The 143,683-nt window shown below is 49.9% G+C and overlaps 2 protein-coding genes across 2 annotated transcripts; one reads left to right on the top strand and one right to left on the bottom strand.

Moving 5' to 3' along the window:
• Positions 1-60,706: 60,706 nt before the first annotated feature.
• On the bottom strand, positions 60,707-62,444 carry TMEM132E-DT (TMEM132E divergent transcript). Its single transcript, XM_017890876.1, is given in 4 exon segments — positions 60,707-60,797; positions 62,055-62,109; positions 62,112-62,381; positions 62,384-62,444. Coding segments are annotated over 4 exon segments (477 nt in total).
• A 1,799-nt stretch (positions 62,445-64,243) lies between these two features.
• TMEM132E (transmembrane protein 132E) lies at positions 64,244-122,185 on the top strand. The gene is given in 10 exon segments (XM_017890962.1): positions 64,244-64,316; positions 109,014-109,676; positions 109,679-109,940; positions 111,450-111,596; positions 111,899-112,091; positions 112,903-113,046; positions 115,583-115,788; positions 117,673-117,961; positions 118,883-119,074; positions 120,052-122,185. Coding segments are annotated over 10 exon segments (3,219 nt in total). The 5' UTR covers positions 64,244-64,249; the 3' UTR covers positions 121,108-122,185.
• The last annotated feature ends 21,498 nt before the right edge of the window (positions 122,186-143,683 follow it).

The raw sequence follows: 143,683 nt of genomic DNA, 5'->3' as shown, positions 1-143,683 counted from the left end.
TGCAAGCACCGCGAGGCTGGTCTCAGGTGCCACTGGTGGAACAGAAAAAAACTAAAGAGCCCCAGGGTTGCGATCCTGCCCTACCTCTCACCAATTTAGAAATGCAGCAAGTCACTGAAACTTTCTGGACCTTGGTTTTTTAAATTTCATCTGTAAAATAGGTATAGTTCCACTCAATTCATAGAGTTGTTGGGAGGAATAAATAAGAGCATCTATGTCAGGTATCTGACCCTCCTGGGAGTTTAGCACCCCCAAGAAGTCCAGGCCCCTGAAACGGAGCCAGACTCTCTGGGAGGAGGCTACCTACCCCATGCACACTCTGTCCCACCTCCCCCTGCACTCATGCAGTGCTTCCTCATCTGCTGTGCCTGGAGCATGAAGCCCCAACAGCAATGACAGTGATGATAACAGTAAACATTCTTCCTAGGTACACCTCTCATTTAGGTCTCACACGGGTGCATCCCGTGAGGAAAGAGAGAGGTTGAGACCTGCCAGGTCACACCACAGCAAGCCAGGGGCTGGGCCTGCATGTGAGCCTAGATCTGTCTGGTCCCAAAGCTTGGGTACTTAACTACTACCCCAGACTTCCTCTCCTGTCATGGAAAGAATCCTGCCCAGAAAACCAGGGCTCCAAATCCTAATCTCAGCTCTGCCACTGGGAAACCATGCGACTTGGGCAAATAACTCACCCCTGGCCTTGGTTTCCCCATCCATTACCAGAGGGGTGAACGAGATGATCTCTAGGGGCTCTTCTGGCTCTGATGTTCTGGTTCCAGTGAGCCGATGAGGTGACGAGGAGTAAAGGGGAGGTTTGGTTCTCCCCCCAAAAAGTGATGACTATGGCAGAGCAGTGACAGCCAAACCATAGAAGACCTCCCCAGTGGCCTAATGACCTCTCCTAATGACAGGCTTACACATTGCCCCTGTTGTCTGTATCTGTGCTGGTCACTGCTGCCTGACAGGGATGTGTCCCCGCACAACCGTGGGGAACAGGAATCTCTGATCCAGCTTTAGATAGAAAACTCTCACCCGCATATTCTCACTCTCTTACTTTCCCACTTGCTCCAGCTCCCCTGGGCTCCTGTGATCAAAGTGCCTTTCTGTAAGTCTCCCAGGTCTGGTACAGTCTGGTAGGAGGGGAGGAGACATTGTGACAGACTCCGACTGAGCAGAGAGAAATCACAGGTAGGCCACTGAGACATTCCTGCCATCTTAGGCCAGAAGACAACACCTTCTCATCCCCCTGGCCTGAGGAAGGCTGGAGGTACAGAGTCTTGACAGGAGGAAATGCCAGCAGGAGACAACCATGATAGGTGGGGAAAGGGATGCAGCGTTCCTGGTCTTTCAAAATGAAGGCCACCACTCCCCTCCTGCCAGCAGATGTTGAACAGTGTGGTCCTGAAGAAGCATCCCAGCTGGGCTGGTTGTGAGATGCAGAAAGAGGATAACTCTCCCCTGCCCCTGCTGTTACCAAACCCCTCTGAGCCCTAGTTTTTCATTAATCAAATGAGAATATAAGAACCTACCTACCTTCTAGACTCACTGTGATGACGATAAGACACACAGAAAGAACTTGAAGGTGTCTGGTACAAAAGGCTCTACAAATAGCTGCTCCCATCCTTTCTTCCCCATCCTTTCTGTCCCCACATGGAGGCTCAAGCTCCTAGTCTCTAAGAGGCAGTAACAATGTGTAGACCCTACCTTTTAGGGTTGATAGAAAAATTAACTAGCGACACATGCTCATGGCACTCAAGCAGAGCCCCCTCCTTCCCCTCCCAAGCCTCAGTTTCTGTGTCTGTAAACAAGAGCCAACAGTGCTCACTTCTCAAAGCTGCCGAGGGGACTGAGAGAGGTGAGCAGGCAGCATGTGGTGCATGTCTGGCACTTGGAAGAGGGCATCAGTACACGTGAGTCCCCCCACCCCAGCCCCACCTGCTTGCTCAGGGCAGGACCTTGTCTGTTCATTGCCAGATACCACACTCAGAACAAGACCTGACACGTGTCTATTTGTTGAATGAATAAATGCATGCAGACCCATTGCACAGATGGGAAAATCTAGGCACAAGTTCTGGGGTTCCACATTTGGCCCATCATAGGATTTGCTGTTGGGAGTGGACAGCACCGCAAGGGCAGACGATGCTTGGTAATAGGCAGCCACTTACACCTCTGAATGGCAGCCAGCTGTCCTCCCAGGAGCTCGGCAGGAGAGAGCTGGGTAGTGCCGTCCTTCAGCTGCCAAGCGTTATTACTGCACAGGGACCAAGAGGGTCAGGGCCTTTCTTTCCAGGCTAAGTGGTTGTGGGCCAGATGGGCAGGAGAGTAGAGGGGCAGGAGAGAGGGCCATAGATCTCCGGCCTCCTGCGTGGTGGCTGCTGCAGTCACCACTCACATTCATCGGGAAGGCCCACTCCCGGCAGATAAGCAGGCCGGTATATCTCCATCAGAGACTCCCGCTCAAGGGCAGCACCATAAATCCTGGGGTGGGAGCGAGCAAGCGAGCAGGCCAACCACTCCTTGGTGAGCATCTTTCCTCCTGGGGCCCGGATGCTCTGCACGAGGTGGGCACAGAAGCCCGTGCAGGAAGCATAATCTGCAGTTCTGCATCTGATCCATCAGTAACACCAGGAGAAGAGCCTTCCTCCTGCTCCAAGCAGGCGGAGACAATTGCCTGTTTCTCACCTCCCCCTGAAGCCAGGAGTTTAATGCTCCCCCAGGACCAGGATCTCTCTCATTTCCTGCGATGTTTCTGCAGTTGTGTTCACCAGCTCAGCCGACCCTTCCCAACCCAGACTGCTGAGGAGAGGAAGGAGTACTCTGGCATCACACAGGAGGGAGGGATGAGTGGAAGAAGAAGGATGGGAGCCCCAGCAAGGAAGAGGTGGGGCTGGAGGCCACTTGTGCCTAGATGTTTCCATCTGTACAATGGGTCTCCATGCATGCATTTATTCATTCCACAAATATTTATGGGTCAGGATCTTGTTCTGAATGCTATATCTAGTAATGAATAGCAAGATCCTTCCCTGAGCAAGCTTGCATTCCAGTGAAGGAGACCAGCAGTGTCAAGGCAAACATGTAGAGAAACCAGATTATTTCTGATAATAGCTATGCAGAAAATTGGAGGAGTGTTGGAAGAGAGGGTGGCTGGGTGAGGATACTACATAAGCTAGGAGTTCAGGGAAAATCTGAATAAGTGGCATTCGAGCTGTGGTCTCAGTGATAAAGAATAGCCAAGCAAGGAGATGAAGGAAGTGTGTTCCTGGCAGAGGGAACAGCAATACTAAGTCCTGAAGTAGAAAGGAGCTTAGCTTGTTCAGACAGAATGGAAGCCAATGTCACTGGAATGTGGGAGGTGGGTGTCTAGGACATGGGGTTAGTGAGGAAGGCAGAGGCACATAATGCAGGGCCTTGTAGACCGTAGGCTGCGAAAGGGCTGTGGATTTCACTTACAATGGAAATACATTGGAGGGTTTTGAGCCAGGGACATGCTCTGATTGAAATCTGATGCACCTTCCTGGAGCTGCTTTGTAGAGAGTAATTTGAAGAGGGCAGGAGTGGAAGCCCTAGGTAGGGAAGGAGGCCCCGTAATAGTTATAAATATTTGACCTAAATGAGCTTAGAAAGGAGGCAGGTAAAATGCAGCTTTAAAAGGGCAGATTCAACAAAGATAAGCCAAAGAGCCAATGCCATGCCAACCCTGCTAGGCCAACCTTCTCATGTTTAGTTGACAATGCAGCAAACATTTATCTAGCATCTTTTATATGCCAGGCGATGGGGAATCAGGCATAAGGAAGATATCCTCAAGGAGGTCTCAGACTAGTGGGGGAGACAGGTGAGGAGACAAATGACTTCAGGCAGAGGTTGCAAGTGGCCCCCCTCACCAGAGAGATAGCTGGGGGACTTCCCAGAGGAGGTTACTTCTAGTGTTTTCAGGAAGAGAGGAGGTTAAGACAAATATGACACACAGTAGGGAAATGCCAGACACAGATCCCGGGCCAGGTTGAATGGCCAAGACCTGGACTCCAGCCCATGTGGAGAGGAACTGAGGCCCCCAGCAGGAAACCAGCATCAACATCCAGACACATTCCAGCCCCTGGGTCCTTGGGTCCATCTGAGACCCCAGATATCATAGGGTAGAGAAAAGTCCTCCCCACTGTGCCCTGACCCAACTCCTGACCCACAGACTCTGGGAGCATAATGAATGGTTGTTTTACACCACTCTGTGTTGGGGTAATTTGTGACACAGGCAGAGTAACTAGCACAGCTCCCCATTGCCTGACCTTATTGTTAAGTCCAAGCTATTCAAACTTGCCGGGCCCTCCATGTCCCCACCCTGCCTGCCGTCTGGGCTCCTCTCTCCTCTCCTCTCTTCTCCTCTCATGGCCTTTGCTTCTGCAGATGAAATGCGTTGAATTCTGGATCACAGCAGGCTCCACACTTGAGGTGGGCTCTCCCTGTTTCCCAGAACACTCCTTTCTCCTCAATGGCCCTGGCTAACTAAGCCACCAAGTCTCACTGGAGATCCCACCTTCCTCAGGCAATGAGGGCCCTTCTCATATGCGCTCAGGATACCCTCTGACCCCAAACACAGTAGTTATCACTCACTCCGAGGCCATTGCCTCTCCTCGCGTCCATCTGCCTCCCTTGACCAGAACCTCTGTAAGGGCAACCACGTTGTTGTCCCTTTCATTGTTTAGTCCCCAACACAATGTCTGGCACAAATGTGTTGAACAAACGCACAGTTGAATATATGAGTGAATTCTTCCTCAACAGGGGCAACCGAGGGCACACCAGGCATTTCTTGAGCCCCTTCTATGTGTGGAGTGCTGCTGGGTACACAGTAAGGCTGGCAAGTGCTGTCAGTGAGGAAAGAAGCCAGCTCTAGGCCCATCAGAAGGACAGCTTTCATCCATTAGGACTCCCCAAAGGAGGTGGCATTGGAGCTGAGCCTGGGACAGCTGGGCCTGTCCAAGGATGGACAGGATTTTGACAGGCAGGCAAGGAGGGAAACAGCATAGTCAAGAGAAACAAAATGAACTGCCTGGATAAAGTCTAAAGCAGCACAACCCAACATGCCAATCCACAGATCACACTTTGAGTAGCACTGGTCTCAGTAGAGAGACCAGGACCCAAAGATGACTCAATGCCAGGGCATCTTGATAGAGGAAAAGTTGACCCCACAAGGGAGAAGCCAACCTGTGTGCCAGTATCCAGTCCCTGAGGGAATGCAGAAGGAAGGTGTTTGGAGCTGGGGAGGGAAGCATATTAGAGCAGAGCCAGAGTCTCCAAGGCAGAATAGCCAGGCAGAGACGCCCTACACAGAGGCCACAGGCCCCAGACAAGATAAAGCATAAAGCTGCCCTCTGTGTGCACTGTGCACAAGCAACCAGCTCCTCGGTGATTCCCATCATTCGCAGGCTGGTGCAATGGCTCCTAACCTTTTTGCAACAATAGACCACTTCAAGACTCTGTTAGCGCTGTGGACCCTCCCTTTGAAATATTTCCATGTATCCGTGCACTGACATGCTGACCTACAATTTCCAAAGTTCATAGACTTTCACCATCCCCCACCCTGCAGTTAAGAACCCTGGTCTAATGTACTGAGAAGCTCCTTGGACAATGGGTGGGAGCCCTTGATTCCAGGATCACTAGAGTCAAGTCGGGTAGATGGGAAGGCACCTAAAGAAAGATCTGAAGGCATGTGGGGGCTGGAAAAACAGGAAGGGGAGCTGATTAAAACTCTGCCTCAAGGCAGGGCAGAGGCTGGGAGAGGCAGTCAGCCAGGAAGTGAGGTCGGAGGGAGGAATTAGGCATCTGTGGGCTGGGGGGTTAAAGCCATGGAGAGGGGATGTGGCTGGTGAGGCTGAGGCAACCCCAGGGGAGGGTGGCTGATATTTGGTTCCTGGGCAAGGGGAGGTCTAGGGAGAGATCCGGGCACCAGGTGTCTCAGCCTCAGCTTCCCCTTTTGTGAAATGGGAAAATACTCCTCCCCAGTGGATTCCAGTGAGGAGGGCTTCAGTAAAGCCCACTGGGCACCCTGGGTCCCTCGGAAAGGAGCCCTGGATTAATGTGAAGATTATGCTCATTATAAGGAATCTGCTTTACTGCACGGGAAGCAGGATTCAACGCAAAGCATCCAGCCTTCCAGGGAGAGAGATAACAGCCAGAGCGATAATGCCGGCAGAAGAGGATGGAGAGCATCCGGAGGGTTTTTATGGAGATAGGAGGGGAGAAAGCAGCCAACTATGCAGAAGGAGCAGGAAGCTGAGGGGAGGAAGTAAGACAAGGAGATAGTTGGAGTATTCCACATCTAACACTGATTCCTGCCCCTCTGAGCACCTTGGAAGTTAAGGAGGCAGCCCCCCCAGCCCCACAGCCTGACTCTGTCTCTTGCTTACCCCATGACCCCCACCCAGTCCCTTAGCCTCCATGAGTCTCAAAGAAAGGGGGTACTTGGTGGTGTTCAGGACACGTGGGTACCCCCTATTCCAAGAGCATGTGGCTCCCTGCCTCCTGCCAGCAAGGATCACAGATCCAAGGCCTTTGTGCCACTCTACCAGGTCTATAGATGAAGAAACTGAGGCACAGAGATATCAAAGAGAGTGCCCAACTTGAGAGCTCAGGTCTCACTGTGTTATTCTGGAGTCTGGGGTAGGTGGCTGAGGCTGGAAGAGAGAAATTGGAACATTCTGGCCATAAGGGGAGGGCCCTTCTCACAGTAAGAGCTCATGGAGTGGGCAGCCCTCTGGCTAGGCCTGGAAGGAGGAGTGGGGCTGGGGGTGGGAGCAGCCAGTATGGGGGTCAGGGACATTGAAGGCAGCAGGCAACAGAGCCTGAGCGAGGCTGAGAGCAGACACGAAGTTATTAATCATTTATAACAGCTGTAATTTATCGAGAACCTACTATGTGCCAGACACTAAACTTACAGAAGGTGTCCCACTGAATCCACACAACAGCTGCATAAAAAGGACTTATTAGCTCTTTTTGACAGGCAGTCAGAGAGGTTAAGTGACTTGCCTCTGGTCACCCAACCAGGAAGTGGAAGCCAGGATTTGAACAAAGGTGTGTCTACTGCTTTTCTAACTGTCTACACTGCCTCTCAGAGCATCTATTTACATTCCCGCCCACATCTAGGGTGGATGGGATTTAGGTACTCAGCAAGTGGCGACAACAGAAGGGTCCAATTCTCACTGTGGGGAGGAGAGCAGGTATTGGTGCCTCTGAGGCCTTAATAAACAAACCCATGCATCTCAGAAGGCCCCTCCAAGCAGGGGCTGGAGAGCAGGGCATTCCCCTGCCTTGGCCCCAGAAGACTGCCTGTTTTGTCCCTCAGTCAGTCATTAGACATCATTGGGTCTCTGGCCTCTCCTTGCCCCGGAATGCCCGGTAGCATTGACTTTGCTTCACGTGTTAATTTTTTGATCTGGTAAAAGATATTTGTCTCCCAGTGGCTTCTCTTTTCTACTAGAGAGAGGCACATCCTGAATTCTGACCCTCAGGGAGACAAATCAACTGTTAAAAATCAACAGCCTTCAAACAAGGCTCAGGGACACAGGGCTGGAGGTTGTCGCCTGGCTCTGAGCTGTGTGTCAGATTCCTGAGCACAGCCCCAAGCTCCACGTGGGGTGGCTGACATTCCGTGGGTTCCTCTCCACTCTCCCTGCTGCCCACGGCTGAGTGGTCCCTGAGCTCTGCCTATTCTCATTCTGGTCTGCTGCCCCTTCTGGGGAACCTGGCATCTCTTGGCTGTACACTGGCCACCCTGCTCGCATGACTGGCCCCCACACCAGCTTCCCATACTCATACATTGGTTACTTGGTTCATTCAACTCCTACTACGTGCCAGGACCTACTGTGTGCTAACACCACTGCTAATCCCTGCCTACTGGAGTGGAAAACATAGTCCCTGCTTTCCAGGAGCTCACAGGGTAGTGGAGGTGGAATGGTGGGTTTCGGGGGGTTGGGAGGGGGACCATGAGACTCCACAAACTTGGGAATGAACCCTTTCAGGAAGGGGCGGTGAAGCTTAGGGTGAGGTAGATCTGGTACGGTAGGAGGAAAAGGGCGGGGCAGCTGCTGCAACAGAAAGGTCCCCGCACAGGGGAGGTGTGAGTTCAGCCTTAAAGGACAAATAGGAGTCAGCCACCTGGGCTTTGCCCCTCCCTGCTTTCCATCTGTCGAAATCCTAACTCGAAGGCCCAACTTAAAAACCCTTTCCCCGCCACACATACTTCCACTCTTTTGAGTACTCAGTAAATGGTGCAGGCAAGGTCCTTCCCTAGGCCCATGCTGACTGTGCAGGGTCCACTGAGGGCCTCCCTTCCCAGGATGGTAAGAACAGCACCCCCTAAAGTTCTGCAGTGCGCAACCTGCACGGCTACACAGGATGGCTCTGAAGCCATTGGTAATTTTCTTCCTCAGCATCAGCCCTGCCTGCTTTCACACAGCAGAATATCAAATCAGTCCCCACCTTTCTCGACTCTGCTGCCCATCCACCACTCTGTCCATTTCCACTTACCTCATAGGCCTCTCTCCTTCCTTGAAACCTTACCTCTGCTTTCAATGGTTTCTGCTGACGTGGCAAACCACATTTAAAGTGATCACTGCCATAGTCCCGCCCCATCTGTGTTCTCAGAATCCTCCTCCGAGCATGATTTTAAGAAATATATCGATTCATGGAATTAGGGAGTGTCAGCATGTGTGCATGGACTACAAATGGAAAACGGAAGTCACGTCATTGATCATCTATTGCGTGCGAGCCACCGTGCTAGCTGCTTCACATATCTAGATGGAGACTATTTTAAGTGAAAAGAAGAAAATTATCTCAGCCTCTCAGGATGGAATGGAAGGGAGCCAAGGCTGGAGGCATTTACTGAATGCACACATTGAATACATATATGGCAAAGCGCTTCAAGTTTCATTTTCTCCCTTCCTGAAACTCCCTCTGAACATATAATGCCCTTTGGTCTATCATGATAGTGTAGATGAGTGTGAACTAAGACAGACAAATGAGGGCTTGAGACTGTCTTCCTAAAAGTGGGACTTGAGCCCATCATTTCAGCTCTCTAGGCCTCAATGTCTTCATCGATGCTGTTAAGATAACACTAGAAGCACCTCACAGGCTCGCCAGGATTTACTGGGCAGCCCCACATCAGGTGTTTAATATGCTGCCTGTCACATATTAAGCAATACACATGAGCTACTCTTACTGTTGCCGTCATTGTTTAGACGCCAGTTTCTTTCCTTGTTGGAGTTTCCATGCCTGTTCAGTGTACATTTGAGTGAAGAGGATGAGGATGGCAGGAGCTGCACCGGCCCCATTCCCATGCCTATCTCCATGGGTCCAAGCAACCCAGCAAGTGGGAGTCAGGGGGCAGCCCTGTGAGAGGTCTCCTGGAAAGCACTAGTTGGGGCACTGGTTCTGCCAAGTCCACTTTTCTGGGAGCCACTGTCACCACACCAGGGTAGGAGAAATAAACCAGGAGTGTGTATGCAGCTCCCCCAAGGGTACCGAGAGGCTGAGAAGGTTCATGTTTTCCAAGTGGTTTGAGATCGTCAAGTAAAATCCCCTATGTAAATACAATTCCCTAATGGATTCATGGCAGCAAGGGAGATGTCGTTCAACTGACTATTTAACAAAGCTGTTTAAAGAGAGAGATGGTGGAGATCATGTTTTATGTATTAGATGTGAAAAAATTCTCTTTAAAATTTGTCTCAGTCATCTGAATGCTGGAGTTCCGATAAAGACCCAAGCTTTATGATATATGTTTTATAAGGATGCACACCTTCTCTGGCCTTCTCTGGCATTACCCCACCCTTCATTTCCTTCCCTGATCAAATCCTCAAGAGATACATTTAATCCTCCTCCATTCCCAAAATGTTCTAAGGCAAATATACAGTATCATTTTTCCCGTGTGCATTAATAATGCAAACTTCACACCAAATTTTCAAACTGGATTGGCATCCTGGGCTGATGTAGAAATGTCTGGGTCAGATATACTTTAAAGAAAAATTTCTTTAATTAGTTTCTTTTGAATGTTACACAAAGGCCTTGCCTGATAGCTAGGCAATTTATTGCCAGCTTGACATTGCTTCCGTGTTTATCAGTTAAATGAGTCTATTGCTTTGGAAAAAGGACATCTCAGCTCTTAAGGACCTTGCAGACTTGTATACTTGCTATTCCTCTCCTTGTCTGCTTTTGAGAAGGCTCTGGGCATTGTTGTCTCTGGTTTGAAGGTGAAAGGGTGGTCAGCCTGGCCTGGAGATCAAAGTCGTTTAGCCAACATCATAGAACAAGGAGAAGCCAGAGTTAGATGCATAACTCAGATCTCCCTGTATGATCCTGGCAAATTGCTCTATCACCCCAGGCTGAGTTTTCTCATCTCTGAAATGGGTATAATGATGATATTTCCTTGATAAAGTTGTTGTGCGGATTAAATGAGATAATGAATGTCAAGTGCCTATCACATAGTAAATGCTCAATAAACTTTAGCAATTATGATGGTAATAATCATTAGTCTCCTCTCAAGATGTTTCCTCTATCCATTCCTGAGATCCTGGTATTAAAATCCTCCCCAATGCCTTCCTTATAATGTTCAGGAAACCTGACTACTCTCTTAGAGGAATAGACAAGGTTCTAATTGCATGTCATCTAGCCCAGCACTTGTCAACCATTAATGTGCACACAAATCTGAAAATCTTGATACATGAGAATTCTGATTCAGTAGGTATGGGTACAGCCTGGGGCTCTGTATTTCTAATAGTCTCCCAGGAGATGCTAATACTGCTGGGCCATGGCCTATACACTCGGAGTGCTAGGGGCTAGCCCACAGGGTAAACATTTGTTCTTGGGAAATGTACACAGCTGGTGAGAGGGGAAAAGGGAGAGATACTGGTCTTTTCTCTTCCTCTCTTCTTCTTCTTCCCTCCCTCCCTCCCTTCTTCTCCCCTTCCTTCCTTCCTTCCTTCCTTCCTTCCTTCCTTCCTTCCTTCCTTCCTTCCTTCCTTCCTGGTTGCTTTGCTTTCACAGGCTGGGCCTCCACTGTCCAAGGAATGGAGGGTTAAGGAATGACACAAGCCAGGACAATTTCAGTCATTCAATCCAGCCCTACTTCCTTCCTCTTTCAACAAGCTATTATGTGCCAGACACCGCACACAGAAAGAAGGCCAAAGAAACAAAATTCCTTCCTATAACCAAAACCCAGTGAGACAGCCCTTGATGGCTACAGTACTCTGGGTCAGATCTTTACACTGACATTTTTTAGAAACTTGGGACCAATAAGGAGAGCAAAGCCACTACAGAGGTCAGAGTAGATATTGTTTCCATAGCCACTGATCAAGAGGTCAGGGGGTTGCAGGCTGTTTCCAGGAATCGTGAGGGGCCAAGGGGAGGGGAGAAGTCATAGCAACATTGACCCAGACAGCACTGTCTGGGAGGAAAAGGGCACACCCAGGACAGGCAGGCCACGGGCCCAGTCCCAGCTCTCCAGGTCCTCACTGGGAGACTGGAGCTCCCTAACCTGTTAGTAAGAGCACCTTGATCCCAGAGATGCAGGAGGGATGGGTGTGATCCTGTGTGCACAGTGCAGTGCCAGGCACATCCCTCTCTCCATATCTGGGAGACCCCTTCTGCAGCCATCCAAGGGAGCTGGGGATTTAGTTTGCAAGTGACAGATTGAGCAGCATTGAATTATAAGGCGTTGGTTCTTTTGTTTGTTTATTTCCCATTGCAAGCCTGTCTACTCAATAATTCAATTCAACCAGCTCTACTTAAGCCCTACCTCATTCTAAGCGCTGTGCAGGGCACTGGAGGGGATAGAAAAATAAAGATAAATAAGACTGCATTCCTGCTCTCAAGGAACTTTCTGTCCTGCCAGTGAGGAAGCTAGACACCCATACAGAGCCCTACTCCCCAGAGAGGGGGCCAGGGTAGTGGTCAGCAACACAAAACAGCTGTTGAAAATGCATGGAATCAGCTGTGGGTATTGCAAAGACTGAAATCTGATTCTATTTGCTCTGCAACAGGGTTAAAATTTCCCAACATTTTATTAAAGAAGAAAATAAAAATACAGATTCTCAGTGGTATCTGATGAAAAGGTCAAGGCATCAAAGATACCTGAGCATGCCCTCTGAAATACATCCACTATTGTTCTCTTATTCCTCACTCCATCTATACACACGCATAAATCCGATGTCAGATAAATTGAGATCAATGCTATAATTAAGGCCCCCAAATAGCCCAGATTTTTGCTGGCCATCACACTTTCCCATATTCCAGTCTGTTGTCTCCCTAGGTACATGAGTGCTTGCCGGGTCAGGTGTCCTGATGTAGGGCTGGGAAAATGTGATCGCCATAAGGATAATGGACAGTTAACCATGCCGGCTGCCTTATTTTGGAACACATAGCAGAGTGCAGCATAATCAACTGCTTTGTTGTCTCTCTCCAGCTCTAGGCCAGGTTCTCCAGAAAGGCAGGGACTGTGTGTTTTATCAGTGGAATTTCTATGTGTCCAGGGACTGGTATGTAGATTGCTTTTCAAATCATAAAAACAACTAAATAACGGAAGGCCCATTGCATCTTGCATTGGCAAACAGCTGAATAAAAGGAGAAGGGTAGAAAGGAAGGAAAGGAAGGAGGAAGGAAGAAAGAGAATGGAAGAGGAATAGATCCCTTCCACCTTGAAAGAATTGCTCCTTTGAGGAGGTGGATGTTGCATCTGTTTATTATGATGCTAATGAAGTCTGACTTATTCTGGCAGGTTCCCAAACCTCTGCCTTTCTCCTCTGCCCCTGTGCTCCCTCCAGTTAAAGATTAACATGATCCTGATAGTGATGCTGTTTTGTGTGCGTCCAGGGCAGTCAGCACTACTGAAAAGAAAAGAGCATTTAGAAATGCCTGGGGCTCTCAACCCACACTCAAGGCCTAGGGTGCTTAGAGATTCATGTGGCAAGGGGGACTAGCCCCAGAGCTAGGGTCCCTGTTGCAAACCCAGCATTGCATCCTCCAAGACTCTAAGCAAGTCACAACTCACTCTCCTTTCTGAGTCTTAGTTTTCCCATCTGCAAAATGAACATTTGAGATGTGATCAGTGAGGTTCAACCTCTGCTCCCTGCAGTTGTAAGGAATCTACCAAAGTGAATGGAAAGGGGGAGGTCAAAGCTGGAAGAGGCCTGGTCCCACCAACCACTGTCAGAATAACTCAGCTTGTATCTGTATAGAGACTGGGCCTCTGTATAAAGTTTTCCTTTGACGAGAGGGTTTTGAGGTTAAAAGTAAATTGAGAATTACTGGATTGGATGTCCTCTGAGGTTTCTTTCAGCTTTGACATTCTACTTCCTTTCCTTAAATCTGTATATTCAGCGCCCACTGCAAGGCAGGCACCATGTAGGGAAGGACTGGCGATCAAACCCCCATCCCACCCACAGGACCTCAAGGTCTCAAGGTGGGGACGATGCAGCCATTCAGAGTGCCACCCTTAAAGGCAGCAGCTGGCAAGTACTTAGTGGCAGGAGCCAATTCCCGAGGGATCGCATTCAACCCCAGGCAAGATGGTACCATGCTATTTCTAGGAAATAATTCACAGGAGCTACTCCTCCAAAATGAGTTTAGACACATGAAGAGGACAAGCTTAGGGATTCAAATGTGGAAATGCCTTGACCGCTATCTCTTATCCCCAGTATCTTGCATAGGCATAAGGACGTAAAGACATTGGGTGCTCATCCCCACACCAGCACTTTGCCTGAGTATTAAATCTTCACGCTCTTGCAATCTGGGCATTCTTATCCTCCTTGTACAGATGATAAAACCACAAAGTGACTTGTTCTCCACCCTTGCTTTCCCCCCTTTAGAGTCAAGACTCGCCACAGCCTTTGCTAAAGATCATCTGGCCTCTACTTGGCCCTGTTATGGGGTATAAAGAGAAGAGTCATGTGTCTATGGTGGGCCCAGAGTGACACCGAAGGGCCTGCATCCCCCTAAGGCCAGCAGCAGAAATTAGAATGGGAATTTCTGAGAAAAGGTGGAGCTGAGGTCCTTGTCCGCTGCTTTCCTGCCAGCCCCTCCTTCCTACACAAACTTGGAAGCGTGGAGTCTTGCATCCAGACTCGTGGCATTTCTTACAGTGCATGGATGGGTGAGAGGGTGCCCGCCACTCCACAGATCACTAGGGCTAACTGGATTGGCTTGGCTGGCTGGATGAGATGAGCCTCATTTGTCCATGGCCCAGGCACAATCCCCCAAAGAGGATGATTTTCCAGAGGAACATCTGATCCTTCTTATGCCAACCCCTAGAAATGGTTAAACATTAAGACTCAAATTAACCCAAGTTCCAATTCTGGCTCCTCTGTTTATTAGTAACTTGACCTTGAGTAAGTTATTTACCCCTCTCTGAATCTTGGCTTCTTCTCTGTGAAATGGAAACAGTAATATATTATAGAACTATTCCTCTTGTTTTTTGTGTTTTTTTTTTTTTTTCAGAATTAGTGTGTGATTTCCAATCTTTTTGTTTTCTTCTGTGTTATACATGCTTATAGTTTAAAGGTCAAATCATTATTGAAGACTTTTGAAAAACACTTTCAATTTTAGCAGCTTTATTGAGATATAATCCACAAACCATACAATTCACCCACTTAATGTGTATGAATCAGCGGCTTTTAACATATTCACAGAGTTGTGCCTTCATCACCATCAATGATTTTAAATATTTTCATTATCACCCTAAAAAGTCTCACTTCCCTTTAGCCATCAATTCCCAGTGTCCCCATCCCCTCCCTAACCCCAACCCCTGTCAACTACTAATCTACTTCCTATCTCTACAGATTCGCCTTATCTGGACTTTCCTATGAAGGATACCATATAATATGTGGTCTTTTTTGTGACTGGCTTCTTTCACTTAGAATAAGGTTTTCAAGGTTCACTCATGTTGTGGCATGTAGAGGGACTTTTTTTTTTTTTTTTTTTTTTTTTTTTTTGCAGTTTCATAGATAGACAGTACCACATTTTATTCATCCACTCATCAGTCAATGGACATTTGTGTTTTTTCCACCTTTTGGTTATCACGAATAATATTGTATGAACATTAGTACACAAGTCTTTGTGTGGACATGTGTCTTCATTTCTCTTGGGCACGAACCTGGGAGTTGAATTGCTGGGTCATATGGTAACTCTATGTTTAACCAGCTAAGGAACTGCCAGGCTGTTTTCAGAAGCATCTTAGCCATTTTACATTCCCACCAGCAGTGCATGAGGCACAGGGTTGTTCTTAGGAGGTTTCACTGAGATGATGTTTATAAAGTACCTAGTACGGTGTCTGACATGTAGTCAAAGAAATAATAGTTTCCTCTTTCCTTTGCTTTATGATTATAATATGTCAGTGTTCTTAACACTTTTAACTCTTCTCAACACATAACCTAAAGCTACCGGCTCACCTAATTCTAAATCCAGGGCAGAGTTCCTTTTCCCGATTTATATCACAGTTGCATAGAGAAAGTTTATTTAATCAAATTAACCACTCGCATCAAGGGGGGCATGCCAGGATACCCCAACAGGACCTCACTTGCTCATCCCCGAAACATAGTTGGGAGGACCAACTCTTGGCTTAACTTCACTTCATCACTATTGCTCATTCTCCCGGCATCTTGCACAACTGCACTGTCCCAGAGGCACTTGGGAACTTACATCCAAATCAGGAATATGCTGTCTTCTTGGCATTAGGGTTACAACTCAGATCATGTACATCCTGCCCAGCACCCAGTGTCTGTAGATAAGGCCCACCGAGCAAAGCTAGAACAAAATTCTAGGTATAGAATTCCAGCCCTGACTATCTAAGGCTCCCTCAAGCACAATGGGAGTCTGTAAAATACTCTAAGATAAAAGGACATGAAAGATGCAGGAAATCAATACAAGCAAGAGAACCATGGCAGAGGAAATTCACTCTAAGACAGCCTTTCCTGACTTTCGACCCCAACACCTTTAGCAGGATGCCCTCTATAGTTTGCCCCAAGTCTCTTAGAATACCTCCTTTGTAGTAGGTGGGTTTCTTGTGGTTGAAAGTTATAAAAACCCAACTTGAGAAAGCTGAAGCTAAAATAGGACTCACTTGGCTCATTTAATAGAGAAGTTTGGGTGGGGGGAGGGGGATGCATCTGAAATAAGATCACCACTTAAGTGCCCTCTTTCTTGTATAAATGTCTGTGGCCTTTTCCTGCTGGAGACAGGCTTCTCCATGGGGTTGTGTAGTTCAGACAGAAGGGTTGGGGTAGGTGTTGTGCCCTAGATATTTCTAGGCTTAAATAAATCCAGCTTAGTAATCTCAAGCAACAAGGAAAGAGTTTTGTGTCCAAGTGTCTGATATAAAATTCCAGGTCGAGCTTGGGCCATATGCCCACCTGAGTTTGAAATGGGGCCATAATGCAGTTCCACCAATACTGCATGGAATGGGAGACAGGAAATTCCCCAAAGATGGGAAGTCGTTTCCCTCAAGACAGGGAATCTTGAATAGACAAACACAACAGTGCTCCTATGTGTGGCTTTTCCATCTTTCCAACAAGCACTGCAGAGTCTCCTGGTACCTGGCTCATTGGCATTTAGGCCTCCTTATAACCACACCTTTTACCTACTGAATGCCCAGGATATCCCAGGAAATCCCATGGGTAGTGCCTGGCAGATCCTCCCAACAGAGTTCCAAGATAGGTGTTAGCACCCCATTCTACAGATAAAGAACCTGAGGCTCAAGGACGTCAAGTAAGTTGCCAAAAGTCACAAAGCTAGAAAGTGGCTGAGCTGAGATTCAAACTCTGAATCCAAATCCCGTATTCTTTTTTCTCATTCCCTCTCCTTAGTGACAACCCAGCAGCCACCTGGCATCTGCACGCTAGCTGCTGGCACAGGTGTGTTCTCTTAAACTTTCTGACAATGACTGAAGCCTTTTGAAGGAGGTTCCTCTGCCTCTCTCCATTCCCCATCATCCTTAGGCAGGCTGGCTCCCACCAGAGGAGGCTGGGATATTCATTACAAGGCTAACAAGCTTGTGCACCTGTCATTCAGTCACAGCACCTGAATAAGCTTTGAAGACTTGCACAGAAGGACTGTCTCCCACCATGCAGGGATGGCAGGAGATGTTCCGGCAGGGTTAGGCATTGCCTGGGTGCAGCAGCAGCCACACTCCAGCGGAGGAGTCTATCCTGGGTGTTCTGGCAGCTGGTGACCATGTCTTCTGGCTCCATGCTAACAAAATGACAGCCTAGCAGGTAGCCAACTTTATTTCCAAGCTTCAATGGGCAATAGAGCATGTGAGGTCTGGAGCCAGATTGTCTGGGTTTGAATCCTAACTCTCTCACTAGCTCTGTGACCTCAGTCAAGTTATTTAACTTTCTCTGTGCCTCAGTTTCCTCCTCTGTAATATTACCATCAAGGTATTGTCATGGGGGAATAATAGAATAATACTCATAAAATGTTTTAAGCTGTGCCCCATAAATGCCAGCCATTACTGGTCCAGTGGCTCTGTGTACCCTTGACCAAAGGGAAGAGGAGGGAAGGGAGGGATAGCAGTTCCTTATGCTCCAGGGTAGAATGACTAGATCTACCTCCTCCCAGGGGCAGCTGTGACATCTAAACTATTACTCAGATCTGGCTCCCAAGTTGTCTTACGGCCCTGGATGCTTCACTTGACTCTTAGAGCTTTAGTTATCTTATCTGCAAAGCAATGGTGGTAACACCTGTAGTGTATAGCAGTGACAGCAACATGTGAACTCTAAGTGATGATTCACATTCAATAAGATGTCCTGGTAGGATTACTGTGAAAGTGGATGCAAAATGAAGGTAAGCAGGACCTTTCACTAAGGAGATGCAAAAGTTAAAACCAGGCTCTGGGCGTAGAAATCTGTGGGGGTTAAAATTATCGTCACTCGCATCACCATCTCCGTAATCATCTTCATCATCATCATCATCACTACCATCATGAGAATATCAAATGTTGTTACTAAATGCTTGATTGCATATGGTAATTGATGGCACTACTTGAAAATAATTATGTGGTCTCTGCCCTTGCCTGTGGATAAGTTATTCTCTACATTAATTGTTCTCAACTGGAGATAATTTTGGCCCTCAATGGACATTTGGCAATGTGTAGAGATGCTTTTTGGTTGTCACAACCTGGGACGTTGTCACAACCAGTGGGTAGAGGCCAAGGATGCTGTTAAACACTCTAAAATCACAGGAAAGTTCCATAGCAAAGAATTATCCAGCTCAAAACATCAATAGTGCTGAGACTGAGAAGCCCTGCTTTAGACTCTTGATATTTAAAGTGTGACTGAGGTTCAGTCTCACCTGGGAGATTGTTTCTCAGGCCCACTGAATAAGAATCTGTATACATATTACAGTTGAAAGAGCACGCTTTAACATAGCAAGACTCCATCTCTGCAAAAACTAAAATAAAAAAATGAAACAGGTACGATGGCATGCACGTGTAGTCCCAACTACTTGGGAGCTGAGGCAGAAGGATCACTTGAGCCCAGGAGTTTGAGATTAGCCTGGGCAACATAGCAAGGTCCCGTCTTTACAAAAAATTTTTTTAATTAGCCATGTGCAGTGGCACATGCCTGTAGTCCTAGCAACTCAGGAGACTGAGGCAGGAGAATCATTTGAGCTCAAGAGTTCAAGGCTGCAATGAGCTATCATCATGCCACTACACGATCTGTCACTCTAGCCTAGGTGACAGAACAAGATCTTGTCTGAAAAAAATTTTTAAATAGAAAATAAGACCGAGCCAGGTGGCTCACGCCTGTAATCCCAGCACTTCGGGAGGCCGAGAAGGGTGGATCACCTGAGGTCGGGAGTTCAAGACCAGCCTGGTCAACATGGTGAAACTCTGTCTCTACTAAAAATACAAAAATCAGCTGGGTGTGGTGGCACATGCCTGTAGTCCCAGCTACTGGGGAAGCTGAGGCAGGGAATCACTTGAACCTGGGAGGTGGGGATTGCAGTGAACCGAGAATACACCACTGCACTCCAGCCTGGGCGACACAAGGGAGACTCCATCTCTAAATAAATAAACAAATGCAATTTTTAAAAATAATTTTTAAATTGCCTAAAAAATCCCAGATGCATACAGAATGCATAGACAGCAAAACTATTGAACTATTAAGCATGTAGGCCAAACGCAGGGCATTTGGGCATATGGAAAACAGCAGACAGACTAACAGTGGGTGATGGGAGGATAGATGGATTGGTAGAATTAAGATTTGTTGAACACCTAGCATATGCCAAGCACCATATGAGGTACTTTACATAGGTTATCTCATTTATCTCCAGAATAACCCTAGGCAGCAGGCATTACTTCTCAATGTTACCGATGCTTACATATCTAAAGTCTGGAACGACTATGTCAACCATGACCTCCCTATCTAGATATACATAATATTTTCCAGAGTCTGCCTACTACCATCAAAACCAGATTATATGGAGAACATAGTTTCATAATATGCTTGCATGTAAAACCTTATTTACAGTTGGCATTTGATATTAACCTCTAGTTTCTCACTCAGGTAGAGGCTTATCCTTTTTACATGCACAAATGATACAATTTTCTTCTTTGTTTTACCTTAAAAGATCAAAAAACATCTTGTTTGCCCTTAACAAAAGTTGTGTGAATTCTCTATAATCAGCACTTATTTCCTTTTATTAAGAGGATATTTCTACAGTTAACAGTAAAGTTTAGTAACAGTGGGTCTTTATGATCCAAAAACTCAATGACTGCATAACAGGGCTATAATAGCAATAATATCTACTATTTATTAAACCCCTTCTGCTTATGACCTGCTTTTATATCAGCCCCTCTAGCCCACCACACGAGAGCTGTTTATCATTTCTTATTCCCATTTTTCAGAAGGAGAAACTAAGGCATAGACTAGGTCAGGATTGGGTGTAAGACCTTCCTGGCTCTAAAGCCCAAGTTCTCTGCCTGCCCTCACACTGCCTCTTACTCGGAGTGGTCCTTGGCACTCTCTGGAATGTCAGCAGGGTCCAGGGCAAGTGCTCAAGGTTCCCATTCTACATAACTATGCTCATTCCACGTCAGAGTCCTGTTTCTCCAGTTATCCTGCCCCCCTCCATCAGCAGGGCCCACCTTCCCTCCAGCCCCAACTTATCCCTGGGCTTGGAAGATGTGGCACAAGAACTTCAATGCTAAAGAGAGATGGTTGTTGACCTGGCTCGGAGTCAGGGGACTTCTTCTGTAAAGTGTAAGATAGCAAATATTTTAGGCTTTGTAAGATATACAGTCTGCATCACACTTACTCAAATCTGCTATTGTAGCACAAAGACAGTCAGAGACAAATATGTTAAAACATGGATGTGGCTGTGTTCCAATAAAACTTTATTGACAAAAACAGGTGGCAGGCCAGCTTTGGCCCCCAGGCTGTAGTTTGCCAACCCCTCACCCATATGATCTCTAGGGTTTTGTTTTCGTTTTTGTTTTGTTCTGAGATGGAATCTCGCTCTGTTGCCCAGGCTGGAGTGCAGTGGAAGGATCTTGGCTCACTGCAAGCTCCACCTCCCGAGTTCACGCCATTCTCCTGCCTGAGCCTCCAAGTAGCTGGGACTACAGGCGCCCGCCACCACGCCCAGCTAATTTTTTGTTGTTTTAGTAGAGATGGTGTTTCAGCGTGTTAGCTAGGATGGTCTCGATCTCCTGACCTCGTGATCCGCCCGCCTTGGCCTCCTAAAGTGCTGGGATTACAGGCGTGAGCCACCGCGCCCAGCCTGATCTCTAGGGTTTTTTTAACCCGCTGGTGTTCTGTGGCTTATGTGTGAGAGAAAGGCCTAGACTACAGATTGAAAAAACTGTGATCTAAGGCCACATCCAGCCCACTGACAGGTTTTGTTCTACCCTGAGAGTTTATTCTTGTGATGATTTTTAAAAACATATTCAAAAGCAGAGACGAGCATAATTAACCTGCATATACGTACCATCCAGCTTCCCTGTCACCATTTTGTCAATCTCATCTCATCTATCCCCAACACACATCTTTTCGTTTCTGAAATATTTTAAAGCAAATCCATACATTATATTTTCTCACCCATAAATACATCAGTGTGTCTCTCTAGCAGATAAAGACTTTTTAAAACTGTAACCACAAAACCATTATCACCCTAACAAAATGAAGAATAATTCCTTATTAGTGTCTATTTAAATTGTCCTAATTGTCTCAAATATGTCTTTTTACAGGAGGTTTGTTTGAATGAAGATCCAAATAAGGTCTATGCGTTGTATTCACACAGAGCTTTTAAATTTTTGAATTAGTTGTTAACGTGTGAAAATCTGGATTTCACATAAACATCAGATTTTACAGCTTGTCTTGGAAAAACCTGGAAGATTTGGCAACTTTGCCGTCTCCTTCCCCAGCGTCAGGAGAGCAGCTGGCACACAATTTAGACAATGACCTGCCTTCTCCTGCCCCACTATGGCCCCACTATGTCCCCACATTGTCACCCCTTCAACAGGATCCTTGAGGACATTAGAATTTGCCTTCTACTTTTGCCGATCCATTAGCTCCCTCTCACCTCCCATACAAAGTCACTCGAGCCATTCCCTCCCTGGCCCACTTTGCCCTCCACCCACCCCAAAACTGCCCCTGTGTCATTATTTTTCCTCCTTCAAAGCAAACTTTCAGAGTGTATCTCATTCCACGCTGGCTCAGTTTGTGCCTGTTGCTCACAGAGCACAGAGCCCTTGCTTTCAGGTGCAAAGAGAACAAGCCTGCCTCAAATTTGTTGTGTGACTTTGAAGAAATCACTCTCCCTTTCTGGGCCTCAGTTGCCCCTTTTATACAAAGAAGGAGTTCATAAGGGGGAAGGTCAGTGAAGAGGATGGTCCAAATTGAGTTACCAGGTGAGACATGAACATTCTGGAGCTGACAACCTTATGATCCTGGGATTCTGTTGGCCGTACATGGCCTCTTCACCTCATCACTAGGATGGCCAAGGGAGGAGGGAGAGGGGAGGGGATGTGAAATGGATCAAGAGAAAGGCCAGGAGAGGTGCCACCTTCGGGTCTGAGCAGGAGGGGGAAATAACACACACCCCTACTTTCCTTTCCACCTTCTCAGGCCATCATCTTCTGACTGTGGGTGCACATTGGTTAATGATTCTCTTTCCCTTTGGGTATTGACTGGTCCTGTCTGGCCATGCCTCAAGACATGGCACATATAGGATATCTGCCAGGGTAGGAAAGACACTAAGGCTGGTTGTGAGCCTGTGTGGGGGTGTGTCCACATAGGGAAGAAATGGGATGGTGATGATAGGTTCAGGGTCTGAAAAATGTGATTCAGACAGTGACCCATCCTGAGTGTTCAGTCATGCCAAGGAGTCCAGCTTCAGGGAAACAAGGTGGCAGTCCCAGCCCAGTGGGGGAGTCAAACACATGAACAATTACAAAATGTGATACTTGCTAGGGTGAAAACACGCATCAGGTACCTTGGGAACATAGAGGAAATTATCTATTTGTTTATCCAGTTATATGTACCCCAACCGTGCTCCAAAAATGATTTCAAGAGGCCAGCAAAGCTCAATACAGATAACAAAGCAAAAATTCAGTAAACGAGGAAAGGGAAATGATGCGGAAGAACAAGATGAAATCAAGGGTAAAGTTAATACTCAAAATATCTGCCAAGAGTTTCTACTCTTTTGCTAGAATTAAGCCACAAACTTGACGCTGAGCTTCCTAGCAGTTGATGCAAAAGGAGAAAGCCTTGGAGTTGTCAAATGTACAGTGCTCCTAAAAATAAAGCATGAAAATAGCCCTGGAGATGCACAAGCAATCTTGAGGCTGAGACCAGAGAGATAATTTCCTCTCTAGGCTGTTCTAAGGAAGAGCCCTTAAAACCAGGGGACCAGTATGCGGAAACTCTCTGCACCATATTTGCAACTTTCCTGTAAATCTCAAAGTATTCCAAAATTAAATTTAAAAAAGAAAATCCACAGGTAGAGATCAATTGTAACTCCAAGTGCCCCTTCACACTGCATGGACCTGACATAAATTGGTGCTATTCCGATTTGTAACTCCAGGGGGCGCCATGCAGACAAGCACAGGGTCTGGCACATAGTAGGTTCTCTATACAACCCTTGAGTGGTCAAAATGGACATTTGGGGGGCCTGGAGAAACGACTGTCTATTATATATGAAGGATATGGACCCTGAACTGAGGGAGTACTTACTAGATAATCCCAGGTGTTTAGGGGCATTTTAAGCTACCTCGATAGGCATCAATAATTTGACATTTTTGTCTATGTTTATTGGTTTCTATAAATGTCATGTCCTTGGGCAGTAACAAAGTCACAGGATAGAATTTAAAGTAGGATTTGCAGAACCATGACAAGATTTGGGAGAACCATTTTGAATAAGCAATTGGACTTTAACTGGCTCTTTTTTTCCCCTTTTCAAAACTATTAACTGTAAAGTGGCACAATAATTTTCTTTCAGTAAAACTATAGTTGTTCATCACCAGAACATTATCTGGGATATCTGTCCTTAAGGCTACAAGGAAAACAAGATGGCGGGAAGGAAATAGAAGGCATGAGAAAGATGTTATGCTGAATTCTGAATGTCGTCACATATGGCCTGCTTTATTTTAGTCACATTCAAATCCCTGGTTGATCTCTAGACCAATACAACAAACCACAGCCTAAATCTGTGACTGGGCCTCACACAAAATGATGGAATTCTTGACCAGACATGATTCTTAGTGTGAAAATATAATCCTTCAGTAAAAAGACTGTGGTGTACTTTTTAGCTGTACCTTTGTACTATGGATAAATCTACCTGAGATTCCCATTTCCAGCCTCCCCACCCTCCACAAAAAAAAAAAAAAAAAAAAAAAAAAAACCCAGGGGAATGGGAATAAATGAACAATGGTCTCTAATTATGCAGTTGATACAGCAGTAAGCTTCCTAGGGCAGGAACATCAGGGAAGCTTTCTCAGAGGAGGTGACTTTGGGTAAGTCCTCAAGGATAAGTAGGAGGTTGCCAGTTTGACAAGGGAGAAACAGAGGAAGGCAAGGACTTTTAAGCAGCTGGGAAAGCAGTGATACTTTCCATTTGCCCCCTTGGAATCACTCACTCCACCCTCCTCTGGGACCCACAGTTTTCCACTGAGTTTGGCCAAGGAGATGCTGAAGATGTTGGTGCTTCCCCTGCTGCAGCCAGCATCGACTTCCTGCCTGAACTTTGAGTGGAGGAATTAGGGGAGGGTGTCTAAAGATGAAGCTAATGGTGCACTTTAATTGGGAAAGATGGGCATGAGGGTTCCAGGGAACACACTCTCTGCTCTCTGTGTGAAAGATGATACCAGAAGCCTTTCCAAAGTGAGTTACAAACAAAGAGCCCCAACCAACCTGCTCACCAAACCTCCTAATTATGCCAGCCTTGAGTCAAAAATTCTGTCCTAACCCACCAGGAGGGTGGAGGTCAGAGGGATACAGCTGTCTGCCAGAGTTCCAATCACAGGTCTGAATAGGTCATTTCTTGTATCAGGCATTTCCCCCAGAAAGGGCTGGAACACTTTTCCAACACAGGAGAGGTCAGAATAGGAACAGTCACAAAGCCAGAGCTGTGGTCTCAGAGAAGCTGCGCAGGAGCCTCCAGGCTTCCACTCCTCTGCCCACACATCCTCCCAACCTTGGTCTTGTGGCATCTTTCCAGACACTGTCAGGGACGGTAGGCCATGGAAAGATTCAAAGACCAGGACAGCAGTGCTCAGAACTTTGGTGCACAACAGACTTCAGGGAGAATGTTGACAATAAAAACATCAGGATGGTTTAGGGCATCTGTGTGGTTAGCAAACTCCCTGTGTGGCTCTGAGGAGGCGTGCCAGAGTTTGAGCCTACTGGACAAAGGAAATCCTCAGATGGAAAACGGACGGACATCTCTATTTGGTAAGCACCTATTATTGTCACTACTACTATTAATATTGTTAGAAGAATTGAATTTTATAGCAAATGTTGTAATAGTCAAGTAGCTGAATGATAATAAGTACCGATAATGATAGTATCATGATTCACAGCTACTGTGTACCAGGCTCATTTTGTGCATTAAAACATATCCTTATGTAAATAAAATGTGGTATATCCATACAACAGAAAATTATTCAGCCCTTAAAAATACAGGAATTTCTGACACACACTGCAACACGGATGAACTTTGATGACATTAGTTAAGTGAAATAAGCCAGTCACAAAAGGACAAAGATTGCATGACTCCACCAATTGAGGTACCCAGAATAGTCAACTTCATAGCAACAGAAAGTAAAATGGTGGTTACCAGGGCTGGGGGAGGGAGGAATGGGGAGCTACTGTTTAATGGGGACAGAGTTTCAATTTGGGAAGATAAAAAAAAGTTCTAGAGATGGATGGTGGTGATGGTTGCACAACGATGTGAATATACTTCATGCCACAGGACTATGTCCTTAAAAATGGTTAAAATAGTAAATTTTATGCTGTGTATACTTCACTACAATTTTAAAAATTATTTCAATAAAGCTAGGTTAGAAAGTGAAGCGTGAACTTTTGAGTCAGGCAGGTCTGGATGTGAATCCCAGCTGCCTGAACAATCTGAGCTTCCACTTTCTCTTCTGTGATATGAGGAGGGGGCAAGAAGCAACATCTTGGGGTGGATGGAATGGCAGCCATTTTACAAAAATTATCTCAGGTATCTGTCTCCCAGCCCTGTAAGGTCAGTGGGTAATTATTAGCCTCATTTTGCTAATGAGAAAGTTGAGTCTCAGAGAAGTGGTGAAGTGTGTCTAAGGTCACACAGTCGGGAAGTAGAAATGCCAGGGTTCAAAATATAAAGATAAAGATGAACATAAAACTGGGCTCTGTATTTCCTGCACTATGGTCCTCTAGACACATCTTGAAGCACATGCAGAATCTCACCTTGGGTTTGAACACTTGGAGGGCACAAACCCAGACGTCCAATTTAGGGACCACTCTTCAGATTCTCATATAAAACATACTGTTTTTAAGGCCGTTACCTAGGATCTCTCAGTTTATGGGCCTCTTTTATATTTATAAGTCTTATGAATGTGCAATTGAAATAGACCAAAAAATGTGTCTCTACAATCTTACGTGCTTGGAAATCAAAGCAGGACACACTGGTGAAGAGAGAAGTTGTTCCAAAAGCTGAAGTCTAAATTATGGGAATTAGGTTGAAATCTCAGTTCTCAGAGTAAAGTTCAAAATACATAAAGAACCAGACAAGATAACAGGTATCATTGACAAGAGAAGGGAATGGAACTTCCGCCAAGAAAAACAAACCTAAGAAAGTTATCAGATGCTAAAGACCCAGGGTTTCCATGCCACTTCCCTGCCAGGGGCATCACATGGAGCCCCCTGACTCCAGGATGTGCCATTCACATGTGCTATTCCATAAGACAAATGGTGCCCCTTTAAGTTGTGCGGTATGCCAGCCCCCTCCGTCTTCATGTTACAAGGATTTCTAAGGAGATCAACCATGGTGGGGAGTCAAAAGAGGATGGTGAAGTAAGATGTGGGAAATGCCCTTTCTTAGAACTTGGAGACTGAATTTTAAAAGGTGAAAGCAACATATCCAACATGTGTGCAGCACCCACTCTGTGTCTCCTTCCTAGGTCTTCACTTGTTTTGTCTCGTTTTATTCTCTGCATCTCCCATTTAAGAAGCTCAGAGAGGTTCATTAACTTGGCCACCGTCACACAGCCAGTGTTGGGAGAACCCCAGTTGGAATCCAGATCACTGACTGCACACCAGTCCCTCTCCATCCAGCCACCAGCTGAGAGGACTCCAAGCCAGTCTGGACATGGATTTAACCAGGTCAAACCAGGCTGGAAGATCCACTGAGGGCTGATGGAAGGAGGAAATTAGGCCGCAGAAAGGTAACCTGAAGGGTCTGGGGTATAAACAGAGGGAAGAGGAGACTCAGTTCCTCTAAGCTCTAAGGACTGAAGGGATGAGAATTGAGGGGTTACTGTTGATCAGCATCAGTGAAAACTAGCATCCGGGATAGGGAGCTGCCACTTGCCTCCCCACTTCCCCAAGTCTGTGTCCTTCCAGGCTTTATGGAGGGATGACCAGTCTGTCCCTGGGTTCTGAACATCCCAGAAATGGCTCTACTGGGGCATTGGAGAGTAGGGGCACTGGAATGCAAAGCTCTGACTTTGGGTCAGGAAGCCTATCTCAGACACTTGGGTCTAGAAGTGGCCTGTTGTTAACTCAGCACTGGATGGGAGAAAGAGAGACTGAGGTCTTGTCCTTTCTTGGCCCCTTTAAGCTTGACTTTGGGTGTGTCACCTCCCCTCTATGACACTCAGTTTCTCACTTCAATATAGTACAAGGAGGTTAGACATTGATGATATTTCTAACTGTTTTTCCATACCTAACATCCTTTGTTTCTGGAATTTGCCTCTGCTCCAATCAGAAAGGCTACAGTGAAGCCTTCTCCCGGGTGGTGGCCTTGTTTTGCAGGATCACTTGATCTGGGTGGCTCAGATGTGTCCCGCCCTTCTCCTTACCCACATGCTCCAGGGCTCAGGCTTCGTGAGGAGAAGGGCGGGAGGGGAGCAGTGGCAACACCTCCCTGGTTCCCAGCACCTCCCCTAGCTTTCTGAATTTTTAAAAGTGCCTTTACTCAGAGTTCATCAAAAATTCATCAGGCTTGGGATTGACCCAAGTGTTTGCCTGAGGAGCCAAATCAAGGTGGAACAAGAGGCCGGCAGGCGGTGCAGACCTCTGGAGCTGCACTGAGGGCATGACACAGGCCTATCTGCCGAATTCCGCACTACCCCGTGGAGAGAGGCCAGAGACCAGGGCAGCAGTCTGCCTGGGGAAGCTTGATCCCACCTCTGGAGACAACCCTTCATCAGCCTGGGCCTTACCTTCTGCAAAGTGGGAGTCAGAGCCTGCCCATCCTTTTCAAGGAGGTCGGGAGGATCGATGAGGCAATGGGCAGGCCTCACTCTCTCTAAAGTGAGGGCTTTAACATATGGAAAGGGAATTGGATGGCATCACAACTGACTTTAAAGGAAGGTATTAGAGATCTCCTGGGAGAGCCCAGTGTTTCCGGCCGGGGCAGATGCAAGGGGAAGAAGGGAAATTGCTGGGCCAAGCACTCTGCTCTGGGCTTCTAGCAGCTCCTTTCCTCATCCACCTTGTCTCTTTAGCTGAAGATACTGTTTTGGGGGAAAAACAGTATACAGAAGATTCTGTTTTGGGGAAAAAAGAAAAGATGCTGTTAACTTTTAAAGTTTGCAAATCATTGAACAGTCCACTCCTTCTTTCAGAGAAAAGGAAACGAAGGTCCTGCTTGGAGAAGTGACTTGCCCAAGGCCATTTAGCCAGCCAGAAGCAAAGCGGGGGCTGGAGCCTAAGGGTTCTAGCTCCTAGGCCAGGAGCCTGCTTGCTTCTGCATCAGTTTCACTTTGCCAATGCCTTTGTCTGGATGTGTCCTTGGTCACCCCAACCAGATGTCAGCTTACCTGACCACAGAAAGACATTCTCCAAGTCAGCATGACCAGGTTAAGAAAGTGAGTAGGGCGGGGCATGGTGACTCAAGCCTGTAATCCCAGCACTTTGGGAGACTGAAGCAGATGGATCACGAGGTCAGGAGATTGAGACCATCCTGGCTAATACGTTGAAACCCTGTCTCTGCTAAAAATACAAAAAAATTAGCCGGACGTGGTGGCGGGCACCTGTAGTCCCAGCTACTCAGGAGGCTGAGGCAGGAGAACAGCGTAAACCCGGGAGGCGGAGCTTGCAGTGAGCCGAGATCGCACCACCGCACTCCAGCCTGGGCGACAGAGGGAGACTCTGTCTCAAAAAAAAAAAAAAAAAAGAAAGTGAGTGGGTCTTCCTTGGATGCCCAGATGGGATGTTCTGGTTTGTGTGTGGCTAATAGGTGCCCCTGGCTGGAGTGTTTCTGCGGAGCAAAGTGAAGACCCTCCAGCTCCCGACAGATGCTTGGGTCTCAGTCCTCAGGGTACTGGGTTATCTGGTCCGACTGTCCAGCTTGCAGATGTGGAAATTGAAGCCCAAAGAAATTTTAAGTCAAGGGCAGGCATGGTGTGGGTCACACCTATAACCTCGGCACTTTGGAAGATGGAGGCAGAAGGATCACTTGAGGACAGAGGTTTGAGACCAGTCTGAGCAACAGAGCCAGACCCCATCTTTATAAAAAGTAAAAATAATTAAAAAATTAGCTAGGCATAGTGGCACACACCTGTAGTCCCAACTGCTCTGGAGGTTGAGGTGGGATGATTGCTTGAGCCTAGGAATCTAAGGCCCCAGTGAGTCATGATCATATCACTGCACTCCAGCCTGGGCAAAAGAGCAAGACCCTGTCTCTAAAAAGAAGGAGGAGGAGGAGAGTTGTGAGTCAAATTGACAGTAGGTCTCCTGGATGCCTAGTTAGTGCTCCTGCCACATCACTACACCTCCACTGGTTCTCTGTTCTCTTAGAATTCCCCTCGGCCCCTCCTTCCCCAGAGGTATCACGAGGCTGGGGAGGTATGGGGATCCACCCTGGAGGTCTTCACCCCTCGCACTGTATCAGAGAGGCTTAGCCAGCTCTCAGAACCAGAAAACCCACTGAGGACCAAGCAGGACAATAAACCGCAATAATCATGTTTTTAATAATCACCTAGAGTTTGTTTAACATACAATCATAGCCAGCAATAAATTCAAATTAAAGGCCCAACCGGGAGGCCTAAGTTAAGCTGCCTGCTTGGAAATAGAATAGCTGAGGGAGAGGAGGGTAGAGGAGGAAGAGGAAGAGTAGGACCAGGAGAAGGGGAGCAGTCCTCTGAGGAGGGGACACCCTCAGGAGGGCCAGGGAGGTGGCCCCAAGCAGGTTAGTAGGTCCCTGCCTGGCCCCAGCTCCAGCCCCAACCCTAGCACAAGTCTTGCTATCTTCACTCAAAAGGATTTCTCAATGGTTCAAGCAGAGAAAATATGTAAGTTCCAAAACCTCAGAGTTGCAAAGGATAGAGACAATATTCACTCCTTTGCCTGTGGGCACACAAGCTCCATAAGGGCAAGGATCTTCTTGTTATGTTCAGTTCTGTGCTGCCTCCAGCTCCTGGCATCTAGTAGGTAATCAGCAAACATATGTTGAATAAACACGTGAAAAAAATGAGTGAATGTGAACAAATGCTTTCCCATCCATTTATTCATTCATTTGGGATATTTTTCCCTCTCAAATATTCCTTGAGCAGCTATAGTGCCTGCAGATACAGAGAAGAACAAGATTCCTGCCATCTAGAAACTCAGTGCCAAGGGACGAATGACAGAGATGACTCCAACCCAGTGGGGCCTGGCCAGGCCAGCAGTGAAGGGTGGGAAGGGTAAAGGGTTTCAGGAGGAGTTTGCTTAAAGCTGAGTTCTGAAGGGCAATTGTTAACCAGACTGGCAGGAGCCTAGACCTGGGTGTGGCAAGTGATACTGACCAGAGAACAGTGTTCTAGACCAAAGGAGCAGCATGTGCAGAGCAGGGGAGCAAGAGAGGATGTGGCATTGCCCAAGAACCGCAGAGAGTTCAGTGGCACTGGGAACAGAATGAGAGCTGGAAGCCGAGGAGGAAGGAGGGAGGGAGGTGGACAGTTGGCAGGGGCCAGCCGTGGACAGCTGAGTGAGCCATGCTAAAGAATTTGGACTTTATCCTGAAGGCAAAAGGGAACTTACGGAAGTGTTTTAAGCAAGAGGATGACATGACCAGAATTGCAGTTTGGAAAAATCGCTCTGGCTGCAGTGTGGAGAATGGATTAGAGGTGAGGGTGCCTGGGGCCAGGCAGAGCCATCAGGAGGTGGCTGCGGTGATCCACTGAGAAAAGCGAGGGCTGGAACCAGTGAGGGACATTGACACAGCCACCAAGGAGGGTCGAGCTCAAGGGATGGGGAGGGAGCAAAAGGCCGCAGTGACTGAGTGTGGGAGTGAGGCAGTGGGGGCGTCTGGTGTCTCCCAGTATCTCAGGTGAGTGGGTGATGGCAGTGCCGCTGAGAACCGAGATGGAGCACACTGGCAAAGACACTAGGTCCCCTGCAAAGGCCTCTCTGGGAAGATGCAGCCACTTGCCACCTGCAAGGGAGGACAGACACACTCCCCTAGGTCTGCCTTCGGTCCAGCCTACTGCAGGCTTGCCCGAGTGCCTCCCCTGTAGGGCACGCTTTTGAATCCTGTAGTGTCCCAGCTGTAATGGGCCTTAGAAAAACATCTAGATCAACCCCCTCATTTGACAGTTTTGGAAACTGAGGCCTAGGGAGGGTAGAGACTCACCCAATGTCACTCAGTAAGCTAGGGGCAGAGCTGGGAACAGAGCCCAGGTCACCTGACTGGGACCCAAGGCATTACAGTGATGGCATAGTCCAGATTCCCCAGGGCAGCACCCAGTCCAGACACACCATCTGCCTGTTCTCTTTACCACATTTGAGCTTGTCAAGCCTGTGTCCCCACTGAGGGGTCAGAAAACACCATCTCTGTTACTGCACTAAAGTGCAGAGCTCAAAGGCTGCACCATCCTTTGGAGTCTAACCATGGAGGAGAAAGGAAAGAAAACATGGCATCGGGACATCTGGTTTGAGCCCTGCCTTTTCTGCTTGCTTATGCTGGGCAACTTCCTGACCCTCTCTGAGCCTCAGTCTCATCTGTAAAAAGGGAATCAAATGGGCTCAAGGTATGGACTGAATAAGAACACACACATAAAAGATGAAATGTGAAGCACCACAGATAGAATGATGGCTTATTTTCACATCAACTCCTTTAACAAATATTTGGCCTATGCCTGTTCCATTCTAGACGTGCCTGGAAGCACCACGGTGAATGCGGAAATGACTAAGACAGGGCCTGCCAGTGGGAACCATCCCCTGGTCCTGGTCCTCAGCCTCTGGAATCTAAGTGAATCCATATAGAAGCTGGGGGCTGGCTCGCATCAGCAGGTGGTCCTACCTGCCAGGGCCTCCCATCCCTTGCACTGCCCCAGGTCTCACTCACACTATATCCTCAACCTTGAATTCCCACCTGGGACTATCATCCCAAGCTATCCAACATTCACTCAACACAGCTTTACTGTATGCCAGGCATGGTGATAAGTGCTGGGGTCCCTGCCCTCAGGGAACTTACAGTCTGACAGGCCTGGGGGCATATGAGTCCAATCTATAAGCAGCTCATGGCACACTTCTGCTCAAAACCCTCCCATTGCACTTAGGATAAAAATCGTACAGTTGCCCTTGTCTCAGGGCTGTGTCCACCACACTGACCTCATGTCATAGCACTACCCCCACCTGTGCCACTCCAGAGACGAGTTCTTCAAACATGCCAAGAACAGTCCCACAGCAAAGCCTATGCACATGCCATACCCTCTGCCTGGAATGTTCCTCCCCAAATACCTACATGGTTCACTCCTTCACTTCATTCAAGCCTGCACAAATGTCCCCTCCTCAGAGATGATCACCCTCGCTAAAAGAACTACCCCAGTCTCATTTCATCCTCCTAACCTGATGTATTTCTTCAAAGCACTTACTATGACCTTTCTTTTAGATTATTTAGATTCAATTATATTTTTATTTGTTTACTATCTGTTTCTCCCAATGCAATATAAGCTGCATGAGGTTAGAGATTTGATTTCGTTAACTGTTCCCCTTCAGTGCCTGCAACAGAGGTCAATAAAGATTGATTGATTGATTGATTGATTGATTGGATGAGTGAATGCCTGAGTCAATATTTGTGGCCTTTGTGCCATGAGAGAAGCACTGACTGCTTCTTGCTGACTCCAAAATGCGCTTTTCAAAAACACTTGCTCATTTCTGAGATGGAGATACATACATTTAGAGCAGGGTTTCTTTTCCCCCAAAAGCTATTATTAAATCAATGGTGCATCACAATCGATGGTATCTCACAATTGAGGGTATGCACAAGAACCCAGAGAGGGCAGGGAGTCCTCTTCCCCAAGGAGACTTGGTGGAAACTTCTCCTGACAGATAATATTTCACGGAGCTTTAAGGAATGAGTGAGCATTTTCTGCAATGAGGTAGTAGAACAAGCATTCCAGGTGGGGGAAACAGCACAACCAAAGGCACAGGGGTCTGAAACAGCAGCTGTTTGTTGCCAGAAAAGACCCACAGTCTGGAGCAGCTGGAGTGGAAGCTGGGGGCTGGCTCGCATCAGCAGGTGGTCCTACCTGCCAGGGCCTCCCATCCCTTGCACTGTCCCAGGTCTCACTCCCACTATATCCTCAGTGGAAGATGTTAGGGGTAGTGACTAAAGATGAGATGACAGGCTATTTAGAAAGGGTCTTAACTGCCCCTCAAAAGGACATGGGCTTTGTTCTGGAGGCAGATGGTAGCCATGGAGTGGTGTGAATTCCTCATTCTCCTCTCTCCGTCCACCCCATATGAGACCACACAGAAAAACATGCTTCTGGATTTAGTGGGGTAGGTTAAGTCCTACATCCAAACACCAAAACTGAAAATGGATTTTTTTCTCCTTTCTCTCCATTATGCAGGTAATTTGCTACTAGACCTGTTTCCACTTGGCCTTTAGAAGCTGAGCCTGTGGGGCATGGCACTCCCTTTGGCATCCCGTAGGAGGCCTAGGGAAGCACAGCAGTCTGGTCCTCTGCCTGCCCAGGATGGCCTTCCTGCCCCAGGGAGATTGATTTCCCTCCTGCTCTGGAAAGGACAGAAAAGAGAAAGCAGAGCCCCAAGCTCCCTCCTGATACTACCAGGTTCCAGGCACTGTGCTGAGCACATCATATCCATTACCTTCTCTCCCTGGGAAGTGGGTAACATTGTCATTCCCATTTCACAGATGAGGAAACTGAGGCTGCTGTTCCAGCACCTGCCATTGCCTGACCCATAGTGGACACTTTTTAAACATTTCTTTTTCCCATAACATTAACTGGGCACCCACTCTATGCAAGGCCTTTCACCAGGACCTATTTCTAAATGCTCATGCTGGTCTCTGAACAGAGGCCCCTGTGCCCCTTTGCAGCTGGAAAACTCCATGGATGCTTCAAGTTGCTGCTCAGATGCCACCTCTTCTGCAAGGCTTTGACAACCTTCCCCAGCAGGACCCAGTACTCTGTTCTCTGCTTCCCTCCCACTCTGCACAGCATGAGACTCCCCTTCTTCTAGGACAGGGACTGAGCCTGGCACACAATCTGGCATACAGTGAGTCTTCAAAACATATTGGTTAAACGTATGAGTGAATTAATGAATGAACGAACAACCGAGCGATCAACAAAAAGATGCTCCCCTAATGGACAGCAGAGTCAAAAATGGGGAAATATACCAAGCTGAAGTAGGAGTCATGGAAGGCCGGCTTCCCTTCCACCAAGCTTAGGATGTCAGAGCCAGGAGGAAGGCGTTCTGGGACTACTCCAACCAGGGATGAAGGAAGGATGAGGGAGGCTTTCACAGAGGAGGTAGCTTTGAATAGGGCTTTGACAGGAGGTACAAAAGACTTCCATGGGAGGAGAAAGAGGAGTAGGAAAGACCAGGCCAGCTTGTCCTGTCAGCAGCCATGCCTGGGGAAGCAAAGGCTGGGGGTGGGGGCCCATTTAGCAAATGGAGCTCAGCATTCAACAGCCCTTCACCAAGCACCAGCAGAACAGAAGTAATCTTTGGGTTTGCAGTTAATTTGTTCTTTTAATGGACCCGTATTGTTGTCAGTGATTAAAATGGGCTTCCCCCATTAGCTGCTGGATTCCAGGGAGGCAGCTGGTTTCCCAGCCCCTCTGCCTTGACAAGAAACAAATGGACGGGCACATATATGTTCAGGATTGGGGGGAGCCAGGCAAATACACACTAGCTCAGGGGCATGTGTACCCCTGTGGATATGCACAGTGAAACTTAAACACAGGATATTTTGAACATGGAGACTCGAGTCCAGTACATTTAAATGTGAATCACACCAATGTCTGTGCATACAGATGGAGCAGATTCAGTGATTCCTGTATTCATGAAAAGTCTGAGCTGAAAAAAGCCTTAGAGACCATTGAATCTAAGCCTTTTTTTTTTTTTTTTTTTTTTTTGACAAATAAAAGGGAAATCTCAGAAAGGATAATCGACTTTCCTGAGGCTACACAGCACCTTGACGCCAGAGCCAGGTCCAGAATCTAAACCTCCTCACCTGGTCTGTCTCAGGGACCACCTAAAATGTGAGCATCAGCAGCAGGTTCAGGCACCTCAGAACCTGAGTTCCCAACTGTCCTCCAGGGTCTGCCTTCTTGTTCATTTTCTGCTCCACCAACCTGTCTCCTAAACATAAATGTAATTACGGCATCACAGTTCAGCTCACAATAGTTCTACCCACTGACGTGTGTGTAGCACTTTACAGTTTGCAAACTGCTGTACTTCATTAACTCTCAGTCTCAAAGGTAGGCAGAGCTGGTATTATTTTAATCTCCATTTTTCAGATAAGGAAGCCAAGGTTCAGAGACAGTAAGGGATTTTCCCAAGCTCACAGCCTGAAAAGATAAGGCCAAAATTCAAAGCCAGGCCTCCCAAATTCAAATCCCAGCTGCCCCCAAAAGCTGCTCCATGATTGCTGGGTGCAGAAACCAAGGTTCATTCTTCTAAAATTGCATTCAGAAACATGACGTCAAGAAGCACACACACACACACACCCATCACCCCAACACATGTGCCTGAACAAATGAGCAAGGCTGGGATGTGTCCATCAGCCTCCCCCTATTCATGCACTCCCTCCCCATCCTAGCCAATGCTGGTCCAAATCTGCCGATACTCTGGGCACTTAATAAACAAAAACATCAAGTCACTCAATCAATAAGCTCAGCTGTCAACAACAAGCGAGGACTGAGCACTCCTAAGAGCTAATAATGCTTTGAGCTATAAACATGGCCATTAGCTGGGCTCCCGCCCTGCCAGGCGGGCTCTGCCACTGTGGGCAGGGGCACCTGCAGCCAGAGGCCGTGGCATTTCATGGTTGGCTGAACCCACCAGCCTGCCTGGGCTGGGCTCTTGCTGCCACCTCCCTCCCCTGACATCCTTGAGTACCCCTGCCCTGGACATAAGGAGGGGCTGCCAAGCAAAGAAGGCCCCAACTGGATCCTCCCAGAAAATGTGGAAATCCCAAGGGCCACCACTTCCAGGGTTTCTGACTTTGAAGCCTGTGCTGCCTCCACAACCACCCAGTGCCACCCTTGAGAGCTGCCAGTGGACGATGCTGCACATCAGCCCTGGAGGAGTCCCTTTCAGAGAGGATGCCAGACTATCTGCATTTGCATCCGGCTCAGCAACTTAGTAGGTGTGGGACCCTGGGCAAGTTACTTAACTTCTCTGTTCCTCAGGTGGCTTATCTGTAAAATGTAAATTACAGCCATCTCCCAAGGTGACTATGTAACTCCTGAGGTGGCTGTTGTGACTTCTGTGCCTAGCAGAATCCCCAGCAGATAAATGATGCCTGAGAAACGACACAAGAGGAAAGTAATCCATGGAACCACCTATGTGGGTGGGAGAAACCAGCAGGGTTGAAAGGGGAGGAAAGCTGAGCCAAGAGGACAATGTCCCCACCCTCCTGTCTCCCATACCTTGATATCAAGCATGATCGGGCAGCAAGCAGAGTCCACCTTTTTCCAGCTGTTTCCTCCAGATGATCTCTGACCTTAAAAATTTTGTTCAGCCTGGGCAGGTGGGGGAGGTAAGGGATTAGCAGGCCTGGATGGTACCAGAAGACAAAAGGCAGTGGCCTGCCAGGATGCCAGCCCTGGACTATGGTGGGCACTGGAGCCCCACCCTGGATCTTAAATCCAGGCACAAGATTAAACTACTAGACTGTTCTTTTAAATGAGTCTAAACCCTGGCAGGGAGTTGCACCACCTGAGCTGTTGTTCCAGCATATAAAATCAGGGGTCATGTACTCCTCAAACTTCCCAGAGGAAAATAAGATGCCTTCTTTGTGAATAGGATTGTTTGTCAGCACTTTTGACATTCCAGTGGCTTCTCCTATCTGTCTCCCTGCCTGCCTGTCTCACTGTCTCTGTCTCTCTCCTCTATCTCTCTCTATGGCTCTGTGTCTGTCTCTCTCTGTTCCTTTTTGTCTCTCTTTATCTTTTTGTCTGTCTTTTATCCCTCAGAGACAGTCTGAGCACACAGACACACAGGTACATGATCTTATTTCACCTACCACTGGCTCTTCACTCAGTTCAGAATTCCTGGAAACTTTTGGATAAGAGTTACCACCAACGTCCCAAGATTAAAGGGGAAAGTGTCTGCCAGGTATGATGGTTCAGAACCATGGACAGAGTTTCATGGCTGGGACCTCCTGGCCCTCAAGGAAGGAGGGCAGCTCACAGCATCTTGTATGGGTCAGGGGAGTAGGGGAAGAAGCTCCTGAGACTGGCAAGTCTTCACACCTGGAGAGGTGTGAAGGGCTGGACCTGTGAAAGGAGGTGGGAGTGAGTGTCAAGTGGTGAGGCTGGGCTTGGGTGTATCTGAGTGTAAAAGTGAAGTAAATGAAATGTGAATGCCGTGACTGTGTAAGGGAGTTGAGTGGGTGTGAAGGCAGCTATGAAGGCCATGCTAAGGAATGCAACCCAGAGTTAGAGCTGTGTTGGCTTCAGCCTTCCTAGGGTTTCCCTCCTCACTGACTCCTAGGAAAGCAGAGTGAGTCCCAGGGGCAGTGGAGGCCTGCCAAGCTAAGCCCCAGGGAGCAGCAGGAGAGCTGAGTGTCTGTGGAGGGAGGGCAGGGAAGAGAAGCAGGCCATTCCACCAGGCTGGTGGGTAAATATTTAAAGGGCTGTTTCCACGTGTATAAAAACTCAGTGCATCTGCTAGGCAGTGTTTGCAGAGGCTGGAAGGGGAGAGCTGGACCCAGGCCAGCCAAGAAGCCTGTTTAAACCCTCTAACTCACAGCTCCCTCAACCCACACTGCACCAGCCTTCTGGCTCTTAGAGACACAGGGCACTCTGCCTACTGACACGCACGCTCTCACACAGCAATACCCTGTGTACAGGGACATGACTAGACACACAAACATACATACATGCACGCACACACACATGCACATCTTATTCTTACAGAGATGCACAAGTGAACACATACTCACAGCACCCAGATACACACCACAGACTCATAGCCAGACAGTGCGGATAGCCCGCTATGCCAACTCTCTCTCTCTCTTTCTCTCTCTTGCGTCTCTCTCTCTCTCACGACACACACACACACCAGGCCACACGTGTATCACATACCCAACAGGACCACGATAGCTCACAGTATCATTCAGAATACCATCCACAGTGACCTCATACGTCGTCACATCGGTGGAACTCACACAAATTTGCGTTCACATGGCATCACACCCAACAAAAAATGCTGTGTATGACTTACACGGAACAGCACAGAGACAAAATCACAGACTTAAACAATATTACAGGTGAGCCGAGTACATAACACAGAAGCCTCTGCCAGATCTCGAACAAGAATCAAATACAGTCATCGTCCATGTAATGATGTTTCAATCAACAACAGCCTGCATATTTGAGGGTGTATAAGATTATAATGGAGCTGAAAATTTCCTATCACCTAGTGATGTAATGTTGTAGCACAGTGCACTACTCACATGTTTGTAGTGATGCTGCTGTAAACAAACCTACTGCACTACCAATTGTATAAAAGTCTAGCATATACAATTATGTATAGTACATAATATTTGATAATGATAATAAAGGACTATGTTGATGGTTTACCTATTTACTGTATCATACTTCTTATCATTTGAGTGTACTCCTCTACTTATTAAAAAAAAACTTACTGTAAAACAGTATGTCATGTTACTCCAGCAGCAGCCTTATATATCTTGTGTTTACTGCACTTCTTGATTGCACTGTTTTCTCTTGTGCTTGATTTAATCTCACAATGTTTTGTTCATTACAACCCCAAAGTGAACAAAATCCACTGCTAATGTTGCCAGTAAGAGGCCACATCAAGTGATTGTCCCGAAACAAATTGAAAGTGATTAAGGACTATGAAGGTGGAGAATCAGTGACGGGTATTGTTCACCAGTCAGGCAGGTGCCATTCCACCATAGCTACGATCTTGAAGAACAAGATCAAAGTGACCGAAGCTGTTAAAGGATTTGCTTCATTGAAGGCAATGATACTAGCAAAAGTTCTAAAGGGGCCCATATCAGATAGACAGAAATTTCTAATGAATTGATTGGAAGACTAGATACAGAAGCTTATCCCTCCCAGCACCATAATGATCACGACCAAAGCAAAATTTTGTGATGTTGAAAGAAGATGCTGAACCCAACTATGATGTTGAATTTACTGTTAGCCCTGGGTGGATTAAATGATTCAAGAATCATTATTTATTACATTCTGTGAAAGTGAGTGATGAGTTTGCAAGTGCTGATGTGATGGCAGCTGAAGAATTTTGAAAACTCTAGCAAGCTGATCATGGAGGAAAATTACTTGCCAGAGCAAATCTTCAATATGGATGAAAGCTGCCTATTCTGGAAACGGATGCTTGAAAGGCATAAGAAGGTCAAGTCAATGCCAGATTTCAACACTTTTAAGGTCAAGATGACAGTCTTGCTTGGGGCAATGTTGCAGGCCACAAATTGAAACTCTTTGTGAACTGGGACAGTGAGAATCCCAGAGCTTCAAACATATCAATAAGCACACACGGCCAGTGTACTTCAGGAACAATAGTAAGTCATGGATGACCCAACTCCTCTTCCAAGATGCCCCTTGAGTTGCTATGCCAGCAAAATGGAGAAATGCTGTTTGGAGAATAACATACCTTTCAAGATTTTGCTCGTTGTTGATAATGCTCCTACATATCCCTCTTCTATTGGTGATCTTCATTTCAATATCAATGTGGTCTTTCTGTCTCCAAACACCACCTCTTTGATCCAACCAATGGAGAAAGGAATTATAGCAGCTTGTAAGACCTACTGCTCAGGGAAGATCCTTTTCAGGCTATTGCTACAACTAAGGAAGGCACTTAGAAGACACTGATGCAATTCTGGAAAATTACATCTTTGCATCGTGAACCTTGCTTGGGCTTAAGTGATGCCATCAATGAGTGTATGAATGGCATCTGGAAGAAGACACTCGAGAGGTTTATCCAAGCTTCAAAGGATTTTCCAAGGATAAGAAGATTAAAAAACAACAAGGCTGTGGTTGAGATGGCAAACAACTTCAACCTGGGTGTGGATGAGGATGACATTGAGGAGCTCTTAGAGGTGGTTCATGAAGAATTGACTAAGGAGGAGTGGTTGGAACTGGAACAGGATTGTATAGCTGAAGAAGAGGCAAGAAAAGGGAAACTGCAGGAGAAGAAAAGAACACTTAAGAAAATTCACAGTGAGGAGCTTAGCAGAAGCTTTTGCAGACCGCGACAAGCTCCTTAAAAGGTTTGAAAATTAGACCCCAACACTAAAAGGTTTGCATTAATAGAGAGGAATGTTCATGGTGCATTATCTGCTTACAAGCAAATCTATGATGATAAAAGAAAACAACCAAGCAAACCACCATGTACATGATTCTGAAAAGAGTGACACTACCTCAGGAACAGCCTTAGGCAGGTCCTTCAGGAGGGATTCCAGAAGAAAGCATCATTATCACAGGAGATGACAGCGCTCTATGCACATTACTGCTCTTGAAGACCTTTCAGTGCAACAAGATGTGGAGGTGGAAGACAGTGGTATTGATGATCCTGACCCTGTGTAGGCCCAGGCTAATGTTTGTGTTTGTGTCTTCATTTTAACAAAAAAGTTTACAAAGCAAAAAAGAATTTAAAATTTTAAATAGAAAATGTCTTAAAGATTAAGGATATAAAGAAAGAAGATATTTTGTACAGCTGTACAAAATTTGTGTTTTAAGCTGCTATTACAAGAGTCTGAAAGTTAAAAAAATTAAAAGAGTTTACAAACTAAAGAAGTTACAGTAAGCTAAGGTTAGTTTATTACTGAAGAAAATATAGTTTTAATAAATTTAATGTAGCCTAAATGTACAGTGTTTATAAAGTCTACAGTAGTGTACAGCACCGTCCTAGGCCTTTACGTCCATTCACCATTCACTGATTGACTTACCCAGATCAGCTTCCAGTCCTCCACACGCCATTCATGGTAAGTAATCCATACAGGTGTGCCATTCTCTATCTTTCATACTGTATTTTACTGTACCCTTTATCTACATTTGAATATGTTTAGATACACAAATACCATTGTGTTTAAATTGCCTACTGTATGCAGCATGGTAATATGCTGTACAGGTTTGTAGCCTAAGAACAAGACGTCATACTGTATAGCCTAGGTGTCTAGTAGGCTATACCANTTGTAGCACAGTGCACTACTCACATGTTTGTAGTGATGCTGCTGTAAACAAACCTACTGCACTACCAATTGTATAAAAGTCTAGCATATACAATTATGTATAGTACATAATATTTGATAATGATAATAAAGGACTATGTTGATGGTTTACCTATTTACTGTATCATACTTCTTATCATTTGAGTGTACTCCTCTACTTATTAAAAAAAAACTTACTGTAAAACAGTATGTCATGTTACTCCAGCAGCAGCCTTATATATCTTGTGTTTACTGCACTTCTTGATTGCACTGTTTTCTCTTGTGCTTGATTTAATCTCACAATGTTTTGTTCATTACAACCCCAAAGTGAACAAAATCCACTGCTAATGTTGCCAGTAAGAGGCCACATCAAGTGATTGTCCCGAAACAAATTGAAAGTGATTAAGGACTATGAAGGTGGAGAATCAGTGACGGGTATTGTTCACCAGTCAGGCAGGTGCCATTCCACCATAGCTACGATCTTGAAGAACAAGATCAAAGTGACCGAAGCTGTTAAAGGATTTGCTTCATTGAAGGCAATGATACTAGCAAAAGTTCTAAAGGGGCCCATATCAGATAGACAGAAATTTCTAATGAATTGATTGGAAGACTAGATACAGAAGCTTATCCCTCCCAGCACCATAATGATCACGACCAAAGCAAAAATTTTGTGATGTTGAAAGAAGATGCTGAACCCAACTATGATGTTGAATTTACTGTTAGCCCTGGGTGGATTAAATGATTCAAGAATCATTATTTATTACATTCTGTGAAAGTGAGTGATGAGTTTGCAAGTGCTGATGTGATGGCAGCTGAAGAATTTTTGAAAACTCTAGCAAGCTGATCATGGAGGAAAATTACTTGCCAGAGCAAATCTTCAATATGGATGAAAGCTGCCTATTCTGGAAACGGATGCTTGAAAGGCATAAGAAGGTCAAGTCAATGCCAGATTTCAACACTTTTAAGGTCAAGATGACAGTCTTGCTTGGGGGCAATGTTGCAGGCCACAAATTGAAACTCTTTGTGAACTGGGACAGTGAGAATCCCAGAGCTTCAAACATATCAATAAGCACACACGGCCAGTGTACTTCAGGAACAATAGTAAGTCATGGATGACCCAACTCCTCTTCCAAGATGCCCCCTTGAGTTGCTATGCCAGCAAAATGGAGAAATGCTGTTTGGAGAATAACATACCTTTCAAGATTTTGCTCGTTGTTGATAATGCTCCTACATATCCCTCTTCTATTGGTGATCTTCATTTCAATATCAATGTGGTCTTTCTGTCTCCAAACACCACCTCTTTGATCCAACCAATGGAGAAAGGAATTATAGCAGCTTGTAAGACCTACTGCTCAGGGAAGATCCTTTTTCAGGCTATTGCTACAACTAAGGAAGGCACTTAGAAGACACTGATGCAATTCTGGAAAAATTACATCTTTGCATCGTGAACCTTGCTTGGGCTTAAGTGATGCCATCAATGAGTGTATGAATGGCATCTGGAAGAAGACACTCGAGAGGTTTATCCAAGCTTCAAAGGATTTTCCAAGGATAAGAAGATTAAAAAACAACAAGGCTGTGGTTGAGATGGCAAACAACTTCAACCTGGGTGTGGATGAGGATGACATTGAGGAGCTCTTAGAGGTGGTTCATGAAGAATTGACTAAGGAGGAGTGGTTGGAACTGGAACAGGATTGTATAGCTGAAGAAGAGGCAAGAAAAAGGGAAACTGCAGGAGAAGAAAAAGAACACTTAAGAAAATTCACAGTGAGGAGCTTAGCAGAAGCTTTTGCAGACCGCGACAAGCTCCTTAAAAGGTTTGAAAATTAGACCCCAACACTAAAAGGTTTGCATTAATAGAGAGGAATGTTCATGGTGCATTATCTGCTTACAAGCAAATCTATGATGATAAAAGAAAACAACCAAGCAAACCACCATGTACATGATTCTGAAAAGAGTGACACTACCTCAGGAACAGCCTTAGGCAGGTCCTTCAGGAGGGATTCCAGAAGAAAGCATCATTATCACAGGAGATGACAGCGCTCTATGCACATTACTGCTCTTGAAGACCTTTCAGTGCAACAAGATGTGGAGGTGGAAGACAGTGGTATTGATGATCCTGACCCTGTGTAGGCCCAGGCTAATGTTTGTGTTTGTGTCTTCATTTTTAACAAAAAAGTTTACAAAGCAAAAAAGAATTTAAAAATTTTAAATAGAAAATGTCTTAAAGATTAAGGATATAAAGAAAGAAGATATTTTGTACAGCTGTACAAAATTTGTGTTTTAAGCTGCTATTACAAGAGTCTGAAAGTTAAAAAAATTAAAAAGAGTTTACAAACTAAAGAAGTTACAGTAAGCTAAGGTTAGTTTATTACTGAAGAAAATATAGTTTTAATAAATTTAATGTAGCCTAAATGTACAGTGTTTATAAAGTCTACAGTAGTGTACAGCACCGTCCTAGGCCTTTACGTCCATTCACCATTCACTGATTGACTTACCCAGATCAGCTTCCAGTCCTCCACACGCCATTCATGGTAAGTAATCCATACAGGTGTGCCATTCTCTATCTTTCATACTGTATTTTTACTGTACCCTTTATCTACATTTGAATATGTTTAGATACACAAATACCATTGTGTTTAAATTGCCTACTGTATGCAGCATGGTAATATGCTGTACAGGTTTGTAGCCTAAGAACAAGACGTCATACTGTATAGCCTAGGTGTCTAGTAGGCTATACCATTGAGCTTTCTGTAAGTACACTCCACTATGTGTGCGCAACAATGAAGTCACCTAACGTCGTGTGTTTCAGAATGTATCTTCGTCACTAAGCAACGCATGACTGCATATACTTTAAATAGCATGTCACACTCATACATAAGTGCGCACACACATTTAACACTCATAAACTCACATAGCTCACACGTCAGTTTACTTATCAAAGGCCCCAGAAACATCTTGCAGCATTACATGCTACCTTGCATATGCCAATTATCACCACTTAGGAGGCTTGAGATTGTAAGTATAAAGTTTATATGGTAGTAATTAAAAGACTTACTCTGGAGTCAGATGGCCTGGATTAGAATCCCAGTTCTGCTATTTATAATTTGATCTTGGAAGCTCTCATGAGAATTAAATGAGATAATGAATAATGAACTCAGAATGGTGTCAAGCACGTGATATGCACTCATTAACTCTATCATTATTATATGGCTTGCAAATATTTACCGTTCCCATTTCACAGACAAGGAAATTGAGGCCCAGAGAGTTGAAGCAATATGTCCAGAACCATAAGAATGATAATAAAGATGGCGGTGGTGGGGATAACGGTGGTGATGATGACAATAATCATGATGATGGTGATGACAATGATGGTAGTGATGATGATGGTGATGATGATGATGGTGATGATTATGTTGATAATGATGATACTGATGATGGTCATGATGATGGTGGTGGTGATGGTGGTAGTCATGGTGATGATGATCATGATGATAATGATAGCTATGATGGTGGCGATTATGTTGATGATGATGATGGTGATGATGGTGACAGCAATGATATATAACAGCAGATACTTATTTAGCACTTACAAGAGCCAAACATTGTTTTTAATGTATATTATCACATTTCATACACATAACACTCATATGAGATTGGCACTGTGATTATCTCCATTTTACAGTTGAGGAAACTGAGGAACATAAATGTTAAGTCCCTTGCCCCAAGTTGCATAGTGAGTGATTCAAAGAACCATGTCACTCTGGTCAAGGAGCCTTAACTCCTCTGACTTCCCTTCTACTTGTCTGTGAAATGGTAACAACTACGTCTCCCTCAGAGGGGTTGTTTCTAGGACTGGGCATCTTTGCAAGCATAAATGGTCTTTGCAAACTATGAAACTATCTACAGACATTGACAGCAGTACCATGGATCTAGGAACCCCACAGAAAGCTTGGCCTTCAGTTTCTGTGCTCAGAGAAGCATCTGGATCTCTGTCTGGTTTTCTTGGGAACATTCACAAATGCCAGAGTTGTTTGAAGAAAGTGCTCAGAGAGAGATGGTCCTTGGGCCAGCAAGGGTAGAGCCTTAGGAGCAAACTGGTTTACATGACTTCTTCTAGCAATGAGGAAAGTTACATCTCAGTTCAGGATAAGCTATGTTACACTGCAGTAACAACCCCAAAGTCATCTCGTTGTCATTAAATTTCCATCACCATTCAGCAGGAGGTTCTGCTCAGGGTCGTAACTGGTCCCCAGACTGATGGAGTGGCTAACATCTTGCATTTGCCAGTCACTCTACCAGAAGGAGAAGATTGCTCTGGAGGGTCTTACTTTGGCAACTAAGTGCTTGGCCTGCAAGTGACACACGCCAATTCTGCTCACAAAGCGAGGAGTCAGAAGTAACACAAAACTCCACTCAAGGGGACCAGGCAGAGCAATCCTACCATGTAGATGGGGAGAGGTGGGGACAGCTGGAAATAGCTGTATAGCAGTACTAATGATGGCCACAAGGAGGAAAGAAGCAGCAGCTATGGCCCTACACAAGGGGAGTGCTATGCTCTGCAGCCAGAACTGCTGGGGTGGATCTGCCTGCTGTGGCAAGCACACCTCGTCCCGAGAAAACTTCCCTCCCAGGGTGATGTTCCAGGGAAGACATGGACTATGGAGTCCTAGAGATCTGAATTTGGAAGCTGGTTTTGCAACAATTCTGTGTAACCATGGATGGTTATATCCTCTTTTGAGCCTCAGTTTCCTCATCTGCAAAACAGGGTAAGCTCCCTACCAAAAAAGATGTCAAGGAGATAGCACCTATATTGTGCTAGACACCATGCCTGGCACATACTGGATGCTTTATAAATGATGGTTATTCTTCTCCAAAGATTAAGACACCTATCCTCCACCCTGGCCCCAGCCTCTGAGCCTGGCCTTGCCCACCTCTCAGTCTATCCCACCCTGTTGACCTCCTACTGTCATCAGGTGTCTACAGTCCTGTCATGCCTTGCAGTGACGCTGGCACATCTCTTACCCATGGTAGGAGAGAGGGAAATGATGGCTACCTGGCAAAGGAGTGAGCCAAGGAAAACTTCAGTGGTTTATATGCATGCTCATTAATGAGGAAAACAATTATCCCCCCAAACCTAGGGACTTGATGAAGAAGAGATGTTCCAAGGTAGCACAGGTACCCTCATCCTGAGAATCTGCCTGTCCCCCAAGCTATGGCTGCCTCTGGGCCCAGAATGATAGGTGGGCATCCCCAGCTCAGGTGGGTGGAGAAGAAGGGGTGGGCGTCTGCTTTCCTCAAGCCCATACTTCCTCAGCCTCCTTATCTTCTCTCTTTATTCTTTCTCCCAAGCACATGTTTACACCCCCATATCTCCAACTGCCACCCATAAGTGTGCAACTCCCAAATTGCTCTCTGGCCCAAACTTCTCTCTCAAGCTCCCAGCTCATATTCTCCTTGCTTCTTGGGTATTTCCATGTCCAAGTCCACAGACACACTAAGTTCAGCCTGTGCAAACCTAACCCATCTTCTCTCCCAGCCCACCCCAACCTGGTCTTCCTCCCACATTCCCCATGTAATTGCATGAACATTTAAAGACATCCATTTGTTCAACACAACTTTAATATCCTTTCTCTAGCAGACCCTGTGCCAGCAGCTGGGGATACAAAAATGAAGGACATGGTCTCAGTCCTTGGCAAGTTCTCAGTCTAAAGGGAAAGACAGACATGGACCAAGCACTGTGAAGCAATTGCAGGGACATACGGGGGTAAAAGAGGGAGTAATCGACTTGGCAGTTGAGGCTGGAAGTACTTAGAAAAATCTCCCAGAGAAGCCAACTTGAAAGGTGAGCATCCTGGGAACAGGTGGCAGGTGGCATTCCATGCAAAGGGAACAGCAAGTGCAGAGCCGCTCAACATCACAGCACATTCGGAGAGCACAGCCATCTGTGGCTTAAGCATCAGGTGCAGAATTGGAGGAAAGGAGTGAGTGGGGGTAACTAAGTGCAAAAGTAAGCAGGGGACAAGTATTTCAGTGTCACTTCACTATGTCCTGAGACTAGATTCCCTCTACTAATGGGGGACATTGACAGGACAAGTGTGTGTGTCTCACTAAGAAGTAAGGGATCTCTAGGATCCCTGGGGACTCCCTTAGCCAAGTCCAGGTTCAACAAAACCTGACAAAAATGGGAGGTCCTTTCCTTTTACCTTGCAGCTTCTGCTTTCTTTTGGCTTATGCCTCCTCTTAACTTGTTCTGGCCATGACCTCTTAAGGTCCTGACTCTTCCTCATTTTTCTGTACTCTTCCATAAACTCCAGTCATTCTGGACCCTTGGGTTGCCTGGTCTTGAGTTAAGTCTACCCCAGGTCCAGCCAGCTGAAACCCAGGGAGGCCCATGGCTGCCCTTTCACTATGGAATTTGCACAGATGAGATTGATAAGGGAAACACAGGGGTTTGACTAGCTCAGCCACTTCCAGGTCTAGTGCTGCAGCAGGTCTACAGGGCCTTAGAGGAAGCACTTGGACTTTATTCTGAGGGCAATAGGAATCCATAGATGGATTCTAAAGAGGAAAGTGATAAAGCTAGATTTTTGAATTAAACTGATGATGGGAAGATGCTCTAAGTGCTTGGCAGTGTGGGCCAGAACATTCATGGAGGAGGTAGTCCTGGCACTTCTGCCCATAAATCAGAGGCTCTGGGGCACAAAGTGCACTAATGGGAGATAGTCACTAAAGAAATTTTATTTCCCAGACTCATGGGAGGCAGAGCTCACTCATTCCCACTTCTTCATGGAGACAAGGAGGAAGAGTCTTGCTCAAAGTCATTGTACGAGAGTCCAAGCTGAACTTGAGCCCAATCTCTAATCCAGGGCTGCACAGCCTCTCTGGCTGAAAGCCTTCCCACCTCACAGAAGGGAAGAAGCCATTTCTAACTTCCTACAAACAATTGGGAGCCCCCACCACAGCTCCTTTATGAATGCAGCCTAAACCTGTCACCCCACTTCCTCCACATCCTGTTTTTCCGGGCTAACGTGCAAGGACAGAGACAGCCAAATCAGCAAGCCTCCCACTGTGAAAACTAGGTGGTAGGGAGGTAGAAATCCATGATAGGGGGCCCTAACACCCTTTCTGGTCCCTGAAAAAAAAAAAAAGGGTTCTGAAGCCCACAATTCAAACATGAAGACAAGCATGCACATACAATACACACATAGAAGTTGCAAATTCAGCCAAAACCTTTCAGAAATACTTCCAGGCTGCACTGTCTGTCCATGTTTTAGCCAGTTCTCCCTGGAGAACTCTGGGTGGGGATCCCGAGCAGAGACTACCACACAGATCAGTTGTCCCTTGGTCCTGCTCAAATACTTTCTTTTCCTCTCTGGGCTTTTTGCCTCTTAAATCTCCTCTCTGACATGTACCCTGTCTCTTGGCTGCTTTCTGTCTCTATTTCTCTCTGTATCTTCCTGGATCTTAATGAGTCTTTCATCCACGTCTTCCTAGGTCTCTCTGGGTCTCTGCCTTGGTCTGCGTGTGTCTATGTCTCTGTCGCACTGTCTTTTTCTATTTTTTTCTCTGTTTATATGACTCTTTTTCTGTGGCACCATTATAGACTAGCAGAGTAGAAAGAGCCTTTGGACTTTACCAGGCCCAAATCGGTACCTATGAAAATGAGGAAATTGGAGCCCAACAGTAGGAAGGGACTTACCCATGAGCATACATCCAGTTTTGTACTACTGTGACTAAAGGCTCTCTTGTTTTATCAAAACTAGAGTTTTCCATGCCAGTTTGTACTTGTGCCAAGTAGAAAGAGGAGGAACAGGATAAGGAAGGCAATGGAGATTCTATAGCAGCTAGGTGCGGTAGGAAGAGCCTTGAACCAGTAGATAAGAACTCAGTTCTAGTAACAGTAAGTGAACATGCTGCTTAACCTAAAGCATGTCACTTACCATCTCTGAGCCTCAGTTTCCTCTTCTGTGAAATGGAAATAACTAGAGCAATCCTGCCTGTTTCAAAGGTCTCTAATTAATTTCTTATTAGAGAAAGGATATGAAAGTATTTTGGAATAAATTGTAAAGCATCAACCAGGAATGGAGGGCAGGACAAGGACAATGACTGATGACTGATAATGATAATGATAGTGGTGGTAGTGATAGCAATGATAGTGGTGATGATGATGATGGTAATGGTAATGAGAATGATGATGCTGATGATGAGAGTTGTGATGATGGTGGTGACAGTTATGATGATGCTGATGTTAAGGCTGATGATGGTGGTGATGATGGTGATGGTAGTGACAAGAGTTGTGATGATGGTGGTGATGTTGGTGATGACAGTAACAAGAGTGATGAGACTTATTATGAGAGGGTAATCATAACGTTAGTGATGATGGCAGTGATAATGGTGATGTTGGTAATGAGAGTTACGATGATAGTGACAATGATGATATTTGTGATGATGGGGGTGAGAGCTGTGATGATGGTGGTGATGATGGTGATGAGAGTTATGATGATGGTAATGTTGGTGATGACGGTGGTGATAATGGTGATGTTTGTGATGGTGGTGGTGATGCTGGTAATAATGGTGACAATGGTGATGGTGGTGATGAGAGTCGAGATGAGGAAGACAATAGTGATTATAGTGATCGTGTTCACAAAAAGAAAATGTAATGCCCTGGGTCCAGCCTTCTGAGAATGACATATAAAACAGTGAGCATGCTTTAGGATACATCAGCACTCCTTCCACCTCATACCGAAGAACTTCTCCCCATCCTATACCAACCTAGGCCTCCAATAACACCTTCTCCTCCAAGTTACCCCAATTCCCTGATCCAAGCTCCAGGCCCCTCAGTCTTCCCATCTCCTCAGCCCCTTCCTTGCAGGTGTCACTCTATGCTGAGCCAATGTGTGTCACCTCCCTCTCTGCAGCCTCAGCTGCTCTCCCCTGGCCACCTCCCCAGCCTGTTCTTTCCCTGGACTCACTCCTACACCCAAGAAAGGAGAGCACACACAGTCACCATAGCTATTTATACCTGGAACACTTCATGTTTCCCTGCCTCGGCCTCCTTCCATTCGGCACCGCCCTGCAGCCAGCTTTCTAATACAGGACAGCCAGAGCTCTTGCTGCTGCCCACACCCAGTTCTTCGCTGACTTCTGCAGCAAGGCCACTATGGGCTGTAAGAGGGTTGCTCACAAGGTGGCAGCAAACCCAATTCTCAGCCTCAGTTTCCCCAACATGGGAGTGATCCCTTAGGCTCTGGAGACTATGAGAACAGTTTCCTACCATGCATAGATGCAGGGTCAGTGGCTTCCAATCTCTGATGACACCCTTCCAGTCCACAGCAGGCTGGAGACAGAGGAGTGCAGCTGCAGGATGGGCAGTGTTCTCTGTGTCATGGGGCAACTAGTGCTTCTTCCCATAGCCCTCTCTTTAGCACAGAGAAAGGATCAGGACCAGTCAGGGGATTAGAAGGGATTAAGAGCAGGAGAGAAACAGAGCTGTCAGACAGAACTGAAGGCTGAAGTTCGGAGCTCCAATATCCTCATCCTAGTAATGCCTCCCATCTGTTGTGCCTTGGTCTCCCTTTTGCAGAAGGCATAGCCTCTGACAGATGCAGAAGCCTACTGAGTGGCCTCGGTGCACAAGGGGACAGGGGCTGGCAGCCTCCTACTGTCCTGGCCTCCCCTGCACTGCCTCTCCCCGCCATGGCTGCATCTTTGACAAGGACCGCTTGGGAATCAATCACTCTCAGCGGAGCCAGGCCCCAGCCCCTGACATCCCAATTAAACGCTTCACTCTGACCTTTGTTGCATCATCTCAGCTTGGAATAACGTCATCTATCTTCTGTAGATGGACAGAGCCTATGGGCCAGGCAGCAGAAACTAGCAGCCACCAGTCCTCAGAGCCGCCTCATCATCACAGGGACACGTTTCAATCAAAGGGAACTGCAGCAGTAGCACTCTCAGGTAGAAAAGCCATCATCCTTCCCAGGGACAAGCATTCATCTCTGCTGGAGGAAAGAAACAGCCTGAGTCCCCGCCAAGGGGAGCCCCATGTTTATCCTGCTGCCCTTCCCATTAGCCAGCTGTCAGCATTCAGCTGGGAACTCTGGAGTCCCTGGTGGTGATCAGTGGGAAAAGGAAGACCAAGGACAGGGCTGATGGAACCTGGTTAGAGCTGGGAGACAGCCCCCCGCAGGGAGTGCCCTTGCCTGATGGGGGATATCCAACCCTTCCCTGAGGCAGCCCACACACTGAGAGGGGAAAAGATGCCTCAACAGTGGAGCTTCTTCCAGACTGATGGAAAGAAGGACCCTCCCTTCTGATGAGGAAACAGTCCTTCCTGGGGAGAGCCTAGTCTGAGAGACACAGAGAAGACATGGCCCCTCCCTGGCTGCAGAGACACAGCACTTGCCTTGTGATACTCCATCTGAAGGAGAACCTTGGCCTCTGCTGCATCGTGGGTATCCCCCCTGCACTCCCCCTGATGGAGGGCCTGGGGAAGGTGAGCCCCTCAATGCAGGACTTCCTAGAGGAACATTTGTAATCTTTGACATCAAACAGGCCTGACCTGGGTTCAAATTCTAACTCTATGTTTTCCTCCCTGTGTATCCTTGAATCAGTGACTCCACCTCTCTGAGCTGCCTCTCTTTACCAAGAGAGTGGGAACCACCTTGAGAAGGAAGTGAGGTCATGTATGTGAAACACAGAACGTCCAACACACTGAGACCCTCAGTGGAAGACAGTGTACTCTGGGTGAGTCCAACTCAAAGGACAGGGAAAGGGAGCAACCCAGGTCCCACATGGTAAGAACCAAATCAGCATCAGGGACCAGGAGTGGGGCCCCCAATCTGCCACACGCCTCTTTGGACTACCAGAAGGTGGCACAGAGGCCAGATGCCCAGGAAGCATACTGAAGACAACATGGGGACCTAGATTGTAGGGGCAGGAACCAGGACTCACCCCCAAGACAACTCCAGGTTTAAAAATTAGAATCTATTATCCCAGAAGCAACAGAAGAGGTTCCTTGAACGCCCCCACCTCCAAAGAACTGCTTCTGAGCTGGCACTGTTTCCTATGCGGTTATTTTTAGTTTGTTTTCCCAGTAATGATTCTTTTGGGTGGATTTCAGGGTTGTAGCTGGGTGCTCTCTGGGAGACGGGCGCGGTATCCATCCAGAAAAAAAAAGGGTTGTTATTCATAGTAATTCAACTGGATTTGTAAAGTTATTATTAAGCATTTGTCACCACAAAAGTCACTTTGATTTGGCTTTCCTTGGAGCTGTTCTTTCTGCCCAATTTTGCTTCCTTGTCTTACAAGGGAGGCCTAGAGTATTTAAGAGGCCTACCCAGAACACACAGAAAGAAACAGAGATGACTCTTCTCAGGAAGAGAAAACAAACCCTTTGAGACTTGCATCTCAGAGGAAGAACATGATGTGGATATCAATGATCGCGAACATGCACAGAGCACTTACCATGAGCCAGTCACTGCTCCAAAGTGCTTTATAACATTACAAGGTATGTGCTATTAATACCTCCATTTTACAGATGAGGAATAGGCACAGACAGGTTAAGTAAGTTGTCCAATGTCACACAGTAGACAGCCGAGTTGGTATTTGAACTCAGACATCCTGGCTCTGGGACTTGGGTTCAGAATCACCCAATGACAGCTCCTGGTGACCATCTGAGAGTATCTGAGAGACAGGTGGTGAGAAAGAAACGAGGACAGGGACCCCGTGAGACCAGAGTTAAATTTTGTGTTCTGTTCTGTAAGCCTAGAACGTTACTTCACTTGGCCTGGGGAGGGAAGGGGGATTTCCAAGTGAGGAAAGCACTCTGCAGGTACCCCCAGAATCCCCTTGAGGATCCCCTGCTGATGAACGTTGATGCGGACACAAGAAGTCCCAGGAAGGTCAGCCTCAGACGGCATTTATAATCAGATGTGCTGTGAGCTGGTGAATTGAACACAGGCTTTAAAAACAAACAGACTTGAGATCAAATCCCAGCTCTGCCAGTTTCTAGCTACATAACCTTGAACAAGTGACTTTCCCTCTGGGAGCCTCAGCTTCCTCCTCTCTAAATGTAGATAATATTTACATACCACCCAAGATGCTAGAGAAGCTTCAAAGAGGCTTTGGATAGAAAGTACCTGAGACAGTGCAGGGCCATGGTGTCTGAACTACTGCCTGTTTTGCCATATGTTCGTTCGTTCAGTAAATGTCTAGGAACATTCACTCCATGTGTGCAGCTGTGTTCAATGTTATGGAGGATTTAAAGATGAACAAAATGTAATCTGTGTCCCTCTATTAATCAATTATTGCATTGCTATAAAGAAGTACCTGAGGCTGGGTAATTTCTAAAGAAAAGATGTTTAATTGGCTTCTGGCTCTGCAGGCTACACAGGAAGCATGGCACTGGCATCTGTTTCTGTTGAGGGCCTCAGAAAGCTTCCAATCATGGAGGAAGGCAAAAGGGAGGGGCAGACATCACATGGTGAGAGCAGGAGCAAGAGAGAGAGAGAGAAGTGGGAGGTGCCACACTCTTAAACAATCAGATCTCATGTAACTCAGATCTGGCAAGAACTCACTTATGATCTCAAAGACAGCAACAAGCTATTCATGAGGAATCCGCCCCCTGTGACCCCTCCCACCAGGCCCCACCTCCAACACTGGGGATTACATTTCAACATGAGATATGAGGGGACAAACATCCAAACCACATTAGTCCCTACAGATTTTGTAAGTGAATGAGAGGAAGCCTAAACGAAGATCAGATGGACTTTAACTATGAGGCAGACAGTGATTGATCCCACCTGGGGTGGATGAAACAGACTTTACAGAAGGGCCCCAAGAAGAGATGGGGAAGGAGGAACAGGCATTCCAGCAGAGCAAAAGGGCACCGCAGCAGAGAAAGGCATGACTGATTGGGGAAGAATGGCCAGAACTGGGGAGGGTGGGCTGGAAGGTATGTGTCAAACCCTAAATGCAAATCTGGGGAATTTGGGATTAATCCTGTGGGCTGTGTGGAGCCATAGATGGGTTTTTAGCAAGAGGAAGATGTAAGGGAGCTGAGAATTAGATCTGGGAGGTGGGGTGGAAACTTGTAGCAGGATTCCCATCTTCAAGGATCTGGAAAGAGAACCTGGGTTTTGATCTCAACTCTGAAATGAGCTCCTGTGTGAAATCAGGCAAGATACCCACTGCTGTGGGCCTCACGTTCCCCCGTAACGCTAACAGGTTACCAGGATGGCCTCTAATGGCCCATCTGGCCATATAAGTCTATGATGTGAGGGCTTCCCCTCTTCAGAGCAGACCTGGCTTCCTCTGCAGTCCTCACCATGCCTGGCTTCTTCTCTCACCCTCCCAGCAGGCCCAATTGGCCCTCCTGCCCAGTTCAGGAATCCTGGGCACTGCCAACCCCAGGAGCCAGGCAGAGCTGGCTCAACAACTCTGGGAGGTCACGGGCAGTTGATCAGGAGGCCATGGAGAGAAGTTGGGCCCCCGGCTCTTCCTCTCCCACTTGTACCTGGCAGCCAAGTTGGCCAACAAACAAGTTTGTAACCATATCAGTTTGCTGCCATTTAGCTGCTGGGCTGTGGCAAAGAAAGTGTGCTTGCTCTCTTCGTCTCTGTATTTCTGTCTCTGGCTCCTGCTGTCTTTCTCTGGCTCGCATCAAGCAAGTGCTTTGCCCTGGAATTAAATGAAGCTGTATGGGGTGGGGAGGAAAAGAGGGGGAGGGGACAACAGAGCCCAGCCTGCATGGCTAAAGTCCAAATCCTCCCTTGGCTGGGTGCCCGGGGTGGTCCTAGCTTACTGTCCACGTGGGCCAGAGGGAGGAAGAGAAAGGGGACAGCTAGAGTCAGGGCTGGCAACGGGGTGGGGGTTGGAGGAACTGTGCTGCCTGAAGAGGAACTAAAGGTAGAGATTCTAGGGAAATGGGGGTAAAAAGATCTGTAAGCAGCCCATACAGAAGGTTACCCATTTTGCAGAGAGTTGAGTTGCCCAACTAATGTTGGGCATGAATGTGGGGTCGGGGTCAGGGACTGTGCACAAATGTGTGGTGTCGGAGTTAGGGACTATGCACAAACACACTGATAAAATGCTTCGTAAGCATCCCAGTGTCTTTGGCCCCAAACGTGTGAAGTTGTATGACTGAATATAGTAACCATGAGCGTGCACGTCACACAGACAGGTATCTTTGGGCACAGAGGCAATGGGCCTGCTTCCTCTCCAGCCCCTTTCCTAGCTTCGCCCCAGCTCTCAAATGCCCCAGCCATGCAGAAACACTCACTCTCTCCTGATCACACTGTGTCCTCCCTGGATGCAGGCTTTAAAATGTTGTTTTCTGTTCTTGCAGCAGCCTCCTTCCCTCCCTTTCTTCTCCCCACTTCCCCAAACCAGCTTGTCCTACCCTCAGTGCAGCTCAAAGTCACCTCCTTCGAGAAGCTTTCCCATATCCTGCAGCACCCATGTCCTAGGCTGAAGTAGATGCCCCTCATTCCAGCCCCAGGGCTCCTGTGCTTTCCTCCAGGGTACCCACTGCCACTGGGCATCATAATCTTATGTGTCTGCCCACTTCCCTCTCCCACACAGTGGCAAACTCCTTGAGGGCAGAGGCCATCTCGTTCATCTAGCATAGCTCCAAGCACACAGTAGGTGATTAATAATTCACTTAGTCTATAGCCATTAACTGAATACTCAACAGACATCAGGCAAGGGGCACATGACAAGGTTCAGCACAGATAGTGCCTGCCTTCCTGGGTCTCCCCTTTATGGGAGGAGACAAGCAAATCAACACAATCTGAAAGCTGCTTAGATGTGGGAGACGCAGGGCCTTACAGGTGAACTGAATAGGGATGGGAGTGTGGGCAGTGTCAGGGAAGGTTTCAGAGAAGAAGAAATGTCCAAGGTGAGGCTGAATGACTGGATGAGTACATAAATGCAACTGATAGAATTGGAGTCCAAGGTCTGGTTCAGTCTAGCATCCACACTGCATCAGGGACAAATCCCTGAAATAATTACCCAAGGAGCATCATTCTCTCCAGGAAAGAAAAGATGGGTTTCCAAGTCCAAGACAGGGCTGAGCCAGGCAGTGAAAGTTTGGGAATGGGCACACTGTGGGGCAGGGAGCCACGCATATCCTTACATGGGGTTATATTCCTGTCTGTGCCAGTAACTGGATGTGTGGACTTGGGCCTGTCACTAGCTCTCTCTGGGCCTTGGGTTTCTTAATTATAAAAATAGCAAGGGGGTGGATTCTGAGCAATAATCTTAATGAGAACATGACCCCTTCGCAGGGGGGATTTACTATGTAGTGATGACTGGGCACTCAAGGTATGGAGAGAGACTAAACAGAAGGAAATGTGGTCAGAACTTGAACTCTGCCTGATTCCAAAATCTCTGTTTGTTCCTTTTTTCTATGAGGCCATATAACCATTTTGCAATGTGTCTGGGAACTTCATAAAGAAGACCCCTGAGCTGAAATGTGAAGATGGGCAGGATTTTAATTGATGGAGAAGAGCACAAAGGAAGCTGGGTACAGCAGGAACAAAGGTGTGGAGGGAAGAATGAGGCTGGCATGAAGAGGAGCATTCCTCGTGATGGTGGTGGCAGGGAGTTCGGCTTGGCCCAGCTGGAGCAGAGGAGTCACGCTGGGGAATGGTAGGAGATGCAGATGCCTCTGTCCTGCAGGACTTGGTGGGGGTGGGAAGTGGTGGGAAGAATCAGGGCTCTGAGGTCCCAGCCCAAGCCCTACCAGTCAGGATGAGGCTGACACGGCAGGTGGAGGAACTCCACCCTCAGCAAGTAAAAGGGCATAGTAAGAGTTGGGACTGCCAAGAGAAGCATCAGGGGCGTGGGCTGTGGGCTCCCAGACTCTGGAAGATCATGGAAGTGAGGTGCCAGGCAGAGTCCTTATGGGAACACAGACCCAAGACCCATTTATCGGGACTGGGTAAAATCAAAGACCCAGTTACTGAAGTCAGTGAATATGGATAAATAATCTAGTCAGTTTATTTTGTTGAGCACATATACCAGGCACCATTCTGGGCACTGGGGATACATTGGTGAATGGTTCATATAGAATCTTGGCCCTTGGGAAGCTTACATTCTGTCGGAAGAGACAGATACACAGGCATATTATAAAATAAAATACCAACTGCTATGAATCCAATTAAAGTGGCATAAAAAAATAAAGCAATGGAAGTAGAACAATAGTTGATTATTTTGTATCAGCTCATCGTATATCTCGGAAGGCATCTCCAAGGAAGTGGCAGTTGGGCAAAAACCTGAATTAAGTAAAGGAGCAAGGGGTTAGGGGAAAAGCATTCCAGGTGGAGGGAAAAACAGGTACAAAGGCCCTGAGGCAGGAATGTGCCTGATATATGACTGCAGGGTGGCCTTTGTGGCTCCAGTGTAATAAAATAGAAGGGGGGAATGGGGAAGAAATGAGTTTGGAAAAGCAGCTAGGAGTCAAGTCACATAGGCCTGTAAACCTTATTGAGCAGTTTGGTTTCAATAATAGCAATGGTTAACCTATACAGAGCATGCAGTGGTGCTCAGTACAGTCAGGTATAATCAGTATACATTTACTAGTATTTTTAAAGTGCCTGCTTGGGGGAGTTGGTATGATTATCTCCATTCAACAGATGAAGAAACTGAGACTCAGAGAGGTGTGGTGGTTTAAAAGAAGAAGGCTGTAGAATGAGTGATGGGGCCAGAATGTTAGGGTGCCCATATGTTCCAGTTTGCCCTAAATGGTCCACTTAAGATTGCTGCTCCAAAGTAATTTTAGCCCATTTATGCCCAGTGTTCCATTATTGGAATGCTAACCATGTGGGAATTATTTATATCCTACTGCTCCAGGTCATTGCCAAAATCCAATTGCAAAACTTCAAAAAATTGCAACCTCAGGCATAAATGGGTTAACAGAACCCCTTTTTACTCTCAAATATATCTTCCACCTCCAAAATTCATATGCTGAAGTTCCAACCCCAAGTAACTCAGAATGCAACCATCTTTGGAGGTAAGGTCTTCAAAAGAGGTGAGTAAGTTAAAATGAAACCATTTTCATGGGGCCTGAATCCAATATGACTAGTGTCCTTATAAGAAGAGGAAGATAAACCATGATTCATGAACACAGAAAAATGACCATATGTGAAAACACAGCAAGAAGGTGTCCATCTTCAGCCAAGGAAAGAGTCCTAAGAGGAAACCAACCCTGCCAGCACTCTGATCTTGGACTCCAGCCTCCAGAGTGGTGAGGAAAAAAAAACTTCTGTCGTTTAAGCCACTCAGTCTGTGGTATTTTGTTACAGCAGCATGAGCAAACTGATACAGTTGCCTTGCCTTCTAGGACTGGAACCCAGGTCTCTGCTTGGCAAAGCCATGTGCTGGCCATCGTGCCACGCTGCCCTTCACTGCTGACATTCTCCTGCCCCACATATCACTATTGGTCCTGGAATCTGAGCTGGGAGCTCAGCCTACAGGGAAAGGCAAAGCAGCCCAGCTGCATGGTGAAGGCTGGACAATTGCTACAATAGCCATGTGTATGTATAACTGTGTACTAAATGGGGTGAAAGTCCAACAGCCTATAGGTGTGAATCTGGGTACTGGGGAAGGGGAACAAGAGGGTGAGCTGCTCAGAACAGTACTGCAGAAAGAATACTACCTTCTCATCAGAGGTGCCTGTGCTCTCAGGGCCCCTGTGCTGGCCTCCTTCACACACTGCCCTCCCCATGTTGAATGGCCTATTTATGCCTGGTACCCCACTGCCCATAAACATGTCCACCCAGAAATGATAGCTTTGTCATATATGAAATCCTGGGACCTCGCATATCACAGTGAAAATGGATAAATGGGTTACGTACCTGAGCTTTGGAATCACATAGATGTGGTTTTGAGTTGTGACTCTGCTACTTTCTAGCTCTATGACCCTAGGCAAGAAACTTACCTTCACTGAGCCTCAGTTTTCTCATCTGGAAAATGGTAATAATAACAGTATCTACTTAACAGGGTTGTAGTGAGGACTCAGATAGCGCATGCAAAATGCCCGGCACAGTGACTGGCACATAAAAAGCACGTACTCTTTAAGATTAGCCATTAATATTTCTAGGTTCTCTGTATAGGTTGTAAAAGCCCTTGAACTTCTGCCATCTGGGCCTTATCTGTCTTGTTCAACCTATGCATTCCAGTACAGAAGCATTCCATAATGCTTCACACACAATTAGAGCTCAATAAAAATGTCACAGGATTTCATAAAATGACTGAATTAACAGGCCTCCATTTTTGCAGCTGTGAAATGAGAGGGCTAGCTTAGGAAATCTCAGAACCCCCTTGAGCTGAGACAGAGTAGGATTCCAGGATGATCCCAGGAACGTGTCTTCGTGATGCTCCACATTGGCTCGTCTGATTGTCTCCTGATGGTAAGCATTCTGAAAAACAGAGGCATGCTGAAGGACAGATGTCACCTGGCCCATCATGAGGGCAGGTCAGGCATGGGAGGAAGTGGGTGCCAGTTTATATATGGGTCCTTGATAAGCATCCATGCAGGGCGCTGGGGCCTGGGACAGAACCCCGCTTGCTGCCTGGTTCCTTGGCAGGAGGACAGGGCTGTTTCAGGCATCACCTGGGAACTGGTGACTGAGATAACCTCCAACCATTGCCAATCCTCTGTCCAGGAAGACACAAATAGAATGGAAACAGCAGAGACACTACCACTTTAAGTTGATAAGGTGCTCATCTGGGATGGAAGAGTACACACATGCCAGGTCCTTTCTCCAGCCTGGGCTCCAGTTGGGGTGACTCCTCTGACTTCCCCTTATCTAGGCTCCAGTGGCATTGCTGGTTGGGAATCCATAACTAGGACTCATAGGTAAGGCTGAGGGCAGTCTGCTGGGGTAGTAGGAAAGGCAGAGGGAATGTATAGAACCTCTTTCCGGGTACATGGCATGCAGGACTGGAATAGCTGAAACAACTGGCTGTCTACCTTGTGCCAACTGCCTTCTCTCTGAGCTGTAGGATTTACACTGCTGAGAATGACAGGTCCATGGAGCACTAGAGGTTGGAGTCATATTTTGTTCCTCAGGTGGGCTATCGGCTGCCCTTCACTTCCCTGAGGCAAGGAGGAGGAAAATCTGGCATTTGGAGAGTCAGATGATCATCAGGCCCACGGACTTGGCAGAAGGCTTCAATCCAGGAAGGGTAGCTCCATATCAGAGGTACAGGAAGAACCTGGGGCTGAAATTGTATTCTCTAAAGATAGCAGGCTGCTCCCTCACCCTTTCCAACCACAGGCCTCAGTCTTCTCCATAAGATGGGCAAAGTGCATGATGCCAAATCACACCACAATTGCAGGCAATTAGAAGCTTAGTGTCTGCCTTCCCTTCTAGAAAGTAAGTTCCACGAGGACAAGAGTTAGTTTTGTCTTGCTCACTGTTGTACTTACAATGCCTGTGATGTTGGAGATATGCACCGTACTATTGTGAAAGGGAGGGACAGAGACAGAGAGGAAGGGAGGGAGAAAGGAGGAGAAACAATCTCAAAGGAAGGTCTATTTTCCTATCACATAAGAGCTATGGGGTGGGGTGAGATGGGGGTGCAGAGAGAAGAATTCGATGTCTGAGTCCCTGCTCACCCTGACCAGAACACCGTGCTGTTTCCACAGACAGCTGGGAGAGGGGTGGCATTGCTGCCCCTCAGACGGGAACATTTCAGGGGAAAGGAAATTTGATCCACAACACAGAGTGAGGTGTGTCTTGGGCTCGGTAAAGTACCTCATCTCTTCCCTCTGGCCATGCTCAGGCTCCATGTCCCTTCTGATAGAGTGCTGGGCAGGGACGGAGGGCCCTCCTGGCTTCCTTCCTCCTCTTCCTGAAGCCCTCCCCTGCCTCAGGAGGTGGATCTTTCCCCTTTCTCCCCCACGCAGAGCCTGATTGCTAGCTTGCTTCTCAGTGGGTTGGTGAATAAGCCCTTGGGTGACATTAATTGCCATCAGGCATTAGGGGCCTAATGAGAATCATCTTCTTTGACGACTCCAGCACCTTCTATCCCCAGGGCCTCCAAGAGCTGGCCAGCTCTCGCCAGGCTGCACCTCCCCCCAACTCCAGACAGATGTGGGGGTGGGGGAAGGGCCAGAGCAGCCCTCTACAGGCCCCAGTACCAAGCCAGGCAGCAACAGCCAGCAGCCAGGGAGGAGGAAGGCTTCCAGGAAAAATGCAAACACATTTTCCAAAAACAAAATGTCACTGTCCTGGATGAAAGGAAACTCTCAGGGTCAAGAGGGCTAGCATGGAGTCAGGCAGATGGAGGGTAGGGTTTGAGCACCCCAGCTGGCTTTGCTCTGATCTGGCCCCACACTCTCACTCCAGTTGAGTGCAGAGGTATAAAACGGTGACCCTCAAGATCCATATCCTCCCCAGTAGGGATATGCCCATGGGGTTGAAGACCCTGTCCCTCCAGAGTAGGGTGGAATTGAAATGCATCCTCTGGGGATTGGGGCTGATACCCAATGAAGCTATAAAATCACTGCCATGGATCCGATGCCTGGTTATCAGATGAGGGGTGAAGGTTGACTTGTCGGGTCTGAGCTAGGTTGCACTCTAATGGAAAGGGCCTGATGGGGGAACAAATATCACTCCAGCCACCCCTCCCCCTAGTCAGCAGGTGCCTGGGTGAGTAGGCAAGAGGGGCAGTTCCCCACCCCCACCTCATGCCTCTTTAAATGCTTGCTAAACAACCTGTAGGAAAGCACTCTCCCCTCCTCTTCTCCGTCTTCCTTCCCCAGCAGCGAATAAATAGGTCTCCCACAGCTGCGCCCCGGACCCATCCCGCACGAAGCTGAGTCCCAGAGCCCCTGCGGCCCGAGAGGAGCTGGGCACAGCAGCGAAGCTGATTCCCAGCCTGTGCCCAGCGGACTCTGGGGATGGGTGTAGGGTGCCCCCTACCCGCGCCTCTGGCAGAGCGGCTGCAAAACACCTCCGGCTCCCGGTGGGGAGCGTGCATCCTTTGAAAAGGGACATCAGTGACTGCGGTGGCGTCTACCCTGGAGAAACGCAGCTGCAGCAGCTGGCCGGCCCCATTCGGGTCCCAGCGCTAGCCGGCGTTGGGAAGGAAAAATCAAACATAAAATAGGGGCGAGCGGAATCGCGAGGTCGGCCCTTGGCCCGAGTCTCATTAAGTAGCCGCGCGCGCCCCCAGGCTGGGAATGCGGAATGGACACGTGGACAGAGGAGGGGGAGCTAGGAGTGGGGGGAGTCTCCGTGGCGCGCAAGCCGTGGGCCGCGCGCTTCGGGGCCACGTGACCACGGGGAATCTGGGAGGGGTGGGAGCGAGCGCGCCAAGCTCGGGGCCCGCTTCTGCCCGGGTGGGCGCTGAATCCCGGACGGAGGAGGAGGGCGGGCGAGCGCGAGTGTGTTTGTCTCTCTCGAGTCATTTACGGCGGAGCAGCCGGCGCGAGCGCCGAGGAGGCGGCGACAGCGGCGGTTGCTGCTTCGTGCAACTGTGGCTCCCCCCACCTCCTCTTCCTTTTTGCTCCTCGATTCTTTTTCTCCCCCCACACACGTCCATGGGGAGCCGGCTCCCCACCCGGCACCTCCTCTCCTCGCCGCCCCGTAGGCACCAGCTGCCGCTTCCCTGGCCGCAGGCTGCGCTGGTGCCGGCTGCCCTGGCCCCTGGCGCCGCGCCCGCCTCTCACCGCCCGCAGCGCGGACTGGCGCGGCGATCCGCTCGCCCCAACTGACTCGGAGAGAGCGGGAGCCGATGCCCGGCAGCACCGAGACGACAGGCGAGCGGGCGTCCAGGGGCAGGGCGAGGGCGGCGGGGAGAAGGAGGCGTCGGAGACTCTGAACCCCAGAAAAGTTCAAGGTTTGTGCAGGTTCCCCTAGGGAAGGCGAGGAGCGAGGCGGGGCAGCGCGCCCCTCTGCTGAGACAGCGAGACCTGAGCGGAGAGCGAGGTGGCCCGAAGCTGTCGCGAGCTGCCGGAGCCCCTCTGCATCTTACAGCGTTTATGGTCATCAAGCTGGAGTCGACGCCCTGGGCAGGAAGGGCTGGAGCAGGGCCATTAGCCGGCTTTCTCGCTCCTTCGCTTCTCCAAGCCTCATCTACATGGGGCAGCCCGTTCCGGCCGCGCCACCCTTGCCCCAACCGCCGAGCGGCTGCCTGGGCAGGAGGCGCTGACCTGGCCTGTGTGGAGCCCTGGCCCTGATCCAGACTGGTGAAAGCGCGCTGGAGCCGAGGAGGGAGGCTTGCAGAGGGGACAAATATCTGGCCGCCCGCCTCGAGCATCCGGTCTGGGCGTCGCCTAGGGTGGTGGCGACCCGCGTCGCCAGTCTCAGCACCGCACGGAAACTTTTCCTTCTCCAGATGGATTAAAGTTCCCTGGATTTCCTCTTTCTTTGAGAAAGACAGCATTCATTTGCACCTGACCTGGGATTTTTACGCTGGGCTGCTGCAGGGGCTTGGAGAAAGACAGCGGCTCTATCCATGTGGGGTTACTACCGAAACCGAGGAAACTGGGGCTTGCATTGGAAGTCTGCAACCTCGAGTGAGTTCGGATTCGAGCTGGGCCGTGGGGCCGGGAGATTCAGCACTGGGCTCTAGGTAGCCCCCGGGACGCCAGCGGCCACCGGGCTCGGGACTGCACGTGCGGCTCCCCCCGCGCCTCGCAGATCCTGCAGGGGGCACCAGCTGGGGAGGTGGAGGCTCCTCCCGCCCCGAGCTGCGCCCCCACCGGCTCCGAGGGTGTAGCCGCCAGGGCCTGGGACGCCCCCTCCCCGCAAAGTGTCCCCGAATTGCACTCTCTGGCCCCGGAGCTGCATCTGAGACAGCCGGGCGCCACGGCCGCCCTGAGTTGGATGTAACCAAGCCCAGCCTGGGACCAAGTCGTCGTCGACAGTTGCCCTCTCGGACCCCTCCCGCCCCCGCCTCCGCCATGGCCCCGGGGATGTCGGGCCGCGGCGGCGCCGCCCTGCTCTGCCTCTCAGCGCTGCTCGCCCACGGTAAGTGTCGCGGCGCGGACTCGGGGTGAGGATGCGGCAGGCGCCACTGGAGGGGGCACGGGGAAGAATGGGGAGAAGAGCACCCACACCGCCTGGACTCGCAGCCGCCACTCCGGGTTTGGCCTCTCGGGTTGCAGCTCGAGTTACCGCCAGCCCCCGAGTCCTCCGGCGAGCTCAGCTGAGGGGACCGAGCCCGGCACCAGAAAAGGGTGGGGGGAGGGCGTCGCTCCAGTCCTCTCCGGGTTATAAAGAAGGGTTCGAACCCGAGGGTCTGGGGGCGTGTTCGCCCACGGAAATCTAGAGGGATCCGATAGATCCTCCCGATCGCGTCCCGACCGCCCCCCGCCCCAGTCTCCCCTTGCGGTCAGCCAGCCTGGGGTCTGCTGGGATCCGCCGGTATTGCGTCTTTCTCCGCCCCGGGCGCGCAGGCCGGTGCGGGGCCGCGCCGCCCGGCGTCTCGCTTCCTGCGGCGGTCCTCGGGAAGGGAAGTGGACTGACTCCGGGCCGGGCAGCCGCCGCGGCTCGCACGCCCACGGTCCTGTGAGCCGCATCTAAATGGCCGGCTTAGGCGAGCCCGGAGGGCGGGGGTCTGGGCACCGGCACAGGCCGGGGCCGCGGGCGGCGCGCGAAGGGAGCAGGCTCCGCGCTCTCGCATTCTGCAATCTGTTGCGTCTGCTCCCCAGGCTCGCCCCGGGCTCCGCGGTAAAGCGGGTGGGAGAAGGAGGGACAGGGGTTGGCGCGCTTTGGCGGTGGGACAGCGGGCATACGGGTGGTGGGCAATGGGTCTTTGAACAGCCCCCAAGAGTGGGAACTCAGACCAGACGAAAGGAGGCTGCAGCGGGCCTTCCTCAAGCTGGAGACGCTCCAGGAGGCGAGGGGCGCAGACCGAGGTGGGAGGGAGACAGCTCTGAGAGGAGAATGGAGAAGCGGGGCCCTCTGCTCCCTCCCAACGTGAAACCAGCAGACGTGGGATACATTTTCTCAACCAGCAAGGTGTGGCGGGGTTGGGGGGCGAGGGTGTTTCGGTGCTCCACGCTGAGGGTTGAGTCTCAGGCAGGATGGAGGGCGCTTAGATGGAGGGGGCAGTGGGCTGTCTGCATTGGTGGAGCGCCCTCGATGTGCCGGGCTCAGCTCTTGCCCAGATCTGCCCAGTCCCTAAGAGCCTGCCCAGTCCCTAAGAGCCTGCCCAAGCTCGCCAGGAGTGTGCCCAAGATCTCTAACCAGCGGCCTCTTTCACCCCGACCAAAGCGCATTCTCAAGGTTGAAAGAATAAGAAAAGGAAGGGGCTCTTGGAATCTTAGGGTCCTGGGGCTAGGAGGGGAGAGGGGAGCAGGCGGACCTCCCTCTGTGGGTGGCTTGGTTATTCCCGGCTGAGGTGACTCCAGGGGGGTTGTTGTGTGTTCAGTTCACCAGAGACAGCTAACCTCAGTTCTTTATGGGAGGAATGGGCAGAGCAGCGTGCCAGCAGGGGGACGAGGGTGAGATAGGGGGAAGTGGGAGCATAGCGGGGAACCGGAAATCTCCAGGCTCTGTGTGCAACACTGAGAATGGGGTTGGGGGAGAGGGAGGTGGGCTGCCTGTCTGCGCGCTGGAGCTGCATGGACTGCACTTGTGACCTAGCACTGGCCGGCAGGGAGTTTCCCTGCCCAGTAGGAGGAAGCCCAGAAACCCAGGCCTGAGTCCAGGTGGCTTCTTCCCCTTTTCTTTCATCTTGCTGTCAGAATTCCCTACCCAAAGCCCAACCACGGCCTCACCTCAAACGCTGTTGATGGGCAGCTCAAACTCTGTCATTAGGGCCCCTCTGCCCACCTTCCTGATCCCTGAGACTGGAATTAAAGATCCCTTTCCCTTCCTCACCTGCCAGAATCCTGCCTGTTCCTAAGACGCAGTTCCAGGTGGGCCTTAGCGTCCTGGCTGCCTTCCTTTGGTCTTGGCCTTGGCCTCCTTTTGTCCTTAGGCACCAGTGCCCTCTCTGTGCCCCAGTAGCCCTGGATTGGTGGAGGCAGAGCCGTGGGCTTATTCCCTGTCTCTCCACACAGCCAGTGCCTAACACAGTGACAGCACACATAAGGACAGAGGGCTTGGCTGCCTGAGCAGAAAGAAGGTATTTGAGGAGGTAGGGTCAGAATCGCCCCATTGAGTAGACATTTTCCTCCTGACTATGTGGCTCCATTTCCAAGCTCCTTCCCTGAGTCCTGAACTCTCTTCTCCATCCCATGTCTCAGTCTCCCCTGTCTCAGAGAAGGGTGCCAGCAGATACTTAAAACTTCGGGGATCCCCCAGATGGGTAAGGCCAGTATGATAGAAATCCCCCCACAATAAGACCCCCTCTCCTCTGGGCCGCCCTCCTCCTCCAGGGCTGCCTGACACCCACCTAGCCACCCCTTCCCTCTGTTAAGAATAGGGTACAGGGACTTAGTCTCCCTTTGAGCTGACTCTTGGTTGGGGTTTCTGGGCTTTTCTAAAATACTGGGGGATAGAGGGACAGTTGCAGTTTTCTGTGCCTGGCAGGCAACTGAGGTCACAGGGTTCTGACCACACGGCCAGACTGAGAGCCAAGTAGCCTGGGTTTCGCTCTGACTCTGGTGCCACCAGGCAGGGTTACCTTGGGCTGCCTCCCTCACATTCCCCATTTCCACAGGCAGTATGGTCTCTGGTCTGTCTCTCCCCTTTCCAGTTTCTGCCAGGAGTCTTGGACAGAGACCATGTGTGAATGGAGCCCCACTACCTTTTCAGGGCCCAGTTCAGCCCATGAGATAGGCAGAGTGGTGTGTCTGGGCACCTCTACACTGTTCCCAGTCTCCAGGCTTCTTCCAGGGAACATCTGTGAAGACCACTTTCTTGTATCTAATCTTTGAGGAGACTCCCAGCCCCGTTGTTAAGTTCAAATAGGAGTTTGGAGGTCAGCGTGGTGGATAAATCTATTAGAGAGTTGATTATGTCAGCTCCCTACTCAGGAACCATTACTGGCTCCCCACAGCCTCTAGGATCAAGGGCACACTCATTGCCCTGGCCTCCAAAGCCCTTTATGATCTTGTCCCAATCCACATCTTCACTTCCATGATACTGGCCTCTCGCCATCCTCCATGTGCCCCATGAGGTATTGCTTTTTCTCACTTTCCTGCCTTTCTGCTTTTGCACCCACCAGCCCCTCCATCTGGATTACTCAGCCTCCAGAAATTCTTACTTAACCTTCAAAGCTGAGTTCAAATGTCACCTCCTCCAGGGAGCCTCCCTAGATTACCCCCTAGCTTCTCACCAGCAGTCCCCATGCCCCGATAGAAATAAATGAACTTTTTCCATGACTTCTTTGGTACTTCATGTGACTTTTCTAGCACTTCTTCCTCATAGGCTGCTGTGTGAGGGGTATACATGGGCATGCTTACCTGTGCAATCCTCCTGATCCCCACGTTCTTGCATTTAGGGCAGGAGCCATGTCTTCCACATGTTTGCATGGCTCTCCAGTGTTTGACACATAGCAGGTGCCCAGAAGAAATGGATGGGGCAGGAGAACAACTCTGCATTGAGGCACCCTCCCAGCATCAGTTGAAAAGGGAGCTCTGGGGTACAGGGTAGAAGAGGGGCAGGGGAGGAGACAGGCAGAGATACCACAAAGAGAGTAAAAGGATGGAGCAGGCCCATGCCGTGCGCCTTGAGTGGGCACATACAAGATCCAAGTGTCTCAGGTGACATGCTATGACATGGTCTCACAGGATACAAATGTAGTGCCCAGGGTCATTCTAAATACATTATCTCAAAACGTGTCCTCACCTCCATGATCCCCAGCCCAGCAACCTTGAGTTTCTCCTGTGGGTTGTGTCCACACACCCCACCCCATCCCTGATCGCCCAAGCCCTGAGCCCTTTTGGAGATGCAGGAGGAACACAGCAGGACAGGGTAAGCATCAGCCCTTGGGAGACCCCCTTACTGCCGGGCGTGAGGGATGATGCTTGTCTCCCCTCTCCCACACCCATCTTTCTTCTGGCCACACACAGCCATATTCACAACACAGCCTTGTTAATGTTTAAGACCAGTAGGTGGGGATGTGTTATAAACTTGGTGGCAGAAAATGAGCTTTATTGGAATCCATTCTGAGAATGGCTGGTGCTTCACTGTGGGGGATAAGGCCACTGTGGAATACCAGAGCTAAACTTGGGTGTCTCCTAGGCCCTTGCCAGGGGCCTGTCTGGAACTGATAGACCCTGGACCTGAGATTGGTAGTGAGTGCTGGTGATGCTGCAGAAACTGAAACCCTGAGAGGCACCAATTCCCACCACTGGGGTCTGGCCCGCCTACCTGGGGTAGGGGAGTGTGCATTGGGGGCAGAGTCTCACCTTGTTGCCCTGCACATAATGATGTCCACAACACTGAAAGAGGAACCGCCAAATTCAGCCTCATCTGGATGAGGACATGGACACACAGAGAAGGGACTGACCCAGGTCATTTTGCAAGTTTGTTCTGGGATCAGAACAAGCACCAGAGCCCAAATAGGGCTCCTGGCTTGGCTGTCTGCCCCAGACTTCTCAACAGATTCCACCACCTCTACTATCCCCTCTCTCGGCAGCTTCTTCCAATGATGGGCTTCTAGCCTCAAGCCAGCCTCTGGTTGCAAGCAGTCATGATAATCAATCACTAGTAGCATTCATTAATAAACCTTACCAAGTGCTATGAAAGAAATGTGAGGGGTTCCACACCTGATCCCCAGTTCTTTCAGTAGCTCAAAGTCCAGCTGGGGGGAATGAGACAAAGGTCCAAAGTCTTGAAATTCAAAGCGGTTTGAAATCACACAGTCCTCAGGATATAGGATATCTGGGTTCAAATCCTGACTTTGTCATCAGTTTGCTGTGAAGCCACACGTATTTCACCTACTTCTCTGGGTCTTGTTTTCCTGCTCTCCCAAATGAGAGGGGGCAGTTTCCTCCAAGCCCCCTTCCAACTCTTTTATTCTGTGATGGAGAAGCCCCTTCTTAACTCCCTCATCTTTCTCTGCCCAAGCCCACACCTCTCTCCCCTGATTCCTGCAGCCGATGCTAACAAGTGGATACGATTCTTCCTCCCCATTTCCTCCCCAGGGTCTTCCTTACTTCTTCCTTGCCCGTGCTCAACACAGAATTTTAATAAGAGATTAATGAACCAGTTGTGTGTGTGTGTGTTTTCAGGAACATAAATTTCTTTAAAAATTTTCCTTCTCTGTCTTTTTAAATGAAAAGAAAAGTAGGCCTTATTATCACCAATTCAGCTGGCTCCAGCAGTCCCCAAGGATTGGACAGGGTATCACAGAGAGCCAACACTCATCTAGCTACTGCACGGGGTCTCTGGGGGACAAATGGAACCTCCAAAGAAAGGGGGGACTGAGACAAGTGAGGCCATTGTTGCAACAAGTGGGGACAAGCAAGCCATTAGAGTGGTCTCAGCACCCACAGTCTGAGTCCAGGCACCATTATCTCCTTTCTGCTGTCTCAGCTAGGATACCTCACCCTTACTTCTAAAGCCCTTTCAGCTCTCCACCACCACCACTTCCCACCCACTCTCTGCCATACACACTTCCACCCCAGGCCCTGCTGGCTATCAGACAACCCAGGAAGATGAAGTGGAAAATGGAAGCAGTTACCTAGATAATTCAATGCTTGTTGCATGAATGAATGAGTGCAAGGATGAATAATTCAATGCAAAAAAAAAAAAAAAGGAAGTAGAAAAGATAATTGAAGGAAATCTCTTCTTGCCTAAATTATCTAGGACATTACTTGCCCTCAAAAGTTCTGCTTTTATCAAACTTTAATCCTTCCTGCTGCATTCTCACCCACACTTTTTTGGCCTGTGAGAATGAGCGGCTGGTTATTCTCTTCTCTTACATGGCTTTTTCTGTTCAGTTCAAACTAATGGCAGTGGGCAGGATGTGTGCCTGCTGGCAGAGTTTCTCAGATTTTCTGTTTCCCTGGGCCTGTTTTTCATGACCACAGGAGTTAGAGAATGAGGTACCCAGTGTTACCAGGATGGATAGGATGACTCTTAAAATGGTCCAGGTTCTCAGCAGTATCTCCATCCAAGAATTTCCAGAACTGAACATCAGACCCCATGGGGCCCTGGCCTTGAAAGAACAGGCAGCTAGGATACCCCACCCTTACATCTAGACCCCTCCCCAGGAATACAGCCCTGGAGCTGGCCAACCCTTAAACAGAATCAGTCACAGTCACACTGAGTGGCAAACTCTCTCTTATTCTGAAGAAGAAAAGTGGTGTGGGGGTGGGGGAGTGGGGAAATGGTTCTTGCACTTGGGGAGCATCCAGTATAACAAGGGAGGCACATTCCCATCTTCAAACAGGCCCCAATAAGATGAGGGAGGCACAGCTCAAGACCTCAGGGGTAGCGTTTGTTCCTTGCATGGTGAGGGTCTAATGGTGAGTGACTGACCACTTTGCCCAGCCCTTCCTGGTCTCTCCTTCCCCACCTCAGCCCCCAGGGTTTTGGGGGAGCCTGGCTCTGGTCCAGACGCCAGTGTATTTTTAGTGGCTTGGTACAGGTGATGCAGCGACCTTGTCATGGTGGAAGAAGGGTGTTGGTGGGAGGTAGGAGCGCAGATGCACACTCATGTGCACACCCACTCAGTCATGGCCACACACTGCTAACCTTGAACATTCTAACACTTCTCCAGTTCAGATCTATGATGACTTTGTCACAGTGGCTGCTATCTGAACGCAGCACTGTGATCCCCTTTTTAGGCAAGGCAAAGCTGAGGCTCAACAGAGTCCTGGCCACACTGGCTCTTGAAGTCAGGTTTTCTGACCCTGCCTTCAGAGGTCTTCTTATCATACCTCTCTGTCTCCTGCCAACAGAATCAGCACAGATGCAGGCAGCCAGCCATGCGAGCCAATATACCTGAGTGAGTCCTGCCTGGTGCTGTCAGGGCCCACTGACCCTCCAGTTTCCTCTGAGCCTTTATCTCCCCTTGCCCTCTATGCTTCTTTCAGTCCCTTGAATAAGTCATGCTCTTTTGCATGTCACGGTCTTTGTACATGCTGTTCCCTCTGACCAGAACACTCTTCCACTCCCTTGCCTACTCAGCTTTCAGGGCAGAGCACATCCACCACGTCTTCCTGAAAGCCCATCCCTAATTGAAGAAGAACAAGGACCCACTGCAACTCATGACAGATTTGCCGTGGTTTTAAGTCTGCATTGCCCGGCTTCCTGCTGGCTGAAAGCTCAAATGGATCTGGACCGTGTGTGATCTTTTCCCTGCCTCCGTATTCCCAGAGTCTGTCTGGGAGGGGATGTCTGAAATAAAATAGGCAGCCGATGACTTGTCAAATGAACCAGTGAACAAACCATTGTGCACATACATGCACATAGAGACATTGTCACTCAACAAGTATTCAGTTAGTGCTTACTATGTGCCAAGCACTGTTCTAGGCACTTGGTTGTAGTCAGTGCACACAACAAAAATCCCTGCACTCGTGGTGGGTATGTTTGTCAGAGGAAGGATGCACAATATACATTCTTATGTATATTGGGGGTGGAGAAGGCAGACAGTAAATAATAAATACATTGAATAAGTGAATTATATATGTTCAAAGGCAACAAGTGGTTTTTATTGTTGTTTTGTTGTTGTTTTTCTGAGACAGAATCTCACTCTGTCACCCAGGCTGGAGTACAGTGGCGCCATCTCGGCTCACTACAGCCACTGCCTCCTGGGTTCAAGTGATTCACCTGCCTTAGCCTCCCGAGTAGCTGAGACTGCAGGCATGCACCACCACACCTGGCTAATTTTTGTATTTTTAGTAGAGACGGGGTTTCACCATGTTGGCCAGGCTGGTCTCGAACTCCTGACCTCTGGTGATCCACCCACCTTGGCCTCCCAAAGTGCTTGGATTACAGGCAAGTGCGATTTTTTTTTTAAAAGACAGGGAAACGGGATAAGGAGAACTGGAAATTCTGAGGTGGGTGTGTGTGTCAGGGGAGGGATGCCCAGCATTGATACCAATGATCATTTGATAGTACGTCCTTCAGCAAAGACATTAAGGTGAGAGAGAAACTAAGTGAATATCTGAGAGCCTTTGGGGTGGAGGGACCAGCCAGGTTAAGAGCTCTAGGGGGAGTGGGCTTGACCATTCAAAGAACAGCAAGGAGGTCAGTGGGGTAGAGCACCTGGATGGACCAGGAGGGAGGGGATGATGGGGCTGGGGGCGCCCTTATAGGAACAGTGACTGGCAGGCTGAGGGAAATAGGGAGCTGTCATGATGGAGGCCACATGCCGGCTGTTCTTATCTGCCCAGGGCATTTGGGATCCTAAGCAACCTTCAATTTATTTCGCAGGTTTGGATTTTCTTCCTAATTACCTACCTTTACAAAAAAGCAGTTCAGGGGCAGGGATTACATGCACTTGTTTGGCCTGTCTGATCTTACACCACTGATTTGGGGAGTGTGACAGTGGCAGGTGTGGAGGTCCTTGTGTTCAGGGACTGCAAAGTCAACTTCTTCTGAGTCCCTGAGCACCCTGCAATGGCCCTGGGTTACTTGTTGCTCTGACCTCACTGCCTGTTGCCAGTCTATGTTTGCAAATGCCTTAATTGGTGGTCCCTCCACCCACCACTGGAGCCCTGCCACCTCATGACCGCTGTGGCCCACGACTCCTAGCCAAGGAGGTGACCTGCCCCAGGATGACCACATTGTCCCCTGCCCTGTCCCTCCTGGGGAGAGGCTGGCTTATGGGGTCTTTGTCCAAAAACAAGTAACTATTGAATTGGAATAGGAAAAATGGCCATTTTCTCAGCTGCCAACACATCAGAGAAATGATCTCAATTTTCTGTGGCTGTATTCGGCAGGAGAAAAACTGCCATCAGTCAGCCCCATGCATGAGAGGTCTGAAATGCTGTGGGAGGTTGTGGGGCGAGAGGCAAGGGGACTGGCATGGTGCAGACGACTGGGCTCCCTCCTGGGGCATTGCCAGCCCTCCTGCTTGGGAAGTTCGCCCCCACCTCCAGCCACCACTGGCCACACACCTGTGTCTGACAGTTATTGCACTATCTAGTTATTTCAATGGTCACCCGTTATGAGCCACACCCTGTGCTGGACACCAGGAATCGTCCCCCCCGGAGCTGGCTGTGGACTCTGTTCTCTCAGCTTGGTCCCGACACTCATAGCTTTCCTCCTCCACTTTCAACCTTTCCCTATACTCAGCTCTGAAACCAACCTGTCTGCTGTCCTCACTTCCACATCTGCACAGATTGTAATAAAATGCAGAGTCATAGAGATGTTGCAAAGGATACAGAGCATTGCAGAGGAAGAGGGAGAAATCTCATAACTGTTAGAGGGACCCGGGGAGGCTTCATGGAAGAAGTGCCACTTTAGGAGCCCTTGATTAAGTTCAAGAATTCTGCTTCTGAAGACTAATCAGTCGGCATCTACTGTTTGTCTGATACCGTTGGTAAGATAAAAACACAAGGCAAAAATGGTCACTGGCCAGCTAGCACTCAGAGTGTTGGTGGGAGAGAGCCAAGCTGCCTGTGAAGAAATAGCAAGATATGGTGATGAGTTCATGGTATGTAATTGGTAACTGTTTACCTGGGTGATCTTTAAAGACCCCTCGGAACTTTGGCCCAATGTTCCATGGAGTGCTGGGGAGCTGTAGAGTGTTATGGAGTGAGGGAGTGACATCATCAAAGCAAGGTTCTCAATAATTACTTGGTCAGGGAACAATGGGCAGATTGGAGCAATGCTGAAGGAAGTGTTGGCAGCATCTGATCTGGGAGTGGGGGTCTTGGGATGGGAAATTAGCACTAGAAGTCATCCGAGGCGCCACCACATGGCAAAGAGCCCATCATTAGAACCAGAGTGATGCATCTGAGTGTGAGTGCTGACTCTGCCGCTTACCAGCAGCCTGACTTAGGTGTCTACTCCTTGGTTTCCACCTCTGTAAGACTGGATGACAGATTGAAGGTGAGGAGCCCGCAGCACGAAGGCTGAGTACTTGGAAGTGTCTTCATTATTTTAGCAGCCAAGGCCTGGAGAGCAGAAGGGACATGCCTGTGACTTCACAGCTGGTTCTGACTACTTGGGTTACAAGGAGCATCTTTATGGTCCAGTCAGGAGTTCTGAAGAATATGACCAAGTAAGAGAACCTAGAGAGAGATGGGATCTCCCACACTATTTTTTTTTTTTTTTTTTTTTTTTTTTTGGAAGTCAAGGTCTTGCTCTGTCAACCAGGCTGGAGTGTAGTAGTATGATCACAGCTGGCTGCAGACTCAACTTCCTGGGCTCAAGCAATCCTCCCACCTCCACATTCCCAAGCAGTTGGGACTACAGGCACATGCCATCATACCTGGCTAATTTTTAATTTTTTTCTTTCCCTGGGGTCTTGCCATCATTGCCCAGTCTGGCCTCGAATTCCTAGCCTCAAGTGATACTCTGGCCTTGGCCTCCCAAAGTGTTGGGAGTATAGGCATGAGCCACCACATCCAGGCTTCCTCACTATTTTTAATGGAGAGGAAGCCTCCCTCCTCATTCCTCACTCAACGGTCAGCCAGCAGCTAAAGGAGCAGATCCACACAGGCATCACTCTCAGCATTTGGGCCCCAGGAAGGCCTTAGGAACCAGTTATGTCAGAGAATCGTGGTGGGTCTTCAAGTCACACAAATGTAGGTTGAAATGGTGTGGGCTGCCTGCCCTGCTGCGGTGTAGCTGAGTGACCCAGGAGCACTGACTGACATCTCCCTGAGGCTCTCCTCCCCCATCTGCAAACTGGGAGTAATACCCTCTCTCAGGCTGGGCTGCCACATGAATGAGATCCCGTGGTGTGTTTGGAACTATCCAGAACAAACGCTACGTGCCTGCTGGAGGGGCTCGGTAAACTGGGGTCTTTCCATCCTTTCTTGCCTAGAGCCAGGCCTTACTGCTGGGAAGCATATTTAAGACAGCACCAGAGACTTCCTGGAGAGCTGTGTTCTGGTGGTGGGGTTTTTTTGTTTTGTTTGGGATCTTTTTTTTTTTAACCCTTGATGCCTCTTAGCAACATGCTGCTTGTCTTAAAAACAGCAGTGACCAGCTGCTGGCCCCCTCCCTTCCTCCCTCCCGACTTTCCTTCCCAGGAAAGCAGTCACAGGCATCGTCCCATGTTCCCAGTGCTTCTGTAGCCCAGCCGGGGTGGAGGAGGCATTCCTGGGTCCAGCAGCCGGCCCCCATCACAATATCAAAGTTAAACCCAGCTGGCAAGGCCACTGCTTCCTGAAATTTGCATCCTCCCCATAGTGGCCCCTAAGGTGGGTATAAAGTCTGTCTACACACTGCCAGGACAGCACTGCCATTGCCAGATAGCAGGTCTAGGGTTATAGGGAGTTTCTGGCAAGGAATACAGGCCTCCCTAATCTGCAGCCTAAAGGTGTGTGGGGAGAGATACAGGCTTGAACCCTGAAGATCCTGGAGCAGAAGCCTCCTCGTCCACTCCTAGCAGGATGGCCAGGTGACCACAGGCAAATTACTCTTTAGTTTCAGTTTCTTTATGTGCAAACAATAAGAAGAAAAACCTACCCATCTTGCAGGGTTGTTGAGGATGGGGCCACTGCAGTTATGCCCTGTCAGTGCTCGCTTAGTAAATGGTTGCCATAATCATTATTTCATAATGGTATCATTGGCATCAAGGAACCCTTAGGCGTCACCTCAGACAAACCTGATCCACCCAGAGTGTCCCCCACCTCCCCACATTCCCACCTCTGGTGTTGCTCTTTCCACTGCTGTTCTCTCAGCCAACTGCATACCCTGTGACAAACCCTTCCTCTCAGTGGAATTTTGTTTTCTTGTCTTTGAAATAGAGGTTGCTGAGCAGCATCGGCACTGTCCAATAGAAATACAACACCAGCCACATGTCTCACTTAATCTTGTCTAGTTATCACATGAGAAAAAGCTAAAAGAAGCAGGTGGAATTAATTTTAATAGTATGTTTTAACCAATATGCCCAAACAATTGTCATTTCAACATGTAATCAGGACCAGGCGTGGTGGCTTATGTCTGTAATCCTAGCACTTTGGGAAACTGAGGCCAGAGGGTCCCTTGAGACCAGGAGTTTGAGATCACCCTGAGCAACAAAATAAAACCCCATCTCTACATTTTTTTAAAAAAACAAACATTATATTAAAACGATCAAAAATAAAAACGTAATCTGTATAAAAGATTATGAATCAGATATTTTGTTCTTGTCTCTTGTATTACATCTTCAAAATCCCTTGTGCATTCTGCCCTTGCCGGCAGCACATCTTCATGCCAATTAGCCACATTTCAGTTACTCCACAGCCACATGTGGTGAGTGGCCACCCAACAGGACAGTACAGGGCTGTATGCTTTCCACGGGCTTATCCATACCCAGTTCTCCTACTGGAGGTATTTTCAGGGCCCCGGAGTCAGTGCTCTGGGACTGATGAACTGAGCCCACTTACCTCCTGCTGTCCTTGGAAATCCCCTGCCTAGCTCAGTGCCTGCTCAGCCCTTCCTCAGCTCTGGCATGATTTGTGCTGGCGATGATGACTCCCATCCATTCAGAGGCAGCAGCTCCCAGGGCCGGGGTAGGCAGCTCCCAGCTGCCTCCCAAGGCCACCTTCCCTTCCCCTCTGCCAGGAGATCCTGTAAACTACAAGTCAAATCATCACCCTTCTGCTCAGAATCACCTCACTGAGAGTGACAGCCAAAGTCCTCACAGCAGCTCACACCGCCAGCATGATCTGTCCCTTTTCCCGACACTACCTCTCTGACCCAGTCTTCCCCTTCACCTGCTCAGCTCCGGTCACGCTGGCTTCTTTTCTGGCCCTGACATGCCAGGCACAGAGCCTCAAGGACGATTCCCCACTCTTACCTCCTACCTCTTCCAGGTCCCTCCCTGGTCACCCTGTATCTAAAGCAGCCCTGTTCACTTTCACTCTGTCCCCTGACCCTGCTCTGTTTCCCTTTACCTGACATATGACATGGTTATGTGTCCCATAAACCCCTGAGAGCAGAGGCCATCTCTGTTTTGTTCAGTGCTGTATCCCCAACTGCTGAGGTCTGGCACAGAAGAGATGCTCAATAATGATCTGTGGGATGAATGAATGAACCTGGGAGCCTCCTCCTTCCCACCCGCTCACTCTTTCAAACCAAGGAGTCACTAGGAAGACAGATTGGGTGGCATGATTGGCAGTAACCAGAGAGAAAATATATTCCTTCATTCACTCATTAACACATTCATCTGCCATATCCCAGCTGTGTGGTCTTGGAAATATTGCTTAAATTCTCTGTGGCTCCATTTCCACATTTATAAAATGGGATAATAAGAGTGCCTTTCTCATAGAGTTGCTGTAATGAATAAATGAGTTAATGCATGTAAAGTGCTTGGAGCAGCGCCTGGCTTGTAGGAAGTGCTCAAATAGACACTCGCTATTGTTTCATTCAGCACGTGTTTTTTTGTTTGTTTCTTTGTTTGTTTTGTATTTTAGAGACAGGGTCTTGCTCTGGCATGATTATAGCTCACTACAGCCTCGAACTCTTGGGCTCAAGCGATCCTTCTGCCTCAGCCTCCCGCGTAGTAGCTGGGACTACAGTTGCATGCCACCATGCCCAGCTAATTGGTTTCTTGGAGTTTTATTTTTGGAGATGGAATTCTAATGATGTTATCCAAGCTGGTCTCGAGCTTCTGGCTTCAAGTGGTCTGCTCGCCTCAGTTTCCCAAAATGCTGGGGTTACAGGTGTAAGCATGTTTTTGAACACCTACTGCACACCAAGCACTGTGGCAAACACCAGGTAGGCAGAGACGAAGATACAGTGGCTGGCTGATATGAGACAAGGATGCAAATAATTTCAGTGCAGTGTGATTGATGCTAGGGTGCGGGAAGAGCAGGGACTGGCCTACCCGGACTTTGGAGAGGGCCAGGTGTGGCTTCCTGTCATTCTGTAGAAACCACTGCCAAAATCTATGTGAACTGGTGAGTTGAGCTCCAGCAGCACCATGGCATAACATTTCATCCAGGGCTTTTCCCATTCAGTCACTGCAGTGTGCTGAACAGAGCACAGCCTAGGAATTAGGGAACCTCAGCTCTGACAGCAACCTGATGGGAGTCACTTTTCTTCCCCAAACTTCAGTCTTCTCACCTGTAAGGTGGTCTATAATGAACAGTGCCCACCTCTTAGATCATGAGAATTCAATGAGCTGATGGATGTAAAGTACCAGCATGTGCCTGGACGCTCAATAAACAGGAGAGATACTCTGATTATCCTCATTATTGGTACCAGCCAATGGGAAGACCTCCTTATAGGGTGCCCTGCATACAGCTAGCGCTAGATCTGTGTGTGTGGACCTACACTGAGAGCCTGTGTGTACTCTGAATTTCTCTCTGGACTGTGGCACAGAGGGCTGCACAATGAGGTGTGATCCTTAAAGTCAAAGAAACATGGGATGGGGGCTGGCAGGGAGATTCGGGCCCTTCTCACCTGGAACCATTTCTGTTTTAAAGATGGGAAAACCAAAGTCCAGAGAGGGGAGAGTTACAAAGCCAGGGTTAAGACCCATGTGCCTGACTCCCAGGCCAGTGGGCTTCTTCTTGTGTCTTCTTTGGTTTCACATGAGGGTATTGACAGGGGCAGCAAGGCCAACAATTGCTGAAGGAAGTTGGTTGGTCACAGCTGTGGGTACCCTCACCTCTGGCTTCCCTAGGGACTGTATCTGGGGAGGCGCCCCAGCAGGCCTGGTGTTTACATTGAGTAACCAGATTCCATCTCCAATAATCACATCACAAACAGCATGAAATGTGAACTATGGGGAAGGCTTTGCTAAATGTGCGACTGGTTTTCTTATTTTTCCCTCAATTCCCCTCCCTAGGATCCCAACCCCTCTCTCCCTCTCATGTCTCTCTGTCACACACACACACACACACACACACACACACACACACACACACACGACCTGCATTGCCCAGGCAACCGGTGCAGGCCTTTGATTCCAGCCCAGTGAAGGCCATCTTTAGAAGAGAGATTTCCCCTGTCTGGGGTGTGGGCAAGGGGAATTGGTATTTGAAGATCAGGTTCTTGCTCCTTGAAGTTCACCACTGTTCCCCACCATGACCAAGGAATGTGGAGCCGTTGGCAGTTTAAAAATGGCTAAACATCTTATACCATGTAAGCCTCATCCATGAAATTGGCAATCATGATTCCCATTATATGGATGAGGAAACTGAGGCTTAGAGTATGGAAGGGACCACCAGGTCACAGAGACAGAATTAGCAGAGCAGGACTCTAGCTCAGGAGACAGTCCTCTACTCCCCCTGGGCCTGAATCCTCCAGGCCTCAAGACCATTCCTCCAGCCCCTGGTGTCATAGAGGATGTGTCACACCCATTCAGCTTAGTCCCAGTGTCATCAAATTTACCCGTGCAGGTGCCCCAGTCACAAAAAAGGGACACTGAGGCATGGAATGGCTGACTCATTCCTGGCAGTTGCTTTTCTCCTCACGTGTCTCAGCTCTTGGTCCATAATTTGCTTCCTTTCTCTTGGTCCCTGGCTATTCCCAAGGGGTCTCCCAGCCCTGATGTGTGGGACAGAACTCTGCAGCTCCTTCTCAGAATCCAGATTCTCCTCCACATCTCTGCAAAGTCGATCAGCATAAAACCATCCCTGGGCTTTGCCTTTAAAAGTCTTCATCTTTTCTCTTCTCCCTAAATGGCCCCTAAATGATTTCTGTAAATTGCTCTAAGTAGCTCAAAAAAAAAAAAAAAAAAAAAAAAAAGGAAAGAAATAATAATAACTCAGCGACTGACTGCCTGACCGGAATGTCGATGGCTCTCCTCCTGCCTGGCTGCACCTCCCAGCTCCTTCCCACTGAGCATCCAGACACTCAGCCCCTCTGCTCCAAAGCTAGGAAGGGGGAGCTATGCCTCAGCCTGAGCCCTGCCTCCTCCCTCAGGCAGGAGGCTGCCCAAATCAGAGCTGCAGCCACCATATCAGACAGGGAGCTCCTCAGGACAGCAGTATCCTCCCCTTCCCTTCCCCTACCACCACCAGACTGGGGACTCTTCCAGGGGAGACCTGCACCTCCCTCATCAGTCTGGGGACTCCTCCAACTACCTCCTTCTCAGACTAGGGGCTTCCCCAGGAGAGGCTGTGCCTGCCGTGTCAGACAGGGGATTCCCTCGGGGCAGGGCTCCAGAGGCACTCAGAAGCCCCTCTGAGTCTAACTTTCTGCATCTAGCTCCTTTATAGAGCCTCATTTTTTTTACCCCAGGTTAGAAATCTAGGTCCTGATTCCTAGGAAAACAGATCCTAGGATCTTTTTCATTGATTCAGTCAACTATTCATTGATTCATTCCATTCTACAAAGGTTTCCTGAACACCTACTGTGTGCCAGACACTGACTGGATATGTGTCCTTCTGCAGATATGGTTCCTTTGAGGAGATCCTGTGGCCAGATACCCCAGGCATGGTTCTTCCTGGGGTAGGGCATCCAGCCCGAGGCAGGCACTGTGGTAGCCGCCCCTGTGGAGGTGAACCCAGCCTTTTTTCAGTGTGGGCCAGGGAGCAGAGCCCAGAGGTAGGAGGTCCCTACCAGTTCTGGCCTGGCCCTCCAGGCCAGGTGCCTCCCATGAGCCTCTGGCCTGGCCCACCTTTCCATCCGTAATCTCCACTCACGCTCTCCTCCACACTTCCTGCCCATGCAGCTCTGCCATCTCCTGGCCACTGGGGGCTCAGATCCTGCCCAGAGACCTCAGTCCTAGCAGCTCAGCCCCTAAAGTGATGGTGTGGACTTGAGCAAGTCCCTTCCCTTCCACTGGGTCTCAGTTTCCCTGTCTGAGACGTGACAGAATTGGACTAAATCAGTGATTTTCTAAAACGTTTCTAGCCAGTAAAGTATCTATGTGATAGATAATCCATTACAATATATAATATACATTACATATAATACATGAATTATATATAATGCATATATGATACCTGTGAAAGCAGAACTACTGGTTGAAGGGAGAGTGGAGGTACCTCCCTAAGGTCTCATCTGTCCCACCTTCCCCTGTCACCCCATGGAAGGCCTTGAGACACCCCCCAGAGAGACCCGCTGGCAAGTGGTTGGTGAACTTGATCCCTTCCTAATGCCACTTCCACTGTGCCATGGTGAGAGGGCTCTGGGTGGTGTTATTGAGCCCATCTGGTGATGGGACAGTGAGGGAGACATGGCACAGTGAGGGAGACAGTCCCGTCAGAGAGTCCCATCACCTGTCTGCCCCCTGAATCCCTGGGGCCCCACTCTGCTTTCTAGCGGGCGTGTAGCCCAGGAGAAAGATTGGCTCTTGCTGGGTATCCAGCACCCTCTAGGACTGGAATGAGTCCAGCCCCTCATTAGAAATGCAGGCCCCAGGGAAGCTTAGCAGGCAGAGGCGGGACCTCCCCAGGACAGCCCTGCCCGCCCCTAACAGAAGGCAGGATTGTTCCAGATGAGATAAAGCCCCTTTGTCATCCTCCCTGCACTCCCTTCGATGTGCAGAAGGTGGAAGGAGGAGAACAAACATAGACACAGCCCTCTGCTTCCTCTCTGATGTAATTGGAACCCAATTAAGTGAATAATTGTTACAAATGTTGAAATTACCTTCCACCAACTTGGAGATGTGAGCCTGCTCTCAGCAGGAGCCTTTGAGACCCAGGCTGGGACCTGGCCCTGGCCTAGCAGTTTTGGTTTCCCTTGGATGGGGAGGTGTTGAACTACAGCACTCTTGATTGTCCTGCCAGAAGAGATGCTGGGCGATCCAGTCCAGCCCCTGGCTGCTGCAGACCCTGGCCCCCAGCCTCAGATATTCATTCAGCTAACCTTTATTTACACTTCCAGAGCTCACAGACACTTGCACATAGGAGCTGACCTGAGTCCAGGCGCATGAAAATAAGTAGCATGGTCGAGGCATAGACAGGAGTCCCAAGGAGAAACAGAGAGGTAGGGCCCCAACTGGAACACTGCAAACCTTAGGCAAAACCTTGCAAGATGGGTGGGAGTGAAGTTCCTGGTTCTGTCCAGAGTGGGTGTCTTCAGAAGAAACTGAGGTGGGGGTTCTCCACAGCAAGAGGGTGTTTGGAGAATCAGAGCATGGAAGAAGAATGACTCAGATTAGGATGCATTCTAGAAACCTGCATAAGGAACACTCCACCATGGGGCGCCCGCTAATGCTGGTCAACCCCCACTGTCTAGCCGTAAGCGCAGTTGCACCATCATGGGGCGCATCCAGTCCTCACCTTCAGGGCTGGTTTATCTGATGGTGGCCTTTGTATTGGGGCTTCTAGAGTATACCAACCTCATTGAAGACACTTGCAAAGTGAATGGCTGATGCCACTGCTTCTGCCAGCGGTGGGTGGAGAGGAGAGTAGGAGGACAGGGCAGGTATGAATTTGGTAATGAATTTGGTGGATTCAGATGCAGGGAAAGGCAACACTTTTGTGAAAACTAGAACTCAGGTAGTGCTTCTCAATCTCGGCTGCACATTCAAGAATTTTATTTTTTATTTTATTTTTTATATTTTAATGTTTTTTATGCCAGTATCTGGGTCCTAGCCCTAGAGATTCTGAAGTCACTAATCTGGGCACAGCCAGGGATCCCAGGTCTTCTAGTGGGAAATCAAGACTGAGCCTCACTGTCAGAGCAAGGCTTCCCAAGTGTGGTGGAGCGAGTGGGGAGGGGGCCAGAATCACCTTCTCAGCACCCACACCAGACCTTCTGAATTAGGATAGCTGGGAGGGGCTCAGGGAACTGCATTTTATAAGGCCCCCCGGCATTGTGACAGGCCTAGAGGAGATCTCCTGATGCTGGGGGCCCTGGTCGGGAGGGGAGCTTGGAGGCCCTGCGGCCAGAGGATAGGACCCCAGGAAGGAAGAAGAACATAGAAAAAGTGTGGAGGAGAGGCATGTCTTATTTTAAAATGATTTGTAAGGGAAACTATTCACTTCCTGTCTTCTTTTCTTCCTCTCGCTCACTTACTCCCCTGTTCCAGGACCCAGAATCCAAGACAATGCTCTTAGAACCACTCTTTAGTCTCATTAGACACATAGTAGATGCTCAATAAATATTGACTGAAGGAATTATGGGTAAACTCTGGTGGGCTAACCCGGAAACGTAGCTACTGATAACTGCTACTACTACTGAACTACTACTGATAATATTGTCCCTGTGTGGGGAAGTATTGAAATGTGTTTCCGAGCTCTAATAGCTAATTTCCAATGAACTTTTGATAAGCAACCCATTTGTTAAGTTTGAGTGTATATGAGTGTGTGTGTGTGTGCGTGTGGCAGGGTAGGTGAGAGAGAGTTCTGCTCTCAATGAACCCAGCAGGGGATCCACTCTTGGGAGTCTGCCCTGAGGTTTGCCATGGGGCACCCAGATTGATATTCCCAGTGGGGCATTTATGGAGATGGCAAAGTAGAACAAGGTCGGGGTAGGAGGGCCTGAGTGACTGCTGAGGAAAGAAGCAGCCAGGAGAAGCCAAAGAAAGCTGATGGGTCTAGGGCAGGAGGGCCAGCAGTTGGAGTGCGGCCCTGGCACAGCTGGGGGTCCAGGATGGAGCTGTGAAGTACCCAGAGCCGCAGGATGCCTTGCCATGGCCTTGCTGAAGTGTGTGAGAGCAATCCCAGCAGGTCAAAGGCTCCAAGCAGGAAAGTGATGGATGCAGCTGCAGAGGCGGAGCTGTGAGACAGAGGCCATGAGGTCATGGAACCAGGAGGTCACTGGCAGCCTGGAGCCCCTAGGCCCTCGCCAGCTCACGGCAGACGCTCTCTCTCCATGTTTGCTGTGGGAGAGAAGAAGGGCTGGTCTCCACTGGGGAGCAAACAGAATCCAGGAGGCCATTGGGCTGGACAAACGGCCTTCCTACCTTCTCACAGGGTGAAATGTGAGCAGCAACAGCCAACAGGGATCCTAGGGGGTGCAGTTTTCAAGAGGATTTCAGGAAATCTCAGTTTGATTCTTGCCACGTCCCCAACACCCCCTATGCCAGCATTAGTAAGGAAATAGGTAAAAAGCTGGAAGAGAGAGAAGCAGAGCGAGTCCGGAGGCCTGGGAAGAGCCTACCGTTCTGTGAGCCTCTGGAAAGCCCAGGAGGCAGACAGCACCTCCTGGAGGTACTACAGTCAGTCTTTCCCAGTGAATCCCTCCCTCTCCCTGGGGCAGCCATTGATCTCAGAGTGAGGGTCTTAGAGGAGATCCCCCAGTCCCTGACTGCCCTGTCCCAGGCTGGGTTGTCTCTGCTGAAGCCTGGCTGTCAGCTCTTCAGGCAACTCCGGCCTCTGGTTGGAGGCTGTCTTTGTCCCCAGAGTCCCCGCCCTACTCCTTACTGATGGAGGACTCCAGAGAGGGGGCCATTCAAAAGGGAGATGACCCTGATGGCCTTGTGGGAGGGGGCTGTCCCTGACCACACAGGGTGACAGTGATTAAATGCACTAGCAGCTGGGCCATCAGGGCCCTCCCTGCTGCTAATTTGGGTCAATTAAGCCAATTTGTCTTTGTTGACTTGAAGTCTCTTCTCTGTAATGGCTCCAGCTCCTCTGGGGCTTCAGAAGGAAGAGAAGAGGGAAGAAGCAGTCCCCTGGCTACATGACTGCCTCTCCCTTCCCCACCTCAAAACCCCAGGCCCAAGTACCTTCCTCAACCTTGTGACCCCTCTCACTGTCCTACCCAAGGGCCTCCACAGCTGTCATCCCTGCAGATGCCTCAAGGTTAATCTCACTCCACAGATGAGCAACTAGGGCTTCTCTAGAGAGGGTGCTACTCCAAGTTAGTGGGAGATGGGGGAGCCCAGCATTTGGACTCACAGTCCCATGCTCCTCTCCAGTCTCCACAAGGCACTGGGTTCGTGGTCTGGCCCCTTGGGAGTCCTGCTACCACGGCCCCCTGAGGGGTTCCAAGGAACACCATTTGAAAACCAGTTCCTCAGCCCATTAGGCTCCATCTGGCACCCCAAAAATGGGGGAGGCAGGGACCAAAAAATGGTTTCTCCGGAGAGAGACAGCTGCCTGTGGGTGGCCTCCCAGTCTAGGAGAGGACAGAGTCTGAAGCGAACAATTGTGCTGCCTTGAGGCTGGCTCTCATGTCCCACTGCCCCCAGGGCTGACCCAGCCCGCAAAAGAGATTGAGGTATTGGGAACAGGTCACAGATGAGGCTGACACAAGGCTCCATCCATTCTGAGGCCCCGTCACTTCTCTGGGCCTCAGTTTACCCATCTCTGGCATCACAGGGGCTGAAGAGGAAGGCTGCAGTAGGCCCCTGCAGCTCTCGCATTTGGAGAGTTGGCCTGACAGGGGCCAAGGTGGAGGAGGTGGCTTTTCTCCCTTCTAGCCTAGGAGACGGAGTGCTTCCTCTCTGTCTCCACTCTTGACAGGTGAGAGCAAGTGGGACATGTTGTCACACTGGAGACTGGCAAGGACAGGAAAACCCAGAGCTTCAGCATCCCCTTCAGGAGACTGCAGCTCAGATTTCATTCCCCATGGAGCCAATCTGGCCGAGGGAGGGCTTCGCCCAGGGCAGTGGGGTCAAAAGGGAAGGAACTGTGGTTTCTGGGGAAGAGAACCCAGGAGCTGTACACAGCAGGATTAGTGTCCACTAAGGACAGAATCAGCTGAGTTTCCCTTTCAAACTCCACGAGATGGCTTCCTTAACCCATCTGTGGCAAGGATCATTGGCGCCAAGGGCAGAAGCTGGGGAAGCAGATCCATGTGGGATGAAAGTAAGTGGACTGTCATTGTAAAGAGAGATGCCAGTCGCCTCTCCCAGATCTTCCTGGAGGTGCTGGTGACAAACACCAGAGCCAGCTACGTGGGGCTGGGAGGTGGCATTGCCTCCCTGGGAGGCACAGAAACTGTGTCATCCCAGCCTAGGCCTGTCTTACACAAGAAGGGGGTCATCTCCTGGTGTTAAGTCACTTGCATTAACTCCTCTTCGTGGCTGCATCTAGGCTGGCAGAAAGTGGGATGGGCAGGGGTCAAGTTGCGAGATAGTGATGCATGGAGGAGACTCTGACCTCCTAGCCGTCTTCCCGGGGGGTTAAGCCAGTGTCTGTATCAGATGTGTGTAAACTCAGAGTCCTCCACTACAATGTTAGGGCCTCTAGGGCAGGAGCCTGGAGGGTAACAGACTCACAGACCCTCAGACCCCTAGAAGGAACCTGAGGGAGGGGCTGGCTCAACCCCCTCTTGTTATTACTGGTGGGGAAACTGAGGCCAGATGGGGCTTTCCCCAGCTAGCACACTGTGCAGATGTGCTCCACTGAGACTAGAGTATGACTCCCAGGCTCAGCTGAGCACTGTTTTCCTGGTCATACTTTAGAAACCTCCATGCCATGGCAGGGACTGCAGGAAGAGGGGCTATGTGCCATGCCTGCTCCTGCACAGGGATCCAGCAGACAAAGGACACAGAGGTGTCAGGCAGCGATGCTGAGTGGACCTGAGTCTGGACCCTGGAGGGCACCCTCAGAGGCTATTCCTTCCCTGTGGCAGGGTCCTCCTCTGGCCAGGTCTTCCCCCTGGGTGTTCGTGTCCTCCCTTCCCTGAGCCCTGCTTTCTCAGCCTCATGGTGGCTCCTCTGCAGTGCCTGCCACCCTCAGTGATATGCCCTTGTGGGCCTCCATCCCTGGCCATCTCAGCCATACTCACTGTCTGAGCTCCAGCTGACCACTCATCCACCGTCTCCTGTGGCTATTCCACAAGTTCCTCACTGTGGGTATCAGCCCCCTCCACTGCCAGGCCTGGTCCCTTCTTTCATCCCCCTCCCTCACTCAATGGAGCCACCCTCCCTCCACCCAGAAACCAAAGCCAGACAACTGCACCCTTTCTTCTTCTCTCTCCTGCCCTGGAACCCCCTGGACTGTGCTGCTTTGGAGTAACAGCAACAGTAAACCTCTTCCTGAGTGCTGGGCATTGTTCTAAGGTCTTTATTTAATCCTCACAACAGTATTTGTACTGTCTTCACTTCACAGGCTCAGAGAGGGCAGTAACATGTCCAAGGTCACACAGCACTGGTAACAGTGGGGCTGGGACGAAGTGGAGGCAGAGTCTGAGCTCTTCAGAATGGCTTCTTAGGAAAGGTTCAGTCCTTCTTTGCTGCTACTGCCTGTTGGGGCCTCCACATCTCTCCCCTGGACCATGACAGCTGCATTCTGAGTGCTCTCCCTAGTGTTAGTCTCCCCAGCGCACCATCCGCCAAGAGAGCCCTTTCCAAAATGAAAATCTGACCATGACACCAGCATCCATCCACATTTGATAGCTTCCATCTCCCATTGCCTGTGTGAAGGATGAGATCCTCCCAGCTCCTCATGGCAGCATCCAAGACCCCTGTGACCTGACTTTGCCTATTTTCCTGTGTCATCACCTGCAGCTCATCCTTCCCCTCCAAACATATGCACACCCTCTGCCCCCTCCCCCGACTCAGAGGACCATCAGTGCCTGAGCTCACTGAGCCCCTCATCCTCTGCCAGCCCCTTGCTCTGCCTGGCTAACTCCTGCCACTTTCCCAGCTAAGGATCTGCAGGCTTCCAGCTCTGTACCCGGAGCATCTCCACTAGCCGCTTGTGGGTCTCTCCCACTCAGAGACCAACTTTAACCTCTCTGTGCCCTTCCTGGCACACAGTAAGTCCTTGAGGGACTGAAGAAAGGGAAAGAATGCATTTTGAGGAAGATGAAGTCCAAAGTCTAATGAGAATGATTTATTATTAATAGCAACAGCTAACGTTTATTTCTGAGCACTTCTGTGCCAGGCACTTGCATTTCCTGCTCACGGCAGCCCCATGAGCTGGATGTTACTGTTGTCAGCACTTTAAAGGACAGGCGGCTGAGGCTCAGCAAGGTTAAGCAACTTTCTCAAGGTCACACAGCTGGAAAGAGGCAGGACTGGGATTCAAAGCTGGGTTTATCTGAGACCAAAACTTAAGCTGGAGACCTTTGCTTTTTGTAACCCACCTGCTGAAGCTGGCCAGAATAACTGGGTGGGGCCTGTGGATTCGTAGCCCGCACTGAGAGGGATGTGCCTGTCCTCCACTTCCGAAAGAGCTGCCTGTATTTGCTTATGTAATCGGCCATGAAGTCCTAAGTGAGTGGATTCAGGTCCCTTGTCACCAACTGTTGCACGGGCTGTTGGGGCCCTCAGAGCATGAACCGTGTAATGAGTGAGGCTCAGCCCAGCTTCGGAACCATGTGGTGCTTCAAAGCTGGGCCCAGGAAAGGTATTTCCTTTTGGAATAAAGGGGTCAGGCGTACTCAGCACCCATCTCTGTGGGTGGCGTCAGCCAGGAGGGGTGGCCCCTTCCAGGCTAGCTTCTGTGGAAGACCTTCCCTCGCTATCCAGAACAGGCCCCACTGAGCCAGCCTCCCCCAAGTATCCGCAGCATCACAGCATCCTGACCCCACCCTGCTGTCCCGCTTGGGCTGAACACAGACAGGGAACAGCCCTGTGGCTCTCCTAAGCGATAGCCTTGCCTGCAGACAGGGGAAGGGCTGAGGTTTTCCTTCAAAGCCTCCACCATCAGCACCAGGATTCCAAGCATCTAGGAAAGAAGATTTATTTGCTATCACTACAATAATGCCACATAACAAACCACCCCCAAATCCCCTGGCCTGAAACAGTGAGCATTTATTTCTCCTGAGTCGAACAGATGTCTGGGGTTTGGCTGCTTTAGGCTGGGTTTGGCCGGCTGGACTCCCAGCTGCTGATTTGGTCTTGGTCTGTTCATGCTTCTCTCCTCCTCTTTAGAACCGACACTACTTGAGGTATATTCTTCTCGTGGCGAAAAGGCCCAGTTGTGCGAGCACGTTTCCAACCTCTACATCCATCCCATTTGCTAAAATCTCACCCACTAAAGCAAGTCACATGACTGAGCCTCAATTCAGGAGGTGGAGAAGTAGATTCCACCCACCACAGGGCCATGGCAAGAGTGTGGCTATGTCATACTATTCCAGAGCAATGTGAAGAATTGAGACCGGGTTGGGCGCAGTGGCTCACGCCTGTAATCCTAGCATTTTGGGAGGCTGAGGCGCGTGGATCACCTGAGGTCAGGAGTTCTAGACCAGCCTGGTCAACATGGTGAAACCCCGTCTCTACTAAAAATACAAAAAATTAGCTGGGCATGGTGGTGAGCGCCTGTAATCCCAGCTACTCGAGAGGCTGAGGCAGGAGAATCACTTGAACCTGGGAGGCAGAGGTTGCAGTGAGCCGAGATCGCACCATGGCACTCCAGCCTTGGCAACAAGAGCGAAACTCCATCTCAAAAAATAAATAAATAAAAATAAAAAAAATAAAAGATTGAGACTGATATTCAGTCTACCACACAGGAAGAGAGTAGTCCAGAAGTCAGAACTGGAAAGGGCCTGAGAAGTCACAAGCATAGAAACTGAGGCCCAGGGAGGGGAAGAGACTTATCCAAACCACAAAGCAAGAGCTGGGCAGAACCAGGAGAAGCACACATGCTCCGAGTTCCAGATTTGTTCTGCCCCACAGCTCTACCTCTCCTTCGCCCTCACGGACTTCTGGGAAGCCCAGTCCCTGGACGAGGGGTGCTTAGGGAGACATGAGCCCAGTCTCATTCTCAGACCATGATTCTTATGTAGGTCCCCTGGCAAGTTGGAGAAGCTGGGCCACCTGGGGCTGGGGCGGTGCTGTGCCAATCCTGAACCCAGAACCTCCATTAATGAGCAGAGAGACATGGCTGTTTCAGTTTTCCCAGCTCCGACCCTGTGTGCCCTGCCTGGTTGCACTTCCTCTGCCCATAAAACAGTACAGAGGCCCTCCTCTCCCCACTCACTGGCTCTCTCTTTCCTCCTTTCCTGGCCTCCTTCCGTTCCTCCTCCGCCTTCCACACAGCAGGCAGCAACTCTGAAGAATGGCAGCCTCCCAGAATCTCACAGCTGGAAAATCATCCAGGCCAATCAGCTGCTGTACGGCATCCCTGATGGGAATCAATCAGCTTCAGGTGGCTGGGATCCTTCCTGGAACAGGGAGCTCAGTACGCTACAAGGCAGCTCCTTCCGTTACTGGACAGCTCTGACCCTGAGAAATTACTAACCTATTTTTAGTTCCAAGACAGCCTTCCCCAAATTTTTCTTTACTGATCTTAGCTCCAACAATATTTAAGGAGAACTTACTATGTAAAAGCTGTGGACCAGGGATACAGAGATAGGGCCACTGTGCACCTCCTCAAGGGGTCCAGAGACCACAGGGGAGACAGACATGGCAACATGGTGCGAGGTGACATGTGCTCAGGCAGAGAAGGACCGGAGAACCAGGGTTGATTTGGGGAGGACCCCTATTCTTCCTGCAGCAACAAACAAATCTCTTCCCACAGGAAAATCCCGCTCCTCTTTTCACAACATTTCAGACACCAAATGTGCAGGATTTTATTCCTCACACCAAGCAATTCTCCAGTTCTCTGTGGGCACGAAATGGGTGTCCACAATTCAGTTTTCGATATTAACTGCCTGGAGTTAGCACAGACTCCACAGGTTAAAGGCTCAGTCCCACAAGACCACCGCCCATTTCAGATGCCAGTTGCAAGTATTGAGTGCCCAGGTACCACACTTCTGTCTGACTCAGCTACGTTGGGGATTCCCAGGACCCCTTCCTCAAGTTCAATAATTTACTACTCTGGCTCAAAGAACTCAGGAAAACCTTTTTTTAAAAAAAAAAAAAAACTATTTACCGGTTTATTATAAAGGATACAATGAACCATCAAATGAAGAGATACATAGGGTGAGGTCTGAAAAGGTCCGGAGTGCAGGAGCTTCTGTCCCCCTGAAGCTGGGGTGTACCACCTTACCAGCAGATGGATATATTGTTCACCAACCTGGGAGACCTCCAAACCCCGTAGTTTAGGTAGGATTTCAATGAAGGTTCCATTATGTAGGCGTGATTGATTCAATCACTGGCCATTGTTGATTGGCTCAGTCTCCAGCCCCTGTCCCCTCCTTGGAGGTCAGGGAGTGGGGCTGAAGGTTTCAACCTTCTAATCACAAGCTGGTTTCCCTGGCAACCAGCTACAGCCTCCTGGAGTCACCCCATTAGCATAAACTCAGGTTTGGTTGAAAGGGGCTTATCACGAATAACAAAAGATGCTGCTCTCACCTCTATCACTCAGAAATTCCAAGGGTTTTAGGAGCTCTGTGTCAGGCACAGGGGTGAAAACCAAATATATATTTCTTATTACGTCACAATGTCACCCTTCCCCAGGACGCTCTGCAGATGCCTTGGTGCTAGTCACACCTGTGTTTGAGTTCCAGATCCATCATCTATTAGCGATGATCTTGCACATAGCTAAGCTGCAGTGTCTTTTTGTATACAGTTGAGAAGATGGATGCATATTCTCATGGGGGAATGGAAGGTAGAATACATAAACCACTCAGCACATGCAAGAACTCAGCGAATGGTGCTGTGGCCATTGTTACTATTGTTCATTATGCAACCCAGGATGGAATTAGCACTCAGCACATCTGCACTCGTGAAATTAAAACCTTGTCCTTCCAAGTGGGACTGTACACTTACACCATGTTGGAGTGGGCAACGAACTGTTGGGAATATGACTCTGTTATTTGCCTTCTTGTCTCTTCCTCTCAGAAATCAGGATGGAGGGGCTTGGCAGCAAGACCCAGCCGTGGACCGTTCAAACCACGTAAGGCATCTTTTTAGCAGAGACAGGGGAGCAGGTGGCCTTAGCATTGAAGAAGATGTCAATATCATCTGCTCTTGTGTGGCCTCATAGGGAACCTTAAAAATGTCCAGCCCAATACCCCATCTGATTATTGTAGTCAGAAGGGTAAGGACAGTAAAGCTATGACACGGAGGCCCCTGTTTCCCACCCAGTACTTGCAGCAGGCAGCCTTAATCAGTCATGGCTGTCTTCTTCCTCTGAGTTTGGACTCAGATCCTGAATCATTCCTCATCTCAGACTCCTTGGCATGAGAGAGAAAAACCTTTTAACCAGCCTGGCTCTACAGCAGTCAGGACAGTCTTCCTAGAGGAGGTGGGATTTCAGAATCTTGTAAAATGGGGTGAATCACATTAAGCAGATGTGAGGAAAGCATGTTTTGAGTATGGAGTTTCAGGGGTTTCTGAAGAATGTCTGTGTTCAGTTCTGTATGTGGCCTGGAAGAGAGAAACCTCCGGCTGCCCTGCCTTTCCTGAACCTTCCTTGCAGAGCTTGGGTAAGGCCCCAGGAAGGGCGAGGAATGTGAGAAAGAGGATGAGATGGATGGAAGTGAAGTGAGATGGGGACGGGTGGGGAGGAAGAGGAACACAGCTATGAGGTCATCAGATAAGGGGAGTGGTGGCTGCCCCTGAGCAGAGCCAGGGCAGGGGAGTTCTTTCCTCCCCAGGACCTGACAGATTGCTGAGATAACTTGAGCTGGAGAACTTAATTACAGCACCTGCCTCTCGCTCTGCGCACCAGCCCCGTGGAACGGCAGCTCTATCTGCCTCCCCTGTCTTGGCCCTGCTGTCCAAGTGTGTGTAGTATGTGTGGATGTGGAGGAGACAAAGACAAGCACCACCTCGTGGTCTCATTCCCCTGCTCAAGAACCCTAAAGGCTCCCAATGGGGAAACTTTTAAAGGCATAGTATCTATTATTTTTCCGACAGTCTATGTGAAAAATTAAAACAACAAAAGCTGACCCTGGGACCCGGGACTCCTCTGCAGAGTCCCAGGGCTCTAAGGAGTACAGTTTCAAAACCCCTGGGATAAAATCCACAGACTCCTTAGCCTAGCATTCAAAGCCTTTTGTTCTCGGTGTTAATTAACCTGCCGGTCCAGCCCCATCTCTGTGCTTTCCCTCTTCCATGCCACTCAATCCAAACCTGCCTTTAATTCCTGGACCCCAGTTGCCACTCTGTTCCCTCCATCCCTGCCCCCCACCCAGGTCCCACCATACCCAATCAGTTCTCGAGTTTCTACCCATTCTTCAAGATCTTACTATTCAAATGACTCATCCCGTTGAAAGCGTTTCTTATGTAGGCATCTGGCTCTTAGAATGCTCAGGGAGCTCTGTGCTCCTCCGAAGCCTAGCAGCACTTCCTACCTTTTAGCATGGTTATTTATGTACTTGTCTGGTCTCCCTGTTAGCCAGCAAATTCCTTAAGGGCAGAAACTATCGTCTTTATCTCCGTCTCCCTGGCAGTTCCCAGCAGGGTCTGGTGCAGAGAAGGGGCTGAATAAATATTTATTTGTTATATATCTTTACTGCGTGTCAGTTACACTGTATTGTATTAGGTAGTCAGGCTGCATGGTGAAAGGCCTGGTCTCTGCCCGCAGCAGGGCCTCCATCTAAGAGAAAGCAAAACATGCAAACTGACAGTTGCAATGTAGAGAAAAAAATACAGACTGATAGATGTGAGCAGCCCAGAATCCTGCCTAACCCAGCCTTGTGGAGTGGTCAAGGAAGGCTTCAAAGAGGAGGTGATGCTGGGAGAAGTTAAAGGACATGTGACACTGATACTGGTGGGCTGAGGGAGGTCCTCAGATGCCGGTGGAAACCAGCTGGTGTCCAGGCTCTTGACACTGTTGTGAGAATGAATTCAAGGATGAGTCAAATAATAGTGAAATCACGAAGATTTATTGCAAAGGGAGAAGTGCACACTCAAGAACAGGGAGCGGGAGCATACTAAAGAGAGTCATGCAAGTGGGCTGGGGCTGCTACCTTTATGGATTTCTATAACTGAGAGGTAGAATATTCATGAAAACTCCTGAAAAAGTGGAGATTTCTTGGAACTGTGGTGCTACTCATTTTTATACCAAATATGGAAGTTCTCAGAACTGTCATGGCACTGGTGGGTATGTGATTTAGTGTGTTAATGAGCGGATAATGAGGTCCTAGGTGTAACCTAGATCAAATCCAGTGCCATATTGGGTCCAGTCGGTCTTAGCCAACTTGATTCACACCCTGTTTTTCAGGGTCCTATCAGCCCATAGCCTCTAGTCATGTGAAACTGCTGCCTGGAATTTTTTATTCTTGTCTCAACACCTACCAGGTGGAATGTGTGAGGAACAACACAGCAGACAGAGGGAACAGCATGTGCAAAGGCACAGAGGCAGAAAGAGCATGGCTGGAAATGCCCAGACCTGGGGTGTGAGTTGGGGAGTAGGAGAAGAGAATTCAACAGCAGGCAGGAGTAGATGATGCCAAGTACTGTGGGACAAAGGAAACACTTGTAGAAAAGTTGGATTGGGAAATAGGAGGATAAGCAGCCCTCAGAGATGAGAAATGAGCTACAATGAGACAGAGTGGCGGATGGGAGAGGAGAGAGCTGTGAGATCTTGGGCAGGTTTTTTTTCCTCTCTGGACCTTGGTCTTTTCTGGAAACTGAGTGTTTTGAACCAGAGTCTTGAAAGCCCCTTTCCAGCACTGAGTTAGAAGTGCTGATGAAGCAGCAGTCAGACAACTGTCAATCAATCAATATGGTGCCAAGATAAACCAAGTATAATAAGGCGTAGGCTTGGAGTGTGGTTAGAACAGGGAAGAGCCCATCAGGGAGGACTCTGTGGGGAAGACCAGGCAGCTGGAGAGTGGGGATGTCACATGTGAGCCAGGGTCCAGGAGAAGCACTCTGCCTGGATTCCCATATTCACTCCACAACAAGTGTGTGTTAGTAGGTTTTGTTGGCCCTATTTTGTAGATAGGGAAGCTGAGGTTCAAAGACTAAGTGTCTTGAATTCAAGGTGATGATTCCAGGGGCTTCCGTCCTCCACCCCCAACATAAGAAACTGGCCCAGTCCCCAGTCACCTCTGCACACTTTGCGGGTCTCTTTCTGGGCCTTCTCACCACTCTATGGGGGCAGAGAAGGGAGGTTAGCCTTGTTCTGAGGGCGACTAACTGTCCCAGTTGGCCTGGGATCTAGAGTCTATTATTAAACCTGTAATAGTCTCAGGCAAACCAGGACAAGTTGGTCAGCCTACTCATTCCACAGGTGGCGAACTGAGGCCCAAGTCACCTCTGGCAGGTGGCAGTACTCTAGGCCCCCAGAGTCTGCCCCACTCTCAACGCACACACACCTGCTGCCTGGAGACCAGGTCAGGAGGGGGGCTTTCCTTCCCAGCCACCCAATTCTCTAGGCTTCATGTGAGCTGGTCCTGAGTTGGAGGCCACTGAAGACACTAGGAAAGTAAAGAGCGTGTAACTGAGTCAGGGAAAGCAAGCTAAGACTCAAAGACTAAGCACAGAAAGGAAGGGGTCAATTCAGGGCTGAGGAAAGCAGGCTCCTCCTCAAGGGGCAGGTGCCCAGAGGGGCTTGGAATGTGCTCTGCTGTTGCTTCACTCTCCTCCCCATTTGGAAATGCCCTGGCTTTTCCAGCAGGCGCCTTGGCTTACGGGACCCAATTGTGGAGCCCTGGCAGAGCCCCCACCCAGGGGCAGGAGTGTTAGTTCCAAAGCCCACTCTCTGCCACTAAACCTCTGGGATCTCAAACAAGTATCTTCCCTTTTCTAGGCCTTAGTTAAAACAGGGATCAGAAGGTGGTCCCGGTCTCAGGAATGTTGTCAAAACATCAGAGATCATTCACACATAAGTGCATAGCAGAGCAGTGAGAAAGTCCCACCTTCATGACCAAGCCCACCTCCAGCTCAGGTCTAGGAACATAGCTCAGGGGATCTCCACGCCTGGTGCCCAACTTCCAAGCTCACTGCTCCCATGAAATGAGCCCAGGGCCAGGGAAATCAGGAGGGCCGGTGGGGCCTATCCCCAGCTGTGTGTTTTGGGCAAGGCTCTTAGCCTCTCAGCTTTGGTTCCATCATTGGGGGGAAAAAAGATGCTGTTTCCCTGGAGTTATTGTGAGGTTGGGGTGACACTCAGCCAGTACCTAGCGCTCCAGAGGTAGCCTGTAAATGTTAGGGGGACCCCATGTCTCCCACCTTACACCTCTAAGGCTGCTGTTTGTTGCAGCTCTTACCTTGCCCAGGGCTGATTGGGCTGGAGGGGTGATGTGGTTCCCCAGCTCACCCCAGAGCCTCCCCTCCCAAGGCCCAGCTCGAAACCCTTCTCTACCCACTGCAGGCCTATGGTGGCACTCACACATTCTTTGTTTCTCTCCACACACACATACACACACACGCACACACACGTTCTTGCATTCTTTTTCCGTTGTTTGCAGCTAATTGTTTATTATGAGATGCAGGTGGCTGCGCCAGTGGGAAGGCTCAGCTTGCTCCGCTATAATTAGGATAATGCACATTAGCCATTTAGTGTAACTGGGAGAGCAGCCCCTCCCCCGCACTCCCCTCCCCCACTGCTCCTGCTCCGCTGGCTGGGTTCCCAGGCCAGGGCTGTGCAGGTTTGTTCAGATTCCTTCCTGGGCCTCCTTGGTTGGCCCTGGCCCTACCTCACTACTACTCCATCCAGCTGTTCCCAAGACCCCCACCGCCTTCCCCTACTCCAGGATAGGCTTTTCTCTATTTTCTCTCTCCAGCCTTACCTCCTAGTTCCTTCCTCTCTGTGTCACCTCTTTCTCTGCCTCCCCCGTCTCTTTCCTTTGAACCCTAGCTTTCTCTCCCTCTCTCCGTTCTCAGCCCTTCTCTCCAGCTTCTGCACCCTTGCCTTATTTCGGGTGTCTCTGTCCTTCCCCAGCCCTCCATGGGTAGCCCAGCAGAGCAGGTCAAGCCTGCGCTCCAGGCCCTGGGGGGTTGGTGGCAGTTCTCCAGTCTGGCATGACTGTAGGGGGTAGTTCAGACCCTCTCCCTGGGGCCTGATCCTCTGGAGGTTGTCTCCTTGCTGCCGCCTTCCCTGACACCCCCGCCCCCAACCACAACCCACTCTTTGGCTGAGGACTAGGCTGGCAAAGGCAGGCTGTTGTCTCCAAAAGACGCCTCCCATGAGCACATCAGTGTGCCCTCATTGCCTCATTCCCCCATTCCCTCGTGGTCATCCTGAGATCCAAGAAATTGGGCCCCACAGGAGGCTAGGGTGCTTGGGGGTGAAGGTGAGGGCTCTCAGCGTGCTGACTGGAGCAGACAGCCCTCTGTTTCATGTGGCCTGGATCGAGCATGGGGCAGTATCTTTTCCACTAAGAGCAAGAGGCTCTTCAGCAGTGTCCTTTTGTCTCTAGCTGCACAGCCACTGGCCAACTCCAGACCTGGTGACAAATAAACCTCCTGACCCCTATTCCTACATCCCTGAGACCCCCGCGCAGCCCTTTCTATTACAAAAGGGACCTCACATCAGAGCCCATCACAGCTGAGCAGACTGAGGTCTAGGGCCAAGGGTTTGCCCTGCAGGTCGCTGCTGGGGTAAGGATGAGGATGGAGTCCCTCCAGTGTTTCAGAAGTAAAGGAACTGTTCCCAGGGGTAAGCGATACTTGAATGGAAGTACAAGGCCTTTCTTGTCTTCATAAGCCTGTTGATGTCTCTGGTCCTGATCCTGAAATCACAGATGCAGACAGACTAATAGACACAGGCTCACAACTTGCAGGACAGGCTCACAGAGCAGGTACTGCAGAGGGCGTGGGGTCATTGTGCACTTGGAAGGGCCAGAGCTTCTGTCCCTACATCTGATATCCCTCCTCTGCCTGGACTCTCTGTGCAACAACTGGGCCTCCAAACTCCAAGCCCCTCCTGCCTTGGGACCCCTCCAGCCCAGGGACACCAGCCTGAGTTGTATATATTGTAGTCCCTGTCCCCAGAGATCCACATCACCCTGTCCTGCGCTGCTCCTTCTCACCCTCCTTCTCTATCATGTGCCCCGAGGCCCTGCCCCTCAGCGCCATGTGCAGTTTACAGGATCCCATGGGAGCAGAGGCTGGAGAGGAAGGGAGGGACCCTGGCCCAGCTGATCTCCCAAAACCAGGAAACTTTTCCTTGGCCTCCTCTTGGGATTGCTTCCTCATAGGTGACAAGGCTCCAGGGGCCAGAGGAAGGTACCCCTGAGACTAGCAGGGAACTGGGAAACAAGGGCCCTGGTTTTCAGTAAGTCTCTCCTACTACCTTGCTGTATGTTTTGAGCAAGACTTCCCTCCCTGGGCCTAGGTTTCCTCAGGAGCAGGACTAGGAGGCCAGTTCAGGGGCTGTCCTGGTGGCAGCTTCTTGGGGTCTCATGGCCACCTGTCCTTCTGGTACCCTGGTCCTCCTTCAGGCTTTTGGGAAGCAGACCTAGCCCCCAAGTTAGCTGAACTTGACTCATTCTTTCACTCACCAGTCTGTGGTTTAGTACCCCCCTCCCCAATTTCTCTACCTAGGTCTCTCTGATTTCTTTCTTTCCTTCCTCTCAAAAATGAGGAAGTCACACTGAGCAGCAGCCTTGGTCCTGTTTTAGGCTGAGGGAGCAAAAGGAGTGGCCAGTTTAAGATAGATGTCCCAGGATGGGGTACAGCAGGGGTGCCTGCAAGGGGACGACTGGCACAGATCATGTGTGTGTGTGTGTGTGTTTGTGTGTGTGTGTGTGTTAGCAGGCACAACCACAACCACCTCCCAGGGCCATCCCAGTCATTCCTTCACTCATTCATTCACTCGACAGTCCTCTGTTCAGCACAGACCATGTGCGAGGCTCTGTGCTAGGTGCCAGGGATTGAAAAAAACAGCAGGATTTCCACCCTTAGCGGCAGGCAAGTGGAGCCCCAGTCAGAGCACAGGAGGATTGGCACTGGGTTCACACACAGGATAGAGGGGAGTCGGTCGCTGGGTCTTGGAGGATCTCTGCCTCCTGACTCAGGAGGCCATGTGGGGATCCATTTAATGATGATGATGATAATGCTCAGAGAATAGCTAATATTTAAAGAGGGCCATCTGTGTGCCAGGCACTGCTGAAATATTTCCCAGGTAATCTCGTAACGTAGGCATTTTGTCAGCAAAGCAAGTCAGTGAAAAAGGGGCTATTCTCACTCCATTGTACGGTTTAGGAAACTGAGGTGGGGGATGTGAAGCCACTTGCCCATGATCACACAGCTAATAAATGACAGAGCCAGCCCGACCCAAACCTTTGTGACCCTTCTTTCTCATCTGTGAGGCGTAGGGGAGGGAACCTGACATCCCTTCAGCTAAGAGATGGGGAGTTCCCAGGCAGATGGCAGGAAACCAGAGCTGCTGGGAGTCAGCAGGCAGGAGGTCTCCTGGGAGGGGATTGAGGGCAAAGTGGAGGAGGGGCGTCCCTCCTGCTGGCCCCTCCCCACAGCTGACTTTTATTCCAACATTGGGTTCCAGTCAGGCATGGGGGTGGGGTGGATGACAGTACTGGGAAGCTGCCTCTCCAGGATTTACAACCTGCCAGGGAGTGGGCAAGAGCCATCTTGGGGATGCTGGCTGCTGGTGACTTCAGTGGCTCTTCCTCCCACCCACCCACTGGGGGAGTGGCCACAGCATGGAGTCAGCGATTACGTATTCCCAGGCTGCATGTCCTTGCTCTGGGGCTCCTGCTGCTCCCAGACCAGCCCAGGCTGCAGTCACCCAGAGGCACTCAGTGTTGGGAGTACAGCGGGGAGAGAAAAGTGGAGCCTCCAGGTTGACGAAAGAGCCACTAGCCTGTGCCAGAGGAGCACCCAGGCTGATCCTAGAGATGGGGTTTGCAACTTTGTGGTGGGGATGGTTTGAGCTGCTTTGGAGGAGGGAGGTGCTACAGGGCTGGGGATGGGGTGGACATCTCCCTCAGACCTCAGACCTCAGGAAGGCACTCATTCCTCTGTCTCTGGGCTGGGCCCCTCTTCACCCCGCTGGCCCAGTGTGGTTTCCTGCACCTCCAGCCTGGTGTGGGGACATGCCTGTGGGGACCAGCTTATATGGTATCTTTGTGTATCTTAGAAAGATACAGAAGCAGCCCTTCGCGAGGCACTGGGCTTGGTGAGCAGAGCTGGGGCTGGGTTTTAACCTCTGCTTGCTCCTTGAGCTGTGCATCTTTGTCCAAGACACCAACTGTTCAATAGTATTATACATAGAGGCCCTGTCCTGGTGGTTAGGGAGGGCAGTGTTCAGGGCCCACCTGGCCCAAGTCATCACCTCTTCTTCAGCCAGCTGACTGCTACCTAGTCCAGAACTCCCTGCAGACATAACCCCTACCCACTTCTAGGTCACCCATGTGGCATGCAGAGCAGGGACTATCCTCTTCTCCCAAAGAAAGAAGCTGAGGCCCGGAGAGAGGAAAGAAACTGCCCAAGGTTACACAGCAGATCAGTGACAAAGCTTTCTGGGCCGAATACTAGGGCCCCTCAACAGCTGGCACTCCTTCCAGCCTCGGTGCTTCTTTGGAGGCCTTTGGGACACTGCTCCATGTACCTGTCATCTCTGTACTTGTCTTATTTTGACTTAACCAACCTCGGCAGAAGACCTGCATAAGCCAGACAATGCATCAAGTGCAGGAGAAAAACAGGTCAGCACTTACCACCTCTGAGAACTAAATAACCAATAAATGTTGGATGAATGAATGAATGAACGAACGAACGAATGAACACTGAGCACCAACTTTGTACCAGAAATTACATCAAACAATTTGCTTATTTAATCACAACTCTATGAAATAAGTTCTAAGGTCTTCATTTCACAGGTATGGAAATCAAGGCTCTGAGATGTTAAGTAACTTGCCCAAGGACACACAGCTATGTTAGAGCTGGGATTTGAGTGAGAGTTTATGTGACTCCAAAGCCAAACAGGTTCTTTCTTCTTTTTTTTTTTTTTTAGAATTTTCTCTTAAAAAAAAAAAGAAATTCTTGGAACAACTTCAAACACTTTCGCTTATTTTAATGGCAGTTATTGTTTCCTTCCTAATTTTACAAGCAATGTGTGTTCATTGCAGACAACTGGAAAATACATAAAAACATAAAGTAAAAAATAGCAATCATCCATAATCCCCACTCCCTATAGATAATCACCATTAGCATTTTGATACATTTCTTCCCAGTGTTTACATCTTTGTATAGAAAATTGGTATTATGTTATATAGTCAGTTTAATGCCCTGCTTTGTTAATTTGCACTGTTTTGTGAACATTTTCCCATTCAAGTAAATATTTGTCTTGAAAACTTGATCTACAATGGCTGCATATATCCATTTTCATGCATTTGCATTTATTTAATGTAACTCTGCTTTTGACATTTAGGTCGTTTCTAATTTTTTACTGGTAAACCTGGCATTACAGTGAACATCTATGTAAATTTTTTTGTTTTCTATTTGTTTGTTTTAGAGATAGGGTCTCACTCTGTTGGCCAGGCTGGAGTGCAGTGGCATGATCATAGCTCACTGCAGCCTTGAACTTCTAGGCTCAAATGATCCTCCTGCCTCAGTCTCCCAAGTAGTTGGGACCACAGGTCCATGCCTGGTGATTTTTTTTTTTTTTTTTTTTTTTTTTTTTTTTTTTGGGAGGGAGGGGATCTCCTTTTGTTGTCCAAAGCCGGTCTCAAACTCCTGGTCTCAAGCCATACTCCCTCCTGAGCCTCCCAAAGTGCTGAAATTATAGGAGTAAGCCACCATGCCCAGCCAACATTTGTAAATCTTTGAGCAGATTTTTGTTTATTAGATTCCCAAAGTGGAATTTCTTGGGTCAAAGAGCATGGACAGTTTTAAGACCTTTAAAACCTATCTTGTAATTGGTTTCTAGAAAGCTTGCCTAGTTCACCCTCCACCAGGAGGACAGAGGAATGCACCAGTTCTTTAGCCCCTTGCTAACACCGGGTATCACTGATTATTTTAAAAATGAAACATCTTTCTCAAGACCTAGGTTTTTCCTACTGCGACACTCTGCTCCACAGGAACGATTTGGTATCATGGGCTAATAATTCCCCATTTGCCTATGGGGAAATACGGCCCTGGAGAGCAGAAATGACCTGCTAGGTCAGACTTGCCAATTAGCCAAGGAAGAGCAGGCCTGAAACCCAGGCATCCTTCCTCCCAGTTCAGAGCCCTCTTCTTTGTACCCTGGGCCTCAGCTTCCTCCGCTGCAGCCCTCCTGGGTTGGGGGTGTTTCCCCAGGGCCAGTCCCTCCCACTTCCTTAGGTTATACCACTCCTGTGGTCCTCCAAGTCTGGGTTGGGGTGGGGTCACTGGGCAGAGGCTATTTCTGGCCTCTTCATCATGGACCACATGGGACCTGGAATTCTCACCACTGGCACTAATCATGGCTCATGCCCCCTCTCATTCATTCATTCATTCATAGATTTGATAAAAAGATGTGTTTCACATCTATATGGACCAGGCATTGTTCTAAGCTCTGGGTACTTGTCATCATTAACTATCAACAGCGCCAACGTTACGCTATGCAACACAGCCTCTTCAGTGTCTTCACCAACCCTTCCTACTTAGCGCTGTGATCCAAGCATCTGCCATGATAATAATGCCTGGGATGCTTCATAAACATACGGATATCAGGCCTGTCCCCTGGAAATTCTGACTGTATAAGCCTGGGCCCTTCCTTAGGCGTTGTCTGCTGTTGTTTTGTTTGCTCTGGTTGATTTCTATATTCAGGCAAACCCAGGAGCAAGTGCTAACGGATCCCTAAACACTGACATCTGGTGTGGATGCATGTGCGTGTGCACACACACACAGGTGAGCAGGCCAAGCTCCCTCCCAGCACAGCCCAGCACCCTCCAGCCCTGCTGGCATACCTGCTGTGCCCCTGAACCACAAACTCACCAAAGCTAATGACAATTTTTTTTCTGATTTGCAAGAGATTAGTTTTAATTTGGAGACAATTAGAGGTAGAAGTAGGAGGCATCTGATCTTGATTAGAAGCAGGGAGATGGTCGGGGGGCCCCCACCCCCAAGCTGCCTGGCCCTAGCTTTCACAGAGATTCATTTATGCACCCAGTAAGGTAGCGGCTTGCCTCTGCACCTGGGGAGAAGGTTGTCTGGGAGAGGCAGAGGGCCCCTGCTGTGCTCCTAGACACCTAGGGCAAGCCTGAGCAGGTACCCCCAGCCTCAGAAAGGTATGGAATTGACATTTGTTAAGCACCCGCTGTGTGCCACTTGAGCTGGGCATCTTTGTCCAAGATACCAACTGTTCAATAGTATTATACACAGAGGCCCTGTCCTGGTGGTTAGGGAGGGCAGTGTTCAGGGCCCACTGGGCCCAAGTCATCACCTCTCCTTCAGCCAGCTGACCTTGTACTATGCAAAGCTGGTCCAGCCCCAATGTCCACCCATATCCCAGTTCAGTTGGATAGGCAGAGGTATGAAAAATAACTATGTGCCATCTAATGGTGGAGACGGCTTGAGAGACCTCTGTGCAGGCACAGGGACGCAGGAGCCAGTGTCTCATGGCCCTAGGGGAGCAATCACAGAAGTGACTAATGAGAGTTCCCACATCACGTGCGTTTCATTCGTACCAAGGCCAGGCTCCTCCTGATCTGTCAGAGTCAGAGCTGGCCAGAGCAGAGCAGTAGCAGAGAGGAGGAGGGGCTGTCTGCCTAGGATGGTGGCTGTGAGAGGTATCAGAGAAGGCTTCAGGGAGGAGATGATGCTTGAGCTGGGCATGGAAGGATGAGGGAACCCCCACATCCTCCCATGTGCAAGTCTTCTCTTGGGTCCTGTTGGGTCAGATACCCTCCTGCCGGGATGGTGAAACCACTATTCATGTATTTGTCTCTTTGGGTTATGAGAAGAACTGGGCTGGTCCAGCTCACATGGAAAGGGTCTCTCGCTAGGCACAGTCTGGCAGGGGTCGGGGATGCTGGAGAGAACTCGGAATACCTCAGGCATCATCGTTATCCCCATGTGCAAAAGCTGGATGATCCCAGCCTGTCTTCCCCACCCACCCCCCCCCCCGGCCACCCCCCGCCGTATGGTGTCTCTACATCTTACTGGGGAATCTGAGTGAGGCTAGGAGGGGCAGAAATAGTCAATCCTCATGTATCAGTTTGCTAGGGCTGCCATGACAAAGTTCCACAGCCTGGGTGGCTTAACAGAAATTTATTTTCTCACAGTTCTGGAGGCTGGAAGTCTGGGGTCAAGGTGTCAGCAGGATTGGTTTCTGGTGAGGGCTGTCTTCCTGGCTCATAGACGGCTGCCTTCTCCCTGTGTCTTCACAACATCGCTCTGTGTGTGTCTGCATCCTCACCTCTTCTTATAAGGACACTGGTCATATTGGATGAGGACCCACCCTCACAGCTTAATTTAAACCCTAGTAGCCTCTTTAAGGATCCTGTCTCCAAATACTGTCATATTTTGAGGTACTGAGGGTTAAGATTTCAAGGGCAGGGCACAGTTCAGCCTGTAACACCCCACCATAAGTCAGAGAAGACATGGAGAAGCCCCTTTTCTCAGGAGATGGCAGCAAGGGAGAGGGTCCCAGGGCCAGACCCAAATGCCTGAAGACCAAGTCAGAGCCCAGGCCATCAACAGGAAGGCAGCAGACAAACTGGTCTGCAGGGCAAACTGGGGTCAAAACAGAGCTGCAGTGCAGCCTGGGGGCACAGTGGGGCCAGGGTTCGGAACCAGGCCTACGGAACTGTTATGGGCAGCCTGCTATGGAGGTGAGGGACAGACAGGTGCCAGCGGGTGTGTGTGTGTGTGTGTGTGTCCTCCCAGGTCAGTCTGGAGGGCATGGGCACTCCTTAGTGCTGTGCGTCCAAGGTGGGTCCACGAAGTGCCTTCCACCCCGATCTCTCCCCTCTTCCACCTCCAGTCCTGGCCTGACCTCAGTCTCTAAGTTAATCAGCCTCCCTTCTCCCCACCCCACATCTGTCTTCCTTCAAGGAACCTTCCAGTAGCTTTTCCTCCCATGCCATGCTCCATGATGTCTGGCGGTCAGAGCTCTGTGCTGAGAGGCAGGCCAGAGTGCGGGTTAGCACACATATATGTGTACACTCAAGCACACACTTAGTGTCTCTGAAAACTTGACGGACCATGTATCTATTCATTCCACCAGTCTTACCTCCTCCCTCTCCAGCCACACCAGAAGGCTTCAAGGGCCTTCCCCACCTCCCAGGGAAAACTGAGGTCCAGAGAGATCAAGCAGGATCCTTTTAGCTCCAGAATAGGTGAGTGGGAGAGCATAGATTAGTGCTAGCGTCTCAGAGACCCACCCTGCTCCACCGCTGAGGAGACTATAGGGCCCCAGCAGGATGGAGTGGTTCATGGTGGTGATGGGAGAGGCTGCTGTGGGCCACAGTGACATAAATATAAAAATTGCAATGCCCTAATGTCAGCTTTTTGGCTCCCTCTTCTGAATGCCAGCTGTTTTCTTGATACAGGTTACTTCCCCTTCCAGGAACTCAGCTTTCTTATCTGCAAGGTTGCTAACAGGGTCCAGAGCCCCTAGGCCTGGTGCCAGGAGCCCTCCCCTCAGTGGCCACCCAGTCTCCTCTTGGATGCCCCATTGACAAGAAACTCATTACCCCCACAGCATCCCAGTCAGTGCTGCGCTGTTCATTCAGAGAATTTCATTCTTTCAACAAAAATGTATTGAGGGCCTGCTATGTGCCAGGCCATGTTGTAAGCACTAAAATAGAGCAGGAAGCAAAGCCCTGTCTGTGCCCCCATGGAACTTAATTTCTAGTTGGCAGAAACAGACACATGCATATAATATAGAGTTAAGTGGTGGTAAGTGCTATGAAGAAAATGAAACAGGAAAATGGATAGAGAGAGATCAGCGGCAGGGATGGGGGAAAGACAGCGCTACTTTAGATAAATGATCAGGAAGATGTCCCTAAACAAAGATTGATGAGAGAGAGAGAAAAAAAAGAGAGGGGGAGAGAAACATGTGAATATCAAGGGGAGAAAATTCAAGGCAGGAGGAATGGCAATGCAAAGGCCCTGGGGTAGAAATATTTTCTCAGCATATTCCAAGAACAGCAGATGGTTTGGATGATCCAGGATCTTGGTTTTGCTAGACCAGCTCCTCCCCCAGCGGGGTGAGGGGATTCAGGTGGTGGATGCAGTCACACTTCCCCAATCCCTTCCTTCATGCCCCTCTGAGTCCGGTGCCCATCTGGTGGTCTCTGCCTCTGCTGTGCCTCCAAGGAATCCAGATGGTCAGTCGTGAAGTTGGAACAGTAAGAGAGGGCAAAGGGGACTAAGTGCCACTTAGCAGCTCTGGGGTCTCCAGGGGATGGATAACAAAGGCAGGGCTAGTCCCCCCCACCACCTTGTACCTCTGCAGCCTGGATAGTGAGCACTGAGAGCTCACTGACCGCAGCTGCACTTCTCCCAGCCTAGAGGGAGGAGCGTGGGGCCCCACCTTGACCCCAGCACTCAAAGGCCCTGTACCTCCGCATACATGCAGCAGTGCTCCTGCCCTGAGCGGCTCTGCAGGTCCCAGAGGATGTCCTGTTCTTGGTCTTTCAGCTACTCTCAATGTCCCTGCGAGGGGGAGGGACTGATGTCACCACCGCAACTTTAGAGGTGGAAACTGAGGCTCAAAATGGAAAGCAACTTGCACAGTGAGTCTGGGGCAGAGAGAGGCCTTGCACTTGAGTCCCAAAGCTGGTTGGTTCGCCTGCTTGCTGCTGCTTCCAAAGCAGGGTCCAAATGTGGATCCTGCATTTCCATAGTCAGCTTCGGGGCCAGCATTCCCCAGGCTGCAGGGACACATTATGAGACCTCAGGCACCAGCCAGAAAGGCTCTCACCGTCTCTGCAAACAACTTCCTGTCCTCATTTGGACTCTGCTGCACACCCCCACCCCACCATCAGTTCCCAGCATTTCTTGCCAATGATTTCCCCACTTGGTCCTAAGGGCTGCTCAGGTCCTCCCGAGCATGCCACAGGAGAAGTGGTGAGAGCACGTGCCACGCCTCTTAAAACAACTGACCCCAACGGCCTTTGTCATACCCCAAGCCTGTTGCCTTATTTTTTGAATGAGGAAGATTACTGCAGATTTTGTTTTAAAGGATATTGAGACCAGAGCCCCAAGAGCAGGGAATTTTTAGTTCACTGCTTTTGCAAGGAACTGGATGTGAAAGTTTGTGAAACTGCCAAGGTTTAATTGACAGTGGTAAAATGATAAATATGCATAAACTGCAAGTAATGTCTAGTACTGACTAGGAGTCTCCTCTTTGGGACATAGGTCTCTGCAGATCACTCAGTGTTGATCAGCCATGATTTGTTGAAGGCTTTCTTGGTGCAAGGCCAGGTAGGTAACAACTCCTACACAAGGCAGGATGGGAGGTCCCCTCAGAGAAGGACAAAGCTCTGAGGAAACTCCCAGGAGTTGAGGGTACATCTTGGAGGGCTTCATGGAGGAGGTGGCATTGAAGCTGGACCCTGGAGGAAAATTCAGATTTGGATGTGCACAAATAAGAAAGGAGAGAATCTAATGCGAAGGGTGCAGCATGAGCAAAGGAGGGGAGATAAAGCAGCATCTGTGAGTGTGAAGGTCAGTGAGTTGTCCAGTTAAGCCACCAGCAGGGGACTGGGAGGAGGAGTCCTAGGAGAAAAAGGATCCTGATGCTTTGTGTAGGGGGCCCTGAATGTCACGCTCAGGTAAAAAAGTGAGTTTGCGTTTTATTCTGTAAGCAGATGGGAGAGCTTCTTTGATATATACACATTTGCATTGTGTTGCACAATTTATAGAGTGCTTTCTTATTTGATTCTCAGAAACAAAACAAATGACAACACAGCCTCCTGCGACACCAGCATCACTGTTATCATTGTCCTGATTTTACAGTTGAGGAATGTGACTCGGGAGGTTCTTGGGGAGATCCAAAATAAGATTTCAAACCTCAAGCCTCCACTTGGGTCCTTCCTGTTCCTTGACAGTGTCCAATAAGTTTTGAGCTGGGAGGGGGGCAACAATGTCTGATTTGTGTCCAGGAGAAAAAACACTCTGGCTGCTGTGTGGGGGAGGAGAATGCCAGGGAGGAGGGGAGACCCTGTTGGCCAGTGGTGTGTCGTCATAGCGACAGGAGTAAGGCCAGAATGGGAGCAGGGAGGAAGGATAAGGGGCAGCCCAAGGTGGAATTGCCAGAAGTTGGCAGCCTCCTTGGTAGGTGGGGAGAGGGAGTTAAGAGGAGGGAGGAGGCCCATGTTTAGGTATGCGAGACTGAGAATAAAATTTCCTGTTTATATAGTCTGTGGCCAAAGGGAGAAGGGAGACAGCTGGATCCCTGGGGACCCTACACCAGCTGAGACAGCAGGTGCAATACTAAGGAGCTTGGGTTTGAGAGTCAGGGGACCCCAGGTTCGAGTCCCGCTGCTGGCCCCTTTACCCAGGTAACTTGGTTAAACTATTTAAGTGTCTTGCACCTTAGTTCATTTATCTGTAAGATGTTAGAATTGGCAGTCAAAAAGGAAGTTACTGATAGAAAACTGGTTGCCTGGAGGGAGATCATAATAATACGTACCTCAAAGGATTGATCTGAGGATGAAAAACACTAACGCCTGTCCCACACGGAGCGCAGTGCAGGTTACACAGGGATCACAGGGACTCTTTTCAGCACCAGAGTCCACTCAGTCCTTTATTTGCACAACATTGAAAGTCCTCACAATGGCACTTTGAGGCAGAAACAATTTTTATACTTGTTTTACAAGTGAGGACGCTGGGGATAGAACCTCCTGAAGGTTCACAAGGTTTTGCGATGGCATTAGCTTTACCGCTATGTCGCAGGTAAATAAATGAAGCGGCGACTGAGAGGGTAATTCACATACGAGCAAAGGGGGTGCCAGGCTTGGAGGTCGGGGAGTCAGGCCTGAGCCAGGCTACGGGCCCACCAGAGAATGGACAGCCAGGCTGAACTTGCCCAGTTAGAAGAGTGGGCAGCCCTCTGTGGGGTGGGCGAGACGACTCTGGGAGCACCCGGGGGTCCCAGCGTGCCCTCTCCTGACCACCCTGGACCTCTTTCCTCTGTCTGTCCCCAGCCTCTGGCCGCTCCCACCCGGCCAGCCCCAGCCCGCCGGGTCCGCAGGCCAGCCCGGTGCTGCCGGTCAGCTACCGCCTGTCGCACACGCGGCTGGCCTTCTTCCTGCGGGAGGCGCGGCCGTCACCCGCGGTCGCCAACAGCTCCCTGCAGCGCTCCGAGCCCTTCGTGGTGTTCCAGACCAAGGAGCTGCCGGTCCTCAACGTCTCGCTGGGGCCCTTCAGCACCAGCCAGGTGGTGGCGCGGGAGCTCCTGCAGCCTTCCAGCACCCTGGACATCCCCGAGCGCCTGACGGTGAACTGGAAGGTGCGGGCCTTCATTGTCCGCTCGCGCGTGCCTGCCTCGCAGCCCGTGGCCCAGGTGCTGTTCTACGTGGCCGGCCGGGACTGGGACGACTTCGGCGTCACCGAGCGGCTTCCCTGTGTCCGCCTGCACGCCTTCCGGGATGCCCGGGAAGTCAAGAGCTCCTGCCGCCTCAGCGGGGGCCTGGCCACTTGTCTTGTGCGGGCCGAGCTGCCCCTGGCCTGGTTCGGGCCCCCAGCCCCGGCTGCGCCGCCCACGGCCCGCCGGAAGTCCCCGGACGGGCTGGAGCCGGAGGCGACGGGGGAGAGCCAGCAGGCCGAGCTCTACTACACGCTCCACGCCCCTGATGCGTCGGGGGGCTGCGGGGCTCCCGCCGTGGGGCCGGGCCCGGGGTGGGGGCCCGAGCGGAGAGCCCTACCCAGCACCCCCTCCTGCGCATCGGGAGCATCAGCCTGTTCCGCCCGCCCCCCAGGAGGACCCTGCAGGAGCACAGACTGGACAGCAACCTGATGATCCGCTTGCCAGACCGGCCCCTCAAGCCCGGGGAAGTGCTCAGCATCCTCCTCTATCTGGCCCCCAACTCCTCCTCGCCCTCCAGCCCCAGCGTGGAGCACTTTACACTCAGGTAGTAGGGAAGATGGGTGGGGATCTGGTTTCCCTTCCAAAATCAAATGCATACCTGACTCCTTGTGGGTGGGCGGGAGGGGGGACCTCCCAGCTGTATCCCTGTCCAGCATCCTAATCCTGAGTCTGTCATTTAGCACTTGAGCAACCTCAGGAAGATACCTCGCTTATTGGAGCCACAGTGCTCTTATCTGTCTAATGGCAACAAACATTCCTGCCCCTATTTCTGGATCTCATAGAAATGGCATCATGATAAAGAGGAAATATCAGTTTCACAATCATAGATGTCCAGAAAAATAGAACTGGGACTAGAAGGCCCTTAGACATTTTACAGACAAGGAGACTGAGGCCAAGAAAGAGAAATGGGCTCCAGAGAGCAGCCTCTTGGCTGGGAGCCAACAGAAGCATGTGTGTGTGTGTGTGTGTGTGTGTGTGTGTGTGTGTGTGTGTGTGTGTGTATGTGTGTGTGTGTGTGTTTAGGGACATTTGCTCCAGTCCTAGAGTTGGGAGAAAAATTTTCAGGATTCCCAGCTCTTCTACACCTTGAAAAGGACACAGTTTGCAAACTCAAAAATGCCTTCGATTGTATCACATCCCCCCAAAACATGATAATATTTCACACTAGGAATCTATGGTTTGACCTATGTTGTGTAACTCTGAGGACACACACCAAAATGCTTCCCCACCCCCAGACACTATGCACAGGACCTGAAACATCACCGTTAGCCTGCAATTTCTAGTATTTCCCTGTCTCCTCAGTGTCCTACCTTCAAGTTTAAATATTGTTGGAAAGAGTCATGCCTGATTCAGTGATTGATACCTGAATGTGAACATAAGTTAAATCAGTCATCAGAGATCTTGGGCTGCATTAATAGGAGTAGAGCTTGCAGAATTAGAGAGGTGGCAATCACCTCACTTTAGCTGGTGTTCATTGGGGTGCAGCTGAAGTGTCGTATTTAGTATCACATTTAGTGTCCAGAGGAGTGTGACCGGCTGTGAGGTGATTCAGAACTATGGCAACAAACAATTGGAGGAACTGAAGGAAAGAAGATTCAGAGAACACCTACTCACTTCGCCAGCTTTTTGAAGAACTACTACAGTTAAGATGGAGGGGAATTGTTCTCTGTTGCCCAGCAGAACCTGTGGCTGTTTTAGCTCAACTACATCCAGGGAAGATCTTTCTAGTTTTCATGGGCTTTCCGAAAAAGGAATGAGATGTGTGCAGAAGTAGTGAGTCCTGTCACTAAGGTATGCCAGTAGAGATGAGGCAAAGACTTGGCAGGGATATGGTAGAAGGGATTGCAGCTTTCACCGAGGGTGAGAGTTTTCAGCTATGTGATACCAGATTCCCCAAATTCATCTGAAACATTCATCTGAAACATCCAGGACTCAGGGTAACTTAGCTTATCTGTTCTCCTTTCCCCCAGTACAGCCTAGTGATGGTGGCCAGTTGGGCAGCTTTGGGCTGTAGCCTGACCCTCTCCCTCTTCTTCCTCCCACTTTGTCCCAGGGTAAAGGCCAAGAAGGGTGTGACCCTTTTAGGTACCAAGTCACGCAACGGCCAGTGGCATGTGACCTCGGAGCTGCTGACTGGGGCAAAGCACTCAACAGCCACCGTGGATGTGACCTGGGCTCAGGGCACACCCCTGCCCCCATGGTGAGCCGGAGTTGGTGCATCTACCCACCTCTTTGCAGAGCAGCCATCTGAGAGGGGTGGGGAATCTTTGAAGGAAGAGGCTGGGCCTGGGGAGGGCTGGGGCTTGGCCATTGGGGTCTCTGAGGTCCAGGCCCCTCAGTGGCATCCTGGAGCTGGAGCACCTCAGATGGGCTGGAGAAGGCTCACAGGGCCCCATCAGGTAGCTCCCAGGGAGGGATGGGGTCCCCATTGAGGGTTTCTGAGCTCCTGGGCCACTCCCAGCCCTTCATCCTCTGCTCTCCTTCCCTCCCCTCCCCTGGCAGGGAGGGCCAGGGCCCCTTGGAGATCCTGCAGCTGGACTTTGAAATGGAGAACTTCACCAGCCAGTCGGTCAAGCGGAGGATAATGTGGCACATTGACTACCGTGGCCACAGCGCCCTGCCTGACCTGGAGCGGGCAGTCACTGAGCTGACGGTCATTCAGCGGGATGTGCAAGCCATTCTGCCCCTGGCCATGGTGAGCAGGCAGGTGACCGGCCCAGAACATGCCTGGGTCTATGCATGCATGTACATTTGTGTGACAAGAATGTGAACCACTGAGTATATGTACAGATTGACATGTGTGTATATGTGAGATTTCCTGCCATGCCCAGGTATGCCTGTGTGAGAAGGTGTGTGCATGTGTGTTATATTTGTGGGGCCATGAGGACAGCAGATGCTCAGGGGGCAGAGGTGGGAGATGTCACTATGGAGGGACCACTGATGGGAAGTTTGCAGGAGGAGGTAGCAATGCAGTTGAGTCTTGGAGGTCACCTGGGAGGGAGGGCTCCCAGAGATGCACAGGGTGTCCTAGGCAGGGCATTACTTGGGCAAAGGTACAGTAGTGAGAATATGAGTAGTTTGTTCAAAAGAACTATAGATTTAGAAAGAGTGTCATGGAGTGGTAGGGTTGGAATGATTGTCTGGAGCCAGCCCAGGGCAGCTTGAATGGCCAGGGGCATGTGTTGGATGTTACTGTGTGAGTCCTGAGGAGCCTGGAAGCTGTTTAAGAGGAGACGGCAGGGGCCTGGGGAAGGATTGGTTCCTGGCAGCACAGTGAGGTGGATCCTGAGGTTCCTGCAAAAGCCCAAGTGAGCAGACCATCTGTCAAGGAGCGCGAGGCGGGGTGGCTGCCTATCTCTGCACACGTGTGCAAGTGTCCCCACTGGAAGGATGTGCATCTGAGGAGTCGGGGGGGGGGAGTCCAGGAGCCGGGGCCTTAGCTAGTGTGCCCCAGGACAGAAGAGGACCACAAGCAGAGCCCCCCTCCCCGCTTCTTCTCCCTGCAGGACACAGAGATCATCAACACGGCCATTCTGACTGGCAGGACAGTGGCCATCCCTGTCAAGGTCATTGCCATTGAGGTGAATGGCCTCGTCCTAGACGTCTCTGCCCTGGTGGAATGCGAGTCAGACAATGAAGACATCATCAAGGTGGGCATCCTGGAGGTGGGGGCCCTGGGGAAGAAGCCCTAGGCCTTCAGGAGAGCAGAACCTCAGACCAGAGTCCAGATGGCGGACTCTTACTCATCCACTAAGACTGAACTCATGCCTCCCTGTGCTGGGACCCCTTCTGTTGCAGCAGCTGCCCCACCCTTTTCCTGCTACAGCACTGGCCTGACTTCATCCCAAGCTTCACCACACCATTCTGAAAGGGTTCATTCCCAAGTCTACTGACTCCCATGGTACTCCGTCTTCCTGCCCCTGGATACTGCTTTGGCCAGTCCTGGAGGGCTTCCTATAGGAATATGAAACAGACTGTCAGGCCAGAGGGGAGAAGGCAGTGTCAACAACTTGAAATCAATCTAGCAAGACATTACTGAACCTTGGTGTGTGGCAGACACTTGGCAAGGCAACAGGGGGTGGGTGAGGGAGACAACCCCTCAAAGACCTGCTCTGAACCCAGAGTGCGAGTGATCGGATGAAGGCAATGTAGCTCAGGAAGAAGCCTCAAGAAGTATGTGAGTAGGGCCAAGCGTGAAGGTTGTGTACTGAGGGCTCCACTCCCGGCACACACACTCCAGCTCCTCCAGCTCCTAAAGGCTCCACTCAGCCGTGAGCTCCCACCCCACCCCTGAGCTCCTCCCCAGGGACCTGCTCTGGCTCCAGGTCCTCCACAGCCCAGCCCACACGACACTCATCTGACTCAATGACCCAGTTTGCCACCTCCCCAAGAGGGCTCCAGATTCGCTTCTTCCCCTGGCTTTGAACGGTGGTCAGAAGTGAGTTGGGAAGAGGAGGCAGTAGAGTGGGCAGTGGTGTGAGCAGATGTCCAGCCCTGGTACCTGTGGGGTGGGCCAGCCGCTCACTATGCCACCCTCCAGCAGGCATCAAAATCAGATGATGAGACAACTGAATTCGTTTTTGCTCCTGTAAATAATTCAGCTTGAAGGAGAGCAGGACCGTTGGAATGTAGATGCCCTCCTCCTGGTCGCTTGGGCTCCCTCCTGCTCTCTCTCTCTATGCTTTGCCTTTGGGTCCCTCCAAGTCTAGGGAGCATGGGGCTTACCTCTTCTATCCGTGATCCAGGAAGGATGCCTTCCAAGGGAGCCAGAGCAGATGGTCTGGTGCCCCCCACTCCACTGCATCACCCCCTTCAGAGAAGCCTCACCAGAAGCCTGTGGGGCTGTCCCCTGCTGGCAGACTGGGATGGGAAGAAACAGGTCTGCTCCCAAGGGCCCTCACCCAGCACCTTCTCTGCCACCCAGACTCCCCCACCCCAGCTCCAGAGCAGAACCAAGGGGAATTAGAGAAGATGTTAAATGAAATTGGTTACAAATCTCGATGAAATATACTCAGGTCTTATGGAGTCTGCCACATTGTAAGTGGAATTTACAGGTCTGCAGTTGGAATTCTTTGCCTTCCGATGTGGGAAATGAGCATTTCTGGCAGGGCTGCTGTCCCATCCCTCCACCCACCCCTCTGAGATGATGATGGGAGGTGGCAGAGTTTGGGATGCCCCAGGGGCTCATCTCCATGGATAAGCCATAGTCCCAACGCCCCTGGGTCCTTCCAGAGCCTTCAGGGCATCATCAACCCACCAGCTGAATGATAGACCTGTTCCCAAACTCAAGACCATGTACCCATGGACGTGCGCCAGCATGAGCACCTAGATGCATGTACACACAATATCCGTTCTGGGCTGCCAGGTGTGTGCGTGGGCATATTTAACACACAGAGCCATCTGCGTTTGCCCTAAAGTACTGGCAGTGACACCTCTGTGAGTGGGCACAGGTATCCACCAAGATGTACTCAGCAGGCATGTGGTTTCCATCCAGGGAACCTCTAGGAATGCAAGTCGGTATCCAGGTGGGCAGGCATTTACCACAGCCACATCTGTTGGTGGCAGCCATCCACCCATCTATGCTTGGGGTTCTCCGGTCCTGAGTTTTCCTCTCCCATTCCCTCATCTCCACACCTGGTTAATTCCCCCTCACCGGAAATTAACTACCTGCCCATTCTGGGGCAGCCATGCCGGAGAGGCTGTGGAGGACATGGGCCTGCCCCTCATCTCCATCCCCTCCACCTCAATGTCCTCCCTGCCCAGTTAAGTGCCCATGTCCTTTTCTGCACCATAGATGACTCTACCTGCCAGACCCCTGGCTCCAGAGCCCCGCCAGTCCTGCTGGGGGAGGGGAGCCAGCCCTGAGTGGCCCTCACCCTGGAGCCTCCTCCAAAGTGTGGCTCTGACAGATCGGGAACAGCCGCTGAAAAGCATTTGCATGTTGGCTCCTTACTAAGGAACAAAAGCCTTCCCCAGTGGGCACCAAGAGGTGATCTAGAGAAAGAGCAAAAGCAGTGATGGAAGCCGGGACTCCCAGAGGAATCAATGCCTCCTTCCACTGGCCCCCTCTCCTTCAGCCTCCTAGGACTTTCCCTCCAGCCCTGCTTGTCAGACCGAAGTTCCCTGCATTGCCTCACAGGAAGACCTGTACGGCAAGACGTACCAACTGTTCCTCCCTTCCCCCAGGTATCCAGCAGCTGCGACTATGTGTTTGTGAGTGGAAAAGAGTCTCGAGGGTCCATGAACGCCAGGGTCACCTTCCGCTACGACGTTCTCAATGCCCCCCTGGAAATGACAGTCTGGGTCCCCAAGCTGCCCTTGCACATTGAGCTCTCAGATGCCCGCCTCAGCCAAGTGAAGGGCTGGAGGGTACCCATCCTCCCCGACCGGAGGTACAGCCCCTCTCCTATGGCAGATACTTGGGATACTCATGGGTGGATACAACCTCGGCCAACAGTCTGACCTGCATATGGGTATAAGGCCCTTGGTATACATAGTCTATCAGTTGGTTGTGCAGTGAACAAACTTTCATTGACCAGCTACTGTGAGCTAGGCACTGGCAAGTGTTTGAGAGATGGGATGAGTATGGCCAGTGCCTGACCCTGCCAGTCTCTCAGTCCAGCAAGGGAGGAAGGCATGTGCATGCCACAGAACATGGTGATGGGTGGGAAGCCCTGTGTGCAGGGAATCAAGTGGCACAAGGAGAGGACTGCTTCTTCCTCCAGGAGAAGTCAAGGCAGGCTTCCTGGAAGAGATAACTCTTGAGCTAAGTCTTAAAGAATGAACTGAAAGGAGTTGGCTGGGGAGACAGGTTAAGAGACTGCCTGCAGTCAGGCAGACAAAATGGAGCAGACACACCTGTACGCATGTGCCCCAGCCTGGGCACACCAAGGACACACTAGTGAGTGCATGAGTGCAGGCACACTGTGACTCATACTCAGGCTCCCTTGTGGGCTTGTAAGCTCAGGCACCTGGATGCCCATATGTGGGGCATATATGTGTGTACTCACCGCATTCCAATCACCCACTCAGAGCTGCTGGAGAGAAAAGCCCAGCAGGGAAGAGAAGAGAGGAAAGTGACAGGCAGCTAAGAGCAGGAGGTGGGTGGGGCTGGAGAGAGAAGCAGGTGGTGAGAGAAACAGGCAGCCAAGTGAGAACTGGGCTGAGTTCAACTCAGAGAGATTTGGAAGAGCAATGTGGCATAGACCAGTGCCTCTCAAACTTTAATGTGTACATGAATCACCTGGGGATCGGAGTAAAATGCAGATTCTGACTGGGCAGGTCTGGGGTAAAGCCTGTAATTCTGCATTTCTCACCAGCTCCTGGGTGATAGTGATACTGCTTTGAGTAGCAGTGGACTCTGAAGCCAGACAGCCTGATTTAAGTCCTGCCTCTGCTATTTACTAGCTGTGTAAACTTGGGCTACTTATGTAACCGCTCTGTGCCTCCATCTCCATATCTGTAAAATGGGCACAATAACACCTGCCTCATACGATTTTTGTGAGGAATAAATTAATTAACCCAGGTGAAAGAACTCTCTGTGTAAATGAATATTCTAGTTGCTTGATCCCCCAGTCCACCAACAAAGCACTAGCTACAGAGAGAAACACTTGACTTTATCACCAAAGCACACCTTCCTGACAGTAAACCTCTCAATTTTAGCATTTTTTTTTTTGCAATGTGCACAGGCTGAGAATTTCCCAAATCATCAAGTCCAGGTTCCCTTTTGCTTAACAGTTTATCAATGTGTCTCTCTCCTCTCACATTTGACTAAAAGCAGCAAAAGGAAACCAGGCCACAATTTCCACACCTTGCTTGGAAATCTCAGTTAAATGTTCGAGTTCATCACCTACAGGTTCTGCTTAGTGTCCTCATAACCGCAGAACACAATTCAGCTAAGATTTCTGGCATTCTATAAAAAGGATCACATTTGCTCCAGGTTAGAGCTTAAAACAGTGCCAGGCACAAACTTAGTACTGAAGAAGAGGCAGCAGTTGCTGTTAGGATTTGACACCAGCTATTCTCAGGCTTGGCTTAAGCCAAGAGGAGGCATATAGGAATAGGAGGTAGGGTCAAGAAGGTACTTTTCTAGGAGAGAAAAGACTAGGACTCCTGGCTCCAAACTTAGAGATGAAAGGCATGAGCCAGAGAGGAGGCCTGCTTTTGCAGAGCTTCTGGGAAGCTGGGAGGACCCAACAGGACAAGGGTGAGGGGTGTGAACTGTGCAGGTCAGAGTCCAGGTGAGAAGCCTTCAGCATGACATGTCCCCACCCCAGGTCAGTCCGGGAAAGCGAGGACGAGGACGAGGAAGAGGAGGAGCGGCGGCAGAGTGCAAGCCGGGGCTGCACCCTGCAGTACCAGCATGCCACCCTGCAGGTCTTCACCCAGTTCCACACGACATCATCCGAGGGCACCGACCAGGTGGTCACCATGCTAGGCCCGGACTGGCTGGTGGAGGTCACTGACCTAGTCAGTGACTTCATGCGGGTGGGTGACCCCCGAGTGGCACACATGGTGGACAGCAACACACTGGCAGGGCTGGAGCCAGGCACCACCCCCTTTAAGGTAGGTATGGGCTCTGTCCCAGAACAAACGGGCAGTGTTGGGAGCCTTATTTACCTGTGGGTGCAGAACTCAGATTTTCCCAAGCCCAACTGGCCCCCAGAACACTCTTCCCTGCCTGCCCCTTGTCTGAAATTCCAAGGTCAAGCTCTCTTAGCTTCATCCTGGTAAAAGTTCTCACTCCAAGCTCTATCAACCTTTATCAGTCCTCAGTGTGGGTGACTCAAGCAGACCCCTCCCTGAGAGCAGAGGGGGAGCAGGTGAGAGTCAGCCAGCCTAGAGTCCAGGAAGGTGCGTTTAGTGATCTAGGAACTCAACTTTGACCTTTCCTGACTTGTTTCTACCCTAACAATTGGGTTACTGGATAGAAATCATCTACCTAAGAAACTATTGTGACCTGTAGGCTAGAATCTGCCTGCAGACATATCTTCTTCATAAAACAATTGATCCAACGTGTTTTCAATTGGGAGATTTCTCATTTAAAAAATACATATAGATTTCTGGTTTCACAAAAAATGAATCTGGCAACAATCAGCTGAAGCCAGTATTGGTGCCTCCTACACGTGAGAATGAGTTCCCTCATTTTCCACGGTCCTCACCACTCCCTTTTGTCTCCCTGACATTGAGGTTGCACATCAATTGCTACTTATCACTGTGTGGGGATTGTTGTTTTCCTTAGAATTGGCCCACCTCTCTCATTTGTGTTCTTGCCTGACTCCTATGAGCCCCCAACCCTCTCAAGACCTCTGGACACTGGTTCCTGGTTGCAGACCTGAGCCAGAGCTGCGAAGTCCTGCCTTCCAGCCTGCCTCACCCTTCAGGCCCCTCTTGCAGCAGTGCTGGGATTTCTCCCTAGCTGGGGATCTTGGGCAGGGGGGTTGCGCTTTCCTAGCTCTCTCCCATCCCGGTCCCGCTCTGCCTCAGGTGGTGTCTCCGCTGACGGAGGCTGTGCTCGGGGAGACACTGCTGACAGTGACGGAGGAGAAGGTCAGCATCACACAGCTTCAGGCCCAGGTGGTGGCCAGCCTGGCCCTCTCCCTGCGGCCTAGCCCTGGGAGCAGCCACACCATCCTAGCCACCACAGCTGCCCAGCAGACCCTGAGCTTCCTCAAGCAGGTAACTGGTTCCTTGGCCCACCAGCCAGGGATTTGGTGGTACGGAAGGAGGACCTGGGGGCTCTGCTTTGCCCTAGCACCAAGAGTCCCCAAATTAGGGCTTTAGGAAAAGGAGGATCTCTGCCCTCCATGCTCTGCACACCTGCCCACCCCATGGCCACAACATCTACGTGGGAGGTCAGAGCAAGTTCTCGCTTGCTGCTCTTGCTACCTGAGATGTTCCCTCTGAGAGTCTCCCTCCTGGATTCACAGAGGGCTGTCACCTCCACATCACCCCCAGGAAGTACCCTCACTTATCTCTGGAGCCCCAAGTATACACCATAGGCATAGCCACAGGACAAAAGTGGAAAGGTGACAGGTGGGAGTCCTAGGGAGTGAGGAGGTGACAGGTGTGAGTCCTGGGGAGTGAGGAGGTGAGCATCAAGTGCTGAGCCCAGAATCAGGACACAGGGGTCCTCTGTCCCTAACTCACTCCATCACCCCAAGCCAATCACTTCTCTCTGAACCCTGCTTCCTCATCTGGAGCGAGGGCAATTCTCAGAAGGTTTTAGCCAACAGGCAGAAGTGAGTAGTGGGTGTGTATTCTCAACAGCTTGTTGTCTGATGGGGGTAAGCCCACGGTCAGGCATGGAGATACGGAGCTATTCCAGCAGCAGAAGGGACTTGAATTAGACCCAAGGCAAAACTTAGCTTCGGCTCATCCAGGGCAGAGGGGTGAAGTGGACAAGGGCATCCTCAGAGCAGTATGAGGCCTGGATGCCATGGTCTGGGATTTACCCTCCCCACACCCTGTAAGGGGGACTCTCACTTGAGCAATAGTTCTTAGTGCCCGCCACAGGCCAGGCACAGTTCCAGTGCTGAGAATACAGCAGGGAGCCAGAGACCTGTGGTCCCCGCCCCTACAGAGCCCAGGATCTAGCGGGAAGCCAGCTAAACAAGCTCTTTGACTCCTGACCCCTCCTTCTCCTCCTCCTCCAGGAAGCCCTACTGAGCCTCTGGCTCTCCTACAGTGATGGCACCACAGCCCCACTCTCCCTCTACAGTCCCCGAGACTACGGACTGCTAGTGAGCAGCCTGGATGAGCGTGTGGCCACTGTGACCCAGGATCGGGCCTTCCCTCTGGTAGTGGCTGAGGCCGAGGGGGCAGGGGAGCTGCTCCGCGCAGAGCTAACCATCGCTGAGAGCTGCCAGAAAACCAGACGCAAGAGTGTGCTGGCCACGACCCCTGTGGGCCTGCGGGTGCACTTTGGGAGGGACGAGGAGGACCCCACTTATGACTACCCGGGCCCCAGCCAACCAGGGCCTGGCGGGGGCGAGGACGAAGCCCGGGGAGCTGGCCCGCCAGGCTCTGCGCTACCTGCACCGGTGGCCCCAGGCCCGGGCACCGCCAGCCCCGTCGTGCCACCCACAGAAGACTTCCTGCCGCTGCCCACCGGCTTCCTGCAGATGCCACGGGGTCTGACCGACCTAGAGATTGGCATGTACGCGCTGCTGGGCGTCTTCTGCCTCGCCATCCTCGTCTTCCTCATCAACTGCATCGTTTTCGTGCTGCGCTACCGGCACAAGCGCATCCCGCCCGAGGGCCAGACCAGCATGGACCACTCTCACCACTGGGTGTTCCTGGGCAACGGGCAGCCGCTGCGAGTGCAAGGGGAGCTCTCGCCGCCGGCAGGCAACCCGCTGGAAACCGTGCCCGCCTGCTGCCATGGCGACCACCACAGCAGCGGCAGCTCTCAAACCAGCGTCCAGAGCCAGGTGCACGGCCGGGGCGACGGCTCCTCGGGCGGCTCAGCCCGGGACCAAGCCGAGGACCCAGCCAGCTCGCCCACCTCCAAGCGCAAGCGGGTCAAGTTCACCACCTTCACCACGCTGCCGTCAGAGGAGCTGGCCTATGACTCAGTGCCCGCCGGCGAAGAGGACGAGGAGGAGGAAGAGGACCTGGGTTGGGGCTGCCCCGATGTGGCGGGCACCACGCGGCCCACTGCAGCCCCGGACCTGCACAATTACATGCGCAGAATCAAAGAGATTGCATAGAGGCGCCAACCGGAGTAGCAGGGACTCCCCCATCGGGGTCAGCTAGGGGTAGGACACAGCCGGGACCCCCGGTTCACACGGACTCTGGGCGGCTGAATTGATTTTGTACTCCCTGCCCCTGCAGCTTGGCTCGGTGCGGGTCGGGCCGCCTCGGTGTCTGGGCCTTCCCTCGCCTCACACCGTTACCCTCTTCTGCCCCCTGCAGGTGGAGGGCTCTTCCTCCAGTGGCTCGCAAGGAGGAAAGCAACCCCAGCCTCTGTTCTACCCTTTCCAAATCTCCTCCCATCTTAAGCAACTCCCTGCCCCAAGAGTGAGGCAAGGAGGTCCAGCTTGGGGCCAGGTGGGCCCACGCTGTGTCCTGGCCCCTCCTCCCATCCCCCCTGTCGTCCCCTGTGCTGGGGTTCTGTGGGGTCTTGTGTCACAGACTGCACAAAGACTTTCCTCAAACTAATATTCAGGGATTTCTGTCCTGCAGGGTGGGGAGGTGGCGGCTGCCTGCCCTGCCAAGGATCTTGCTGTGGATGACATATCTGGGGGCTAGGGGAACAGCTGTAGCATCTGCTGGCATTCGCGTGCCTCCCAGGACCTGGGAGCTGACTCTACAGAGAGGTCTGGTGCCAAGCCAGGCACCTTCCTGAGTTCTCAGGACTTCCACCCCTGCCCCAAGGCTTTGGGCAGGGACCTAAAGGGGAAAGAGTCCTGGATCCATCTCTAGCCAAATCACACCCCAGAGCCAGAGGCCTGGGGACCTCCTTGCCTTCCCCTTCCCCCACAGCAAGGTCAACACTACTACGCCTTAGCCACCCCTCACCCTGCTGACCGCGCCTTCCCTCTGCAGCATAGGGCAGGCAGCCACCTATCCCCCACAAGACGGAACCCAGGAGGGGAGTAGAGGGCACCAGGGAATGCTGTGAGGGACTTTAGGGTGGGCAAACGCAGAAGGGAGCCAGTGTCACCCCTACCCCATCCCACAGCCATTTTTCTCTCGGGTTCTACCCACCACTGTGTCAGATTTTTCTTAAATAAATGGAAGTGGTCAGACTGGAGGTGGGGGCAGCAGCTCCCATGAACAAACAGTACATGGTGGCTGGCTCTGTATCTTCCTTGTGTGCATGGGCAAACACACACACACACACACAAAGAAGTCCACACATGCGCGCGCACACACTCACGCACTGGGCACACTACATGACATGAGACCAAAACTCGGCTAGACCAGGCTGTGGTCCTGCTCTTCCTCCCCCGACCTGCAGGTCCCTTAAGACCCTCTGGTGTTTTGGGATGCCCAGGTCAAGGGATGAAGAATCCGCTGACCCACAAATGTGCCCTTATAAAGAGGTGCCTCCTCTAAGGCTCTGTCCTGATTGGCTCAGGGGACGGAAGGGCAGGCCTCAGAGCTGCAGAGAAAGATCTTCTGGGGGGCACAGAAAAATAAGGAGAGGGTTGGTGTGCCCACCTGAGTTACTCCAGCTTCCTTCACTGCCCACCTCTGAGGTGGCCCTCCCTGTAACCACCTCTCCTCCCTTCTCTCCCCCTTGGTGTTGATGGAGAAAGCCTGGGGATCTACACGTTAGAAACCAGACAGGAGAGAGCACATGCGTGTTGGGGTGCCCCTCCCCACCAGTGGGCCATGGGCTAGCTGCATCTTATGCCACACTTGACCTGTGAGTGTGCATGCAGCCTCTCATGAGGCCCTGGGAGCCCACACCCCAGCACAGGCAGCAACCTAGGGGGCACAGGAGCTCAGGCGTGAGTGGGGCAGGAGCTCAGCCAAGGCTATCTGGCTAGCATCCAGTGCCCATAGACAGGTGGCTCTGGCAGTCACTTTTGGAAAGGAAAGGAACAGTGACCAGCATGTGTCCCAGAAGCAGCCAGCAGCAGAACTGGGGCTACACTGGCACCTGCCCAGACATGCTATTGCTCACTATGGAAGGAAGCCTGGCCTCCCACAATCATCTGCTCAGCTGATGGCTCAGCCCAGGGTGGTTGTGAGGATTAAATTGGATCATGTATGGAGAGCACTCTGCACAGCTCCCGCAGACAGCATGCCTAGTACAGACAGCTGCGCATAGAGGGTATCAATGAATGGACTTTGCCACAACCAGGTCTTAATTTTCAGGCAAGGCATAGGTCTGAAAGGAAGACTAGAGACTGACCAGCTGTGCCCAAGATACGTTTGGCAACAAAGAAAGAGTGCAGCTCAGCAGCAAGTAAGGAGCTAACAGCTGAGCCTAAAGCAGAACCACAGGGGAGCCTGGCAGGGGGGGGCTCTCCTTGAGCTCCCAGAACAACAGTTATCTGCCATTCAAACATTGTCCTGACTACATGCTCCTGGAGGGGTATGGGGGTCTCAGTCATTTTTTAACCCCCTTGTGCTTAACCTGGTGCCTGGAATTAGCAAGTGCTCGACAAAAGATTGCCTACCAAATTAAGTCCAAATGCAAACTCTAAATGGTTTTCACATTATCCCGTATTGAGGAATTTGCTCACTCTACCACCTTATTTGAGGTTTATCACCTCATCCCCTTGGAGTTCTTATAAGAGATGAGGAGGGCGGGGATGTGAGTTGAGGAAGAATACACTAGGTTGGGGATGTGTGTCAGGTGGGGTAGGTTGCTGGTGTGAAACTTGGAACATGGAGTCATTTGTTTCCTCAAGGCATTAAGCTCCTATGCCCTGGACCCTGATGGGGAGTCTGGGAAGCAAAACTGGATCTGTCCTCAAGGAACCCCCAAGCCCATAGGGAAGATGGACAAGTCAGCTGCCCACTGTCATTGGGGATGATGACAGACCTTTACCCTAAGTTGACAGGGCACAAAGGAGGACAGGAGAAGACAACCAAAGCTGAGTTTGCTGAGGATAAGGCCAGGGACAGTCCGGTAAGGAGGACAGAGGCTACAGACTCCACACCCTGTGTTTTGCTGCCTGACTTTGCACTTGCTTTCCCTATGCCTGGAACACGAGTCCCTGGTGAGAGGGGAAGCACAGAAAACACACATGCAAAGGTGCGGAGGCCAGAGAGGGTGATGGGTCCAGCAAGGACAGGAATCAGGCTCAGACTTGAGGTTTAGCTCTTGTGAAGGAAGGAAGGATGGAGGAGAAAGGGGACCCATTAAGAGGATGCTGCAACAGAAAGCATGAGGCCCTGAGCCAGAGCAGTAGGTACAGAAAGCTGGGAGCAAACTGTACCCAGGCGAATTTGGCTACAGAATTCACCAACTGTACATCCCACACGGGGACGATGAGGAGGAGACATAAGCTGCTTGGCTGCAGACATCTCTTTCCCAGATGAACTTCGGACACCAGGCCACCCCAAGCAGGAAAGTGGAATGCTGTTTGCAGGCACCAAGGGTTTCACAAACAGGGAGACGAGGACCTAGAGAGGAGAAGCAGTTGGCTCAAAGGCACACAACAAACTCGCAACAGAGCCAGAGCCATGCCTGCTGCCCTGTCCTGTAATTTGTGTCCCTCTCTCCTCATCCCTCACCCCCTGTCCAAATCCGAGAATTCAGAAGCAATTGCAAAAAACGTCAACTCCTGACCCTCGTGGAGTTCAAGCGGGAGCCGGCTTGGTGGGAATGCAGCAGGACATTAAGTTAACAGCCCCTCTGGAATGGCCTCAGTCCTTGCACTCCTCTTTAAAAAATTGTCTTCAACCCCGAAAACGAATCGAGGGACCTTGTAAAGAATAGTTATTGACAGAGAGTTGCTCAGGGAGCACCAGGGAGCCAGGCCCATGAATCAGATCACTAGCAAAATGAGATTTCTCAGACAGCCAGGGCTGGTGAAGGCAGACCGGGAGATTTGGAGAAACTGCCCGGAGCCCACCCTGCCACAGCCCCAGCCCCACACTGCCCGCTGTCCTCTCCACATCAGCCCTGGATGCTCCTCCATGCCTGTCTTCAACAAACACTAACCTCAGCCCAGTGTGTTCCCCTTAAGAGAAGGCTTCAGGGGATGGGGTGTGGGGAGTGGGGTTGGAGCCCAGTTGAGAAAATGGAAAACACAATAAGTAGGCTAGAGAAGGAAACTCTCGTCTGAAGGGGCAAAATGTTCTAAGATATGTTGGCAGGGACTCGTGGGGTCTGACAGTGCATTTGCCATGTGACCTTTAGCCAATATGTCACTATTTCTGAGCCCTGGTGTCCCCATACATAAAAACATGGGAATCACTGCTTCTAGGCAGTGTCTACTGGCCTCCCTGAAGAGGCCCTGCTATTTCAACACTTGTATTTCTTTTTCTCTTTTTTTATTTTCCATTTATTTATTTATTTATTTAGAGACGGAGTCTTGCTCTGTCACCCAGGTTGGAGTATAGTGGCACAATCACAGCTTGCTGCAGCCTGGGCATCCTGGGCTCAGGCGATCCTCCTGCCTTAGCCTCCTGAGTAGCTGGGACTAGAGGTGTGCACCACCACTCTCAGCTACATTTTTATTTTTTATATTTTGTAGAGATGGGGTCTTACTGTGTTAATCAGGTTGGTCTTGAGCTCCTAGCTTCAAGCAATCCTCCTGCCTCCCCCTCCCAAAGTGCTGGGATTATGGGAGTGAGCCACCATGACTGGCAACACTTGTATTTCTAATAAGAGTCGTGGAAGATAGGAATTATGGCCGTTTTATAGATAAGGAAGCAAGCACACAAAGAGGGCAAGTAACTTGCCTTCAGTTTAGAAGTGACCTGGTGGGCAGCTCCAAACCTACCTGCTTTCTGCTACATCCTGAGGCAAGTGATGATGATGGAAAGTGAAGGGAATGAGGTTGGAGAGATTTTTAAGTGGGAGAAGAAGAGGTAAGGGTCTCTAAGGATTTGATGTGCTCAGTAGTGGGGTCAAGGCTGTGGGACCCCCATTTAAGTCACAGATTGGGGATAGTGTTGGGGCAGATGGAAAACTGTGAATATGCCATAGATGCTTGGCCTCTGCCATTGCTGGAGTAACCACACTCCCTCCTCCACTGGGAACTCCATCCCTAGCTGACTATCACAGCAGACAACCATCAGCTCCTGAAAGCAGAGAACCAGCAGAACTTCCTGAGCAAGGCGCTGAGCTGAACTTGTTCGGAGAGCTGGTGGCACAAGTGGAGATGCCTCATGTAGGGAGATGGGCATAAGCCAGCACCTGCCCTTTCCCTTGAGATACTGGCTGTTCCTTCAGCCTCTCGGGCTAAACAAGAGAAACTGGGAAGTGGAAGCCATCCCCTATGGCCCTCATCCTTGCTACATTGGCTCAGTGAATGCTTATTATACCCTTGCCATAGATCTCACAGACTGGCAAGCACAGAGGAAGTAAGAGTATTAAATAACCACTGGCATTCACTGAGAGCTCATTACATACTAACCACCATAGAGCCGTCATTTTATTGACTCCCCACAATAACCAAGTAAGATAGGTATTATTATTATACCCATTTTACAGATGATAAAATTGAGGCTCAGAAAAGTTACATGACTTGTCTCATGCCACCCAGCAAATAAATATTAGAGGCAGGATTCATTATAATAGTCCCAAGTTCTATGGTCTCTCTGCTGCTCCACACTGCCCTCCTCAGTAGAGCCTGGCAGTTCAGATAATCATTCTGACTCAATGGCAAGAGTGCTAGACTGGATTGCAGGGGCTTAGTGGGGTTCTCACTCTGGCATTGACTGGTCATGTGGCCATGAGCCTGGTACCGCCCACATCTGGAGGAAACCAAGACCCTCAACAAGAGGCCAGGAGCCAAGTGGTCCCTCCAGTGCTGTCCCTTCAGTCTTGATGGTTCTTGGGCCTTATGGTATGAAGCCTGGGCGTACCCAGACCTGCCAGCTCACACCCTCCCTTCACTCATCCTCTTGGATAGTTGTTGTGTGGTGGGAGGTGGCAGGAGTGGGCAGTAACAAGTGTCAGGGGTCCCCAGCTGTCCTCCAAGCTTTGCCAGCTCTACCATCCTCTATTTGGTGCTGCCATTGGTGGGTGCTCCTGTGGGTTTGGGGTTTGCTGTGTTGGAGGAGGCTGGGCATTGTGAAGGAAAAAGGGAGGATGGGAATGGTAACTACCCCTTTGCTGTGTGTGCCAGAAAGACAGTGAGTCTCAGGGTTAAGACAGAGCTGGAAAGTTCAAGTCATCTATCCTCTGCCCACAAGGAGTGCTCAGGCAAAAGAAGAGAAAAAGGATCTGTCCTACAGCAGCTCCCAGGCTAAGGGAGAAAACAAGACTCTGGCCCATGAGAAATACCCAGTCTGATGGGGGAGACTAACCATACCATGAAGAAATGATGTCATACATTCAGGGAAATATACAAATAAGTGCAAAGTAACCTATGCATGTAATTTGAGAAGAGGAAATGGAGCAAATGCAGAAGCCAGGCAGTTCATCAGAGAGGTAGCCTGGAGAAGGGTAGAAATGGTGTGAGGAGAGGTACTAGAATGGGCCCACCAGATGGCTGGGATGTCCAAAACAAGCTGAAGATTAGGAGCGGGGATGGATTTAGCCTGGCTGGAGGGCTGGAGTCTTGGGGGCCTGACTGAGAGGAGGGGTGGGTGTAGGGAGGCAGAGGAGGTGACCCTCCCTCACATCTCAGAGCCTGGAGCAGCCCTGGAAACCTCCAGTCACAGTGTGAATTTCCTGGGTCTCTGCCGTCCTGTGAGATGGATCTGGACTAAATGTTCTCTGAGTGTCTTCCCCATTCAGGGCCCAACCCTAACTTGTCTGCAAAGCGGGTTCAAGTATCACCATCACTGGTGTCTAACAGCCCTCCCTGGTCACTGAGCAGGGCTGGAGCACAGAGTGGGCCTCAGCACCCTGTGTTAATCCCAGCTCTGGAGCAGGAGGCAGATAGCTGCAGAGTCCCCTGAGGATGAGGCCAGCAGAATTTGAGCCTTGTCTCTGCCATCGCCTTCTTGTGTGACCTCAGGCAGCCCCTGCAGCCCTCTTTGGGCCCCACTGCGGGGCTGGAAGGGCTCTTTCCCTCTTGACCTTCTGCAATTCTAGAATGGCTTCCTTTCTCCTCCATGACAAACATTTCCAACAGTCCTCCTGTGCTTCCCATGGGACAGGGGCACTGGGGCTGCTTCCATAGCTTCTGCAAGGTGGGAGGTGTGGGAAGCTGCCAGCGAGGAGAGTTGACAGGGAACAAAGGAAAAGTGGGCATGTCCTGGGAGCCAGCCTCTACGGCCTCATCTGTAGCAGAACTCTATGGCCCAATCCCTGCCCTGAGGGTTGACCCCATCTGACAGACCCTTCCACACCCAGACACAGAAGAGGGGAAGGGGAGAGAGGGCAGAAGGGTGTTTAGAAGGTTGAAAATGGTGGAAGGTGCAAGGGAAGGGTTCCTCTTTCCTGCCTCTGCCCTCCTTACTACCTGCCACCTCCATCTCGATGCACTCTGCCACTCCAAGAAGCAGAGAGCCCAGCCCACACCTCCCCTGGTGGGATGCAATTCATCAACATTGACTGGAGCCTGGAAGATGTCGGGGGTGGGCCCGCCTGAGCCCACTCCCTCTACACATAGACACACTTGCCCACCAAGTCCTCCTTCCAAAGTCCCTGCCTCTCTAGGCTCAGTTCCAGAATCATCCCTTGTGGGATGGCACTCTGCCAAGGAAGGGGCAGGCCCCGTGGGGTAGGAGAGCTAGAATCTTGTTAGCCCACTGAGCAGGGATCACATGTTCCAGAGATTGGGGAGAGAGGAGAGGAGGGGGAGGAACGAATACTCCAGCAGCTGCAGCTCCTCGAGATCTTTAGTGATGCCAGGGCCACGGGGCGACCCTTCACCCCAGAAAACCCCACTCCAGGAAAACACAGCAAAGCATCAGTCATACCTGGTGATAAAAGTGCAGCCCTTGTCAGGAGACAGGAAACGGGCTCTGTGGGCACTGGGCACACAGGGCACACACATGCACACCCACTCCCTGCATACTCACAGGGCACACACTGTAAAGGCACACTCTCTGAGCACTCTGCTCACACACCTGCCACACTCACAGGGCGCAAACATGCGGGTGCACATATGCACATCCACCACACATGAGCACTTGTGCATATGCATGTGTACCCTGGCTACTAGAGCCACACAGCTCTAGTGCAGTAATAACCAGGCAGCTAATGGGAAGGCAGAGTTCACAGGGGTGGTGGCCAAACCCAGGCGTGGGCCCAAAGGAGAGGGGCTGGAGTAAAGACAGCGGCCCTCCAGACTCTAGTGTACCCAGGGGTCCCTGCAGAGGGGAACTGCTGCCCATCTGTGTAAATAGCCTTCAGAGGTCCTTATTGGAATAAGAGCTTCTCAGAGGGAGGGGTGACCAGGAGCATATCTACTCCATACTTAAAATAATAGATAAACAGTCTCATGGGACTCAGAAGAATAGCCATTTGCATGCAAGCCAACTCTGAGTTAATGACAAAGATTCTTATCTGTTCATTAAAGCAGACTAGCGGGCTCTCTAAGTGAAAACACTTTGCAGTTAAAGGGACTATGTTATTAACTCGTGAAATGATTTATTTGGGGCTGATGCCAGTTGAGGTGCAACCTAGGAACAGAGGCCCTCATTCCTGGGTGTCCCTGGACTTCCGGGAGGAAAGGGGCAGAGATCCTGGAGAGATGATTAAAATCCCTCCTGTGGATGGAGAGAGGTCTGTCAGAGGCTGGATGGGGCGAAAGGGCACCTCAGGTGATTCAGGTTCCATCTGGCCTGGCTATGGAAGACAGTAGAATTGATTTCTCTCTGAGCTTCAATTCCCTGTCTATGAAATGGGGATAAAATAGCACCTCCCTCATAGGGTTCTTGTGAGGAATAAATGAGTTATTGTCTGTGAATAACAGAAAATGTCTGGCCCACATCTCACCTCTGCAAATGCAAGCTATTATTTTATCATTTTCCAAAGAAAGATGAATTTTCTAAAGGGATGTGACAGGGAGATCTGATCTGATCCTCCATCTGATACTCTAATTTTTAAAACATTTTTCATTTTTTGGTTTGGTATTTAGAGGCAGGACTTCCTTCTTGAACTAAGTCATCTCTCAGGGGTACTTTTGAGGAGATGTTAGAAGTACTCCAAAGAAAGATATTGTTGTTTTGCTAAATTGGGGCAGGAGGAGTTCAAGCCATCAGTTTGACAATTCAAAAGAGAGCTTACTCTAAAGTGATGTCAAGGGTAGCTGCATTTAAAGCATCCTTCAAGACAGGTTCATTCCTGGAATTATTCTAAAATGAGGGGGTCTGAACTGAACCTTTCATGTAGAGGGGAGGGGGCACAATAAATTGGTCTTCTTGGTCTAGACGACACTAACTGGGGATAGGAATCCTTAAGCAGGGCAGGCCCTGGACACTCAGCTATAGAACTAGGCCCTCAGCTAAGGCAGGCCAGGGAGCTTACAGGCCCTGCACAGCCCCACACTCCCATCCCTCAATGAGGCACAGAGCTCCAAGGACCACGGCGGGCCTCAGCTTCTAGCCCAGCAGAGATGTGTATCTTCAGGGTGGAGATAAGGCCCGGGCCCGGCAGCAGGGAGCTTATCGCAGTTGGCCTTTCTCTGGGCTGTGTTCACAAACCGGCTGGCTGCCACCTCTCCCCACTTCATCCTTCCATTCCTCTCCTCTTCCAAGACCTGCATCTTAGTCCCCCTGAAGGGGCTATGCACTGGGACAGGGACTGCCAGACACACCAGCCTGGGCCCCCTCCAGAGGAAAGAGCTTCTGCACTTGGGGCAACCAGAGCAAGAGAAGAAAGAGGAACATATACCCTTTTCAGACCTGAGCATCACCAGGAATTGCCACTGTCTCTGATGGCAAGGACTCTCTTTCCATGGCAAGACACCACCTGGGAGCAGCATGCCTCATTTACGTGCCTCATCTGCAAATGCTCCCTCCTTGGGATTGATGCAGGGCAGGCAAGCCCGAAACTGGGGCTTAGCCCTGGAGTGTTCTTGGCTTTGCCCAGGAAAGAATTCAAGGATGAGATGGTAATGTTAGACAGTGACTTTTATCGAAGCAGCAGAGGTACTGCTCCTTGCCAAGCAGGGCGATCCCATAGGCAGTGTGCCCAGAGTTGCAGCTCCAAGACAGAGCGGCAGTCATATTTATACCCAACATTAATTATATGCAAATTAAGGGCAGGATAATGCAGAAATTTCTAGAAAAAGGATGGTAACTTCCAGGGCATTGGGTCATTGCCACGAAAAGAGGCAGTAGCCTCTGGGTGTCGCCATGGCGATGGTAAACTGGCAAGGCACACTGGTGGGCATGTCTTATGGAAAGGTGCCTTCCTTTCCACCATGCCAGTTTACCACCTCCCCCACCTCATCCCTGTTTTAGCTAGCCCTAATTTGGTCCAGTGTCTGAGCCCCACCTCCAAAGTCAAGTCCCACCTCCTACCTCAGGATGATGAGCCTCCTAGGAGGGCTGCAGCCTCTGGTCTTGGGGGTGTCCACCTGTTTGTTCAAGGAGATGCACAGACTTTGGCCGAGGCCACCAGATCCCAGGGTAGGACCCAAAAGCTGTCTTCTGTTTGTCTCCTCCCAGGACCATTGGTCCCTGAAGTCAGTTTTGTGGAAACTCATATCCTGAGGATTTGATCCAGGACTGGAGGACCAGCGGGAAAAGCCCGTGATCCGATTCTTGCTTGGCTATCCCATCCTCAGAGGGCCCTTCTCTGACCCCTCTACCCAAAATAGCAGACCTGGGTCACTCTCCATCCCTCTAGCTTGTGCCCATGTCCTGTTTGCACCCACCCCCACCTGGCATCCAATTTTGTTAATGCTCTGTCTCTCCCCCATTAGGATGGAGGGCTCCAAGAGGATGGAAACCTTGTTTTAGTCAACACTGTATCCCTGCATCTGGCTCTGGGCATGGCACACAGGAGGAACTTCATACGTGTGTTTCATTCTGAGTTGGCAGGGATGTGAGCAGAGGCAGAGGCTTCACTCAGGGAGCTGGATAGCCCACTGAGCATCACAGGCTGGTGTGCACCATCAGTGAGCATCTCCATCTCGGGTGGAAAGGGAGCCCAACATAGTAAGCTCACGGGGCCCAAGGCCTCCAGCCCATCATGCCAGCTTCATTCTGGGTTGCCCTGGGCCTGTGAGATAGCTGAGGGCACTCCCAGGCTGAAGGGGGACCCACCACCCCATCGCCAACAATACGATGACAGTCGCCCATTAGCTGGGGGTAGGGGGAGAATGGTGGGGTGGGAGACTCACAGGCAGGGACTCTGCCCTGGTCAGAAGCACTGGGAAGGGAGGGCATGGCCGAGGGGAGGGCACTGGGTATGGAGCAGGGCTCTAACTGGAGGTTTATGAAGGACGTCAGGGAGTCCACAGCCCCCTGAAATGATTCACAAAGGGAATGTGGGTGTGTGCACTTGCACACTGGCTTTTCTGAATTTGATTCATTTCTCAAAGTGGCCTTGACACTGAACATATTGAGAACTTGAGGTAAGGTATAAAACAGTGCTTAAGCCACAGTCTAGGCCCTCCTCACCCCTCCTTCCCACTCCAGGGTCCCAGCTGGAATCCCACCCTAGGTCACACCTGAAGGGGGATCCATTTAACAGTCAACAAGGCCACTCACTTGCCTTAGCAGACAGTAGAAGTTACCACCAAAATAAAATGAAATAAAATCTCTAACCTCAACTAGCCCATAATGCATTCCCAGACAATGTGGATATGAATTGGAGTATGATGATTCTGTTTGGGATACTCTGTACTCCCTGTCCTTCTGCTGGAAGGAAATGAATGTGCAACAGTTTTATTTATCATTCGCTGGGAACCCACAGAGGCTGGGAGGCAGCTCCTGCGGGGCCCAATCAACCCAGTAGAGGATTCCTGCATATCTTAACCTGCCTACAACCCACAGTCTCTGGGCAGGTGTGGCAGGAGCCGAGCTCAACAGCGAGACTGGGAGAACCCCTGCCTTTGATTGCTCAGGCTCAGTCTCCTGTAAAAAGCCCTGGACAACCTTCTCACCTGGACAACTTTCCAGGGGTTGGGGGCGGGGCAGGGAAGGAATGAAGTCCGATGGGCAAATAGCGGGGAAAGGCTTTAGTAAGGGTTCAAAACTTTCTTCTGGACAACATAAGGATAACTCATGCTGGCAAGAGGAGAAATCTAGATCCCCAGAAAAGACCCAGAAGCAAGAGGGGGCCTGGGAAATTTTAGAAAATCACAAGGTTTCTCCCACTGAGCTCAGTGAGCAAGCTGGGAATGGCAGGAGAGGAGAGACAGGGTAGGTAGGCAAGGCGGTCCTAAGAGTCTGGACTTTATCCTGACCCGGAGTGTACTAGGAGAGACTTTTTCAAAGAGACTGGCTCAAGAAGATTAGACCAATAGATTTCAGAACAACAGATATGATGCAGGAGAAAGGCTGAAGGACGGGGACTAAATGAGATGAAGCTATGCTAGGTGTTAACTGAAGCCAGGAATGGAAATACTTCCCAAACAGCTTTCTCAGGGTTCCCAAATCCCTCATTTCAATTCCTCGACAAGATTTCCTAACATGCAGGCTTCCAAGAATCTCTGTGCCCTGGGACAGACATATCATCTAGCAAGAAGAAAGGACTTTGAAGTTCAACAGGGTTGGATTTGAATCTTGGTTCTTCACCTTTTTTCTTGCATGTGACTTTGAGTCAGTATCAAAGTCTAATATGTAAAATGGGGCCGAAGGTGGCTTTTTCTAAAGATGGTTGTGGAGATCAATGATCTTTTCCATACAGTCTAAGGCACATCATAAGTGCTCAATAAATAGTGAACATGAGTACTATGTCTTTAAATTCCCAGCATGTGCTTGTTAGTCTGGAATCACCAATCCTTAGTACTGGGAGGAATCCATTCCAATATTGGAAGAAACAAGACCTAGAGCAGAAGAGTGACTTTTCCAAAGTCCTAGAGTTTTATTAATAAAGGGGCTGGGATTCAAATCCAGCTCTCCTAACCACTGTTCCATCTTCCATCTTCCCAGTAGCCTCACTCCCAGGCAGACTTGGCCTTTGGGTGCTTCAGTGAAATGACCACCCTTCATCATGCTTTAAGACTGTGAGGATGTCAGGTCTATCGCCAATGCCTTCTCTTCGCCTCTCCCCAGATTACAGCCTCATCGTCTCCCTGCCTGGGAGTATCTGTTTCCAAGTGCCCTCAATGCCCCCAGACCTGGAAGAGCAGCGTGGGGTTTGGTCTGTGCAGTGGAGTGGGTGGATCTTGGGGGAGGGAAAGGGCTGCACTGAGGAAGGGAAAGATGCTAAATGTTCACCCTGTCACCACTCTCTCCCCTGGGCCCCAGTGCGGGGCTGAGGGATGGGCCTGTGCTCTGTCAGCAGCCCCGGTCCACGATGGATGTGGAACCCGGGAGAATGGTGTCGGCACCACTTGGTGAGATTCATTTTCCCACTGCTATGGGAGAAAAATGTTGCCTTTGTGTCATCCATCTGCTCTGCAGCGAAGTGGTAAACAGGCAAGCCTTGCAGAGAGCAGCCTGGAGTCCAGCCCAGCTCACAGTCTTCCTACAGAGCTGGGAGGCTGGGACAAAGCACTGGATCCATGTCCCTGGGCCCACGATGGCAGGGCTCCCTGGGGAGGACCCACTGACTGGGAGCCTTTGGTGCTGCCACGTGCACCTCCAAGAACCAAAAGCTAGAAAGTCAGGTGGGCCATGATTCCACATCCAATTCATTCTCGCTTCTCACATGGATTCCAGAGATAAATGGCTGGGATTCCCTGAGGTTCCCAAAGCCAGCCCCTCTGCTCAGGCTATTCCTCTCTCCACATCAGTCTTGGAATTCTTCCTGTGACCAGCCCACAAGTCATTTCTTCCAGGAGCCTTCCCAGATCTTCCCAGCCTGATCTCAGTGTTCCTAGTGATTCTCTTACCTTTGGATTGGGCTTTAGGTAGTTGAATAGCTTTTATCCCACCTCCACCCCCCACACACCGCCTCCCTGTCAGCTTCACCGATAGTGAATTATCTGCATTCCAGCTCAATCAAGGACTGGGTTGGAACACAAAGAAAGCCAAAGCTCACCTTCTTCCCCCCGAATAAGAGGCCACCTCCTAGAAGACTGTGTCAAATACTCTTGTCAAATAAATGCATTGTGCTTCCAGGAAAGCAACTCGGACACCTCAGGGGAGTTGACTCGTCCATCTCCTGACACTCGTCCATCTCCTGACACTCTCCATCACCTCTTCCTTTCCCCACCTCATGTCTTTCTATAAAACCTTTCTCGAGTCCTTGCCAACAGTCCCTCCATCTATTCTCTGCAATGTCAAAGCACTTTCATGCCTGCTTGCCCTCTTGTTCTCAGGCCTCATTGGCTAAGAAGGGTTGATTGCTGCTATGATGATTTCCCATCTTACAGATGGGGAAACTGAGGCCAGTGCAGAGATGAGTCTTGCCCTAAGTGACAAGAAGGCAATGCAAGGATTAGGACGGGATGGATTGAATTCAAACCTCAGAAGCAGTCCCTTTCCACATTTTTAATGTTCCCAGCACCAGCATAAGGCCCCTGCTGGATCTTTTACTCTGTTTCCCCACGCTTTGTTCTCCCCAAGACAACGATGACACCCTCTTACCCAGCCTCCCTGCCCGGCTCTCCCCACGTTCAGCCTTTAGCTGCAGAGCCATCTTTCTAATCTGTCTCTGATCCTGTCACCTTTCAAGGAGGCTGCCCTCCTCCCTTTCCCCTGTCCCCTATAGGTGTCCTTTAGGGGAGTGCAGAAATGACATTTATGCCACCCCAGGTGGGTGGCCCTTGCGGGTGCTTTCAGTCTGCCCCGTGGAACACCAGAGCCCTCCCTACTTCCAGGACTCTCTGAGGAAGTGGGAAGGATGGCTCATCCATCCAGCGACATACACCAGGCTCTGTTCAAAGGTCTTGTCTCCACCTCTTATCCCTCAGACCTCCTGCCCCATGGTTCACCAGGAGAAAGGGCACGTAGAGGACAATCAGGAGGTCTGAATCAATCCTTTTCCTTCAATGCCCCTCTTTAGCCAGAGGCCTCAGAAACCATGGGGAGACAAAGATGAAGATGATCACAACCCAGCCCATCCCCCAGGGCTCACCCCCCATCCCATGTGACACTGGACAAGCCCCTTTCTCTCCCTGTCTGTTAAGCAAGAGAGAAGAATCCAGATCTTAACTTGGGGAGGGGTCATGGACCCCTTACACACCATCCAGCTGGGTGGTTGAGGCATTGACTGCTTCCTGACCATAGACTCCCCTTAAAGCTCCATGGAGGCCACTTTTAGATGCCCTTTCTAGTTTCTGCATCCCCTAAACAGGCCAAGAAAAAGCAGTCCCTGCTTTTTCTGCTGTCCCCTGGCAGCTAGTCCCGGAATAGGCTAAGGGAGGGGGCGTTTCACCTCTCATCCCTCATGTGGGGTGTTAGTGGAGCCGGCAAGCCCATTACTCACTGTGCCAATCTCTTGCTCCAGCGCCAGCCCAATCCCATCCCCTCCTCTGGAGAACAAAATTAAAAGAGATTTGTCCTCCAGCGAGGACAGTTCATCTCTCTTGCCCCCAGCTCTCCGCAGGCGTGGCTGGGTAAGAGCCTGGGAAGGACCCTGGAGACCACCCTCCAACTTGGCAGTCTGCCCGGGTCCTCCTGCTCTCAGCATCTCTTCAATACTCAGCCCCTCCCTCTGGCCCTCTCCTCCCATCCTACTTTCAGCCCAGGAACATTTTAAATGAATTCAATTTAAAACTTCAGAAGCAATCCCTTCCCACATCTTTAAAGTTCACGGCCCCAGCATCAGACTCATTTGTTTGAGCTTTCATTCAACAAGCAGCTCAGTTTGTCACCTCTTTGCTGAAGCATCCAAGCTGAATTTCGGCATTCTGCTTGGAAGTCCTAGAATGAGCACTTCCTCGAGGCTTCTGTCCTCAGGGTGAGGGCCTGAGCTCTGGCATCTCTGCCTCTCCCACTGGGCTGTGAACAACTCGAGGGCACACACCCTCTGGATTCATTTTTATAACTCTCTACCTGTGCCTGGCATACAGCATGTGCCATGGATGGTTGACTGCCTCTGCTGATTGGGGATCCACTGTGTAGCCAGCACTGTGTAGGCCCAAAGGGCTGACCAAGAACAATGCATCTAGTGGAGATGACAGATGCAGAAACCAACAAAATACAGCTGTGACCATCAGCACAACAAGGTGAGCAGCCCCCACCCCCATGCTGTGCCCTTTATCCATTTACACACAACTCCAGCAGCATCGGCCACACCCTCTAGAGCTGAATCAGGCCACCCAGGCAGATGAGGAGTCCAGCTCTCCTAGATTCCACCACTATCGTCACCACCACTCTCCAGAACATTGGGCCTAGAAGAGAAAGCTTAGTGTCAGCTCTGCTCCTTGAGAGGAGAGTAGAAAATTCTCTCTGGCTGTTCTTATAAAGGACGGGGAGGGCCTAGCAAAAAGGGGGAAGCAAAGAGAACCATTCTCTCACTCTGCCCCGGATCACTGGCTTACTTTGGTTAGAAGATATTATCCCAAATGCCATGGGGACAGCAAACTCACTACAGAAAACAACTGTAACCCTCAGAATGCATTTGGAGGAGCTGCTTTGGGAGATCTTCCCAGCTCCCTGGGGCTCTTCCTTTAGGGAGCTTGCAGCTACAGCAGAGGTCTAGACAGACTCCCCATTGTCCATCTGGTCTCAGTTCAAGGGGTTTCAAGAAGGAGAACTACTCAGATCTAGGCAAAAGGGGCCCCTGCCCAGGGTTAACAAACTTTCTCAAAGGACCAAAAATAAGTGTTTAAGGCTTGCAGGCCATCCAGGTTCTGTTAAAACTACTCTGCCCTTGTACCTCAAAAGCAGCCATAGACAGTATCTGGACAAATTGGGCTGGCTGTGCTCCAATACGACTTTCTAAAAACAGGCAGCTGTCTGCTGGAACTCACACACAACCACACAAACACACCCTTAAAGAACATGGGGTGCCTCCCGTCACTCAGAATTATTATGTTCAGCATTGCCATGATGCAGCCCATAATCCTAAACATCTACTTTCATGATTAACACTGTTCAGGCCCCAGGGAAATGTTTTCCACATATTTTGCTCTAGGTTCTCAAAAGAAAAGACCACAGAGTCAGAATGCTGTGAAGTTTCCTGGGATCTGCTGCTGGTGACATCAGGCTCCACTTCAGAATGTAGAGAGGGTATGCGCAGCAGAAGCTCTTAGATAAGAAAGGAGATAATTAATTAGCTTTTCAAATCCTTGCTCTTTGACAGCATGAATGCAATAGATTCTTGAAAAGGTATCGTTTCCAAGTAATGCCAAGTGTCCATGCTCTAGCTGTCTTCCTGTTCCAATGAATGGTTCTGGAAGCACTCACGAGTTGTCAAATTATTATTTGTAGCATTTACTATGGTTGACATGGTGGCTGAGAAACATTTTTCTACATTAGCAATCTGTATTAATCATATGGTACATATGTAGGTCTACATGTAAAAAGTACGATGCTGATTGATTACATTAAAAAATGGCACATTTCATGTTACAGTTGTGAACAGTTTTATCTTTATAAAATATTTAATAATAGTTAAGTATCTTTTCCAAAATTTAAATAAAATTTCAGCTGTACTCAAATGGTGTTTGTTAAATTTTTTATATTCATTAATCATAATGTGAATTACACCTTTTAACTTTATAGGTGATTTTGAATACTTTTTTGAAAACATATATATAAGTATAATGTTTCAATTTCATACTATTCTTGAACTTAAATGTTTAAGAAAAATACCTTCAAATTTTGGACACTGAAAAGGATTACATTTTATTTTCTAATCCTTTACTTGAGTTGTCCAATACAGTATCTGTTGTTTGCATATGGCTATTCAGCACTGGACATGTGGCTTGGCATACTGAGATGAACTGTAAGAGTAAAATACACACCAAATCCCAGAGACCTAGTATGAAAAAAGGAACATAAAATATCTCATTAGTAGTTTTTAAATATTGATTCCCTGTTGAAATAATAACATTTTGGACATCTTGGATTGAATACAACATATTATTAAAATTAATTTCACCTGCTTCGTTTTACTTTTTATATGAGTCACAACTAGCCACATTTCTGACTCACATAATTGTATTGGACGCGGCTACTTTAGAGCACGACTGTCAGTGCCACACAAATTATATGGAGATCCTCATTTTAACAATATTGGTGTTAAATTTTAACCAATTAAACATTATGGCAAGAAAAATAAATTTTATCGAGTAATAATTTAAGTATTAAGTACATCTATTTTTGTGTAATTTTCATTATACTTTTTTGAGACAGGGTCTCACTCTGTCACCCAGGCTGGAGTGCAGTGTTACGAAAACAGCTCACTGCAGCCTTGACCTCCCAGTCTCAAGCAATCCTTCCTCCTCAGCCTCCCTAGTAGCTGGGACTACAGGCACATACCACCATGCTCAGATAATTTTTGTATTTTTTTGGAGAGACAGGTTTTTGTCATGTTGTCTAGGCAGGTCTCAAACTCCTAGGCTCAAGCGATCTACCTGCCTCAACCTCCCAAAGTGCTGAGATTACTGGCATGAGCCACCGTGTCTGGCCAATTTTTCTGTAATTTTTAACACCAATTTATTCTAAATTCCTCATGATTCTGATGTCATTAAGGCTTTTGTTGTACTTGAGGTATAATTTACATACAGTGAAATGCCCTTATTTTAAGTATACAGTTGAATGCGTTTGGCTCAGTGTTTACACCATGCCAACACTCCAGTCTAAATAAAAGACAACTGCATTGTCCCGGGAAGCACCTCATACTCCTCGTCAGTTAAACTCACCTCAGAGGCAACTGCTTTTCTGATCTCTAATCCCCTAGATTCACTTGCCTATTCTTGAACTTCATATAAACAGGATCAAGCATTATCTACTCTCTTAGGTCATGGCTTCTTTTATGTGCTTTTCTATTATTACTCATCTAAACATCAGTGGCCCAGTAACAGAACACGTACAGGAAAAATTTAATTCAGTTGTCTTCAATATTTGCCACCAAAGCTTCATACATATTTTTCGATTTTGTCATTATGAAGGTATACTTGCCAAGGGAGATGGATAAAACATACTTTGTTTACCAATCTGCTTGCTGAATTAATGACTTACAGGTATTTAGACATGTGGTATGTGAGCCTCCCTTCTGCACTTTGCCCTGGGCCCCACAGATGGTAGGTAGGCATGGGCTGGCCCAGGAGGGAGAGAGAACAGAGGCCAGGACTGCAGAAGAGCCTCCACCTTCCAGCCCAGGAGCGTGGCCTGGGAAAGTGGGGCAGAGGAAGGGGCCCTGGGGTGCCAAGCTGAAGCAGGCACTATTCATTCAATTAACAGATCTTTACTGAGCATCTAGTATCTGGCCACAGTGTGCTAAGTTTTAGGATTACAATGAGGAAAAAGTAAATAAAAAGACATCCCCTCTGGCCTCATGGAGCTTACAAATTAGAAAGAAGAGACAGATATTTATCAAATAGTCACATCCACAAGGGAGAAAACTTACAGGATCCAGCACAAATTTCCTTGATTGATATTCAGGACTTTATTCTTGCTGCCCTCAGTGCTGGAGATGCCCTTCTCACTCTTGCACCTACAGAAGTCCATAGTCATTCAGCAAGGCCTGGCTCCAAATGCCCCGCCTTGAGAAGCCTACCCTGTCATCTGTATTTGCAGCACCTTCCCCTGAGTTCCCATAGCACCATCCTGTCACCCCTGTTATCTTGTGCATCATGTTAGATGGGCACCTTTGCCTCTGCATCTGTCTCTCCCACTGAGAGGTCTCTGGTATGGAGGTATGGGGATGAACAAAGAGGTGATGTGCTTTAAGGCCTGCTTTTTTTTTTTTTTTTTTTCTTCAAGGCAGGTTCTCACTCTGTTGCTCAGGCTAGAGTGCAGTGGCGAAATCACGGCTCACTGCAGCCCTGACCTCCCAGGCTCATGTGATTCTTCCGCCTCAGCCTCCTAAGTAACTGGAACCATAGGTGCACACCACCACTCCCAGCTAATTTTTTATCTTTAAATTTTTTTGTAGAGATGGTGTCTCACTATATTGAACAGGCTGGCCTTGAACTCCCTGGCTCAAGTGATCCCCCCACCTTGGCCTCCTGAAGTGCTGGGATCATAGGCATGAGACACCGTGCCTGGAAAGGCCTGCATTTGAGGCCTGGCTCTACCACCTCAAAGCTCTATGGGTTTGCCCAGGTGAATTCTCACCCCTGAGTCTGCTTCCTGGTCTGCACAATGGGAACAATGCTAGTTACTTCATACCATTTCTGTGAAGATTAACTACGTCTACAAGCACAGACAAACACTGAGTGGGTTAGTCTTCACACACACACATTCCTCCTCTATTCGTCTGCAAGGCCCAGGACCTGCTGAAAAAAGAGCTGTTCACCCTCACCTGGCCTCGTAACCTCTGCATCCAGGGCTCAGGGTGCCTGAAAGCAGATAGACAGCTAGGACAGGGAGGGAGAGGGACAGAGACAAGCTGAAGGCTCAGGGCCCCCGGGTTTCCTGGTTGGCAGAGCAACTGGGTGAATTGGTCCCCACCTGTAACATGCCTGAGGGTCGGAAGAGGTGGCCGCTCTAGCTCCTGGCTCAGAGCCAGCTGCTAGGGTAGACCCTGTGTGGTGGCAGAACAGGCTCAGAGCAGCTGGGATCCAGGTGGGGACTGCCAGGAACAGGCCCAGGATGCTGGACCAGGGCCCAGAGCTGCTTTCCAAGGCCCATCTTCTCCCCATTCCCAGAGTGTGGCCACCACGCTGCCAATAGTCCTGGCAGCCCCCAGCCCCTCTGTTTCCAAAGCAGCCTGAGATGTTGCCAAGCCAGCCACCAGTGGGCAGAGGTGCCCCTGCCTGAGCTCTGAGAGTAATATCCTTCATCCATTTCATCACCAAGCTCCAGGCTCTCAAATACAATCACCAGTGGCCCTGGAACAAAGCTCCCACCCCCAGACAGAGAAGGCAGGATGGAGTCTTCATCTTGAACTCACTGCTTCCTCTCTGGAACTTTCTTTGACCTGGTTGGTGCTTCCCCTCTTCTCACTTATAAAAAGGAAAGAGTAAGCTCTGTGATCCTATCTCCCGCAACTCTGTGACTGTAAAATAAGACCACTCAAGGGGATACGTTTTACACATGGGCCAACTTACTATGTGACCTAAGCCAACATGTTCCCCTTCTCTGTGCCTCAGTTTACATGAGGCAGCAGTAAGACAAAGCCAATATGGTGCTTCCTGACCCCATCTCAGAGAAAAAGGAAAGCACTTCTTAGCAGATATCAAGTTTTCTTTTTTTCTCCTTAGAGAAATCAAGGTGGCTTGATTTCCACCTTCCATCTCCATCCGTCCAGAGAGGGTTCCCAAGTCCTGGAAGAAGTCCAGAGGGCTCCTGTACGGAAAGGTAAGTCCCCAACCAGAGCTCAGCTCCCCTACCAGCAGCCAGGCTCAGCTAGGCTCCTCCTGCCCCCCGCCAATGCCAATTATCACTGGTCCTGGCAGCTCCTCCTGGCAGCTCAGACCTCCACACCTTGCCCAGCTGAGTCTTTCCTCCTGTCATTCTTTCCCTGCTCCTCCACACCTGTCATCATTTTTCCAAAATCATTTCATCTAATAGGGATTAATCAACAGCCTGCTAAGGTCCAGGCACTGAACTAGGCATGGAGATACTACATAAACGAGACACAGCCCAACTCCATGTGGCATGTGGCCAGAATTTACCCCCAGTGAGCCCAGAAAGATGTGTTTCCCTACAGGTGTATATCAATAGCCAACATTTATTTAGTGATTACCAGGTTCCAAGGACAGAGCTGAGGGATTTACAAGGATCATCTCCTTGAACTATCTCAGCACATCTGTGCACTACAGATACGCGGTGTACTGTGCAGTGGGGCTGTGCCCTAACACTGAGGGTGAGCCAAGCCTGGGTAGAGGCTGTCCGTGCAAAAACAAAAACGTAGGGTCCCTCTGATATCCTTCCCCATTCCCTGGATCCTTACCCTGTTGTCATTCATGTCCCAACTTTATAATAAAGCAAATAAGTCTGGCCCATGAGATACGGACACTGAGGCTCAGAGAGGCTATTTCTTGCTCAAGGTGGCAATGTCTAATGGGGGCAGAGCCAGAGTTCAGACCCAGTGTGCTGGGCATTAAGTCGCTTACTCTTCACTTCCCACCTTATACGATGACCACAGCTGGGCAATGAGGAGCCACCAAGTATGCCTGGGAAGACCTAAGAATGCCGAGGTAACTTTCAGACAAGGATGGACTTTGGTAGGTGAATAAGGCTTTGACAGGCAGACAAGGACAAAAAGGCATTCCAACTAAGGGGAATCATGTGGGCAAAGGCACAGAGGCATGGGAGCGCCTGGTGGATTTGGGGAACACCAGGCTCTGACGTACGGGCAGACCCAAAGAGAAGCCAGAATGAATGTGCAACATGCAAATTTTCTCATCTCACCTTTTCTTTACAGGGGAGAGGCTGAGGCCCAGGAGGGCTCCACCCACCAAGGCCAGGTGGCCAGGTTGAGACTTCCACTCTCAGATCAAGCTATCTTTCTGTTTCTCCCCTTTCCTTCCTTCTTTGCCTCTTCTCCCTGTTCTCCTTCACTCTCTGCAAGCCTTT

This window comes from Rhinopithecus bieti, unplaced genomic scaffold, assembly GCF_001698545.2.
Source record: "Rhinopithecus bieti isolate Rb0 unplaced genomic scaffold, ASM169854v2 scaffold_19652, whole genome shotgun sequence".
Taxonomy (NCBI): domain Eukaryota; kingdom Metazoa; phylum Chordata; class Mammalia; order Primates; family Cercopithecidae; genus Rhinopithecus; species Rhinopithecus bieti.
The sequence above is the reverse complement of the archived record's forward strand: the minus strand, read 5'-3'. Positions and strand labels throughout refer to the sequence as shown.